General features: G+C 40.1%; 4 protein-coding genes across 6 annotated transcripts in view; 1 reads left to right on the top strand and 3 right to left on the bottom strand.

The window, feature by feature from the left end:
• Window positions 1–14,809, bottom strand: part of kansl1l (KAT8 regulatory NSL complex subunit 1-like) — a 25,949-nt gene extending 11,140 nt beyond the window's left edge. The window contains exons 1-6 of one of the 2 annotated variants that reach the window (XM_041264812.1): window positions 14,624–14,809; window positions 12,026–13,236; window positions 4,471–4,612; window positions 3,564–3,761; window positions 3,033–3,142; window positions 447–651 (exon numbers count right to left, since the gene is read on the bottom strand). In XM_041264812.1, the coding sequence (XP_041120746.1) occupies window positions 447–651; window positions 3,033–3,142; window positions 3,564–3,761; window positions 4,471–4,612; window positions 12,026–13,188 (1,818 nt within the window). In that variant the 5' untranslated portion in view covers window positions 13,189–13,236; window positions 14,624–14,809. The remainder of the gene's footprint in view (window positions 1–446; window positions 652–3,032; window positions 3,143–3,563; window positions 3,762–4,470; window positions 4,613–12,025; window positions 13,237–14,623) is intronic. The other variant, XM_041264813.1, reaches the window with a different exon arrangement.
• A 12,954-nt stretch (window positions 14,810–27,763) lies between these two features.
• On the bottom strand, window positions 27,764–38,606 carry myl1 (myosin, light chain 1, alkali; skeletal, fast). 2 transcript variants are annotated; one of them, XM_041264469.1, is made up of 7 exons: window positions 38,342–38,606; window positions 33,964–33,991; window positions 30,401–30,544; window positions 29,918–30,091; window positions 28,870–28,947; window positions 28,575–28,618; window positions 27,764–28,124 (listed from the first exon to the last, which is right to left on the bottom strand). In XM_041264469.1, the coding sequence occupies exons 1-6, from the start codon at window positions 38,474–38,476 to the stop codon at window positions 28,590–28,592; spliced, it is 588 nt and encodes a 195-aa protein (XP_041120403.1). In that variant the 5' UTR covers window positions 38,477–38,606; the 3' UTR covers window positions 27,764–28,124; window positions 28,575–28,589. The 2 variants fall into 2 exon arrangements, with proteins under 2 accessions (XP_041120403.1, XP_041120404.1); XM_041264470.1 differs by lacking the exons at window positions 33,964–33,991; window positions 38,342–38,606 and adding exons at window positions 34,258–34,282; window positions 34,930–35,029.
• An 8,546-nt stretch (window positions 38,607–47,152) lies between these two features.
• Window positions 47,153–66,504, bottom strand: LOC121322982 (glutathione S-transferase LANCL1-like). The gene is made up of 8 exons (XM_041263660.1): window positions 66,006–66,504; window positions 63,085–63,202; window positions 62,656–62,863; window positions 61,993–62,068; window positions 61,389–61,571; window positions 54,562–54,738; window positions 54,226–54,298; window positions 47,153–50,814 (listed from the first exon to the last, which is right to left on the bottom strand). Exons 1-8 carry the CDS (start codon window positions 66,090–66,092, stop codon window positions 50,738–50,740), a joined length of 999 nt encoding a protein of 332 aa, XP_041119594.1. The 5' UTR covers window positions 66,093–66,504; the 3' UTR covers window positions 47,153–50,737.
• Window positions 66,505–67,780: 1,276 nt separating this feature from the next.
• Window positions 67,781–112,852, top strand: cps1 (carbamoyl-phosphate synthase 1, mitochondrial). The gene is made up of 38 exons (XM_041263947.1): window positions 67,781–68,052; window positions 68,828–68,937; window positions 69,445–69,589; window positions 69,944–70,033; window positions 70,225–70,281; window positions 70,454–70,546; window positions 75,782–75,871; window positions 76,123–76,251; window positions 77,197–77,303; window positions 77,940–78,081; window positions 78,289–78,366; window positions 78,649–78,747; window positions 78,834–78,929; window positions 79,241–79,430; window positions 79,609–79,766; window positions 82,000–82,128; window positions 82,500–82,644; window positions 84,709–84,919; window positions 85,344–85,542; window positions 85,871–86,047; window positions 87,167–87,285; window positions 89,699–89,840; window positions 90,268–90,333; window positions 90,974–91,037; window positions 91,483–91,664; window positions 92,865–93,059; window positions 94,197–94,264; window positions 95,666–95,741; window positions 96,724–96,801; window positions 99,811–99,918; window positions 100,248–100,337; window positions 100,643–100,813; window positions 103,116–103,190; window positions 103,499–103,597; window positions 104,645–104,704; window positions 104,913–105,031; window positions 111,150–111,279; window positions 111,767–112,852. Exons 1-38 carry the CDS (start codon window positions 67,939–67,941, stop codon window positions 111,866–111,868), a joined length of 4,503 nt encoding a protein of 1,500 aa, XP_041119881.1. The 5' UTR covers window positions 67,781–67,938; the 3' UTR covers window positions 111,869–112,852.
• The last annotated feature ends 26,101 nt before the right edge of the window (window positions 112,853–138,953 follow it).

The raw sequence follows: 138,953 nt of genomic DNA, 5'->3' as shown, positions 1-138,953 counted from the left end.
CCCAAAGGAATTCAGCTTAAGTAAACTAACAATTACCAATGTCTAGGCTCTTCGGACATCCTAAGAGCAGTCCTGTGCAATGAAATTACTGACCACACTGTTAAACTTCTCAGTAGGGGAATTGGCATGTTCCCAACATTCTTTACATTCATTACCAACAGAGATAGCTGGAGCTCAGAAGCCATGTAAAGAAAAACTGTTCTCATTTAAAATATCCCACTCAAGTGATACAACTATATTTCTACCCAAGAGGCAAAATTGCAAGTTTTGGGCCATTAACCTACAGTATCTGTATCACACTGTCGCTTATCGATCAATAATAGCTTTGTGATCTGAAGGATGTGTGTGAAGTTAAAATAAAAACAAGAATGCATTGCCAAATAAAGAGTTTCTACAGATATATACATATATAGAAGTTTAAGGGTGAGAATAACTTTTATTCTTACCTTTTGACCAAACTGGTAAGGAGAGTCTAAAGTGAAGAGTCTGTGTTTCTGGTAAGTCCGAAGGGGCCTTGTTCTGGCTGACACACATGTGCTGTTTATATGGGGAAGTTTCTGTTTTCTTTTACTAACTCGGCGCTTTTTAATACTGTGCTGGCCAGAGACGCAGCTAATTCTTTTAGAAAACACATCTCTGCTTTCTGCTTTGCTGTGAAGAAACAAAAGTAAAATGCAAAAATAATACACATTGTTATATGTACTTCAGTAAAATACCAAGCAGCCCTATAATGTGTACATCAAAAAGACTATATTTAACTCACAAATCCTACTGAAACAAGAAATAAAATTATTATTATTTTATTTAGTAGTCACCAATTATGTTATTATTTTCTCCCAATTTAGTATGTCCAATTATTATTAGGCTCAGCTCACCGCTACCACCCCTGCACTGACTGTAGAGGGGCGAAGGAGAACACACGCTGTCCTCAGCCGTCAGCCGGCCGCTTCTTTACAGACTACAGGCTCACCATGCTACAGCGTCGGAGGACAACGCAGCTCTGGGCAGCTTACAGGCAAGCCCGTAAGCGCCCGGCCAGACCCCCCCCCCCCCCCCGGGCGGCGCACGGCTAATTGTGCGCCGCCCCCTGGGAGCTCCCATCCACGGTCGGCAATGGAATAGCCTGGAGCCGAACCAGCAATGTCCAGGCTATAGGGCGCATCCTGCACTCCACGCACAGCGCCTTTGCTGGATGCACCACTCGGGAGCCCCCAAGAAACTAAATTCTAAATATTTTGCATTTGTATCAGGATGTGATCGAGCAAGTGTACCAAAAGGAGGAACATGTAAGGCTAATATGTAACTCTTTCCAAGTATCTTTAATGTAAATCTCTATTATAGTAATACAATATAGTCATATTTTTAATACCAAGTAAGTCTTTCACCTGACAAAATCATAGCCAAATATACAGTGACAACTATATCTGAAATGCAATGTCAAAGAAAAATCTCTTTCAAGTTCAAGTGTTTTTTTAATCTTCTTAGTTACAGGATATACAGTGATTTATCCAAACCCCTAATAAGTTCAATGCAAGGACAGTGACTTCTCCTTAAATTAGATTTCCTAGGCTGTTACTCTTGGTATGCTATCACAACTCACTAGGCAGGTTCAATAAAAACACTCAGTGGGACAGGAAATGAAAGCTGATGCATAAAGAAAATTCCACCGAGGAGGGCACTTTGACTATTTTTCCCCTGCTTTGTTAGTAGGTCTGTAGATGGAATTAGTCACTTTGGTGACTTTTTATGTGCAGAGAATGCTTCTGCATAGTTGTCAGCCATTAATGCGTTTTCTGTCTCGTTAAATGGAATACACTTCAATGATTGAAGGCTACTGTTCCTAGGCAAAGGGATTTTAAATATTTATCTTTTTGGCAGAATAAAGGGCAGGGATGCAAGAAAAACAACTAAACATCTTAATTAGATTATTATTTTTATTAAAGTAAACAACATTAAAGTAAAAACTGAAAGTAAAAAAATCAGATCGCATCATAGCCCAATCATACACAATTCCACTTAAAACAGTTTGTTATTTCCTGATTACACTTTAGAACACATTGAGAAAAACAATTAAAATGACTTCATTTTTAAATGATGGACTAAAAGCAAGACTAAAGGAAGAGGGAAACGATCGGCATTACCATCAGTTCATCTTCAGTTATTGTTTCTGTAATTCTAGCAGCACGTGCTGAACAGCTCAATGTTTGAACAGATATTGGGGTCAGATATATGTACTGGGGGAAGGGGTGTCTACAGGCTCATGAGACTTCTACGAATGTTGCCATGTTTACATACAGCAATTTGCATTATTCATTTTGTGGAAAAACTAAGATGAACTATTTGCATATTTGATATTTAAGTAACAAACTAAGTGACCATGGAAAAATATAATTTAGTATAATCAGTATTAACTACCACTATTTACACAAACACTGCAACTACAGACCTACCACGTATGTTAGTAACTACATATCCCTGGTAAGGATATTAAGAACACATTACAGGCATCACAAAAATACAGGTAAACATTAGACTGTAGAATAAAAGATATATCAAGACAAAAGCCCATGTAAAGTTCAGTCAAATCCAGATGACTAGTTCTCAAAATATATGCCAGACACTGTGGATATATGGAAAACACTGTTATCCTGTTTTATCATATGATAAATTTAGTTGAAAATGACAGTCAAGTGGAAGGTCTACCCGCTCTACATTTTGCCTTCCCTTGTGACTGCCAGCTCAGGTATGTAGAATACTGCAGGTCCCTCAAGACTATCAGTCAGACATCCTTTACATTCCCTGATGATACTGGCTGAAACTGAAGAGGCAGCCCAAGGAGTACAGTGACATCACATTATTGCCACACAACTGTCATTTTAGACACTTTATAAGTTATATTTCTGGGACAAAGACTGAGTTTTGTTTGTAAAGAAGGGAGAGTTACATTTATACACTTAAAACTTTCTTCTGCAGTATTCAAAAATATGTACCTTGCTACATAAGAGAAGAAAACTTTCAAGAATGTGTTGTACCTTTTTGACTGTCCTTTCCAACTGCATGGTTTGGATGAGACAGAAGAGGAACAGGGGGAGAAACTGAGAGGTGGTATCAAACTGCTGACTATTTCTGTAAGCTGGGCACTCTGTTGATAACAATTACAATTAAAACACTTTCAAAGTTTATTTAAAGAAAAAAATAAGAAATTATACTTAAATACAAATAAGCCTTTTTCACAAGACTGCCTTCAACCATAACATACAATTCTAACTTCTATGAAAATATACTGTACATGCTTATACTACAACCATCTAAAGTGGTCTTTTAGACAGGTGGCCTATTGTAACTACACACACTATACAGAGCTCAATAAACCACAACATTTTCTAATTGACATAGCCTGGGAGCAGTGCAAAACAGGTCATACTCGGTAGCTGCTTGTAGCTGGTAATTGCAGTTATAAAAGATGTTGGTGACCTAATCTTGGATTGGGCTGTATGAACTACCAGTCCACATCAAGTAGACGGTTTGCAGTGTTCAAAGAGCCGTGGTCCATTATGGCTTACCTGTCTCTCTATATTTCTGAGGAGGCGAGTAGGGCTGCTTGGTTCCATTTCAAAATCATGTTCTAAGGAACAATCCTCTTTCTCTGCAGGGGTTGTATTGTCTCTGGCAGTGTTCAATAGACCTGGAGTTTCTGTCAATAGCATCTGCCGAATCAGCCTGTCACTTAAGGGCTGGAAATCTTCCAGGATTACTTTCCCCTAGAAAATAGCATTCACATAACTGGGTCAAGAAACACATTAATACACTTTTTCTTTAAACACTATTCTGCCATTCTTCAGGTAAATCTGTCAATCACCAATGTAGAAGCTAAGAAATAATCATCTATTAATCAACCCATGGGTGTCACAGCAGCTTATACCACATAACAGATGGACAGATCTTCCTGTGGCAGATAGTATCTGACATAGCTATATGTGTTGTGTTATGTCACATCCGTGCCAGTGTCTGGCCAGCAGCAGTTTATTTTATATTCTAGTGGCATGGGTCACGGCATCTGAATTATGAAGTAAGATGCACATATATTTGCTTATACTGTAAATAAAATGACAGAGTTTCAATATACAATAAATTGCCATTTCCAGTACAGAAACATAATTCATATTCAAAGAGCTAGCAGCTACTTTAAAGTTGACTCCAGGATACGAGGCTGGAATGAGTGGAGACAAGGGGTGTGCAGCAATCACTTGAGATTACATGAAGGGGTCCCTGCTACTGTATAATAGAGTAACTTAATATCCAAACTTAAAACTTGATTTGAGTGGATCTGTACTAGAATAGAGCAACCCACTTTTTAAAAACAATTTAAATAATGTAAGTCACTCAATTTTGAGAAATGCTCCTGTAAAATTCCCCTAGTGTTAGAATATGGTTATTAATAAAGGTTGATTAACATCAGAGTGGTCTTACCTTTGTGGAGTGTATCTGTGTGTGGAGGTCACTAAGCTGTTGGATTTTATATTCAAGATCAGATATTCTGGCTTGAAGCCATGTCCAACGACTGCCAATTTCAGCTCGTTCTGAGAGCCATCTCCATTCACAAGTGTGATTACTGTGGAAAAAAGAATAAAGATAGGAATAAGCTCAAAATAAAATTATGTTCATAAATCATTTTGGACAACTTACTGAACTACCATAATCAGCATAAAATCACTTAAAGAGGAATAAACACTGGACACAAAACTGTGCTCTGTAATTACTATGAGCAAAGTCACACTGACAAGCACACTGATTAATCATCATAAGGACATTGTTTGGAATATGTTATTGTAATTACAGTACTCTTTGTTAATGCATCACAGGGAACATGTTCATGCGAGTAGTCCCAAGAACCTGCTTGAGAGCAATCATGCACAGAGCAAAGCATGGCATTCTAATCTCCTTCATCTTTATCTCTCTAGGAGATTGTCTGGATTAGACATCCATTTACAACTCAGTTATCCTCTGCTGCTGGATGTCAAAATATTTGTTATAGTTTCAAATGACTGCAATGCCAGTAGCTTTGTTGAATTTTAAAACTGTGTGAATGTCAGGATTCTTTGTTCTTTATTGCTGATCTCAGCACGGTATTTAAGGTGTGCCCAGAAACAATCAATCAAATCTTTATTTTATATAGCGCCTTTCATAGTGGACCGCCATCACAAAGCCTTTACAAGATGCAGTAACAACAAGAAAATCCACAATACTTTAAAAAAAGAATTATTGTGGAATTTCTGATCAGATTTATAAGACACAATTTGTCATGCACTTTTTTCAAGAAATTTGAATTCAAAGGCTTTTTACGATTAAAAAACAAGTCATGAATAACACCAAATTAACTGTTTAAAAAATGTATGTGTATGAATCTGCTGAATTTCCAACATAAAAAACCAGTGCATTTAATTACAGAAAGGTACTAGGTACAAACAGTGTCTCATTTTTAATACTTGAAAGATGAACGCACTTATCTCAATAGTGCCATTCAGACAGACTCTGCTTTCATTATGTAAGATATTAAATTTATATTCTTATAAACTTGGCTGATGCAGAATCTTTATATTTACACCAACAGTGTGTGGCTACAGCCAGAGATAACTGAAACACAGATATGGGTTTTATCTTGGATATATGACACAAACAAGCCTCGCATGATAGTTCATGGATTTTATACACAGCTTATATATTTTGAGGGTTGTATAATGCCTGTGTATCCATAAACTCCAAAAGCTAAGCAAAGAAAAAACCATTCTTCTATACGGCACTTTAAATAGCTAGTGTCCCTTAACTCAGCCTTTTGATAACACTGATAACATTTTTGGTTAGATTTAAACTTACAATGGCTGGCTCCTGTTCAGCAAAGTGCACTAAACAAAATTAAACCCTCTACTTTTAAAAATAATATTTATTTTGTAAAGGCCAACAGTGCACACAAAATGTTTCTGGTTATATAATGCTATGTTTAAATTTACAGTATTAACTGAATTTTGCTTTAATGAGCAATCAACAACTGTGCTTACAATGTAATTTCCTTTTAGTACAACATCACAGATCACAACCCCCCCCCCCCCAAAAAAAAAAAAAACAACAAAAAAAGCTGTAACTATTAAACAGTCAATATTGCTAAATGCAGATATGCAGTACTAAAAGAAAGTGAATACATTCAATGACAAACATGCTCTTTATGTATATCTAAAGCATAAACACAAATAACAGTAATTGGAGAGGATAATCTTATTTTAGCTAGCTTTATATAACTTTAAGATTTCTTCTGTTATAATATTGTATGTTTTAATTACTCTCATTTCCTAGAACGTGTGCTGTATTCTCATAGTTCTCAAAACCCTATAAAACAGCACATTTATGACCCGCTCCTCACAGCTCGACTTAGGAACATTCGTGTACGTGCTCCTAGGTTTTGTTTCCACTCTCATTGTTTGGATTACTAGTCCCTAATTTGTTCCTGGTATAACAGAAAGGATCTACAGGAAATGTTTTTGTTTCACCCTATCAGTTAATGGGTTCAGTCTGTGCCACAATTAAATGATAGTAAATTGTTCTGTGTTTCCATGGCGCTCACAATTATGCTACCTATCCTTGTAACCTTCTGCTTGCAGTTTCATGCACCAGTTGCCATAGTGTTTCACTGCAACCTTGAGAATTTCATGAGCTGCTCACCACAAACTAAAATGTAATGGTTATCTGGGCTGGCCAATGAGAACTACTTAAAACCAAAGGTTGCTGAACCTAAGTTAAAGCTTTTTTAAACAGAGGGAGTTTTATGTTTCATAAAGGAGAACAGCAAACTTAATGGAGCAGCAATACTGCTTTACTTGTGGAGGGTTGAAAGGATTCATTTCACAGTAACGTTGTTGCCCACCTTCTAGCATAGAAACTTCAGATTCATAGTAGTTAAAAAGATGCACATATACAGTTGTACTGTACGATATTTTTGACACAAATAATCTTGGATGTGGGTAGATTTCTCTGTCTCTATCAACAATCAGAGGTCCCACATAGCCCACAGGACCATATACATAATAAAGATATGACTGTCTGTATCTGTCTCTATTAGGGATGTCACGGTATCAAATTTTTACGGTACGGTAACCATCAAAAAATATACCACGGTTATCATCGTACCGCGGTATAATGTCATTTTTTGTAATCTGTTTTTAAATGGCTATTTAAAGAAATACACTCAAGTCAAGTCATTTTTTAACAAGAAAAATAACTTTAAAGTTTTAAAATAAATACAACTCACTGGTACTAGTTCTATCAGATACTACCCAACTGAAAGTAGTGTTCACTCCACAATATTAACATTTTCTGGGCTCAGTCTGGGACGATAGGGGGTAAGGATGTGACCACTGCAACTGAATACCCTCTTCATCTTTGTCAGTTTGGACAGCATTCTATTAGTTAAGACAGGGGTTTTCAACCGGGGTACCCTGGGGGTCCTTCTAAGGGTCATAGGGAGTACGCAGGACAGGAAAGCACAAATAAAAATAAAGCAAGAGAAAATAATGATTTTGATTTTTTTTTAATGGCATTATATATTCTCTAACCCAGGATGTACACCTATTTACTATTATGTGTATATATACTTATACAGCTCAAAGTGAACGGCTACTGAAAAAAAAAAAACACACAGAATCTATCACGTACACAATTTCTGCCTGTACGCATGTGCGATTTCGATTGCGTGGATTTCCACTCTGACATATAGGTGAAGCAGTTTTCTGTATCTAGTGCAATACTTAAACCAATGTATTGGTCGGTCTGTTTCTATCAATGTGCCCTACTGTATTTAAATCCCATCAATGCTAACATGAACATTCACCAGTGTTAATTGTAGTTACAAATCATTTATTAAATTACATTCTTAATTTAATAAGATGTAATATATTCTGCCATACACACTACCTATATTTCCATGATGTCATAATAGTATTTTTGTAACCTTTTTTATAACTAGATTGTTACAAAAATGCTAAGAATATGTTCAATGCAGCACAGCCAATAAACACAGTACACCCACTCTCAAGATAGCTTTGATTGTAGGAGGTTGCGTTCACCCTCCACTGAAGATAAACAAAGTGCACATTTTCAACTAGAGCGGATGAATGGTTTTAAAACACAGGACAATTCTAAAATGACATTGTGTTCTTTCTATATTCACACAATAAACTGGTCTCTGAAAGCTCCGAGTACTGATCATAAGGAAGACTAGGGAGCCACACCATGTTCCTAAATTATATGAAGATTCCTGCTCAGTGTTGTGCTATATCTTTGACTCTTCCTTAGAGGTGTGAATGTAATGGGTGGTGAACACAATGACAACAGAGAAAATTTGAAGCAGAAAAACACAGGAAGAATGTGGGTCACTTCACAAGGACAAGGAATGTTAATGATGAACTTAAACAAGGCACAAGACCATACACTAAACGAAGCCAGTGAGGTACAGCATGTGGTTTACAATTAAAATTACTACATAAATTGCATCTCTACTACTCAGGTATAGAGTATAACAGTCTGTCTGTTAAATATATAAAAAGGATTCTAGTATGTCATATAATTATTATTTTATACAACATTCAATAAACGATGTACCTGTGGTTGAAACTGCTGTTGATCCTTCTTTAAAACCATTATTTTATAATTAAAACCTTATTTTTCATATAGATCAATAAATACTAATGTCCTATTACTATTTGGATATATGTTCTGGGGTGCTTGATACTTACAATGACAGACCGAAGATAGCACTTTATGAAAACCCTCACTACAGTATATTATCCCCAGTGGGGAATAAGGAGTGCCAGTCCATGAGTAATTTATGAGATCCCACTGCTTTTAAAAGAGCTTCAGCTTATTTCCATGCGAACGGTTTATTCAAGTTCACAAGCTACCATATGTGCACATTTGCAAGTCAATAACCATTCCTGTTTCTGCCAAAGGTTAATATGATGTTGTGTAGAAAGCCTGGTAGCAAAACAGGACTGTACGGAGATTTTCAATGAAAATGCTCCATGGTAGAAAGAAACTTTAGCTGGCAGCCCAGAAATATTCTGCAGGTCACTACATGTTCAACTGCAAACTGAACTACAGTACACACACTAATACATCTGAGGCCACACACACACTATGAATCAGTCCAACAAGTTTCCATCAAGCGGCAGTAGTTATTTTAAAGTAATTATAGATGCAATTAGTGATTAAAGCAAAATTAAAATTGCCTGTTTTAATTAACAAATACATGTTGTATACAATGTGGGGAAGCTATAAAAAAGGCTAACAAGATGCTCGGATACATTGTGAAAAGTGTTTAAATCAAGGGAAGTAATGTTAAAACGGTACAATGCACTAGCAAGACCTCATCTTGAATATTGTGTGCAGTTCTGGTCACCTCGCTATAAAAAAGATATTGCTGCTCTAGAAAGAGTGCAAAGAAGAGCGAACAGAATTATTCCGGGCTTAAAAGGCATGTCATATGCAGACAGGCTAAAAGAATTGAATCTGTTCAGTCTTGAACAAAGAAGACTACGTGGCGACCTAATTCAAGCATTCAAAATTCTAAAAGGTATTGACAGTGTCGACCCAAGGGACTTTTTCAGCCTGAAAAAAGAAACAAGGACCAGGGGTCACAAATGGAGATTAGACAAAGGGGCAATCAGAACAGAAAATAGGAGGCACTTTTTTACACAGAGAATTGTGAGGGTCTGGAATCAACTCCCCAGTAATGTTGTTGAAGCTGACACCCTGGGATCCTTCAAGAAGCTGCTTGATGAGATTCTGGGATCAATAAGCTACTAACAACCAAACGAGCAAGATGGGCCGAATGGCCTCCTGTCGTTTGTAAACTTTCTTATGTTCTTATGTTCTAAATAGCATACGAAAGCAACATAGAACATAAAACATAACACAAAACAGGGTTCTCCCAAGGGCTTTTCAGCCAGGCGCGCTGCCTGGCAAAGTGGCAGTCGCCGCCAGGCTGAAAAAACCTGATCCGCTCGTCTTGCAAATGCTACTGTGCCTTTAACAATATACTGTATTTGCGCCGGCTACTTTATTTAAAAAAATATTAAGATTATTTTGGGGTATTATCATTTATATATATATATATATATATATATATATATATATATATATATATATATATATATATATATATATATATATATATATACACAGTACATAATAGCTACACATATGCACCAAATAAAAAGTATTCCTTTTGTTGTGATATTGTAAAAAATATGTACAGAGATATTGGGGGTTCATGTATAGAGGCTGTAGAAGAAAGGCGTGATGGGATATCAGCTGAACACTTGTCAGCTGACATACAAATGCTTGAGTGCAGAGGTGCTGGATTATTACACTCCGGTTTCATGCAACAGTTATGATGCTGACCAAACGTGTGCGAGTACTGTTGTGTAAAAAAAAAAAAAATGGTTAAAATGAACAGCGAGTAACATTAGGAAAATGTAGAACAGTGAAAAACAAAAAATGGACCTGCATTAACAAAATGTCCTGAAAACTTAACAAAGAAAACAACTTAAATGAAGCAATACGCTCAATAATTAAGATAAAAAGGAAGTGAAAAGGTTACCTATTTTTTTTAAACTCCAATAAATCTACGTTTTCTTTCCCTAGTCAAATCGCAGAGTGCCTAAATAAGCACGGCAATTTACCATAATAAAAAACAGTCATGAAAAATAACGTAGAAGATAAGAAAGCACAACCAGATATAGTCAGAAAGACAACACATTATTCAAATTATTTGTCACATTATATACTTAAAGTAAGGCAAGTTTATTTTTCCATTGAAAGTGCTTCCGACTATAATGTTTTGCTGCCCATCTGTACAGAATTCCTGGGGAGAACCCTGCAAAACGTGCTGCTCTCTCAGGTCTCACAAATTCAATGTGTGGTTTGCCAGCATATATTTATTTTCAGTGCTAAACATATTAAGGGTATATCCATAATCACAGCCACATGACAATGTTTTGCAATCCCACAGCACTTCATCATTACAAAAATCATTACAAAACATTTTCCCCAGTGCTAATTCTTGGTCACATTTCCAAACTGCTGCCAGTGGCATCCAGAGTCTCCAGTGGATGAAAACTGTAAAAATCTAAATTATCTGTACAGTATTTTACAGAAATGTAAGATTCTCCTTTTATTTTGTATATAAATATACAGTTTTTTTTTTTTTTTTCCCCCCTGCCAACTGATTTAAACCACTTAAGCCAAATTTTCCCACTCAAAATCTATTTGTATTCTAGCAGAGCCTCTAAGAGCCGAGGTGATCTGTCAGTAAACATGAAACTCTAGAATGTTCATTCGGTTCTAGGGCAAGTTAGAAATGGAAGTTGTGACTGATGCTTGATCTGTGTTACTTCAATCGAATCCCAGATTTTCTTTGAAATTAATGTAATTTGGCAGTGAACATGACAGACTTTCTGCTCACACCAGCCTAGTGCAAGTCTTCTTTGTTCTTACACTTGAAAATGAATAAAACAGACTAAGCTGCTGATTATCAAGAATCACATACCGGGTTAGGTCACTGGCACATTTCACTTGTTTTGATTGCTTTTATTGGCTTGCATATGACACACACAGTAACTCAAGGCTAGATACAATGTCAAATTCCGTTCAACCATCCAGATGATGGTCTGGGTTAATGTTTGAACTTGACTTTTGTTGTTGTTATGAATCCCACTTGCCTGCTCAATGATAAATGTATCTGCTGGTTAGTATTTACCTGTTTAGAGTTAGTTTCTGTGTTAGACAGTGAGGAACTGTTTTATATAATAAATAAAAGTCAGCAAAAGAACAATTCAATTTCAGATTGTATATTTAACTCAAAAATCACGCTACTGTTAAACTGCATAAATTAGAAAACACAGATCACAATCCATTAAGTGTGTTTTTCATTCCAATGAATAATGACTTTACAGTTTCAATGGTAAACTTTACTTACACTGGCAAATTCCTTTTCCCCGGTGCTAATTCTTGGTCCCATTCCTCATCCGAACTGCTGCCAGTGGCATCAGAGTCCAGAGTCTCTTCAACCCGGGAGAGCACTGCTTGAACTGAGCAGGCAAACTCCTGGACTTCTAAAGTACAGCTTGTTGGCATGGAACCATTTTGATTGCTTTTGAAAGGACCCTGCTCCACTTCAGAATGATCAAAGGAATTGTTTACTAAAGGGCTACAAGTGGGCCCGGTCCCAGCTGAGCTGCGGAAGGCTTTTGATCGGAGATGATGATCTACCAGCCCCCCAATCTGGTTACTGCAGTGTTCTGCAGCATGCTCCCCTAGCAGAATCTGTAAGCGTTTTTGTATTTTGTTGGCCTGATTCACGAGATTTTGGTGCTTGGTGAGGCACTGAAACAGCTGGCTGTTAGTTATAGTTTCTTTCCCAGCTGTGGAATTGGTAAGTAACAGATCTCTTGCTCCATCTGAATCCCACTGCTTGGCACTGAAACCCACTTTGACAGCACTGTCATGTGATGCCGGTGCTCTCCCCAATGAATCGTTTATTTTGGTCTGCGTCAAGAATGTAATTGGGCCCTTGGCTGAAGCATCAGATTCACTTACGCTGTGCTTGCGGTTTGTCATTTGAGAAGAATTCATCACAGCGTCACCATCTGGCACACTTTCCTGCCTAAAATTAGGGCCTGTTTTCTCACAAACTTTTGGAACAACTTTATGTTTAATACCTGGAACTGAAACAAAAAAAACATTTGGATGATCAGAGAAGTCTTTGCAAGAACCTCTTGGACACATCATGATTGAATGTTTACCCCCGTTCAGGTTCTTGTTTAGGGAAAGCAGATTTAACAGAGAGTTGGTGCTAGCTAGTACAACAGTTTTATAACGTCCCGAGGCGTGAGTTATAGGGGATCCAAAAGGTGTGTGCTCTAAACCCATTACGTCATCACTGGAACCATTAGGAGAGTGTGGGTAAGTCAACTTGAGCCAGGTAGATTGTGTGTCACTGTTCCCCATCAGTTTCTGTTGGGATGTTCCTGATTCTTTCCCAAGGATAGCTGTGTCTGGTTCGATGGCACTTGAAGGTAGTGGAGATGACAGGTGGACCCCATGTCCATCAGTAGCTGTTTCAGTCAGGGCTGGAGCCATTTACAGAATGTCTAAGAAACTAGGATACCCTCTTCATATGCAACTCTTCTGAAACACAAAATAACAAAATAAACTCTTCAGTTATTAGAGCCATACAAAATTTCACGTGACAGGATTTTTTCATACTGACAGCAGAAAATGTGTGAACATGGCATATCATCTTATTAGTGATTAACTGGGGACTGCTCTGCAAATCATTCCACCTAAATCAGCATTAGATGAGCCCCCCCCCCCGCCCCTTTTATAACCAACCCACCCGCCTCTAGGCTGTACAAACAATAAAAGGCCTGTGAGACACCACCATACATCCTGCTGCTGACATTCCAAATAAAAACGTTTTCACTATGTGAGAGGTAAGCACATCACCACAGTTGATTAACTGCTGGCCTTAAACTTTAACTGATAACTTTGTGACATGAATTGTAATGAGTCAGTGTGTGGTGGTAACAGACTGCGTTTGAATGCTTTGCAACAGGTCAGACTTTGACATAAGAGGATTACAGTAATAGGGGTAAACTAAATGTTATGTATTTTAGACAGACAGTGATGTAGCTTCTCCAGGAACCAAAATATAACACTGAATTAATATTCATATCGCACCCCAATTTTGAAAGGCTGACAGTCCAATGGTTTCGTAGATTCTATTTAAGATATTATTCCCATTAAAATAAAATATGTGCTGTACAAAAGTCTGTCTCCAAAGCTCTGACAACAATGTCAATTTGCATTGTCTTTATTAATATGGTTTTAGTATTCACACATTTAATACAGCCTGTCTTGTACCATCACTGACTCTCAAGGCTACTGTCACAGCACAGAGAAACCTGCATCCAAAGACAGCTACGAGGCCGAAATGTCTTGGTTCACTTCCACCTTGTAAATCATAAAAATCTTATCTCAAATGTTTAATAATCAAATAATTAAATCATAAACCTGTCAAAATCAAAATAGATATTTTCAGAATCCTTGACAACCATAAAACAAAGCATCACTCCGCCGCACAGTCAATGCGAGGTCACGGCTTGCTTTATACATTTTTGGAGGCAAAAAAGCTCAGTCGTGGGTTTAGTTGGAGGGTCTGACTCGGAGACACACGACAGCGCACTCAGAACGCATCTGGCACCCCGTCCACCTGAACTCTACAACTGGCTCTCTCACAGACCGCTGACCTGACAGTTGTCATCTCTCCCAAATATTTATTAAAAAAAACGTAGTGAGCACTGTGTGCGCGTGGTGGCTAATAAATAAGAGCTGCAGTCCAATATAACCTTAAACACCGGTAAATGTTTTCACACATGAATCGTGAACGTCCTCCCGCCCCTCCTGCTTGGCAGACCTTAATCCAAAGCGAAAACCGAACCGTCTGTTGAAAGAAGAAATAATAAAAAAAAAAAAAACCAGCATTCACTTTAAAATAACGTAAATGTTAACTTACTCAGATTAAACAAATATGAACGTGTATTCCGGGAAATATCCAGTAATAAGCTGCTTGTTTGTGAAGAGTGACAACTTTTCAAAAAAGTTAAATTCTTCGTTGAACGGATTTAAAAAAAAAAAAAAAAAAAAAAAAAACCCCACCAGGGCTTCTTCGCTCCCTCTCTCACCAACTGCCGCAAGCCTCTCCGGTCACAGTTCCAGCCAGGGGCGTGGCGTGCGTAGTTTGGGCAAATATATAAAAAAAGCGAGACCCATACGTCACTTATATAGAGGCGGGGTATGCAACCGCATTTATATGTTCACCATATCGGTTCTATCGTCTCTATAGTTTGTCCAGATACTGACTCCCTATAAGAGCCGCAATGGCGTCAGTTTCAAAACATTTGCTGATCTATAGACCGTGGACCAATCGGATAGGAAGGGCGGGAAATGGTTTGGCTACGTTTGTAGTTAGTGGTACCAAGCCATGCGGTTTTATACTGTGGCAGCTGTCCAGTAAAGACGAGTCACACACAGGTTATAAAACAGCCATTTAACCCATATATTTTAAATACATATTATATATTTATTATTACTTGAGGCAGTTTTATTTGACTTATACCTGGCACAAAGGAATGTGAAAAACTAACAAATATATGGAATATTCTTCTAAACGCTGAAAACACATACACAGTAACGGAATAAAAGTATTTTCTCTTTTTATATTTAATTAGTGGTTGACCATATTACTTAGTGATTGATAATATAAGAAGACAGGTATTAGACAGGTCTTAGGAAATGGATATTGAAACATCTGCCTAGTGGTTTGTTCTCTGGGAACCCACACATGTTTCTATGTTGTCAAATTAAACGGCTTTAGTTTTCCGGCACCAGTTCTGTGTAGTTTCATTGTGCATCGGGGAATCATGACACATTGTGTCGTAATAGAGCTGTGTGTGTGTGTGTGTGTGTGTGTGTGTGTGTGTGTGTGTGTGTGTGTGTCCTCTGTATCACGATACAGAGCCACAAGCAGGACACATCAAGGTGTAACGGGTTGTTGAATGATTGTTATGAACATACGCTCCCCTTATCTTGTTTATGGGCAGACAGCCTGAAATAGCCCGCCCAGACATTAACATCTGTTGTGGTGCATATCGTATCTTGTCCTGCATGGCATTTCATTGTAAGAACTATCCTATTGTGATGGCTTTGCTGCACCCTTTATAACAATGTCCTTGATCAACAAGGCAGGGCTTTGTCTTTGAAATGAGAGCGAATATAAGGATTGGCATAGCTATTCAGATGGATGCTGTAAGAAAGAGATAAGAACAGAGTCTGCAGGGCACAGCTCTGATAAGAGGTGCTTTACAGAAGTCACTGGCATGCTGGTTATCTGAGTAAGCATCCTTCATTATTAGGTAGACACTGAGATAAGGAGTAGGGCGACATTTTGCAGGGCAGGAAATCTACCCAGCACTGCAATGCAGAGACTTTCAAGGTGTTTTAAACAACGATTCAAAATATGGTTTTACTGGGTTATCAAGTGATGATACCACTCAACTATACACAACTCCATTATCTGAGATAATGGATTCCTTCAAATAAGTATCATGTTGTCTAGTGCAGTACAGCATAGGTATATTGAATACAACCTGACAGCAATTATGCAAAACAGCCGAGTAAAAGAGCAAAAAGAAGAGTGATGGCAGAGTCCTGTATTTTATATTGCACTCTGTGTGAATTAACAAGCCAAGTCTTAATGTTCACACAATAACAACATATTAAATCAATAGTCTTTATTGTTTCATAATAAAATCAGAAAGATTCTACTTGGAGACTGAACAGTAAACTTGGCATTCTGTCAGATAGCAGTCTAAAGATATTAACCCTAATGCTGCGCCAAATAATCACTGATTACAGATGAATGATTCAAGGATTGGAAAGTAATGTTTATTGGGGGTTTTGTTTAGCTGAGTTGTTCTAAAAACGTAGATATGTTAAATATGTGATACACAGCAACTACAATCTTTCTTGAGGAAAACAATACACAGGTGATGTAAGTGTGGTGTTTAAATCTATAGAAATTATAAATATAGGTGCAGCATACACAGACAAGTGAATGCAATGTAAACATTCAATAAACGAGAACACCAATCTGTGACACTTTGAAAGCTTAAACTGGTTTAGAATAATAAAACGCCTTTGTGAAAAAGAACCCAAAAAAAGTGCTAGATTTGCAATATGCCAATCAGGTGGTGGTTGGTAAAACCTGTTTGACATAGCATGTCACAAATTATAAATACAATTATGTATAGCATTTGAAAAATAGAAATACAATGAGCTAGACTGTGAGAACCTTTGATAGTTTTAAACCTGCTGTTCTATAATCAATCCATTTGTCAACTCCTGTGACAATGATCTGTTTGGAGTTTTGCACTCTATGAGGTTAATCAGTTTCTCCTCAAAATGCCATCAATGTGCCCCAACACTGGCCTATGAAGACTGCAGGAGGTACAGTAACAGACAGGCTTAAAAAACTTGGATCTGCCCAGTCAGTGACTCACCCACGTTAGGAAAAAGGATCGCCTTTAACCCTGTTTCCACTGTGGTACAAATAAGTCAGTGCCTGATTCGCAAACAAAACAGAAACAATTAATTTAGTCACTGAATCCAGATGTGTGACACTGACATAGACATATTGTGACTACAGACCTTCAGATATTCGTACTGTGCTGTAGCTGTGTTGGAGAAAGCAAAGGAGACTGGCAACATCATTTGTCGTGCTTTTAATATTGCAGTTTGTAGAGACCCAAGAACAGTTCAATGGGCAAAAGTTGAGGGGCGCAACATTCAATCTAGACAATGCTAAATAAAATTACAATGTGACTGCAATGCTATAATACTGTAAATAAACAATTCACAAATTTAAACAGTCACAAACCTTTATTTTAAAAGACATAATTTCATTTTATACAACATTAAAAAATGTAATGCATTAAGTACAAAACTACGAAATTTACCAATCAGAGAACAGCTTCAATGCACGTGGTTCAGCAGGATGGTATTCAAAATGACGGAATAATACTGCAAAGATGTGTAAAGATACACATTTCAAAGAAAATCTATGGGAGTCCATTTCGAAGGCACTGGATAAACCTGGTATGTATGATTTACACATTTATATGAAAGTGTCTTGTTGCCCAATGAAAAATCTCATCGCATCTGGTGTATGGCGGACTCCCTTGAGGGCTAGATTTGTCTGGGATAAAGTGAGGAGTCCTGGAGGTGAAATGCTTCCATTCTCTTTGTGCTGGTGTAGAACTTAAAGTCTAGACAGTAAAATAAGGCACAGAATGGACGCCCTCTGAAATCCCTCGGCTCACCTCACTCTCACTTGCTGCTGACGACAGTTCTTGCAATCAGCTCCTTCATGATCTCATTGGTGCCTCTGTAGATGGGCTGGATGCGGGAATCCACAAAGGCTCTGTAAGGGAAGAGGGCCAATCAAAAGAGGCATGGGAAACCCAAGCACTTTCATTGTGATGGCTTCAAGTGCTGTGCTGCATAACGCTTTCACAAGCAAAAGGTAATTCAGCACAAGAAAACATTCATCTTCTTGATTGCATCACCTTGTACCACAGACAACTTCAATGTCTTAAACTAAAGAAATTAAGAGCATGCTTGAAAACCATCCTCAGAAGTAGAAAAATCAAGCACGTTAGAAACAGTCATACATTTGCATTTCTGTTAGTCCAGCTGTCAGTTTTTTAAACATATTTCTGAACTACCCAGTCTAATGAAATTGTTTCAAAGCTAGGGTGTGGTCTTTTTCATCTGGAGCCTCCTAGATTAGTCACCTCATTCCATCTGGTCTAGCTCTTAATTTTCCATTACTTAATCCCCATTTATCAGTTCTCCCTAATGTAACAGTGTGCCTTGTGTGTGTGTGTGTGTGTATGTATAAATATATTGTGTGTGTGTGTGTGTGTGTGGTGTGTGTGTGTGTGTGTATATATATATATATATATATATATATATATATATATATATATATATATATATATATATATATATACATACACACACACACACACACAGTACTGTGCAAAAGTTTTAGGCAGGTGTGAAAAAATGCTGTAAAGTAAGAATGCTTTCAAAAATAGACATGTTAATAGACTATATTTATCAATTAACTAAATGCAAAGTGAGTGAACAGAAGAAAAATCTAAATCAAATCCATATTTGGTGTGACCACACTTTGCCTTCAATACAGCACCAATTCTTCTAGGTACCTTTGCATAAAATCAGGGATTTTGTAGGCATATAGTCAGGTGTATGTTTAAACAATTATACCAAACAGATGCTAATGATCATCAATTCAATATGTAGGTTGAAACATAATCATTAACTGAAACAGAAACAGCTGTGTAGGAGGAATAAAACTGGGTGAGGAACAGACAAACTCAGCTAACAAGGTGAGGTTGCTGAAGACAGTTTACTGTCAAAAGTCATACACCTTGGTAAGACTCTGCACAGCAACAAGACACAAGGTAGTTATACTGCATCAGCAAGGTCTCTCCCAGGCAGAAATTTCAAGGCAGACAGGGGTTTCCAGATGTGCTGTCCAAGCTCTTTTGAAGAAGCACAAAGAAACAGGCAATGTTGAGGACCGTAGACGCAGTGGTCGTCCAAGAAATCTTACTGCAGAAGATGAAAGACACATCATGCTATCGGAAAATGTCCAGCAGTGCCATCAGCTCAGAATTGGCAGAAAACAGTGGGACCCTGGTACACCCATCTACTGTCCGGAGAAGTCTGGTCAGAAGTGGCCTTCATGGAAGACTTGCGGTCAAAAAGCCATACCTCTGACCTGGAAACAAGGCCAAGCGACTCAACTATGCACAAAAACACAGGAACTGGGGAGCAGAAAAATGGCAGCAGGTGCTCTGGACTGCAAAATATGCAATATTTGGCTGTAGCAGAAGGCAGTTTGTTCGCCGAAGGGCTGGAGAGCGGTACACGAATGATTGTCTGCAGGCAACAGTGAAGCTTGGTGGAGGTTCCTTACAAGTTTGGGGCTGCATTTCTGCAAATGGAGTTGGGGATTTGGTCAGAATTAATGGCCTCCTCAATGCTGAGAAGTACAGGCAGATACTTATCCATCATGCAACACCATCAGGGAGGCATCTGATTGGCCCCAAATTTATTCTGCAGCATGACAACGACCCCAAACATACAGCAAAAGTCATTAAGAACTATCTTCACCGTAAAGAAGAATAAGGAGTCCTAGAAGTGATGGTATGGCCCCCACAGAGCCCTGATTCAACATCATCGAGTCTGTCTGGGATTACATGAAGAGAGAGAAGCAACTGAGGCTGCCTAAATCCACAGAAGAACTGTGGTTAATTCTCCAAGATGTTTGGGCCAACCTACCTGCCGAGTTCCTTCAAAAACTGTGTGCAAGTGTACCTAGAAGAATTGATGCTGTTTTGAAGGCAAAGGGTAGTCACACCAAATATTGATTTGATGTAGATTTTTCTTCTGTTTACTCACTTTGCATGTTGTTAATTAATAAATATAATCTATTAACATGTCTATTTTTGAAAGCATTCTTACTTTACAGCATTTTTTCACACCTGCCTAAAACTTTTGCACAGTACTGTATATTCTATTTTGGTATATTAATTAGCGTTAGGACTGCTTTAATAAATCAACTGTTGCACACTGCACTTTAAGAATAGATGCTGCTAATACACTGGTTAATTAGTTATATAATAGCCGAAGGCTGGTGTCATTTAGAATAGATTGACGCGGTCATTTTAACTATCGGGAGCTTACGTTTCATTTGATGTGGTTGTCGTTGTTTCCGATTGACGCACCTGATACCTGTTATATGCTGTATATGTTAATATCCTCTACTTGCATGATCTACGCTATTGATTAATCATGTAATTGGCAGTTAATTTCCTTGTTTGTATTTTCTGCTACATGTATGCTGTGTTGGAGAGAATCAGGAGGTCAGAGCGCAATGTAATCAAGCAGGTTCAGAAGCATTTAAACTAGAAAGGAAGGGGGGAGAAATCAACAAAAAAACAGAAGGGAGACCGCATCAAAACAAGAACAACAACTCAGGTAAGACAACCATTAAATGTATTTATCTAAATGCTAGAAGTATCAGAAACAAAATTCTAGAACTTGAAGCAACTGCACTAACAAGTAATTATGATGTGATAGGTGTTACAGAAACGTGGTTATCTGAGAGTGATGGGGACGAATATAATATTTGTGGGTATACACTGTATAGGAAAGACAGGCAGGACAGAAGAGGAGGAGGGGTAGCGCTATACATAAGAAATAGTCTTGAAGCCCAGGGGTTAAACCTGGACAAAGAAAATAAAGCCGAATCAATATGGGTCAGAATAACAGACAAAAATTCAAAGGGCATAATAATAGGAGCATGCTATAGACCGCCAGATTCAGACGGTGAGCAAAATAATCTGTTATACAATGACATTAGAAATGTGTGTAGCAAAGGAGAAGCCATACTAATGGGGGATTTCAACTTCCCCCATATAAAATGGGAAAACCCGATGGGTAGCACGAAGGATGAAATTGAAATGGTGGAAATGACAAATAACTGCTTCCTAACACAATTTGTCAAGGCACCGACTAGAGGGGAGGCATGCCTTGATTTAGTCTTTTCAAATAACGAAGATAGAATAACTAAAACAGAGGTCAGAGAACCACTGGCAAACTCAGACCACAACATGGTCTCATTTGAAGTGTTTTTTAAAACCCCAGAAGTAATGACTAAAGCTAAGGTTTACAATTTTAGAAAAGCAAACTATGAAGGTATGAAACAGAGACTAACAGAAGTAGATTGGAGTAAAATAGAGAAAACACCCACAGAAGAAGGATGGTTGTTCTTCAAAAATGTAGTACTAGAGGCGCAAAACAATTACATCCCTAAAGTAGACAAATTTAAATGTAAAACTATATTGCCAAAATGGTTTAATAGATCAATTACAAAAAATATTCAGCAGAAAAAGGCACTTTACAGAGCATTAAAAAAAGACCAAAAAGAAAGTACGCAGAAAGAGTACACGGAACTGCAAACGCAAGTCAAAAAGGAAGTTAGAAAGGCCAAGAGAGAAATAGAAATGAACGTTGCTAAGGGAGCTAAAACCAATTCCAAAATGTTTTTCCAATATTACAACAGCAAGTGAACATTCAAAGAGGAGATTAAATGTTTAAGAGATACAAATGGCAAAATCATAGATGAAGAAAAAAAAAAAGCAAATATATTAAATGATTACTTTTCACAAGTTTTTACAAAGGAAGATACTGACAACATGTCCCACATGTCATCCAGTTCCTATCCAGTATTAAATAACTTTAGCATAACTGAGGCAGAAGTGTTAAAGGGACTAGGAGCTCTTAAAATAAACAAATCCCCTGGGCCGGATGAGATCCTCCCAGTAGTACTCAAAGAAATGAAAGAAGTAATTTACAAACCGCTAACCAAGATCATGCAGCAGTCTCTTGACACAGGGGTGGTACCGACAGACTGGAAAATTGCAAACGTAATACCGATCCACAAAAAGGGAAACAAAACTGAACCAGGTAACTACAGACCAGTAAGCCTGACTTCTATTATATGCAAACTTATGGAAACTATAATAAGATCCAAAATGGAAAATTACCTATATGGTAACAGGGTCCTGGGAGACACTCATGGTTTTAGGAAAGGGAGATCGTGTCTAACTAACTTGCTTGATTTTTCTGAGGATGCAACATCGATAATGGATAATTGCAAAGCATATGACATGGTTTATTTAGATTTCCAGAAAGCTTTTGACAAGTCCCGCACAAAAGATTAATTCTCAAACTGAATGCAGTTAGGATTCAAGGAAACACATGTACATGGATTAGGGAGTGGTTAACATGTAGAAAACAGAAAGTACTGATTAGAGGAAAAACCTCAGAATGGAGTGTGGTAACCAGTGGTGTACCACAGGGATCAGTATTAGGTCCTCTGCTATTCCTAATCTACATTAATGATTTAGATTCTGGTATAGTAAGCAAACTTGTTAAATTTGCAGACGACACAAAAGTAGGAGGAGTGGCAAACACTGTTGCAGCAGCAAAGGTCATTCAAAATGATCTAAACAAGATTCAGAACTGGGCAGACACATGGCAAATGACATTTTATAGAGAAAAGTGTAAGGTACTGCTCGCAGGAAATAAAAATGTACATTATAAATATCATATGGGAGATACTGAAATTGGAGAAGGAAGCTATGAAAAAGACCTAGGAGTTTTTGTTGACTCAGAAATGTCTTCATCTAGACAATGTGGGGAAGCTATAAAAAAGGCTAACAAGATGCTCGGATACATTGTGAAAAGTGTTGAATTTAAATTAAGGGAAGTAATGTTAAAACTGTACAATGCACTAGTAAGACCTCATCTTGAATATTGTGTGCAGTTCTGGTCACCTCGCTATAAAAGAGATATTGCTGCTCTAGAAAGAATGCAAAGAAGAGTGACTAGAATTATTCCGGGCTTAAAAGCCATGTCATATGCAGACAGGCTAAAAGAATTGAATCTGTTCAGTCTTGAACAAAGAAGACTACGTGGCGACCTGATTCAAGCATTCAAAATTCTAAAAGGTATTGACAGTGTCGACCCAAGGGACTTTTTCAGCCTGAAAAAAGAAACAAGGACCAGGGGTCACAAATGGAGATTAGACAAAGGGGCATTCAGAACAGAAAATAGGAGGCAGAGAATTGTGAGGGTCTGGAATCAACTCCCCAGTAATGTAGTTGAAGCTGACGCCCTGGGATCCTTCAAGAAGCTGCTTGATGTGATTCTGGGATCAATAAGCTACTAACAACCAAACGAGCAAGATGGGCCGAATTGCTTCCTCTCGTTTGTAAACTTTCTTATGTTCTTATGTTCTTGCAGATTTTGTTTCGATTTATATTTCGGGAGCACTGATTGCAAATTTCTGTAGCCTGTTTTTTCATATCTTCATCTGATTTCTCGGTGTCAAATTCATTCTTCATTTGTATCTTTCCGCGTCATTAAATTTCCGTTCAAGTTAATATGTGTTCTCCTCTTTCTTGCCTTTTAACTCCTTTAACATCAGTTTTCACGTCCTGCACCTCTTTGAAAACAAAGTCTGTTTATTTTTAAGTGCCTCGATACTGTGTTGCTCCTGATCGTTCCCTTGTCTGCAAGAATCCCGATAATATTATCCTGCATTTCTGATAATGCTGGTTCGATTTTCCCTCTTTTGGGATATTTGCTCTTAGCTGTTGTGTTATGGATTTTCTTGTTGTTACTGCACATTGTAAAGTGCTTTGTGATGGTGCTCCACTATGAAAGGTGCTATATGAAATAGATTAATGCGTGCATATGCATGCATATCAGCAAAATCGTTTGTGCATGTCAAAATCTCTTATTCTCCTTTTATATTCATCTGTGGGCAGGCCGGTGCTAAGAGCGTGAAGAAGTAGCCCCCCACCCACCCAAAATCAAAAGCAAAACAAAACAAAAAAAAACAACAAAAAACAAAACCTCAACCTTAAATAAATACACAGAGAATAGTGAGGATCTGGAATCAACTCCCCAGTAATGTTGTTGAAGCTGACACCCTGGGATCCTTCAAGAAGCTGCTTGATGAGATTCTGGGATCAATAAGCTACTAACAACCAAACGAACAAGATGGGCCGAATGGACTCCTCTCGTTTGTAAACGTTTTTATGTTCTAAAATCTAATTGAAGTTTTGTTTAAAAAATGAGTACCAATCATGTGTGATTTGGGGGGAATTCAACGTCAGTTTATTTGGCTGCAGATGTTTATGTTTCGTGATTTCAATTCTTAGCTCTTTGTTACAAAAAAGTCAGGCCAAGTAGCTGGTAAAGGTGACTGACTGTGTACCGGGTTTACAATACATTGTTCAGTACCTTGTATTTGCTGTTGTTGTATATTTCCAATCCTATGTCTCCTATTCACATCTTTCTTCTGGCTCAACGGTTGTTTGTTTTTCGTGCGAGGAAGTTGGCGGTTCCGCTGCCGCGCTGTACTTCCATCTTCTGTTGTCTATCCACTTGTAAGCCATTTACTGTACTTTTTTTAGTATGTTCTGCATCTTTTTGGGTAACTTGTAGCTGTCTTTTCTGCTCTTTTCGGTTTGAACTACCCGACTTGTGTTTTGATGGCATATTCAATATACCATACGTCATGTACTTTATTACTACAACTGTAGAAAGTTTTTTTTTTTTTTTTGTAAACCAGGCAAGTCTATTATGGATGAGGTGTAATGTAGGAGTTCGCACAGAGAATTAAAGTTGGCTGATAGGTCTATGTGTTAATTTTTTTTCAGAAGTATTTGTTATTATATACCTTGTTAGTAAACTGTTATAATCTTTATAAACAGCAGCCTTGAAAGAAATGCAACCCCCCAGTAAATGGAACAGTGTGTTGTATTTTAATCGACACTAACCTATTATAAAGTTTCATGCTGAGTCCCGCCTACGTAGCTCTGATTTGTTTGACTGACAGTACAACTTTACCTACCAGTACTACTAGTCTGTCATTGACACTCTGCTATAGTGTCTATAGATGTTGTGTAATGCACACGTTTACTAGTCTGTCGTTCATGGGGTTTCCATGCAAGTTTTTTTTTTTTTTTAATTTGAGACATTTACTTGAGAGAAATGTATCATGTAAAATGCTTTTTGGAGTTTCCATTCGCTCAATTATTTTACTCAAGTAAACCAGGCTTTTCACCTAACGTCATGCAGATGAATGGGAAAGGGGGTTGATATGTAAATGAGCTGTGCTTAAAGTACTCGTGCTGCTTTTGAAGATTACCAGTGAAATTGTGTGAAAATGTGGTTTCCATGTGCAGGGAACTGGTACACGAGTAAATCTAGCTGCTGTAATAAAGCAAAATACCTTGTGCCTGGTTGGTTAATAATGTGTTTTACTGCTCTTGCCAGATTGTTTTTCATATGTCATTAGTTGGGTGTCATGTTGTTAGTAGTGAATACTGTTTCAACTAATTTATCTCATTAATTAAAAATAAACTTGCAGGTATGAAATGAAACTGACCAACAGATCAGACCACCATAGATGAAAACCGGTGCATATATATATATATATATACACACACACACCTTTCATTCAGGCAGTACAGCAGGGGATCAGGTGATGCTGCGTACACTATCCTGGCTTTGATTAAGACACCCTACCCGTCCGGACAGCTGACCGCTGCTGAGGAAGCATTCAACACCACGCTTGGCCAAATCTGGCTAGTGGGCACTTGAAAGGGAGGTGGCGGACACTGATGAAACGGACTGAAGTGCAGCATTAGTTCATTCCCAAAATTGTCACTGCCTGCTGTTAGCCAGACTGGGAAGGTTACCATTGTGGCCAAGTCTCATGAGAAAAAAAAAAAGCAGCACTGCCTTTCAAAACAAGCCCAGAACAAGCGAACCCATGTTAGAGTATGGGTGTTTATGCAAGTTCCAGCCAGCGACTCTCAAAAACAATCCCAATTCTGCATATTATAAGTGGACTTGGCAACTATGAAGGTTATCTCAGCCGCCAGTTTCAATTGGACAGGAGCGATCTGAGGAGGCTCGTGCCGTCAGAGATACTCTCCTTTCTTTTAAGTTGTGTTGGATTTACTGTTGTGTCAAATATTACGTTAATACGTTAATTTGCAATTTTATTCAGTCAGTTCTGAGAGAGCATCAACAACTTGTTGGATGTTATTGTGCTGTTTTGGATGATCGAGCTGGCTCATGCCATCAGTTAGACATTTAAGCAGCAAGGGTATTCGCAAACAGCTGCATTAATACTATAACACGGGCATAATGCAGTTCATGGTAAGTGGTTTGTGTAATCCCACAAGAGGTATACAACAGACCAGGCACAACAAAAAACAAAAAACAAAACAAAACAAAAAAAGCCACCCGCATTATCATTAAGGTGAACTACACCACTGCTAACCATAAAATCTCCCACCAGCCACTTATTTTCTGCCGCTTGGAATACACAGTAACAACTGACCTGCTCCCATGTAATATTTATAGTTAAGAATAAACATGCTCATTAACATTTACACGTGAAATGCGGGTTTCCATGCGAAACTGGACGTGTTTTTCAAGTGTCTTTCGTCATTTACACGAGTAAATGAGATTTACCCTATCCCTCTCTATGGCCGTTTTTTTTCGGCCACAAACCTGATTTACCCGAGTAATTCTCCCAAATGTGAATGCCATCGCTGTTTCACGTGTAAATTGACCCGCATGGAAACCCCGTGATTGACACTCTGCTAGTGTGTATAGGGATGTTATGTTTTTACTATGGAGTAAGTTTTTACAAAGGGGTCTCACTTTTTTACCAGCATTATGGATAACCATATACAATCCTAATGATACACTAATTGTTTTGTATTGCAGTGCATATTGAATTAATAGCTTGTATTCCATGTATGTCATTTTCCCATTCTGATAAATAATAAATAAATAAATAACAACAACAACAACAAAAAAAACTGAACACAATGCATTTTGCACACTGGTAGGGTACTATACTGGAATGATATAATGGCACAGCGCCAATGAACTACCTCACAGTGTGCTTTTGGATCACAATATTGATGTCAAAATATTATACTGCTGGTACACTAGCATTGGCTATTACCGCTGTAGTAAAAGCATTGCTGTCTCTCCCATTTCAAATGCACTATTGCAGTGTCTAGGAATGCCATACATCTGGTGTTGAGGACCTACTGATCTACGTCATACAATTTCTTAGTGAATATAAGCAGCTCAAATAAATATTCACTAGCTGCTGATGAGAGGTTTTATCAGTTAAACACTTGTTTGTTTCCAGATTCATACTGTACTTATTATTCTATACTTTCAATCCAACCTTGAAATCTGCTTCGCTTAGTGTATTTGTAAAATATATAGTTTAAACGAGAATGATTAAACAGTCGAACTTACTGTGAACCCATTTACAGCTCATACAAACTATAGTGATACAAAGAAAACTGGATCACTTCTAGCAGGTTTTCTAACTTCCCAAGAAATCATTCAAATAAAACTAATTGAAAAAGAAACTACAATCAACCAAAGTAAATCCTTTTTTTTTCAAAGTTTATTTTGTGAAATTACATTACAGAGAAAATAAATTAAGAATCAGAGGACAGTGGAAGCAGTGCATTCACAGGCTGACCTCAATGCCAGAGCATTGCTTGCAGGCAAAGAGCATGGGAATGAAAATCCCCCGTGACTTTTTTGCCTCAGTGAATGTGGCACTGTTTGGAAAGGAGAAGGCCTTTGTTGGGTAAGGGGTACAAAACAAAAAAATGAAATAAAATAAAACAACAAATTAGAAGCATGTCGCACAGTCCTTTCTGTTTTTTTGTTGGTCGAAAAAGGAACAGGTGTGGTGAAGCGGATGTCCTGCCACCAGCGGGTCTTCAGCATTCGCACCAAATCTGAAAAACACAACAACAAACCAGCAATCACTTCCAAAATACTTTTTTTCTTGATATTTGTTTGTCTCCTCTTCTGAGAACCTGCAGTACTTTCATGAATTCAAAGCATTGAGAACGGAAGTCAGGAAGAACCACATTCACTAATACCGGACGGTAAAACAGTGAAGTCTGCACCAGGACAGGTGAAATAATGTAGAATATGAAATAGATAATAATGGAGTTAGCATCACGTGGTGGTTAGCTCTCAGCACTGGGAGGTGGGGGTCCAGTTATTTAATATGAGTGACCTACACTATTGGAGCTAGCAATACCTGTTCCAATCAGACACTCCCTCAAGCCACCAAGGAGAGTATTGTTCTAACCCATATAGGAATCACTTTGAACAAGGGAAGTAAGAATTAAGATTAAGAGTAAATTAAAGCTTCTGGAGAAGAAGAAAGAAAGACCTACCACTTCATATCCTTCTTACACAGACATGATGTGCTTGACGAAAGCTGTGAAGGAGATAGAGAAAGAAGGGAAGGGGATATATTAGCAAAAGAAAGGGTGAAGTGCAGAGTCTAAAAGCACAGCATAACAAAAAAAGGGTGAAGTGTCAGGAACATTCATCTTTATAGCATCGCTTCTGAGACAGACACGAAATGGAACTCTTCAAACAGGTTCACAATTAGCAGGTGGATTGCAGCTGTGAAGCTGAGAGGCATTATGACAGCTGTCAGTTTCAGAGGCTGCGTGGGCTGCTTACCCTCGTAGTTGATGCAGCCGTTCTCATCTTCCTGTCCCTGCATAAGAGTGTCAACTTCACTCTCTGTCATCTTCTCACCTGGTGGGATTGAAGAGAGCCCCGTGTTACACAGTGCTGCATGGTGCACCTTTATATTAATACAAATCAGCCACTCTGCTGTTAGCATTCTCCTTTATTCTTTTAGACAAAAACCCATTTAGTGATCCTAATGAAGAAATTGCCATTGTCTAAAACCAACATTATTACAATGAACAATTAACTTAATTTGTTATTACAGTTGTTGTTATGTCCACTTTTAACTGATTTGCCCAAAATCATAATGAACTGTATGAGTCCAGCTATGAGAAACACAAATCATAATGAACTGCAAGAGTCCAGCTATGAGAAACGCAAATCATAATGAACTGCACAAGTCCAGCTATGAGAAACACAAATCATAATGAACTGAGTCCAGCTATGAGAAACACAAATCATAATGAACTGCACGAGTCCAGCTATGAGAAACACAAATCATAATGAACTGCACGAGTCCAGCTATGAGAAACACAAATCATAATGAACTGCAAGAGTCCAGCTATGAGAAACACAAATAATAATGAACTGCACAAGTCCAGCTATGAGAAACACAAATCATAATGAACTGCACGAGTCCAGCTATGAGAAACACAAATCATAATGAACTGCACGAGTCCAGCTATGAGCAACACAAATAATAATGAACTGCACGAGTCCAGCTATGAGAAACACAAATCATAATGAACTGCATGAGTCCAGCCATGAGAAACACAAATCATAATGAACTGCAAGAGTCCAGCTATGAGAAACACAAATCATAATGAACTGCATGAGTCCAGCTATCAGAAACACAAATCATAATAAACTGCACGAGTCCAGCTATGAGAAACACAAATCTACACGTGTGTATGTTTCAAATGTGGATTAGTTTGAAAATGGTGTGCTCATAGCTGACCCAAGTCACTTCCATGTTTGAGATTTCCTGCTCTAAGTGTCTGTCTTGCCCCTTTAGCCCCAAGCCGCTCCCTCTTACCCAGTGTGCAGAGGACAATGCGCAGCTCAGCGCCCATCACAGTGCCGTTGCCCTCCTTGTCAAAGACACGCAGTCCCTCAACGAAGTCCTCATAGCCACCCTTGTCAGTGCTGTTGGCCACAGTCTGCAGCATGGGCAGGAACTGGTCAAACTCAATTTTCTTGTTGCTCATGTCTACAGAGAAGGAGAGAAAGTAGATGAGTATAACACAGCAATAGACATGGCCAAGTAACCAGTCAGATACTCAGTACTCACTTTTTCATTATCATTATTTTCAAAGCTCAGTTGAAACTTTAAATGTATGTTATGCTTTACACAGTTAAATACAAAGGTTTAAGTACAAATTCTACAACACATTATACAGTCGATGGCTTATTGTGTATTTGACTTGTGTCCTTAGGTAGAACTATTTTGTTACCAAGCTTGTTAAGTCAGTCCCACTGCTAATGCTATGGTAACAGTGAACAGGAGTCACGTGCATACCGTCCGCGCTGGGGTTCCCCAGGATCTTATTCACTTCCTTGTTGGTGGGGTTCTGCCCTAGAGCACGCATCACATCCGCCACCTGCCCGTAAGTGATTTTGCTTTCACCGGTCCTGTCGAACAGGAGGAAAGCCTCCTTGAAGTCTGGATGGTGGAAAAAGGAAGGGTTACACAACTGAAACACGTGGGAGGTGGCTTGAGTCCTCAGGAGCCTTTGTAAGACATTGTAAACCGCTTAACTTTCCTGTACGTTGTATGGGCATAATAAATCACTGCTGCTGATACTTTGTATAGTCTCCAGTATTAAAAACTCACACACATTATATATGTGTCCGAAACTCGCTGTCTCCGTCTTTTCTAACCCAACTCTTATTCCGAACGTTGTTTCCACAACAAACTGAACACCTTTCTGCTGTTTTCTGACAGGTGGAATGGGTGCAGAGGTGGCAGAATAATCATTCAGTATTTAAACGAGAAACCTATCTATTAATGTTATTTCAGGATTTGATCAGTGGATAGTTGGGATTGAAAGGTAGTAAAGGTGGAGAAAAACAAAGCAGGCGAGTGTTTCAGGTGATAGTACGGAGAAAGAAGTAGCCGACACCAGGACAAAGAGAAAAAATAATAAAGTTAGAGAGCTCCTATTTTAATGTAGCTTAATTTATTAAACATATACTGTATTAAATTATAGTTTAAACAGGATATTTTATGCCAAAATAAATAAATAAATAAATAATGCATAAATACATATATAAATAAATAAATGTAGAAATAAATAAATCTAGACAATTCTTTCTTTCTTTCTATATTTATTTATTTACGTGTTCGTTTATCCCCTTCTCTAAAGTCGCAGCAATCTCTAGCAGCAGGCTGGTCTCCATCGCCTAGCAGTCAGTCACTGCAGCCACATCAGAGCCTGTGTCACTGCAGCCACATCAGAGCCTGTGTCACTGCAGCCACATCAGAGCCTGTGTCACTGCAGCCACATCACAGCCTGTGTCACTGCAGCCACATCAGAGCCTGTGTCACTGCAGCCACATCACAGCCTGTGTCACTGCAGCCACATCACAGCCTGTGTCACTGCAGCCACATCACAGCCTGTGTCACTGCAGCCACATCACAGCCTGTGTCACTGCAGCCACATCAGAGCCTGTGTCACTGCAGCCACATCAGAGCCTGTGTCACTGCAGCCACATCAGAGCCTGTGTCACTGCAGCCACATCAGAGCCTGTTTTAGACAAGCAGAACCTCTTTATAACGGTTATGTTAAGTAGGTACCCACTTCATTTGCATAACATTCCTCATGCTGTCGGAATTGAGGTTTTGCGACTGTTCCCATCGTTTCTGGCCATTTTAGATTTTTGTTCGGAACACACAGTAACAGGAACAAAAACAGTCGGAAAGTTAAAATCCCGCCACAAAAGAGCTCCCCGACGGTCGGAAAAGCGTTGATGTTCAGGGCCACTCAGCTACTCAATACTTTATGGATACCCGTTTGGACTTGTCCTTGAGCTCTACCTGGTGGTCATTTCAAGAAGGCTCTGGAGATTGCCCTCTTGATATAGGGAGCTATAGGATCTGAAACAGTGGGTGGCTGGGTGCAGAACCAGGGTGGTCCAATGCAAGTAAACTGTCACCCAACTAATTCCATTGCACAGGGCAACTGTGCACACTTTCCATTTCCTGCAGTGCCTACTTATTTAGTGCAGCTGTCACTTTAAAACAAATTGGGCAGGAGACACTTATCTCTTTGTTGGAAATTGAAAGTGAGCTGCTGAAAGATTAATGGGCCTAATTCGTAGACATGTCACCTGTTTCTAAATATTCTCTTCCAAGGGCCATACAAAGCAGTGACTACAAGCTGTCAACAGGCTCCCTTTAGCCCAGCCCATTCCATATAAAGCTACAGACATGTTCCACCTGACTCCCTGCAAGAGGAATGCTGACTTTATGGTAACTGAAACCCTTGCACCTAAACTGGCTGTCATCCTATATTGAGCTGCCTCTGTGCAACATGCATGCACAAGTGACCCAATGCATGCAACAGACTTGGTAATGCAACCTTTAAACTTGTATACCTGCATGAATATAGCCCAACTCCAACAGTCAGGGTACAGTAGACATTATAAACTTTAATAATAATAATAATAATAATAATAATAATAATAATAATAATAATAATAATAATAATAAATGAACAATATAATTCTATACAATGTGCTGTGACATAATAATACCGTCAGCACACTGCTGAATAATCGAAATGTAAAATATAACAGAATTACTGCAAACTTTTAGAAACAGATGCCTTAAGGAAAACTGGAAAGAAAAAGCTCCCGATGCGTGCAGATGAAATACATTCCTGAAGTTTTTTTTGTATCCTGTTAAGTTTGAGTTAGAAACACCTTGCTTCACTGCACCACACTATCCCTAGGCTCACTTGTGAGATAGCCTGTCCAGAGATGAAAGTTTGTGATTGTGTCTGATAGCTGGGGGCAGGCAGGTCTAGCTGTTTGCCCATACAAGGCCATTTTTACTACAAACAAGATTCTAGCCAATGCTTTAAATTGCTTATGCAAACCAGCTGTGGCATTCAAGTGCCTGTCAAATCCCACTGATCCCCATTGCCCTAATGGACTGAACTTTCTCCAATCACGGTATTCTAAATAAAAAAGATAGAAGCAGTCTCTTCATAAAAAATGAGCATGTTGCACGAATACTCTGCAGAATATCACAGCAGATAGCTCCAGAGTTTACTTAATCCCCACTGATACAAACAATGAGCATGTTGCTCAAATACTCTGCAGAATATCACAGCAGATAGCTCCTGAGTTTACTTAATCCCCACTGATACAAACAATGAGCATGTTGCTCAAATACTCTGCAGAATATCACAGCAGATAGCTCCTGAGTTTACTTAATCCCCACTGATACAAACAATGAGCATGTTGCACAAATACTCTGCAGAATATCACAGCAGATAGCTCCTGAGTTTACTTAATCCCCACTGATACAAACAATGAGCATGTTGCTCAAATACTCTGCAGAATATCACAGCAGATAGCTCCTGAGTTTACTTAATCCCCACTGATACAAACAATGAGCATGTTGCTCAAATACTCTGCAGAATATCACAGCAGATAGCTCCTGCTTTTATTTAATCTCCACTGATTAAAAACAATGAGCACGTTGCATGAATACTCCAAGTATTACTAGCAAGTTTCCTTAATCACCAGCATTTAAACTGCTTACAGTCATTTAACGTTTGGTAGTAATTAGCATTCACGTACATTTCCTGTGTAAATGACTTTGTTTCCTTAAACACACATTTAGCTTACAGGAGTGCTGTTTTGTTTGCTCGAGTCTGTAGTTTTCATGCACTGTATATATTGCATTTTAATCCGTGCAAATACAGCAAAACATGGAGATTTTATTGTTGCATCCCTGCCATACATTTCATGTTTTTCTTGTACATCGTTCTACATTACGTTTTGTAACATGGATGAATATGGGTTTGGAGCAGCTACAGCTTGCTACATTGGTAAAGATTAAGATAAACTCACCTTCCTGCTGATCTGCTGAGAAGTCGATCTGTAAAGGGTAAAATCAACCAAACAGAGAACTTAAATGTCTATGTCACAATCAAAGACACCTGGCAACCCTGAACCAGATCCTGGCAAGTAAGACTGGTTTTGTGTGAAACTTGCCAGGCTCCACAGAAAGAAGCAGCCAGGTGAAAGGGCAGAGTGAAGTGATGTCTCAGTTTCTCTTGCATCGATTCAGTATCAATCCTGAGGAGCATGCAAAGCTGAGACATGCCTTCACTCTGAACCCTGTGGAAGCCCTGGTTCACTTACCAGTGATTTCATCAGCAGAGAAGGACTGCAACGGAAAAGAGAAAACAAGAACAATGATAGGATTGCACCAACAGGGTCTTCAGATAGTTAGCATTGCTTTCAATATTTGTTTAGTCCTACAATCGTTATTTTAAAAATAGTTGCTTTCTTTGTATTTATTTTTTAAAGTGAATTAAAGCTATTCAAGAGCACGTATTTACTTTCAACACAGTTTATAATTTGCAATTCTTAGTGTAAAAAAAAAACCTACCAAAGCTATTTAGAAAAGTGTAGGATATAGAAGTTGAAGGTTTTCAGCATGAAGCTGCAGTTGTAATACTCATTCATAGATACCCATTCACAGATATCCATTCATAGATACCTATTCATAGATACAATATTTTAGCCAGAATAGGCCAGAGTATGGAAAAGTGCAAGAAAGTCCAAGACAGACTTAAAAGACTTCAGAGGCAGGATTACATCTCCTGAAGAATGAATTCCCTTTCTAGCATGATGTTTAGAAATAAGAAGACAGCAATAGAAAGATAGATAGAGAGATTGAGAGAGGTAAAGATATAATAGATAGATAGATAGATAGATAGATAGATAGATAGATAGATAGATAGATAGATAGATAGATAGATAGATAGGTATTATCTAGCAGTTAGTAAGTAGCTTGAAGTCCCCACACACCATGGCTGTAAAGTCTGGCGAGCTTGTGGCTGCAGAAGAGGCCTGTGAAGTGAATTCAGGAGTGGAGTGGTCCTTCTCCAGGAAAGCTCTCCTTCTTATTTATCCATGCCGTGGTGTCACAGGGGGGCTCAGGTGTCACAGGGGGCTGGGTTAGCTTTCTTAGGGCACAGAGAAAGGGAGCTGCCATTCCTAGCCAGGCCCTTTAAGACCAGGCGAGGAGGGGGCTATTTTGGGAAAGGCAGAAAGGCCACAAGGAGAGGCCTAAAGGACTTGGTCAGCAGATTTTCTGAGAACTTTATTTCTTAGCAGCTTATGGTTGCGGTTTTACTTTGGGATGGGTGGTTTGGGTGGCGGGGGCTGTGAGTGACGGGATTCTCTTGGTATTTTTTAATTTTGCGTTTTTTATTTTGTATTTATTTATTAATTCCAAATTCACAACAAATGCGCAAAGGCGGTTATGGGATATAGGCTCTGTGAATGCTGTTTTAGTTGACTGTATTTATTATTTGAAGGAACCAAATCATATGTATGGATATAGTGGAGTTTAACCTAAAACCTGAAACACGTTCTTTCTCATTTTAAAAACTTTTTATTCTGGGATCAAAACGTTAAACACGATGCTTCGGAGCTCATATTATGATTGTCCTTTTAAGGTAAATGAACGTCTAGAGCACAGCGACCCCTACTGGAATGTCCACTATAGAACAGTCTCTCGCTGTCGGTATCAAAAGAAAGACCGACAGTTCTGATACTTTCACTCGTACTCTGCGGCACCATCGATCAACCACTGACTGCGCAGTCTCGAAATCTCTGTGTTAAAATATGCTGTGTTTAAAAATTATAAACTACTGTACTCACAAATTAAACTAGCAAGGCGATTTCAATCCTACTGAACGTCCATTAGTCCAGCTGCTCCCTTTGCAGAGTGTCTGCAGGAACCTGCACTAAACTGAAGCGCTTTTCCTATTAGGAGACATTCCTGTTTCCCCCCGCAGAGGTCGCAGTGTAGAAATACTTTTTTAGAACCTCACTGTAACCATGTCAGTAAACCCTTTTCTAATCGTGATTTCTTTGATTTAAAATCTGTTGGTGCATTCCTATCAATTTACAATCCACAGGAAACAACGCGTGCAGTCCCGAGTCTCTGGTGGTAAACTGGAAAAGGTGAATGAAACAGGGCATCGTAAACAGTCCACACAGAACAGGACACCACTGCAACACAAGCATCGTAGAAGCATTGTAAAACTGCAATGCAAATGTTTCACTAATATCACAAACAAATCGAATAGAAAGCTGAAAAACACTTATTATTATTATTATTATTATTATTATTATTATTATTATTATTATTATTATTATTATTACAACAACAACAACAACAACAACAACAACAACAACAACAACAACAATAATAATAATAATAATTATTATGTAGCACATCGTGTGTACATCTACATATATACATACAGTCTCTCGTTTACAAAAACTAGACACGGACTGTGCCTACTGACAATGTTAGACCGGCTAATCTAAACAAAGATTAGACTTTCTTTAAACCGTCTCATATTTTTGCACGGTATCAATGAAACAAACTGATTTCTAAAGACTGACTCTTTTTTCGGGGGGGGGGGGGGGGGGGGGGGGGGGGGGGTCAGTACAGTGTCCGTCCATGTCAGTCACCCTTCAGTCAGTGGGCGGTCATTAATATATTGTGTATATTTGTAGAGACACAAAGTAAAGATATCGCTTTCGTCGAAGCGGAGCCGAATCATATGAAGTCGTTCATGCGTGTGGGTCAACCCCACCCAGTTGTTACGGCTCAAAGAAGACCTCTTAAATTAGGGCTTAATACGTGGTCACCAGCAGATTTTTTAATTTGGCTGTAATTTTCTTTCGACCCTTACATAGTGTGTATATATATATATATATATATATATATATATATATATATATATATATATATATATATATATATATATATATATATATATATATATATATTCTTAAAAGTAATAAACAACAGCAAGAAAAAGCCATCGAATTGCAGGGTTGTCAGATGGCTCCAGAGTTTACCGACTCTTTAAACCAGGTCAGGTTTTTTAACTCGCCTCTCTAACCGCGTCGAATAGTCCTGCATTGTAATATTCAGCCTCCATAAGCAGCTGACTACATCTCGCCTTACCCATATTCGGTGCTCTTCACTACCCAGGTCCTCTCCAGAAATCACCCTCCGTCCAATCACGGAGTGCGGTGGGCGGAGCGAGACCCACCGCTTCATTCAATTTGAGGGTTAACTCTTGAAGCAGCCTTCCTTCAGAACTGACCTTGGTACTGAACTGACAACAAGCGCCGTTTACTGCAGGTTCAAACACGCTGCTTACTGTTATTGCATCTCAGTCTACACAAATCGATTTTGCAAACGTCTTTGAGTCGTGTTATTGGTATGTATCCTGTCTGTGTTAAATATCTATAAGTACAGACCGAGATCGATATATAGGGTTTGCACAGTAAGATATAGCCAGTCCTATCCCTTCAAAAACAAATACAGCGGATTTTAAGCACACCCTAATGTTGTGTAGCTTACGCTTAAGATGCATCACCTGTTTATTTTGGTAAAACAAACAAAACAAAAAGTAAGTATATTCCCAAACAAATCAAATAAAAAATGAGCTAAGAATGATTTTGTCTTATGGGCAAAATGCAACAAAGTACATGCATACGTATTTCAAGATTAAAGGAAAAACTTGACCTGCCACAGATAAATAGATGCATAAGAAGCTAATTGACAAACGGCTTTACATACATGATCTGTGGTTTCCTATCTGGCAGTAGAAACTCGTTTGCACGGTTTAAATGTATTTACTTTAAGATCCACTGAAACGTGTTCTTACGAGTTTTACATTAAAACAACTGAGATATACATCGCCAAGAACGCGCCTCAAACAGCAACTTTCAAAAACGATATCCTGTCAGTCAACACGGAAACAGAAGAAAAGAACGGGGTCCAGACCCTCAGGGCTATCGTGACAAATGCAGTACATGCTTCCAAGGTTTTGTAAATCTGAATAAAATGTCCGTTGTTTCAACATTAAAAACAATATTTAATACACTTTTGTTGTGGTAAACATCTGAATGCACGTTTTCTTAATGTAAGTATAACACTCATTATAAACGATATTTCATTCTTTATCCTATTCAACAAAAAAACGGTAGATTAGAGATTAAAAGCAACTAAATGTTTTTTTTTTTTTTTTTTTTTTTTTTTTTTTTTTTTAACAAAAAAAAGTGTATGTGTTTCTAGCTAGATAGATGATTAAGATAGAATTGAAGTGTTGCTCGTCAGTCCATGCAGGCATACAGGTTCATAGGTGCCTCTGTCTGGGGACCACACTGGGTCTCCAGCGGCCGTTACCTTAACGCTGGACAGATCGATAGCCGCGGGCTTTGCGGGTGCCGGGGCCGCTGCCGGGGCCGCTGCCGGTGCCGCTGCCGGTGCCGGTGCTGGCTTGGCGGGCTCGGCCTTCTTGACGTCCTTCTTGGGTGCCATTTTAGATATTAGTTAGGACTGAGAGTACGAAAAGCAAGATTCCTGGTGGTGGAAGTCAAGAAGACCGGAATTCAAGGGTGCTCTACAGCCCAAGTGTCTTAGAGAGAAGTCAATGTGTTACCGGTCATGGGTGTATATATATTTCACTTAGTGCTCGCTGCCAGCCTGCCACGGGCAGTTGGATTGGGTAGTTTACAGAAAAGGGTGGACGTCATTTTTTGCGTTCGGTCTATAAATGGAATATAGGGAAGACAATCTAAGACAGCTGGGGAAATACGGTTTCGGATGTTTAAGTGAAATTCAAAGGGTCATTCTGCGGGTGACTGCTCTTAATGACACAAGGGTTCTGTGTTAAACCTTTCCTAGAAGTTTATTTTTGTTGAAGATGGGAATCTATGTTTTTCCAAAGTCACAGAGAATAAATTTCACTCGGCAGTTTGACACTACCCGTTGACAGGGGGGAGTGGCAAGGTAATAAAAAAGGGGCGTGACCAATGAAAGCCTTTCCACACACGCTTCTTGTCTTGATCACTCGTACACACTAGTTCTTTGTCTCAAGAAAGTGTCGATGAAGCAGGAATGAGTTTAAAAATAAATTCGTCATATAAGGTTAAATGCCCTTGTCATGTAGCCATCCTTCAGAAAGATACGCAACTGCTACAGCCATTCCGGGTTTATAATAGATTAAGATAGCTAGTCTAACAGCTAAACTACTACCCTTCTATACCTAATCAAATACTACTAATATATATATAAAACTTTGTGCCGGTATGATCATAATCAAGCTATTACCCAACTCAGTTATTTAAAGACCCTCACGTCGCCGCTCATATTCATCACTGCTGGCTATATTGCTGTAACAGTCGGAGCAGATGCAAGCTTTGTTTTTCTTGATTTAAATAAATAAAACTTTACATAAAAATTTACATAAAACTTATAAAATCTGCACACAAATAAAAACTAAAAATAAAAACTCTTGAAGAAAAGGCTACGTGATTAGGGAAATATGTTAAGACTCGTTTTTCTTTTTTTCTTCCTTTATCATTTTATTTTTCCCCTCTCCGGAAACAAAACAATGTATATGCCTCTATGTGAAGTTGTTTATAAAGAGTGTTCAGTAGCACCCTGTTCATATAGCCCGCAGAGTCGTGGGTTTTTGTACCTATAAATGCACGATGATTTCGAGAGACTCGTATGCGTTGTGTTCTGTAAAGTCTGATGCGAGGTTTTATAAGACTGCGCAGGGATCACATGCACTCTTCTTTACTTCAGGAAGTAAAACATGGACACGAACCCGAAGGCTGACAATTCAGAATGCAGGAACCGATACGTATTATAGTTTTATCGGTGTATTTTGGTAAAGCATTCGTGGATTGGATAGGGATTCATAACGAACTTTTTTGTTAGTGACATTGGTAAATGACGATCTTAGACGAATCGTAATTAGATAATGATGGAGAACACACATACTCTGATGTGAAACGGGAGAATGGCGATGTTCTGATGCACACCAGCGCCTGCTTTGAGACGCAACATATTTCGATATTACTTCTGGTTCTGATCCCCTGAGAATCTCCTATCCGTCTTTCCAAGCTATATAGTATCCAAGAGGCTCCTAGTTAAATGTTAAACTCTGAAGTCCCTAAAGACCGCGCACAGACAAACTGCATGATATTTGATTCCAGTCCCTTCTGGAGAATCACTTGAAAAGCCTTGCATGTTCACAGCACATTAACAAGCAATTACTGTTAGCAGTGTCTCTCCTGCAGCCTGTAAATTAGACCCTATAGCACCTCAATGACCTGATCATTAGGAAAGCGCACTGTGATCCCTGGGGGTGCTTGGACTTTAATATATTCTAATATAAATAGGGACATTACTGTTCTAATCTACATCATCTACTACAATGCAAAACAAATCTGCCAAAAAAATAAAAAATGAGAAAGATGTATTCTTTTTTTCTTTCTTGCGAAAATGTGGATGTCAAGTTAACAAGTGAACAAAGTGTTTGTAAATATTTTGAAACAAACCCCGCAAACTAAGTAAAAACAGTGCAGAACGACGCAATGAATATTTATTTTTATGACCCACATAAAATATAAACGTGGATTATACTACTATTCCTGTTACACGACACAACACGTTGTTCTTTTATCATCCAAGAACTATTCCTAACCGTGATTTTAGACATTAAAAATAAATCAATTACAGCTTTCCTAACTGGTGTTAAATACAAGATAACAACCATGCGGAAACGGTCATGAGTTTCAAACTTCTAATTCTTCAACAAGCCTTTGACAGAGAACAGGGTACAATGGACGAGGTTTATCTTAATGTGCACTACAGTTTTGTAATGGGAATAATCGCATTGAAAAATAATTAATCACGATCAACTAATATAGGAAATATCTGCGGTAACTTAATTTTGCTCATGTATACATAGTATATACATATATACTGGATAATAAAACTGAATCGAGTAATTATGCTAATTTTGGGGCATGTAGGCTATCTTTTGCGGAATTTTAATCAAAGCAAAATTACCGGTACCGTATTGAATATTTCTTGCCAGCAAGCATTTCATGTTTTACAGCAATAAAACACTCTTGAGACCCTAATTTAAATTTCAGTTGTGTGATGTTGCTAGTTTCTGGCGTACGCATACAAAATAAATCGATATCAATGTATCCTAATGTGTTTTTAAAAGCTAGAGATGGGCACTGTATAGACTGCTTGCTTTGAAGAAGCAGTCGAAGAATTTAACAGCGTCTTCTATTCCCAACGGTAAGAAAGCTTCAAGGAAGAAGTGACAGCTGCCGATGCCACTTACAGCCCTTGGGCTGGCTGACTTTGCATTTTCTGGCTCCCATCCCTCCGTCTTCATTCTTCTAAATCTGTCAGAGCTCCCAGCTAGGGCCAGCGACATGGGACACGGAAGACATTCCTCAGAAAGGCTCCTATAATTAACCTCTTGATGGGGCGCTTGGTTCACTGGGGAAGTCAATGCAAGTGAAAGCCCCCAGCTCTCTTCAGCTGGCGTACAGTATTGCTTTCGCTTCCTTCACCATATTGGTACATAGAGGGTTGGTAAAAAATAAGACATGGAGTTGAGGGTTTTCCCTGCAGAGTGTACAGTATGTTCATGCCCTTTGTTGATGACTGGCGTAAGCAATTAATCAAGTTTTTTTGCACGTAATTATAGTATATATATATATATATATATATATATATATATATATATATATATATATATATATATATATATATATATCTTTACAATGTTTACTTAAGCTTTCAGTATGTTTTATTACAATATGCTATGGTAATGTTTTATACTATAGGATACAACCAAAATGAACAGAGCTAAGGGAATTACATACTGTATAAAAACCAAAAGGACTATAAACTGCTGAGTAAAATTGCATGTTTTTTGTGGAACGGCTTAATTAGGCTGCAGTTTTAACTGGCAGACAAACCATTCTACATTTGTCTGTTTTTGGTAACCCCTTCAAAGTTATGAGCAGGATACAGGGCACTCAATACTGTAAGGGGGAGTCATGAATGGGAATTGCCTGTTATGTGCTGCAGTGTTCATAGAAACACGTGGACAACTTGTAAATTGGTTCAACACTCTTGTATACCAGTGCACATCAAGTCTGGTATGGTAGTGTGACAAACCTGATCATCACTCATCTCGGCCAGGGCTTCTCAAACTGGGGGACGGGACCACTGGGGTTGTGAAAAAACACATCACAAGCAGAGACTTCTTTCTTTCCTTCTTTTACACCGGAAAGTTGTTTATGAAAGTCGGTCAGATTAGTACAAAATTGTTTAATCTTAAAAGTCTCTCTCTCGCGAATTTAATATATATATATATATATATAGATATATATATATATATATATATATATACACATAGCAACGATACCAACCCTCTATGTACCAATATGGCGTAGCAAGAGAAAGCAATACTGTAAGTTTACAAGACCGTTGTCCGCCCTATCGCCCTGTATGGATCGGAATGCTGACCCTCCATGTCATGGAAATGAGGATGATCAGGTGGTGTCTCGGCCTAACAACATTTGACCACGTCCTCAATGACGATGTCCGTCGACGCATGGGAGTGGCACCAATAACGGAGAAGATGCGAGAAGAAAGACTGCGATGGTATGGACATGTGATGAGAAGTAGCGAGCACACTGTGGCATGGACAGCGATGTGACTGAGCCCGCAGGGTCGACGGCCGCGAGGGCGGCCCAAGAAGCGGTAGATGGATCGGATCACTGAAGACATGCGGAAAGTGAACGTCGCCCCGGAAGACACCTATGACCGCGCCAAATGGAGACGGGCGTGCCGATAAGCGGACCCTGCTGATGCGGGACTAACCATAGATGAATATATATATATATATATATATATATATATATATATATATATATATATATGTACACACATACAGTACCAGTCAAAAGTTTGAGTGCACTTGCTGGAAACGAGGTTTTTTTCATAATTGACAATGTTTTACGTCGTATACGTTTCTGTAAATACTTGAAAATGAAAACACACGTTACAATATACAAAACAAAACACAAGGAGTATCAAAGCAATGTTCAAGATTGTCTCTAAATCTTGGATTCCTCAAAATAGCCACCCTTTGCCTTAACAGCCTCACAAACACAAGGCATTCGGTTTCAGCAGTCTCATAATGTTTCAGCAGGAAATCACCCGACATATCTTCCCAGTTCTTCTGCAGCAATTCCCAGAGATGTAGGGCACTTGTGGGTAGCTTTGCTTTGACTCTTCTGTCCAGTTTGTCCCATACACGTTCTATGGGATTGAGGTCTGGAGACTGGGCAGGCCAGGTCATTAGATTGAGTTGTCCTTCACTTTCCTTCTTCTCCAGATAGTTCTTGCACAACTTTGAGGTGTGTTTCGGGTCATTATCTTGCTGAAGAATGAAGGACTGCCCAACTAGCCGTAATCCTGATGGAATGGCATGCCTCTGAAGTATGCTATGATAGCCATGCTGGTTGAGCTTGCCATGGACTTGGTAAAGATCACCAACTCTGTCACCAGCAAAGCAGTCCCAGACCATGACACTGCCTCCTCCATGCTTGACAGTGTGAACCACACGTGCAGAACTCATGCGCTCACCCTCTCTGCGTCTAACAAATACTCGGCGGTTAGACCCAAATATTTCAAACTTTGACTCATCGGTCCCTAAGACCGTCTTCCACTCTTCAAACGTCCAGTTTCTGTGTTTTTTGGCCCCGGCAGGTCGCTTCCTCTTATTCTGCACTTTTAACAATGGTTTCTTTACAGCAATTCTTCCAGTTAGGCCAGCTTCACGCAATCTCCTCTGAACAGTTGATGTTGAAACATCTGTACTTCTAGTAGCATTTAGCTGAGCTTGTATTTCAGGGGCAGTTAAATCGCTGGTTTCACAGACTTGTGACTCGAATGAACTTGTTCTCTGATTCTGAGGTCACCCTTGGCCTGTCTGACCTTGTTCGGTCCTCATGAGTTCCAGTTTCTTCAAATCGTTTGATGGTCTTGGCCACAGCAGTTACAGACACTTGCGATTTGTTTTAAAGATTGACCTTCATTTCTTAAAGTAATTACACTGTCTTTTTTCTTTGCTTAACTGAGCGTATTTTGCCATTTTCTGCTCACTTACATTCAGGAATGACAAACTTGTGCCTATGCTACCTATATTTATAGTAATCATGGACCCTCACCTGTTAACAATAATTGGTGACAAAAGGTTAATTAGGTAACATGCTAGTTAACTCAGAGAACATCTAACAAAGACACTTTTATACTTAGGCCAGTGTTCTAACACCGTGTTATACACATTTCAGACTTTTAACTGACTTGGGCTTCAGACTGAAATCCCCTTGCTTTGGGTGACCATTTCATTGAAATTGACAAGACTATCAGCTTATAGAAGTACACATAGCATATAATGAAATATTAAGTGTTTATAGACAAGTTTATACAGTTAAAAGCATAGATAATCATGAAAAACCTGGTTTCAAGCAGGTGTACTCAAACTTTTGACTGGTACTGTATGTGTGTGTGTGATATATATATATAATTATATATAATATATGTAATAGATAATATATATATATAATAGATATATATATATATATATCATAGAGACGTTATTTCGTTTCTGCAGAGTTAAAAAACAGTTCACATGAATGATATATAAACCATGTATACTTTGCTCCATGATGCTCGTAGAGACCAGGTTGGTTTCACACTTAAACATCTCCTCTTCTTTCAGACTTGACCGCTAATATTATGCATTACATTTTGCTTTAAAAACTTACATTTGCTTTAAAAACGTTTTTCTTTATCAAAAAAAAACAAAAACAAGAAACAAACACAATGCATTTCGACACGTGTGTCCATCTAAATTTTGTTTTAGATGTGGTAGTCGCTTCTATGTGTAAACCAGTACAATCTCAAGACCACTGGCTTACTAAAACAACACAGTAACTTTCTGTATTTAAGCTGTGTTCATTGTTCTAACACACACAATATCAAATATTTTAATCATCCACACTGGTCGTAAATATATGATATAAGGTTTTATTAATTGTAACACAACCCATGTGGCATATATGCTTAAATGTCCCTGTGGCTTAGTTTATGTAGGACAAACAAAAATACATTTAAAGATATGGATAGAACATATGGTTGCAATGCTAAATAACAACATGGACTATGAAACAGAGATGATGTTGTGGCAAGTGAAAAATGTCCACCGAGCAAGGATATGATTGCTAGACAGCCACACAGCATTACTCACATGAGCACTCAATCTCACTTGATCATAGATCAGTCAGCCTCACTAATTGGCTCAAGAAACCCAGAATGGAACCTGCCAAGGAAGTGATGCCCATTCTGCAACAATCTGAACTATATCTTTATTGGGGAGCCCTATCACTATCCGGGGTTTGGGCAAGTAAAGGGTCTTGCGAGGCTAACCATGAGGATAATACAATAGGAATGACAGTGTGCATCGAGACAGTCTCTGTAGGCTGGTAATGCTCTGCTGTAAATCCTCTTAGAGAGTGGCAGATCTTGACTGGTATGACGCAGAGTCAAATGACACCATTAATTCTGGCATGCCAGACTTGCGCTTATGTTACCTATTGGGGTCAAAGGCCACAGGAGAGGACCCCCCCCCCCCCCACCACGTGTGGTGGCTTTAATAGGCCATCCCATTACAATCCAAAGAGACCAGACATCTACACAGAAACAGAAAGTGGCATAAAGCAAGGCCAGTGTTAGAGGTCACAGGGCTTTCCTTACTGATGCATTGGCAGGGGCACTCAGTGCATCAGCTGTGATCGGCAGTGCTAGCGAGAGTGCTCAGTGGAAAGTACTAGAATGTAACTGAGACTGTCTTCAGGAACAGATGCATTCTATATATAAGATCCCTCTGGAGGTGTGAGATTTCTTAGGATTTCTTAAAAAGGGTAGGGCTCCTTTTATTTTAAGGACCTTGGCAGAGAACTACAAGTGTACATCTCAGCTCTCTAAAGAAGAGAAGGTGACTTCTACAAAAGATAAATTAATACATTTAACGTCCTGTGGCAAAGTGCCCGCCCGTGTGTATTTTGTCTTGTATGTTGTGTGTTAATGTTGGTGTATAGTCATTGGTACACAGGATATAAACGGGTCTGTGTAACACAAGTGTTTAAAATGTATATTTGTATTTAGGCACGAGGATTGCACAGCACTTTACGTGCAAGTAAAAAGTAATAATATGTGAGCACGGGGAATTGCACTTTATTAATTCACGTGCAGTTGTACCGCGACTCCAATTGAATGAATGATTAGCAATCGAGTCTCGGTACAGCTGCATAAAAGTTGCATGTTTTCACTCACTCGGGGTTGTGTGTTCGGTGAGTGGAGAACGGGATTGGAGACGGAGGCAATAATAATAATTGTAATAATAATAATAGTAATAGTTAAAATATCTGCTCACCTTTTATTTTCTGTCTGTCTGTGCACTATTAAATGCTGAGCGAGACCATTCGCTCAGCTCCACCAAACTCCACCTATCTGTCATTTATTTCGTGGTTCCTGTTTCTGGTCTGACTTCCCCCACTCTGGCCATCTTTGTGACACGTCCATAAACACAAAACAGAACAAAACAAAAAAACCCAGAACAACTTTCCTTAATAAGCTGCTCAGGCTGCTCTGCTAGGTTCCCCGTGCTGCTGCTGCAGAAGCCAAAGCAAGAGGACGTGACCTGATATGGATTGAGAAGTACAGCAACACAGGGCACTTTCAGAAACATTGTATCTTAAAACTTAAAGAATTATTTTCATATAGCACAAATTAAAATAAATAAAAAAATACATAGGTTAAATAAACGTATTATTTTGAACTACATTTCAACATTATACACTACAATCGCTTTATATATTTAACATACTTTTATGTCACATTTGTGGACCCACAGGAGTTACAGTAAAAGCCAACAGTAGAGAATGATACAGAGCACAGATCAATAGATTTTTAACAGGTAAGAAATGAAATACCACACAGAAGTACAAGACATAACGTGCAACACGTGCTGTTGAGCCGTCTTGATTCGCTGAAACTGTGGTGCAGGTGGGGCCCAGATGTCAATACTCCCTGTGAAATCGATACACTGTCCAGTAAAAAGAAAACGTGAACAATGTCCTTTTGTCATAATATCACATGTGAACGTTTCCTTGCGATCTCTGAATGCTGTATCTATTCAGATCTCTGAGTGCTGTATTTATGCAGCTCTCGGAGTGCAGTATCTATTCAGATCTTGGAGTGCAGTATCTATTCAGATCTCGGAGTGCTGTATCTATTCAGATCGCAGTGTACTGTATCTATTCAGATCTCGGAGTGCAGTATCTATTCAGATCTCGGAGTGCAGTATCTATTCAGATCTCGGAGTGCAGTATCTATTCAGATCTTGGAGTGCAGTATCTATTCAGATCTCGGAGTGCTGTATCTATTCAGATCGCAGTGTACTGTATCTATTCAGATCTCGGAGTGCTGTATCTATTCAGATCGCAGTGTACTGTATCTATTCAGATCTCGGAGTGCAGTATCTATGCAGCTCTCAGAGTGCTGTATCTATTCAGATCTCAGCGTGCTGTATTTATGCAGCTCTCGGAGTGCAGTATCTATTCAGATCTTGGAGTGCAGTATCTATTCAGATCTCGGAGTGCTGTATCTATTCAGATCGCAGTGTACTGTATCTATTCAGATCTCGGAGTGCAGTATCTATTCAGATCTCGGAGTGCAGTATCTATTCAGATCTCGGAGTGCAGTATCTATTCAGATCTCGGAGTGCAGTATCTATTCAGATCTCGGAGTGCTGTATCTATTCAGATCTCGGAGTGCAGTATCTATTCAGATCTCGGAGTGCTGTATCTATGCAGCTCTCAGAGTGCAGTATCTATTCAGATCTCGGAGTGCTGTATCTATTCAGATCTCGGAGTGCAGTATCTATTCAGATCTCGGAGTGCTGTATCTATTCAGATCTTGGAGTGCAGTATCTATTCAGATCTTGGAGTGCAGTATCTATTCAGATCTCAGAGTGCTGTATCTATTCAGATCTCAGCGTGCTGTATCTATTCAGATCGCAGCGTGCTGTATCTATTCAGATCTCGGAGTGCAGTATCTATTCAGATCTCGGAGTGCAGTATCTATTCAGATCTTTGAGTGCTGTATCTATGCAGCTCTCAGAGTGCTGTATCTATTCAGATCTCAGAGTGCTGTATCTATTCAGATCTCGGAGTGCAGTATCTATTCAGATCTCAGAGTGCTGTATCTATTCAGATCTCAGCGTGCTGTATCTATTCAGATCTCTGAGTGCAGTATCTATTCAGAGGCTGGTCACAACACAGGATTGCTTTTGTCTCTTCAGTAATGCCCACTTGCTGCCCCCAGTGTGGAGTCCTGAGAGCAGGACCAGCGCACTGGCTGGGGCAGTGCTGTACAGTAGCCTCCTGCCATTCTGGTGTGACCTGTCAGGTGGGTTAGAGGGTAGACATGGCCTCTGTTAGCTTGCTCCTTTCACTTTTCACTTGGTCTGTATGTTTGGTTTTTGAGTCTTTGGACCCTAATATAAATCTGTTTCTAGCCTATGTAACACTCCTGCATAACATTTAAGCTGCAAATTTTAAAGTGCAATTTTCATATGCTGCATACACTTTTCATTATCTGTATTTAACACATTTCTACCTTTGCTTGCTTTGCTGGGCATTTGCAGTTCTGACTCTTATGAGCCTTGGTGTCTGATATAAGAGAAAGTGTGAGGTAGGTACATGGTCTGTTTATGCCATTTGTTATATTTAACTGCAAAATAAATGCAGCCTCCCACGAAACTAAAATGGAATCCAAAACTGCTTGACACCAGGGCTCTCCCACCACAAACAGTACAGTACACGGTCACAAAACTCTCAAGAACACTACTGCCTCCTTGTGGGATAAATATGAATGACAGGGGCTGAGTGTAATAATCAAAAGAGCACAGACAGACACAACACAGGGAGAGAACATCATCCTCAATGGGTTAATGTACATTTATCTCAGGTAAAAAAAAAAAAAAAAGGCGGCTAAACATTCAAGACTCAATATTATAGCGCAACTGTCTGGAAATACATGAAGGGTTAGCGTGCCACCGGGCACTGCAGTCTCGTACAGTATAAACAGCACTGGCACTGCAGGCTTGCTGCTTGCCCCAGGAGATACCCCCTTGAGCAATGCACACACCAACAAGAAGAGCACAAGCACATTATCTGGACAGGCACAGTTCATTTTTCAACTACAAGCAAACAATTGTCCCGCCCCCCACTCTTAGAAATCAATGCTGCAGACCTTGCCTTGAAAAAGCACATTAATAACGCCGCAATCTAGCTTGTTACTAGAGTACAATGCAAGTTGCGTAGACTTGTTTATCAGTGTGAAATTACTTTTAGTTTGACACACAGCCTTAATGATGAAAGTTACGCTTACATACTGGTTGATGGCAGGATTTTCTAACGGTAAGCCTTGATCTGCTAATAGCCAAAAGCTGGTACTGCACCTAGAAATCCCATTTCTACCAGAAACCAGGGCTAAAAAACATTTTCCGAGAATGCTCTAAAGTACTATTGAATAGACACCTGTCATCATGAATTTAACATACCCCCAGAAAAGCAGGAATATGAATTCTACTAATATTAAATATAAACTTGCATTAGGCGATTAAAAAAGTAAATAAACCAAGCGTAAGTTCACTCTACTGCAATGAAAAACGACACATTCACAAAGCAACTGCTTCTGCAATGAACGCCTGTTCTCATTAATAAGGAATTCAGTTTTTAAAATACACAAAAGGCTATGCAACAAGCCTGGAATCTTTGTATTTCTCATTCAAAGAAATCCCATTCAATACTAAACCTCAGCACTGCCCAGGCTGGTTTAGTTCTGATGTTTTTCAACTGAAGTACTAACTAATACATTTAAACTAACATAAAAGCAAAAACAATGACAATGAGACCTTAATGAAGTTAAATACCAAACGCTGGGCACAGTTCAGGTTAAATTCTTTCATTTACTATTATTAGTGGATTCATACATTTAACCTCAAATACCGACCCGCATGTATTTCTAGCCCTGAACAGTGCTACCCAGGAGTGATTTTCAACTCCAGTCCCTGGTTAACCATAAATGCTCCAGATTGTTGTTTAAATCAAGGTGTAACAGTATATTTTAAATCAGCATTTTGCTTCCACCCCCTTTCAAACTGTACAGATTCTGCATTAATCAGGTTAAAACAAATGATGTTCTTAGAAAGAAAGGTATTGGGGCATCCCTCTCCCCATCCTCACCTGGAGTTGAGGACCACTGATAGGAGGTGGGCAGGACTTTGAAAGAGAATCACTAAGATAATGATTAGAGGGTGTTTACCAGGACTTACCACTAGAGGGCATACACACTGAGGCACAGGGGGTGCAATGCATTCTGCCCACGCTGTAGAAATGTCAGGCTTTTATAATGTTGTGCAAACCAGCAGCTGGGAATCCCACATAACCCAATGATGCTGTTTAACAGGCTGCATCCTCTTTAATACTCAGTGGCAGCAGGGGTCATACTTTACCCGGATACTGGGCTAGAATTTCTTTTTAAGAAAAAAAAACAAAAATGAAGGAAAAAGAGCAGAGCATACATGTGGAATACATGGCAGCATCCTTCTGCTTTTGTTTTTCTTCACAGTTCAAACGCGGGGAACTTGGATTTCATTGGCTGCAACAGATCAGCAAGAAAGTAGATTGTCCCCGCCATGCCTAAACATAAAACAAGGACATTTGAGAAATTATCAGAATGCAGCTGAACTGCTTTTATATCCTAGCATCACACTAGACTAGCTTTTAATGATGCCACGGAACGTGGAGAGAAAAAAAAAAAAGTCACAAATAAATACTAGAAAAAGTAACAAAGTTTAATTTGGTCCTTTGACGGCCATTCCCTTCTAGGTCTCACAGTAAAATTAATCCATGAACTACTTTAGAGGATAAACTGGGCTTATCAAGTGCTCCCCAAAAGCAGCGTACATGCAAAAAGGGAAATGCCATGTTTAATCAATTGTTTTGTACTCTCAAATGCACAGAATGCCCAACAATACCCGAATCACAATATTCTTGCACATATTGTAAAAAAATATACTGTGCGTATATATATATATACACACACACACACACACACACACACACACACAGTGCCTATAGAAAGTCTACACCCCCTTGAACTTTGTTGTGTCAGTGTCTCAGAGTTTCATGCATTTAAATGAGGATTTTTTTCCATTTGTCTCCACACCATACTCCACACTGTTAGGGGGATGTCACAAAGAAGGCGGAGTGTCTCCCTTGATCATGGCCCTCGAACAAGCACGGCTTGTTTGCGGGCTGTGGGTGCACTGACTCCCCCTTTGCGGGCTGTGGACACTCTGACTCCCCCTTTGCGGGCTGTGGGCGCACTGACTCCTCCCTCTTGGGCTGTGGACGCTCCGACTCCCCCGTTGAGGGCTGTGGGCGCACTGACTCCTCCCTCTTGGGCTGTGGACGCTCCGACTCCCCCGTTGCGGGCTGTGGGCGCACTGACTCCTCCCTCTTGGGCTGTGGACGCTCCGACTCCCCCTTTGCGGGCTGTGGGCGCACTGACTCCTCCCTCTTGGGCTGTCGACGTTCGGCCTCCTTCCACGCAGGCTGTGGAGGTGAAACCAGCAGGCATTCTTCCTCTGCTGGTGGAGACTTGGGTGGTGGACGCTCTGCCTTCCTCTTCCCCTTTCTCCTTCTCCTCCTCCATCTCCTCACTTTCCTCTCCTGGGCCAGTTCCTCCTCTCCCTCTTGGTCGGGGCAGACAGCCACCACGTGCCCGTACACCCCGCAGGCAAGGCACCAGCCTTGGTCCTCCAGACCACTGAGAAGCTCCTCCAGGTCCGTGCAGCCATCTCGTCAGCCTTCCATTTTTTTTATTTTATTTATTTATTTATTTTTATATTTTTTAAACAAGAAACTGCGGTTCCTGCTCTGGTCTGCGTCTAGGAGGCACTGGTAATCCCACTGCTAACACAGCGTGTAACAAAGATGGCTGGAGTGGAGGACGTCAAACCAGAAACAGGAACCAGGAAATAAACAAAGAGAGAGGTGGAGTTGGGTGGAGCTGAGCACTTGCTTGCGCTCAGCATTTAATGAATTAACAGAACAGTAAATAAAAAGGTTGTAACAAACAAAAACACAGGACACGGCACATTCACCAAAACAAACAGACAAACAAAACAGACTACACAGACAAACACGGTGAGCTTCTATTTTACTGTACGTTACTATTTTATTATCACCTCAGTCTCCAATCCCGTTCTCCACTCACCGAACACACAACCCCAAGTGAGTGAAAACATACAGCTTTTATGCAGCTGTACCGAGACTCAATTGCTAATCAATCATTCAATTGGAGTCTCGGTACAACAGCACGTGAATTAATAAAGTGCAATTCCCCATGCTCACATATTATTACTTTTTACTTGCATGTGAAGTGCTGTGCAATCCTTGTGCCTAAATACAAATATACATTTTAAACACTGTGTTACACAGACCCTTTTATATCCCGTGTACCAATGACTATACACCAACATTAACATACAACATAAATTATCATAATTGGATAAGTCTCCACCCCTCTGAGTTAAGACTTGGTGGAAGCACGTTTGGCAGCAATTACAGCTGTGAGTATGTCGGGATACGTCTCTACCAACTTTGCACACCTAGACTTGGTAATATTTGACCATTCTTCATTACAAAACTGTTCAACCTCTGTCAAGTTCCTTTGGGAGCATTGATGGACAGCAATCTTCAAGTCATGCCACAAATTGTCGATTGGATTTAGGTCGGGGCTCTGACTGGGCCACTCAAGGACATTTACCTTTTTGTTCCTTAGCCACTCCAGTGTAGCTTTGGCTGTGTGCTTTGGGTCAATGTCATGCTGAAAGGTGAACTTCTGTCCCAGTTTCAGCTTTCTTGCAGAGGGCAGCAGGTTTTCCTCAAGGACTTTTTCTGTACTTTGCTCCATTCATTTTCCCTTCTATCCTGACAAGTGCCCCAGTCCCTGCCGATGAGAAACATCCCCAGATGCTGCCACCACCATGCTTCACAGTAGGGATGGTGTTCTTTGGGTGATGCGCTGTGTTGGGTTTGCGCCAAACATAACGCTTTGCATTTAGGCCAAAAAGTTCCATTTTAGTTTCATCAGACCACAAAACTTTTTGCCACATGGCTACAGAATCTCCTGAATGTTTTTTTGCATACTTCAAATGGGATTCAAGGTGGGCTTTCTTAAGTAATGGCTTCTTTCTTGCCACCCAACCATACAGGCCAGATTTGTGGAGTGCTTGGGATATTGTTCTTACATGCACACTTTGACCAGTCTTGGCCATAAAAGCCTGTAGCTCTTGCAAAGTTGCCATTGGCCTCTTGGTAGCCTCTCTGATCAGTCTCCTTCTTGCTCGGTCATCCAGTTTGGAGGGACAGCCAGATCTAAGCAGGGTCTTGGTGGTCCCATACACCTTCCACTTCTTAATAATTGTCTTGACCGTGCTCCAAGGGATATTCAAGGCCTTTGATATTTTTTTATACCCATCCCCTGATTTGTGCCTTTCAACAACTTTGTCCCAGAGTTCTTCTGAAAGCGCCTTGGTGCTCATGGTTGAGGCTTTGCTTTGAAATGCACTACCCAGCAGAGAGAACCTACAGGAGCTGCTAAATTTATCCTGAAATCATGTGAATCACTACAATTTAACACAGGTGGAGGCCACTTAACTCGGTGTGTGATTTTTGAGGGCGATTGGTTACACCTGAGCTCATTTAGGATTGCTATTACAAGGGGTGTAGACACTTATCCAGCCAAGCTATTTCAGTTTTTATTTTTAATTAATTTTCTACAGATTTCTAGAATATATTTTATTCACTCGGACGTTGTGGGGTAGGATGTGTAGATAAATGAATAATATATATATATATATATATATATATATATATATATATATATATATATATATATATATATATATATATTTAATTCCAGGCTAAAGGGCAACAAAAGGTGAAAAATTTGAAATCGGATGTAGACTTTCTATAGGCACTGAATCCAAGATTACATCTCCATAGAGTCACCACAGTTCGTCCAACTCTTATCTTTCATACCTTCAAACAGGGAGAAGGGAGTGTCGGGGGTCCTGCAGCCATGCTTTCCATAATCCAGACACCATTCAGCAAACTTGGGACAAGAGGAGAAGGAAAATACAAATACTGAGCAACAAGGGGACAAAAAAGAAGCATAGGTCAAGTGCAAGGCTAGCCATGTGTGTTTGCTATGCTAACACAGTACAACATTAGCCCTTTTCATGTCAAACTCATGTGTAACATTGAGTTACAATACTGTGCTACAATGAATTGGTACATAACAATGGCCTGCCCTGTACAGTAGTAGACAAACATTTTTGTAATCGCTGGGATCTGACTCGGTGCTCTCGTACATACCTTACAAGCCCTGTACAGGTACTTGGCATCCTGGGTGAGCTTGTACAATGCCAGGAAGCCATAGGCATTGCCGCCTGCCCCGTGGCACAGCCCATACCCCTTCTTCAACAGTCCTCGCTGCCAAATCACCTCACCGCACTGCACTGCATCAGACAAGTACTGGTCAACTCCAAACATCTGAAAAGGAAAAGGAGAAATTACTATTGTTCATTTGAAAAGATAGTATGCATGTGTATTAGGGATGGGATGAATACAGCAGTTCTGAATAATTTTCTTAAGGTCTCTCTGAACCGACACATTTCAATTGAAAGCCAGTTAAACTTTAAAAAGACCATCACCATGTTCAAATTAAATGTGGGTTCTGTTTTTTAATTATTTTTTTTAAACCCTACCTGAAGATTATGCACACAGCACAATCTATTTTTGTGACTTAAAAGTTTAACTGGCTTTCACTGAAACTGTCGGTTCAGTGAGACCTTAAAGGAAAATCGTGATATCTGTGCATTAATTCAAAGTGCAAGGCAAAACAGTCAAGCAACTTCAGATCAACTGACTGCAAATTTCAACCTGGGGCACGAGCAGCCAGTTTCACCAAAAACGGTCCACCGAGAACTCCACAGAGCGGGATACCATAGTCGGGTTGCAGTGCACACACCGCTCATCACACCTGGCAATGCACGTTTGTGAGTCCAGTGGTGCAAAGAGCACAGGCAATGGACTATCGAGCAGTGGAGAAATGTGATTGTGCTTGGTTCCAACAGTGAAGGGTTCTGGTGGTTCCGTAATGTTGTGGGGTGCATTTTCCTGGAATGGTTTGGGTGCACTCATTCCCTTAGAAGGAAAGGTCAATGCTAATCGCTACTTAATGGTACTGAGTGATCATCTTCACTCCGTGTTGCAGCATTTCTTTCCTGCCGGGGGGTGTCTTCCAAGATGACAATGCCCCCATTCACAGAGCACGTGTGGTCCCCAATGGTTTAATGAGCATGACACTGATGTTATCCATATGTCATGGCCTTCTCAGTCACCAGATCTGAACCCAATCGAGCATTTATGGGATATTCTGGAACAACACCTGAGACAGCGTTTTTCACCTCCATTAACCAGGTGTGAGTTGATTGACTTTCTCGTGGAAGAATGGTGCCGCATCCCTCCTGCAGAATTCCAGAGGCTGGTAGACTCTATGTCACAACGTATACAGGCCATACTGGCCGCACATGGTGGCCCAACACCCTATTAAGTGACTTTACATTGGTGTTTCCATTTAGTTCCATTACCTGTATATGTATTGTAACAGAGTAGCACTCACTCTGGTTCATTTGCCCTTTTAAAAACCATAGACCCGACACAAAACTTGTTTTTTGTAGCTTGCAGGACAGCTAAGCCGTTTACCTGACAAATAACCAAAAACAGAGTTTTAAACATGAACAGGAAACAATACACATAGTTTCTGTTTGCTTACTCTTAAGATGCACAGTCGGGCACTTCACGCTGCAGTTGCCCAGAAGAGAACAACTGCTTTCTTTAAATACTCTGCACCTGGCTCGAATTTACAGTAACAGCCATGTGCAGGCGATAATCAAATAAATCAACAAACAATAATTAAACACATTTATGTCTTTGGCAGTGAGGATTTTAACCCCCTCTCTGTTCTGCAACAGTATATATATAACATTGTCAGAGCAGAAGGTAGCAAGTTTTCTTCCAGGACAACCTTGTACTTGGCTTGATTCATGCGCCCTTCACAAAGACAAATCTGCCCGATTCCAGTCTTGCTGAAGCATCCCCAGATGAGTCCAATTTTCAGCTTTGCCCAACATCTGGTAGTCTAATGGTTAGACGGAGACCTGGAGAAGCCTACAAGCCACAGTGTCTCGCACCCACTGTGGAATGTGGTGGAGGATCGGTGATGATCTGGGGGTGCTTCAGCAAGGCTGGAATTGGGCAGCTTTGGCATGAATCAAGCCAAGTACAAGGTTGTCCTGGAAGAAAACTTGCTTCCTTCTGCTCTGACAATGTTCCCCAACTCTGAGGATTGGATTTTCCAGCAGGACAATGCTCCATGCCACACAGCCAGGTCAATCAAGGTGTGGATGGAGGACCACCAGATCAAGACCCTGTCATGGCCAGCCCAATTTCCAGACCTGAACCCCATTGAAAACCTCTGGAATGTGATTAAGAGGAAGATGGATGGTCACAAGCCATCAAACAAAGCCGAGTTGCTTGAATTTTTGCGCCAGGAGTGGCATAAAGTCACCCAACATCAATGTGAAAGACTGGTGGAGAGCATGCCAAGACGCATGAAAGCTGTGCTTGAAAATCAGGATTATTCCACCAAATACTGATTTCTGAACTCTTCCTAAGTTAAAACATTAGTATTGTGTTGTTTAAAAATGAATATGAACTTATTTTCTTTGCATTATTCGAGGTCTGACAACACTGCATCTTTTTTGTTATTTTGACCAGTTGTCATTTTCTGCAAATAAATGCTCTAAATGACAATATTTTTTGGAATTTGAGAGAAATGTTGCAGTAGTTTATAGAATAAAACAAAAATGTTCATTTTACCCAAACACATACCTATAAATAGTAAAACCAGAGAAACTGATAATTTTTCAGTGGTCTCTTAATTTTTTCCAGAGCTGTATATAAACATTGTTTGCATAGACGCTCACATAGTCCTAAAGGAATTAAAGATTTAGTTGTTAAACTTGCACAGTAGGTTTTTCTGTGCATCATGAATAGATTTCGGGGCTGCAGGAGTCAGGTCTATAGAAGGAAGAACTGTAGGGCGTGGAGCACATGTGGTCTAAAATATCTGCACTCAAACTGTATCTTGCACACCTGAAGCATGAACCAGTTACAACTTGCAAGGAATCTCTTAATCTCTACATTGCTGGAAGAAACTGCTTCAATAATTGTACTTGGGAGTCACAAGACAATAGCATAAACCGCCACTGCCAAATAAGTGAAACATATGCAAGTCTGACACACAGACTGACAAATGGGCAGACTCGATATACCCCCTAAATTCTGACACCATAAACGAAGAATGTCAATTTTCATCACAATTGGACAAGCAGTTCTCTAGACGTGAAGTGTACGGCTGTATTCCCAGATAGCTGTCTCCACTATATACCCATCGCTGGCAATATGCATCCCCAGGATGAGGTAATAAAACCAGAACACTTCAGTGTACTCCAAGACACATTCACTTGAGATTGTGAGAGTCAGCATCTAGTACAAAAAATGTATTGCAGCCCTAAAACTAGCACTGCTGCCAAAAAATGGTTTGTCACATACACCAACTTCTATGTGTCGGTCAGCGTGATTGAATTAGATATTGAAAAACCCCGATCTGTGCACTTGCATTATTTTTGAACTGGACAGGGTGGATTTAGTTATCACTGTATAAATGGACATATAAAACCATGTGCTTTGATGAGTCTTCAAAGGCTAAGCCTGTTGACTCAGCAATAGCTTCAGGCAGAAGAGAAAACAAGTCTAGGGGAGTAGAAGCATGTCAGGAATGTTGGGCCCTTTGAAGGATTTTTTTTTTTACCATCTGGAAGCTGACTAGTGAACACTTTATTGCATAACAGAGAACATAGAAAGAAAGAACACAGCCTACTTTTTCATACTTAAGTGTGCTTCCATCAATACCAGGAAAAACAAAATCAAGTAGAAAAGGGTACGGGTAGTCGTTGTACTGTGCACCCATGTTTCTTTTCTTACGGAACGAGCCAAAACGTCTCCCAACTTGACTGTGACTCACCGTCAATTTGCTCTTACTTAAGAGCGCTGACTTGGTGGCATCTGTGTATTGTTGGAAATTTCCAGCTCTCCCTCTTCCCTCCTCCCTCCCCTCTCTGAAAACAAGACAGATCAGTCAAACAGCTCTGCTCAGTGCGCACCACCCTGTGTCACAACGCGTGGAACAGATCAGTCAAACAGCTCTGCTCAGCGCGCACCACCCTGTGTCACAATGCGTGGAACAGATCAGTCAAACAGCTCTGCTCAGCGCGCACCACCCTGTGTCACAATGCGTGGAACAGATCAGTCAAACAGCTCTGCTCAGCGCGCACCACCCTGTGTCACAACGCGTGGAACAGATCAGTCAAACAGCTCTGCTCAGCGCGCACCACCCTGTGTCACAACGCGTGGAACAGATCAGTCAAACAGCTCTGCTCAGCGCGCACCACCCTGTGTCACAACGCGTGGAACAGATCAGTCAAACAGCTCTGCTCAGCGCGCACCACCCTGTGTCACAATGCGTGGAACAGATCAGTCAAACAGCTCTGCTCAGCGCGCACCACCCTGTGTCACAATGCGTGGAACAGATCAGTCAAACAGCTCTGCTCAGCGCGCACCACCCTGTGTCACAATGCGTGGAACAGATCAGTCAAACAGCTCTGCTCAGCGCGCACCACCCTGTGTCACAATGCGTGGAACAGATCAGTCAAACAGCTCTGCTCAGCGCTCACCACCCTGTGTCACAATGCGTGGAACAGATCAGTCAAACAGCTCTGCTCAGCGCGCACCACGCTGTGTCACAATGCGTGGAACAGATCAGTCAAACAGCTCTGCTCAGCGCGCACCACCCTGTGTCACAATGCGTGGAACAGATCAGTCAAACAGCTCTGCTCAGCGCGCACCACCCTGTGTCACAATGCGTGGAACGGATCAGTTAAACAGCTCTGCTCAGCGCGCACCACCCTGTGTCACAATGCGTGGAACAGATCAGTCAAACAGCTCTGCTCAGCGCGCACCACCCTGTGTCACAATGCGTGGAACAGATCAGTCAAACAGCTCTGCTCAGCGCGCACCACCCTGTGTCACAATGCGTGGAACAGATCAGTCAAACAGCTCTGCTCAGCGCGCACCACCCTGTGTCACAATGCGTGGAACGGATCAGTCAAACAGCTCTGCTCAGCGCGCACCACCCTGTGTCACAATGCGTGGAACGGATCAGTCAAACAGCTCTGCTCAGCGCGCACCACCCTGTGTCACAATGCGTGGAACAGATCAGTCAAACAGCTCTGCTCAGCGCGCACCACCCTGTGTCACAATGCGTGGAACGGATCAGTTAAACAGCTCTGCTCAGCGCGCACCACCCTGTGTCACAATGCGTGGAACGGATCAGTCAAACAGCTCTGCTCAGCGCGCACCACCCTGTGTCACAATGCGTGGAACAGATCAGTCAAACAGCTCTGCTCAGCGCGCACCACCCTGTGTCACAATGCGTGGAACAGATCAGTCAAACAGCTCTGCTCAGCGCGCACCACCCTGTGTCACAATGCGTGGAACGGATCAGTCAAACAGCTCTGCTCAGCGCGCACCACCCTGTGTCACAATGCGTGGAACAGATCAGTCAAACAGCTCTGCTCAGCGCGCACCACCCTGTGTCACAATGCGTGGAACAGATCAGTCAAACAGCTCTGCTCAGCGCGCACCACCCTGTGTCACAATGCGTGGAACGGATCAGTCAAACAGCTCTGCTCAGCGCGCACCACCCTGTGTCACAATGCGTGGAATGGATCAGTCAAACAGCTCTGCTCAGCGCGCACCACCCTGTGTCACAATGCGTGGAATGGATCAGTCAAACAGCTCTGCTCAGCGCGCACCACCCTGTGTCACAATGCGTGGAATGGATCAGTCAAACAGCTCTGCTCAGCGCGCACCACCCTGTGTCACAATGCGTGGAACAGATCAGTCAAACAGCTCTGCTCAGCGCGCACCACCCTGTGTCACAATGCGTGGAACAGATCAGTCAAACAGCTCTGCTCAGCGCGCACCACCCTGTGTCACAATGCGTGGAACAGATCAGTCAAACAGCTCTGCTCAGCGCGCACCACCCTGTGTCACAATGCGTGGAACAGATCAGTCAAACAGCTCTGCTCAGCGCGCACCACCCTGTGTCACAATGCGTGGAACAGATCAGTCAAACAGCTCTGCTCAGCGCGCACCACCCTGTGTCACAATGCGTGGAACAGATCAGTCAAACAGCTCTGCTCAGCGCGCACCACCCTGTGTCACAGCTCTGCTCAGCGCGTGGAACAGATCAGTCAAACAGCTCTGCTCAGCGCGCACCACCCTGTGTCACAATGCGTGGAATGGATCAGTCAAACAGCTCTGCTCAGCGCGCACCACCCTGTGTCACAATGCGTGGAACAGATCAGTCAAACAGCTCTGCTCAGCGCGCACCACCCTGTGTCACAATGCGTGGAACAGATCAGTCAAACAGCTCTGCTCAGCGCGCACCACCCTGTGTCACAATGCGTGGAACAGATCAGTCAAACAGCTCTGCTCAGCGCGCACCACCCTGTGTCACAATGCGTGGAACAGATCAGTCAAACAGCTCTGCTCAGCGCGCACCACCCTGTGTCACAATGCGTGGAACAGATCAGTCAAACAGCTCTGCTCAGCGCGCACCACCCTGTGTCACAACGCGTGGAACAGATCAGTCAAACAGCTCTGCTCAGCGCGCACCACCCTGTGTCACAACGCGTGGAACAGATCAGTCAAACAGCTCTGCTCAGCGCGCACCACCCTGTGTCACAATGCGTGGAACAGATCAGTCAAACAGCTCTGCTCAGCGCGCACCACCCTGTGTCACAACGCGTGGAACAGATCAGTCAAACAGCTCTGCTCAGTGCGCACCACCCTGTGTCACAACGCGTGGAACAGATCAGTCAAACAGCTCTGCTCAGCGCGCACCACCCTGTGTCACAACGCGTGGAATGTCGTGTTGGTTAAGCAATTAAGAAATGTTTAGAGCCGCCCCCCCACCTGATCTCTTGTTATTAATGTTTAGGTGTTCCACTTACCTTGTAGGCCTGAATGAGCATGTAGACCACTCCTGGCGCCCCGTGGCACCAGTGCACTAGTAAATCCTGTGTGTCACCGATGCAAGGTGGGTAGTTTCCAGACGGAAACTTGAGCTGGCACAGGAAGTCCACACTGGGCTTCACCAGTCCTACAAGCTTATCCTGGCTCACCACGAATCCAGGCTGAAAAGAGACAAAATAAACCAGTTACCATATTACTATACAGATTTGCCTCTGAATGTCTGATTCATGGTTAAACCAGCTGTAACATTATTTATTCATCTTTGCACCTCTGTCCCTGACTACATAACTTTCAGTGTTGATATTTATAGATACCTTGTGTCTTGGCAAATATTTAGCATTTTCTTTAAATTAAAACATGTTTTCTTTATTGACCATATTTTAAATGAAGCGATTGTGAATTGTTAATGAACAAGACTAACAACATTCACTCTAGTGTTTGAAATGTGTCATTTCCCCACAGACATGTGTACAGAATGTACTATACATTCAAGTGCTTTTATACAGACAGCTGCTATTCTACAACAGCCATCAGACTAACAGCCATCTCCTGGGTCCCTGAGCTTTCACGATTCTTACATACAGGTTTGATGTATTTGAAGGTCTCATCCAGTACATGGGAATCCTGCTTCACTACGGACCGGTGCAGACGCAGGAGACTGGGAAGATCAGATACAACAGCATGGACACAGCATGAGCAGCGCAGGGGCTTTGAAACGCTATTCAGGACTGCAGAAGGGTTAATCCTGGGGTCATGGAGAAATCCTAACACTCTGGCCTGGCTAAATTCCCTCCCCACCTACCATGATTAGTCTCTAAAAACCAAACAAACAAAAAGTTTTCCAGGTCACCTCTGTAAATGAATGCATGTTCTCTGCTGGACGACATATCTTTGGGTGGGTCTGTTTTTTAATTTTAGGATTTTGTTGATTATTATAGGACACTGACCTGAATCTAAGCTGGTGGAAAGTGGAAACAACTTAATAGAATCACTAGTGAACAGAATCAACCGCATGTTGTAATACAAAATTGCAATCCCTTTGCTATTCAACCAGTAAAAAATCAGACCGCTTGTGTTCAGAACCGATCTGTGTGATCAAAATGAAGGTGTACAAACCTGATCCCATTATTATTTATTATTATTATTATTATTATTATTATTATTATTATTATTATTATATTTTCATAGTATTCCGATATCTCACAGGGGTAGGAGGACTAGGTGAAATGTGATCGTGTTTCTCACCGTCCGAGACAGTCGTCTGCTTCCTTGACCCTTTGCAGTTTGTGGAACACCACAGCAGCCACAGCCAGCGGACCTGCATCCCCACACAGGAAGGTCACCCAACGCCGTGTCAGACAGCTCAGGTTCCTGTTGACAAACTCCAGCGCCCTCTGCAGGTAGGAGGAGTCTCTGTACACATTGTAAAGATGCAGGTAAAGCAGCGCAATCCCTGAAGACGACACAGAAATCGAATTGAAAACACACGTCGTTGAGTGCACTGTTAAGATGCAAAGTCTGCACGTACAACAGCTCACCTTATACCTACTGCCATAATCACATCACAGGATTTCTCCCCACTGTGAATGAGGATGGACTATTATGAAGGTCCAGTTGAAATGCTGGAACTAGTCAAGCTCTACCATACAGCTGCAATCCCTGTCCAGAGCTTACCTGCCCAGCCTGTGTAGCCACTGCAGTCCCTGGAGTCGGCTGATTTCAGCCCATGCTCCATCTGCTCCAGCAGCTCAGCAACCTTACCGCTCAACCGGCCAGCAAAGTTAGGGGTCAGCTGCAGGCAATGAAACATGTGTGAATGCAATGCCTATCTCTATGTAATTACTACTTCACCAGTGAACAGAACCATCATTACTAGGGCCTGTGTTTGCCAGAAATTGCAGTGGTCTTCCCTGAAATGACCCTCCATTTCCGAAATCACTAATGTCCAACTTTAATACTAATTGTATAATATGAAGTATTATACTTTAAACTTCAATTAAAAAAATAATAAAGCAAAACAACAACATCCAAAACCACCAATCGCCGTGAAGCTGAGATTGAAGCTGCTGTGTGTGTTTCAGACTATGGTGAGGCTTTTCTGTGCCCCACGTGTGTGCTGTAGGACAGAGACTGCCCTTCAGTTCACTCAACTCTCCTGTGCGGAAAACATGGTTAAGGATATAGATCTGTGCTTTGGAAGTACATGAGTGATTGAACAGAGCGGAACAAGCTGGACTGACCAAGCTTCTGCGCCACTGTAAAGTGTGTGTAATGTATCACTTTTTTCAAAAAATATATATACACACACTAGCTTTAATCATCAGTTGTTGGTAAAATAACAGCAGTATTCTAAGCTAAACTAAAGAAACTTCTTAAATACAAGGTTCTTAAAGTGTCACTTAATCAGAAGTGACTAGGTTTCTAGGTTCAATTTAAGTGCTATATATTTGGGGATTTTCAAAAAAATGTTATCGCTTTGTTAAAACCTGCCACAAAGCACATTTTGACATGTCTCTGTTTGTATCATACCCCAGTTCCAGTTTATTTTTAATTTTTATTAAAAGCCAGACTTCAAAATCAATTGCCGGATTTAAAAACATCAAAATTAAAACTCAAGATTCAGTTATCTGGAAATGCTTTTTAGATGGCAAGGGGTTTGGGCAGAATCTCATGAAAGGTGATTTATCTGTCAGCAATGAAGCCTTTTCATACAATTCTGAAAACACGTATTCCCGAATGAACACACTGTGCAGATAATTTCTGTTTTAATTTAAAGGGACTGGCAGTATCTGCACCTCACTCACTGCTTTGTTTGTTAGTTTTAGGGATTTGATATTACTCAGTATTTAATACTGTCTGTAGCATAAATACAGATATTTGTGGTCTGTGGAAAAATCCCTAAACACCAAGGCAGTATCTACCTTAGACAAGGTTGTGAACCTCTGTCTGTTCACTTCTAATTTCTAAAACATTAAAGTTCATTTGTCGTTTTCACAAAAAAAAAAAAAAAAAAAAAAAAAAAAAAACACGTGCAAAATGTGCACTGGAGCAAAAATAGTTTCTAAAAAAGAAATCAATCTGTGTTACATAAATTAATTTTCCTTGCCTCTTTTACATTGAATACATATACAATACATACTATATTTTGCTGATGTATCAAGCTGCCTAATTACTTCTGCACAGCCAGCTGGCATCTGCAAAGTGCTGATTCAACACCGCTCTGTTCTATAGTCAGTAGGGGACCCGCCATTATTACCCAGCTCAGTAAGGTTACAGTCTAATCCTCCTCATTGTGCTGCAGAGATACTGTCAGACTGGCTGCAGATTGAAATCTGCAGCTCAAATAAAAGGGCAACATTAAAACATGGATAACCGGCTTTTAATAAGGTGGGGGTTAAAAAGCAGAAACTGTGAACCCTTACGTTGGAATCCTACCCCAAATTAACTAGGATTTTAACTGAAGGGAAACTGTGAAAGCGAATGTGTAGTACTTTTTTTTGATGTGTATGTGTTACAGTCATTTCATCAAACTAGGCATTTAATCAGTCGAAAACGCTCAAGGTTTTTGGACACTATCCAAATTGCACTTAATGTCCAGTTCGTGAAAGATATGGTCAGCTGCTGTCCTGAAAGGAGGGGTTTACAAGCTGTCTCAGTGTTCACAGCTGGTGTACCTAGAGTTTTGCAGCCTGTGAATTAAACTGTACTATTGCCTGATCATCACCCAACCCACCCACACTACTGGCAAGAGGCTCTGTGTTAAATTCCTGCCCACCTGGAGGTTGCCATGCAGACATACCAGCACAGGTGTAAATCACATCTCTGCAGTAAACACAGTGGGGCATGGTCACCTCTTGGATGGAAGAACTCAAAGCAACATTTTGTTGGGTGTTCCCTTTTTACACTTATACAAGTTTACCCCTGGTAAAGCTGCTTGTTAATGTAGCATTTTCCCATGCTTATACATCTACTATGTGAACCTCCTGCCCTATGTTAAATATTAGCTACCAATACTCCTACTTGCACTAGGGTGATGCAAGTCTGATATTGCATGCAACTGTACATATTTTACAGAGCTAAAGTCTGGTATTGCATGCAACTGTACATATTTTACAGAGCGGAAGTCTGGTATTGCATGCGACTGTACATATTTTACAGAGCTAAAGTCTGGTATTGCATGCAACTGTACATATTTTACAGAGCGGAAGTCTGGTATTGCATGCGACTGTACATATTTTACAGAGCTAAAGTCTGGTATTGCATGCAACTGTACATATTTTACAGAGCGGAAGTCTGGTATTGCATGCGACTGTACATATTTTACAGAGCTAAAGTCTGGTATTGCATGCAACTGTACATATTTTACAGAGCGGAAGTCTGGTATTGCATGCGACTGTACATATTTTACAGAGCTAAAGTCTGGTATTGCATTCAACTGTACATATTTCACAGAGCTAAAGTCTGGTATTGCATGCAACTGTACATATTTCACAGAGCTAAAGTCTGGTATTGCATGCAACTGTACATATTTTACAGAGCTAAAGTCTGGTATTGCATGCAACTGTCACAACGTGGCTGTAGTGTATTGTACTCACCCTACCCTGTGGGTCAAAATAGGCCTGGGTGCAAGATGGGGTCCCGTCATAATCTTTGTACGCATTCTTTACTGCTCGCTGTTCCATATCTGCAGCGAAGCAACTTCTAGGCCTATACAGTGACAGCGTGTTCTTAACTTGCTTCGCGGCTAGCACAGTTCATTTCCCCAGCTGTAGTACTTGGCTTCGTCTTCTGTAAGACACTGAACTGACGTTCAAGGACCGTTGTAAACAAAGACCGAGACAGACAGGCCTATGTAACTGTTCAATGACACTACATACACGCTGCATGCACATCTAGATATTTTGTGTTAGTTTTTTTGGCTGAATTTAGGATGTCTATGCAAGGATCTTTATGATAGAAAATCATGCAGAAAAACCTTACAGGAATGTGTCTGTTGCTGCTGGTGCACTGTGTAAACGTACATGGGCTTGCACTGCTGTAGGGATTACGTCAAAAATGAATATTTAAGCAGTATGTATCTATCGCGTTTTTCAGAGTTCGATATTTTTGCTTTCTAAAAAAAATAGTGTTGTACATGGTATTGTTATTCACTATATCGTACGTTTCTTATAGATGAGGTACGGCCTCAGATAGCGCATTTCATGTTTTAACACGGGTCACAAATATTTGATCGTCCCTTAGATGAAAGAAAATCGACGCCTTTTAAAGGGGAAGTGTGCGTTTTTAGGAGTTCTGTTACGTCAGCGCGCTCTCAGTTGAAAAGCTACAATACTGGTATTTTCTGAAGTTGATCATTTTTTTCTACGGATAAAGTTTTGCGTGCGTGCGTGCGTGCGTGCGTGCGTGTGTGTGTGCAGGGGCGCTGGAACTAGGGGTGCTGGGGTGTTACATACCTTTCGACTTTAATTACCATTGCTTGGTTCAAGCCATACAACACGCAGCACACGTCGAAGCACATCACTGTGAGGAACCCCTAAATATGTCCCATAAACGCAAGCCTTGACCTTCTACATACATACATACACGGTAAATCTGAGCCAGCGAGTAAACCAGGGGCTACATTCGCTGAAGTACAACATGTTTGGGGATATTGCTGGCCGTTTTTTTCTTACAAACAATACTACAAATTAAACAAACCAACCTTTATTTCACTGTAGCTTGAGAGGAACAAAGGGGCAAACCGTGGGACAGTAGGGCTGGTTCATACTTCATAATTACCCTATTTGATTTCAGGTCGCAGACATGAGAAACTGCTGTACGACTTTCCAAGAAAGACGCGCATGATGCAAGATGATGCAAGGTTGGTGCAACACCGGTGCACGCTGTCCAGCTGTTCATTTTCATGATAACTACTTAGCTTATCGCAGCTGCTACCAATCATCAGACACCAACCTCTCATTTTACCACCACTGAAACCATTCTGTCAACTAAAAACGTCTTAAAACCTTTATACACATAGTCTTTGAAAAGCATCGCAATATACCGTAATACCTTAATCATTTTTAAATATCACCATTGGCGGTTGAATTCGACCACATTTAACATTGATGGCTGCCCTAATTTTCTAAAGCTTCTAGAATGGTTCGCTACCCCTACGACTAACAATACCTCATAATGAATAAGATAAGAAAGATAACATTTCGTTGAAAGGCGCCGTAAAGCCAGTGACAGACCGAGTGCCTTTAAGAGGGTGCTTCTATTAGAGACTTTACAGTACAGTTTCTTTTTTTCCATAGGAATATCAGGTGGAGCACGTGATTGCGAAATGCAATCACAGGCTTGGCTTTGGCAGAGGATATGATTTAAAAACTGTTGCACTGCAGTCTGGTGAGCCGAGCTTCTGCGGGCGAGAGGCATTTCTAGTTTGGGAAAACAAGTCATATAATACATGTAGTTTGGAGTAATGTGAAAAAGCAGGCTTGTAAACTAGTTACAGAAGTCTTAGTTTGTAAAACTTAATGTACAAAGATGACAAAGATTTTGACAGCATACAAGTTGGTGAGATCTCTAAAACATCTCTCTTCATCGTGCCACAACAGTGCAGTCTTAAAAGCAGCCGGGTTACGATTATTCAGTGTGAAGGTAATTCGAATCACCATTTTTTTTTAAATAGTTGTTTAATTTGAAAACGCACTTTTATGTTCTTGCTTTGTACCTGACTGTATAACAAATATGCTGCCAGGAACTGAACGTTTTTTTTTTTTTTTTTAAATTCAATTTAGCCAAAAATAAATAAATAACAAAATGCGAGTGTTGTGGCTCAGTTACGTTAAGACTTATTTGTTCATTTAAAGAACAACAAAAAAAAAAAAAAGTTATAAAGAAATTATAAAGATATTTTTACCTCACAACGTCGGATCTCGTGCGCTGCTAGTCACCACTGTGGTTGCGCGCGGGTAAATAATAACAGTAAATTACGGTTAAGTTAGGCTATTGATGTCTTCTTACCTCTTAAACTACATTAGCAAGTGGTGGGGTGCCGTAGCTTCAATTTAGTCACAGGGGAACAAAACAATAAACGGATATCAGGGTACCCCGGCTGGTTTAATCCTTGTCAGAGCGTCTCTCTGTAGCCGTTTTTGTTGTCGGCACCCTGGGGGATTTGCTGCATCAGCTGTCAAGGCAGCCCCTATCCGCTACCGTGCGGAACTGCAAACTGTAGGGGAGGCAAAAGACAACGTGGGCACCTGGTCGTTTGCCCTGACTCCAGCACGGGCACTCCTGTTCTTTAGGAATTGATATTTTAGAAACATGCTAATTGTGTGTGTGTGTGTGTGTCAGTGTGTCCCTGTGTTTGTGTGCGTGCGTGTGGGTGGGTGGGTGTGTGTAAAATGTTTCTATCTGCTTGTCTCCCCAGGCACAGACTGCCCACTTGGTGCTGGATGATGGTACAAAGATGAAGGGCTTCTCGTTTGGGCATCAAGGCTCTTCCTCAGGAGAGATGGTGTTCAACACAGGCCTGGTTGGGTAAGGACTTGCTCTGTGTTTTATTCTGTTTGGCAATGTTGGAATTACCATTAATTATATAAAAGCACAGGGTGAAAACCTGATTGTATGTGATATTGTAAATATTGTCATATCGGAAGCGTAAGGTATAGCTCTGTGTTTTTATTTATTTGTAAATGAACTTGGAATCTGTACAGTTATAGACTTCATGTCTTTTTAACCTACGGGATCTGCATCTGGGATCTTTTTGTTCCTGGTATATTTTCACAGCTGTTTGCTTTGAACAGCTGGGATGGAAATAAGATTCCTGATGCATAGCAGTTTGATTCATTCCTGCTTTTACTGAGTTTAATAAGACACACCTGATCGTGTTACCTATACAGAGACTGGGGCTAATCAAGCATATATTAAAACCTGGAGTGGCTGAACATGCTATGCAATATTAATTTCATTTCCATTTCTGGACATACATTTGTTGGCGCTTTTGTTGCGATTGCTCTGAAACTCTTCCTCGGGTTGATATTCCAGGTACCCGGAGTCTCTGACGGACCCAAGCTATAGGGGCCAGATTCTTACCCTGACCTACCCCATAGTGGGCAATTACGGAGTCCCAAACACAACAGAGCTGGATGAGCTGGGGCTAGTCAAGCACCTGGAGTCCGAACGCATTCAGGTAAATATAGTCCACAGGAGGGTTACAGTGCGAGTCATCAAACATCAAGAAGAGTTTATGGGTTTCTGGTTCCAACAGGAATTCCGAGCATGCCAGTGATACAAAAAAAAAAGAAAAAAAGGTTTGAGTGGTCAGGTGAATGCAATATGATACTAAATGACTTGGCAACAAGTTTAGTAAAAACAAAAGCATTATTCTTTAAATCAAAACTTACCAGTATTTTGCTAATTGAATGCTTCTTGCAGCTAAAATAATTAATTGCATGCAGAATATAGAAACTGGATTCATATTGTGTGTAGCTCAGTGACTGAGCCATGGATTGAATTACTGAGTGTTCATATTCTTTTTTTCCAGGTGTCTGGCTTGCTGGTGCAGGACTACAGCCATGAATACAGTCACTGGAACTCTAACAAGTCTCTGTCTCAGTGGCTGCAAGAGGAGAAGGTATGACGAGACTGTCTGCTGATATATCCAATCTGATTTGAAATAATCTGAGTAGAATATACTGGATTGGATTTCAAACTGGTTTCAAATGCCTGAAAACCTATTGAAACAGGTATAATAAACATGTATAGTAAATGTCGAAGTTATATCTAATTATTTCTTATCTTTTACTTTTTTAACTGTTTTAAAAGGTCCCAGCCTTATATGGAGTGGACACCAGGATGTTGACCAAAATTATTCGAGATAAGGTAACTAGGCTACTTACCATTGCTGGATCTGGTAACTGGCTCTGCTTGTTGTTGAAAGTTTTCTTAAATGTGGTAACATTTGTTGTTAATACCAACATAATTTGTTCATCCTTTCTGGTATAGTAACTGTCTGGTATAAGGCCGATCATTTGTTACTTTTTTTTATTTTCAGGGAACAGTTTTGGGCAAAATAGAGTTTGAGGGGGAACCGTTGGAGTTTTCTGATGCCAACTTGCGTAACTTGATTGCAGAGGTGTCCACAAAGGTAAGTGTCAGACTCTTAAAAGAAGTTGATATAGGTAACTTAAACCGCAGTACAGAAACCAGTAAATTAAGTGGAAATAGACTTAGGACAGAGGAGAGGAGACACTTCTTTATACAGAGAGCGGTATGGAATGTTGAGGGAGAAACATGGATCCTTTAAGACCCGAATTGACAAAGTTCTGAGATCAATCAGCTGCTGGGAATCAGACAAGCTCTGATGAGCCAAATGGTCTCTTCTCGTTCGTAAACTTTTTTATGTTCTTATTATTTCACAATGACATTCAAACTGATAATAATCTGACAGTTCCCCTAACTAAGAGGATCAGACCGTTGTCTCTGTTGGTTGAAGTGGGCAGGGTTGTGGAACATGCTACTAATGGAATTAAGGGAAGAGGAGTCCAAGGCATTTGGCTGATATGATTAACCCTGCTCTCTGGTCCCCAAGGAGTAAGACTGCAACTTTAAAACTAGAAGGACCAGAGATATACTCATACCTCGAAGCCCCGCAGCTGACAGCTGTATTCAAAACACTAAATAGTATAACGAAAGGAGATACAGTCGGATGTAACTCGTTTTTTAAATTTTTTTTCTAGGAATTTGTAGTAAATTAATTGAAAATAAAAACTGAATTAGCTTGGTTGGATAAGTGTCCACTAGGGCTCTGTATCGGCAGTGTCTTCACAATACAATACGTATCACGATACAAGGGTCACAATACGATACGTATCACGATACAAGGGTCACAATACGATACGTATCACGATACAGTAAATTAAGCATGAAACATAAATAAAAAAATAAATAAATCACACAACTATTGACCCATTTGTTTGTGCAAGTGTTAACAGTAATAACAATGGTCAAAAAAGCTTCACAGACTGCTGTTCAATGTTTATGCCTTAAAATATATTTATTTAAAAATAATACAAATACTGTAAATCATAATAAATTTAACATTTTGCACAGTTCTTGAAAACAAATGTTTATTCTTAAAGTTCAGAACCTGACATTAAAAAAAATAGAAAAATAAAAAGTAATTTCTATATGCAGATTCTTATTAAAGCAAATATAATTCTACGTGAAATTCAAAGTATGATCAAAACACAATGTGTGTCATATTAGCTTCACGAGCAGCAATAACCATATTGGAAGCGTTATCAGTCACTATTGCGGGGTTCTTGTCTGCAATGTTCCATTCTTCGATAGCTGATTCTAGCAGATCTGCAATATTCTCACCGGTATGGTTTCCAGTAAAGTCCTTGTCTGGAGGACGCTCGAGACCAGTGTCCAGTCTGTGGATGACAGGTAATTGTTACACATGATTCTGTTGCTCGTAAGGTCCAGCTTTCACACGTGAGCGCTACCCTCTCTGCCCTAGAAAGCTCTTTTATGATCTGTCGTTTAACACACTGGTTTAAATCAGGAACAGCAGTTTCAGTAATATAACGACAGGTAGGAACAGTGTACCTTGGCTCCAAAATATTTATCATTTTTCGAAACCATCGTTTCGAAATCGTTTTCCACAGTAAAGTAGGGACGCAAATCCTTGCGAATAAAATGCACTATGGACTGGGTTATATTTTTATCTTGCACTGATATTGCAGATAATTTTGAACAACTAAAGTTTTCTATTATAGGTTGTGCATAACAAGTGGTCACACTTCCTTTGCTATGGCTGTGTGTGTAACTGTGATGGCGATGGCGTGCCGTCAATCTGATGGTGTTTTAAGTGAAAACTCAGATTGGTTGTGTTCCCTGAATACTTGATTCGAGCCTTGCATATTTTACACACAGCTCAAGTCTTATCAAGAACTTCATGCGAGTCCTTGACGCTGCTAAAACCAAAATGAATCCACACTTTTAAACAGTCTGGAGCAGGTTGAATTTCGCTGTCACTCTCCATAGCTTGATAAGATGATTAGGGAACACTAATAACCCGCCTGCGCTCAGCTTCCCGTGTGCTTGACGTAACATCCTTCGCTAAACATTTGGTATGTGAGGCTGCTAGGATACATATGAATAAATAATATTGTCAGAGTTGACACGAATTAATGCACAAACATTGTTGTTATATCAAGTTTATATGCATATAAAAAATAAAATAAAAAAACGATATGGGTCACTATATCAATAATCGTGTCGTCAAGAAGCTCAGGTGTAACCGCTCGCCTTCAAAATCACACGCCAAGTTAAGTGGCCTCCATCTGTTTTAAATTGTACTGATTCACGTGACTTCAGGATACATTCAGCAGTTCCTGTAGGTTCCCTCTGCAGGATAGTGCATTTCAAAGCAAAGATTCAACCATGAGCACCAAGGCGCTTTGGAATGGGTATAAAAAATATCAAAAGCCTTGAATATCCCTTGGAGCATGGTCCCTCCAAACTGGATGACCGAGCAAGAAGGAGACTGATCAGAGAGGCTACAAAGAGGCCAATGGCAACTTTGCAAAAGCTACAGGCTTTTATGGCCAAGACTGGTCAAAGTGGGCATGTAAGAACAATATCCCAAGCACTCCACAAATCTGGCCTGTATAGTAGGCTGGCAAGAAGGAAGCCATTTCTCAAGAAAGCCCACCTTGAATCCCGTTTGAAGTGTGCAAAAAAACACTCAGGAGATTTTGTAGCCATGTGGCAAAAATTTTGTGGTCTGACAAAACTAAAATTGAACTTTTTGGCCTAAATGCAAAGCATTATGTTTGGCGCAAACCCAACACAGCGCATCACCCAAAGTTCATCATCCCTACTGTGAAGCATGGTGGTGGCAGCATCATGTTAATGGGGATGTTTCTAATCGGCAGGGACTGGGGCACTTGTCAGTATTGAAGGGAAAATGAATGGAAGAAAGTACAGAGAAGTCCTTGAGGAAAACCTGCTGCCCTCTGCAAGAAAGCTGAAACTGGGATGGAAGTTCACCTTTTAGCATGACAACGACCCAAAGCACACAGCCAAAGCTACACTGGAGTGGGTAAGGAACAAAAAGGTAAATGTCCTTGAGTGGCCCAGTCAGAGCCCCGACCTAAATCCAATCGACAGTTTGTGGCATGACTTGAAGATTGCTGTCCATCAACGCACCCCAAGGAACTTGACAGCTTGGACAGTTTTGTAAAGAAGAATGATCAGATATTGCCAAATCTTGGTGTGCAAAGTTGGTAGAGACCTATCCCAACAGACTCACAGCTGTAATTGCTGCCAAAGGTGCTTCCACCAAGTATTAACTTGGGGGTGGAGACTTATCCAATTATAATCTTTCAGTTTTGTATTTTTAATATATACATTTTGTCAATAAAAACTTTTTTCCCCTTAACATTGTGGAGTATGGTGTGTAGATAAGTGGAACAAAATCTTCATTTAAATGTATGAAACTCTGAGGAACTGACACAACAAAATGTGCAAAAAGTTCAAGGGGATGTAGACTTTCTGTAGGCACTGTGTATTTTACAAATCAGAACAAGAAAATGTAAATAAATAAACATCTGAACAGACATGTTTATAACATACAGTACATATTTATAAAACTAAAACGATAGCAATACATTTTTTACTTTTCAACAGCAGTCGGTTTATTATCATCTGAACAAAAACAACTTAACAACGTAGATACATAAACTTAGAGAAAAAAACATTTTACAGAAGCGCACAGCACAAGAAGTTATAAAAAAAGCCTAATTTATTTTTCTTTTTTTGACAAAAGGGTATTCCTTTACCTGAATCTAAGGCTGTTCACAATCAACACACACCGCCTTTCTGTACAGGGCACAGCTTTCCGAAGTTTTATTTTAATTGCACTTGCCAGCCTGGCATTGGCGCCTCTTCCGTGCCATCTGTTCCAAAACATCAACTCCATGTTTTGTTGCGTAGTAAACCTCCACGGTCTCTGGTATTTATTTTCACTAGTCCCGATGCTAATCGACTGACTTGCAGCGCAGCTGGCAAGCAGACCCCACCCTTCAAAAGGCAGATTGAAAACAATAGACTGTTAGTCATTCACTCAGGCAGAGAGTAGAGACTAATCTGATTACAGCTAAATACATTGTGGACTGGTAAATACAAATAATAAAGTATAATCAAAATACAATTGTTTTCTGTGTGGCTGACAATGTGACTGCCCCCGGGGCTTTTAGGTATAATGTAATATGTCTCCTTTATTTCTGCACTCCCCCGTTTCATGCGTTGTGAGAATATTTAATACATACGGAAAGAAAGGTACATGAACGCACAGACCCATATGTTTTACATGACGGGAGAAAATGAATTACATTTTAAAACCAAAACTGCTAAAATGATCGCCGTGAGGCTTCTAGTGTTATACTTGAATTACTGAGCCTACAAAACTCCTGATCGCATAATATTGTAACACTTGGTTTCTTTAACACCTTTTATTGGTGTCTTGCGCCCTCTGCCAGATATAAACTGAATTACGTATAATAAACACAGTCACAAAAATGTCAGCACTGTTTGTAAACCGACGAAAATCACTCAATGAGAAAGAAGTATTAATAATGATACTGAATTCAGATTTGAAATACATACAGTTCTTCCACTGAATCTGATGTTAGCGAGTGTGTCAGTGAAGACATAAGCAAAGAATATTTACCATCAACATCAAGTGACAGCAAAGAGGCAACGCCAAGCTCTGTGCGTTGCTCCATGCTTCAAGGAGTATCATATGTTCAAGCATTAGACACACCCTCCAACCACACAACCTGTTTACCCGGATATGATTTATTTATATGTCTCTGTCATGCTTTTTTTGTTAGGATGTGTTGTTGTGGTTGTTCCACCCCATTGTTTATAGTTTATTGCCTACATGTTATTTTTTAGTCAAAACCTTACCCTATGACTAAATAAAAATGTATATTTATTTGGTTTATTTATGGTAAAAATTATTTGTCAGTATTTCGTCAATATTCATTACATACATACAAACATATAGCTTTCAGCTTGTTTGTACACTGTACTCGTAATAATCAAGCGCGTGCAAAAAAAAACTCACTCCCGTAGGACCGGCAGTGCATTTTAGAACACTACTCAAAGGGATAAACTTAATGCAACTGCTGTAATATAAGTATTGTATTGTACTGGTGTGGCACTTACTGCACACGTCTCCCAGTACATTGCTGTAAATAGGAATAAGTACAGTAGGTGGGTGAATGGAATACAAGAGGTAATGTCTGTTCGTTTTATGACTCTGTTTGAGAGAGCTCCTGTAACTGAGTTACTCCCTTTCATTCTGCAGGAAGTGAAGGTGTTTGGCAAAGGGAATCCTGTAAAAGTTGTTGCAGTTGATTGTGGGATCAAACACAACATCATAAGGCTTTTGGTTAAGGTATGGAATAGTAAAACATTTGTAATGTTTTGTCAAGGTTTCGATTACAAGACCTTGTCAAAGGCTTGTCAACATTCACGCTGTTTTTCAGAGTTGTATTTATAGTACCACTGTAACATTTGTTTTTTAAGTTATGGATACAACACATTTCCTCTGTTGTGAAGATAACATTGTTCTCATTGTATCGGTGAAGTTTATGCTCTTCTTTTTGTAAGCTGTATTATTTACCTGTCCTTTCATCTGTCTCTCAGCGCGGTGCTGAAGTCCACTTGGTGCCCTGGGACCATGACCTGCTGGGGATGGAGTACGATGGGCTGTTCATCTCGAACGGGCCCGGTGACCCTGCCCTGGCTCACACCCTCATTGAGAACGTCAGAAAGGTACCATAGGCTCGTCAAGCAAAACTCTGCTTGAATTCGTCTTTCTTCTGAAGCTGCTTGTGTTAAAATACATTTTTCTGGGTGGGGGGGAAATAAAATAATCTAACGGGCCGCAATTGTGATGTTAGGCAAAGAAAGGAAAATGATTACATTTAGCACGTAATGTTCATTCAAGACCCAATTAATTGAAATATGATGTGTGGTTGGATGGGTGCCCATTGGCTACATCATCCAGCATGATCAGGACAGAGTATTAAAGATGAACACCCTTTATAAATGACTAATACTAAAACCAAATATAGTGGAGAATTGCTCCTGTTTACCTCTCCTCTGCTCTTGCAACTTTGGTACTGTTTTAATTTATGTATTTCTCTGTATGAAAGAGCACTCACAACAAGGTCTGAAGCAGAATTCAACAAGTTTCCTTTATTCATTCATATAATCAAGTCATACTTTTACAGCTTAATCATTGCCATTATATACAGTAATGAAGCCACTAGTTATTAACAGAAATTAAGCAGTGATACCAGTTACCAGTTTTTTGTTGCTTCTCCAGTGCGCCTCCTACTGCCTGCTGTTTTACGCAGTCTCCACACCGCTTTGCTTGCAAAGTATAGTTGCTGGCTTATCCCTGTGCATCAGCAATGTTTTGACCAGACAACTCTTAACTGCACCAGGTCAGGGGAGGTCAGTTCTGCTCATTTTATTGCCCCTTTTTTCTGGCAATAAAACATTTTAACAGCATACGCTGCCCACATACAGCTGCACAGTCGATCATAGTTTTTACGCTGTCAATATATTTCTAAAATATGAAATACAGTGTGAATGTTTCTACATGATGGGTGGAGAATGTATTGTATTGTATGTATGTATGTATTTGTTTATTTGAAAGTATTTAAATTGGGATACCAACTCATTCTCTCTCATTCTCTCTACATTGTGTAGGTGCTAGAGAGCGACCGCACTGAGCCTGTTTTCGGTATCTGCATGGGAAACCAAATCACGGCACTGGCGGCTGGAGCCAAGTCCTACAAGCTGCCTATGGGGAACAGGTGAGTAGAATTATTCTTTGCGCTTATATGATTGGCTTGTAGGAGGGTGCACATGATGGATGCTGCGATGCCAGTCTTGGCCAATCGGCAGGCAGAACAGAATTCTCAAATTCTAATGAACAGGGTGCCTGATGTTTAATTACAGGGATGGAAATAAGCATAGTAGTTTGATGCGTTCCTGGGTTTACTGTTAGTTCAATAAGAATCATCTGAGATTGTTACCGATATACTGGGGCTAATCAAGGCTGTATTAAAACCAATACAATAGGAGGCTTATTTCCACCCCTGAATTATATTGATCCATAGATTGCACACAGCCACACGCTTTATCTTGAGGGCTTGAGTCCTTATATGAACACTTGTACAAACATTTCTTCTCAAGGGTATCGGAGTCTAGGACTACAAAGAAAACGGTTTCAATGCTTGGCATCTCTGTATGTGTTGAGATAAGGTGTTTTGATATAAGGTTTTCTGTGCAGCATGTGTTGTTGAAGGCCACTGAACCACACCTATAAACCAGTGGCATTTTCTTTGAAATGTCTCTTGTTTAAATGATCAAGTTTTTGATATTTTCTTATTGCACGTCCCATCACATGTACAATGGTACATTTTTTTAAATTTTTTAATTTTTTACAGAGGACAGAACCAGCCTGTGGTTAACCTGTTGAATGACCAGGCCTTCATCACAGCTCAGAACCATGGCTTCGGGATAGACAGCAAGTCCCTGCCTCTGGGGTGGAGTCCTCTGTTCATCAATGCCAACGACAACACCAACGAGGTGCAGCGGCCAGTCTGTTTGTTTAGGCTTCTGATAAAAAGCTATAGGGCTAAAGATTGGTTACAAAGTACAATTTTTGTGAGGGTGTCCAAATGAATTTGCAGTTTGGGCGTAGTCAGCCTGTCCTAGTCCCATCCAGTAGCTTTGTGCTAGTGAGCAGCTGTGCTTCTCTTCAGTTTGGATGTTTGTTTTTCTCCTCTCTTGCAGGGAATAATGCACAACTCCAAACCTATCTTTACTGCTCAGTTCCACCCTGAAGCCAAGGGAGGTCCCACAGACACAGAGGTAAGATCAGCAGGCGTTTTGGATGCAATCGGTTCAGAGCTGTGAGCTATGAGAGGTTCATGCAAAATGCTTACTTGCAGCACACAATCCCTCCCTCACCTCCTACTGTTACCTGCCTGCTGTCATGACTGGAGTTCAAGCACTACCAATGCACTCTGCAGTTTTGAACAGGGTTATCTTTGATTGCTGAAAGATTTGTAATTTAATGTAGTGTGTATGCGTTTGGGAGTAGGGGGCATTGGCTTGTATTTCCCATTCTAAGATCCCTTGTCTTTATTCCAGTTCCTGTTTGATGCGTTCCTTTCCCTGATAAAGAACGGTAAAGAGACAAGCATTGCGGCCGTAATGCCCAAGAAATTCCCCTTGCCAAAGCGGGTCCAGGTATGCGAGCCAGTATGGGTGGTGGTGGTGGTGTTGTAGAGACAAAACAAACGTCTACTCACAGATATTCTTGTGGCTCCTCATAGGTGTCAAAGGTTCTGGTACTCGGCTCAGGGGGGCTGTCAATCGGTCAGGCTGGCGAGTTTGATTACTCTGGTTCCCAAGCTGTTAAAGCACTGAAGGTAGGTGCAATAGCACACTTGATTGAATAATAAAATCATCAGCACTTGATTATAAATATGTAAAGGAATCCTTTTTTGTGCTCTGGGTTCTGATTTCAAATTCTGATGTAGCAGAACAAAGCCAGTTGTCTGCTAATCAGTGGAATGCATTTCAAGAAAGGCTTGCTTACTTCAACTGTTGAGGAGACCTTCTACAAGCCATGACCTGTAACCCCCCATCACTGGAACAGAACACATCTTCAATGTACACAAGCTCAAGGACGGTTTATTATAGTGCCATTCTACATGTGCATTATTTTATTATACTGTAGGAAGAGAATCTGAACACGATTCTGATGAATCCCAACATAGCGTCCGTTCAGACCAACGAGGTGGGGCTCAAGCAGGCGGACTCTGTCTACTTCCTTCCTGTCACGCCAGAGTTCGTCACAGAGGTCATCAAGACTGAAAAGCCTGATGGGATACTGCTGTCCATGGGCGGCCAGACTGCTCTCAACTGTGGTGAGCTGCCTCTCCATGCTTCTCCAGAAGCATTATCTAAATAATAATAAACTATGACCAAAAACTGTGAGTTTGGGGGAGATAAAACGAAGTTGAGAGGTCCCACTCTTTAACTGTCTGACTATGGGTGGTATTTGGGGTTGTGTAGCTGACTGCCTGTGCTTCCCACTCCTTCCAGGGGTGGCGCTGTTCCAGAGTGGGGTGCTGAAGAAGTACGGCGTGAAGGTCCTGGGGACCCCTGTGGAATCCATCATGGCCACAGAGGACAGGCAGCTGTTCTCAGACAAACTCATGGAGATTGATGAGAAAATTGCCCCCAGTTTCGCTGTGAAGTCGGTAAGAAGTAGCAGTTGATGGTCAGGACCTAACTGTTATTAAAGACTGGGGATTAACCGATTCCAAGTTTGAGATTCGGCCGAATACTGAATCCAAACTCAAAAGATTTGGCCAAATACCAAACCGAATACCGAATCTACAAAAACTGTCAAGAAAAACTGAAGGAAACTGTTGAATGAAAAACAGACTGGCAGCTACTAACAAGGGATACGCATAATCTATTGTTTTGAGCCTTTTAATTCATAGTATATTACTGAATGGAAATATATCCCTGAATAAGATTTCAGTTTGAAACTTACACAATTTACCGCTAGCCCACTCCCCCCACAATAGAAACGTCAAAATATAGAACTGTTTACTTTACCCTTACAAGAAAGAGCTGCATCTTTGCCATAACCCACTAGTTTCTTTAATGACGTTTCAACATGTGTCACCTGATCTGAGAGTAGGGTTGCCAACAGGCTCTATAATCTCGGGACACTAAGGAAAGCCAGTTTTTGTAACTCACCTCTCTAAACTGCAATGTATTCAGTAAAGTAAGTGTGAATTGTGCAAACTATCGCTAAATTAATTTAATTGTTTTACTTTGTTGTCACCAAAAGCACACACATCACAGGATCGTTTCCATCAATCAGACCTAAACAGCAGCTGATTGGCTTTTTGAGTCTTTGACTGGGTGGGACTATGTTAAACAATACTATATTAAACAAATAGCTTTACTTGCTGTCACAAGGTTAAATGAAAGAGTGCAGGTGTGTGCAAAGTTATCTATTGTTTACTGTATAAAAAAAATTCAAGCAATACGATTAACGTTGTTACGAGGCTCTCAGACTAGAATCGCCACCACAATTAAACAATTAAATACATTTACTAAACTGATCAAACAGTGCACACTCACTTTACACGTCAAACACATTGCAATTTAGAGAGGTGAGCAAAAAAAAACCTGACCTGCCTTAGTGTCCTGAGATTCTGGAGCCTGTTGGCAACCCTGTCTGAGAGCTATGAGGAAAACATGAGCCTGATGAGAGTCCTGAATCTCCCTGCGAAATAAAACCCACATTGATTTAAACGCACCGTGTGTGTAACACATATCAAATAAGCTGCGAAATAGTTTTTAAGTGGTCCAGCTAATGTTGGCACATTACAGGAATGTAACATTTTATTTACTAAAGCCTATTGTTCAACAACGTCTTGCACATCTGACAGTTATATTTCTGTGCATTAATAATATACATTTATTAACAGAGTGACGATGATCAGAATACAGTGAACGAGTGCACGCTTAAGTCTGTTATGTGTCTTTCCTTAGTGCAATCCCTTAAATACATCTGTTTCACTTACAGTAATTTATAAGTCTCACAGAACACGTATTCTTGCTTTAATTCCATAGTCTTGATTTTTTTTTTAAAACCGTCACAAAAACTTGGAACAGTATTTCAAGATAAAACTTTATAATTGATTGTTTTAAACGTTACTTCTGACACCGTGGAATTGAAGGATTGATTTGATTCAGAGAGGAGATAATTCTGCGTTAAAAGTCTAGATTTAGGGATGTGAAGCATATTAACTACGAATTTCTGTCGGTGATAATGCGATGCTTCACCCCTTAACTCAGAAGTGCTATTTTTAGCCAATTAAGTTTTCACTGCTGAACTAATGAAGGATATTTCAAGGTAATGCGTGTTTTTTCATTCAGCTTTCATTTTCTTGGAATGAATGAGGTGGCTCTCGATCAGCAATATTAATGGTGGTATCTCGTATCAGCGAGTGTTTCTGAGGCACTGCTCAACACTTGTTCAAATGTATGCTTCTTCACAGAGACGCTGTTTATGAACAATACCTCACACTCAGTTTTCAGTACCTCTTTTTATCTGGGCTCTTCATTCAGATAAATCCCTGACTAGTATTTGTCTAAAATGCATTTTCTTTGTATGTTCCCTATGCATATCCTATATTTTGCATTGCCTAGTCAAATAATCGCAAGCTGTATTTCAGGATGACTTATTTAAAGCATGATCTAGCAAAAGTACAAGATTGTTTTATATTTTTTATCCGAGCTTCTCATAGACCAATGTTTTGACTCCTGCAAATGTCTGTCTGCCGGTCTGCCTGCCTGTCCGTCTGTCTGTTGTCTGTCTGTTTGTCTCCTGGGTTCTTTCAGGTGTAAGGAGGTTATGGAGGAGTTCTTCCTGTCTCCTCCCTGTTATTCGTGTGTTTGTGTATTGTGTAGGTGGCAGATGCCCTGCAAGCCGCTGATCAGATTGGGTACCCTGTGATGCTGAGATCCGCCTACGCTCTGGGTGGTCTGGGGTCGGGTCTGTGTGCTACCAAAGACAAGCTTCTGGAAACTGCCAAGAAGGTATGAGTTTGCATGGAAGGCACTGACTGCCCTGACTGACAGATCCTGTACAACACTGACTGCCCTGACTGACAGATCCTGTACAACACGTGGGTGGGATCCTTTTGACAGACCTCCACAGTCAGAAGGGAATTGATATCTGGCAAAATTTCTACCAAGATGAGCTACAACCCCTCTAACCCATCTTCAGGCATGATACGGTGACTTCTTACCCGAGGGCCCACCTGTTCTAAATTGGCCAAAGATATGAAGTACATTCAACTTGGGAACAATTCATTTTTATATTTATGGTTTAATTACGCTGTTCCATTTTATTTGTGGACCCTTGAGTTGGAGTTTAGCTTGGTTAGCCATGCCTGCTCCCTCCACAGGCCCTGGCGATGTCCACTCAGATTCTGGTAGAGAAGTCCCTGCTGGGCTGGAAGGAGGTGGAGTACGAGGTGGTGAGGGACATCGCTGATAACTGTGTCACCGTCTGCAACATGGAAAACTTCGACCCGCTGGGCATTCACACAGGTAAACCCCTACCATGCGGACATGCGAACTGGAAGAGACGCAGAACAGTACAATACCATAAACGCAATATAGACACTGTTAGTGTAATATTTGTGAATTATGATAGCGTGGAATTAACTACTTTGTTACGCTGTAAGGATGAGACCACACCAGATTTTAAATTAACAATGTGTAAAGATATTTGCCTATGTATATTCTTGTAGCTCTTTAGCTTGGCATGTGGCCCGAAATACACCCATGTTGGAGTGACTGGCTTTTCAAAGCTCCGAGTGCAGCTGTGACCTTGGGACAGATGATAAAATCTTTGTTTCTGTTTAATAAGCTGTTTGGAGCCTATGTACAAACCATAATCAAACCAATTAAAACGGGTTCTAAAACCATTTACTTTTGTTAAAAGTAACACGCTATAACTTTAGATAAATGTCACGGAATGCATAATAACACACTATTGGAACACGTAGGCTTTTTCTGATAACCACGCACCTTGTGTGGGGCAGTGTACACATTGTTCCAGTTAAAATTGCACAAGCTCCTATTGTTTCATCAGCCTTTGTTCCTTTTCATTATACAACCTGTTACTTATGCTTCCCATTTAAATGGTGAAGGAAGTGAGAAATCATTGAAACTGTCTGTAAACATTGTGTGATTTTCCTGTGTTTAATGTAAGCTGTTAATCAATGCAGGGTTAATAAGCTCTTACGATTAAGCTGTAGATAGCTGGTGCACATCAGCAATTTGCAATCACCAGCCTTGTCGTTCGACCTTGTGATGCGTGGGTATAGTGCTTTGCTGCCTGTGAGAACTGAGCAAAGCTCATAGCAATGTTCTTAAATGTAACTTCTTGTTATCTGGCTCAGAAAAAAACAACAACATCTCTGATGCCATAAAAGCTCAACTTGGCTCAGAAGTAAATAACATCTACACTGATGCCAGCTCAGAACACCATCAACTGAGACTTGCATGTGAGATCACTGATGTGTCACTGTGGCAAAGTGGTTTGCAGTGCGCAAGTGTATAGATGAGTGTTTTGACAAAACAAACAAAACACTCAAAATTATATTTCGCTCGTCCTTTAGCGTTCTTTTAACCATAAAGGAACAGATCACCTAGCCACATCCCCTGTTTGTATCTTCAGTCACGCCACCTTGGTTAACGAGTGCAGCAGTTTCTCCTCCAGTCCGTGGTTGCCACATCACTTTCTCTCTGGAACAATGACTGTACCGCAGTGTACCCCCTTTCTAGATGGCTGACTTCCACCTAACCCTGGGAATGAATTGTCAGACCATCCAGTCCCGGGCACTCTTTACACTGCAACCTCACAGGTCGGGAGGGAGATTTATCACCAAGAATCATTCTGTCTGTGTCACAATCACCTTTAATTTGCATTGTTCCTGCTTGCATTTTGCTTCCTGAATAAACTATTTTTGATTAACTTTACCTGAAGTTATAATTATTTTTAAGAAGAAATCGAACCTCTTACAAATGTTTACCATTCATTAGTTCCAAATACCCACATTCAATTATACATTGAATGTTATTGTTTAGATACAGTACGTGCCACTAGTATTAACAGAGATCTGCAATTGATCAGATTACCTGAACCCCTGGGAGAGAGCCCTCAAACTGATACATCAATTGTCCACAATGATCTTGGAGGTATTAGAGGCTTCTTTGTCTGTGTATGCCTCTATGTCTGGTATTTATACTGTAGTAGGCTCAGAACATACAACAGTCTGTTTTTGTTATCTTACTAATTATCAATAGAAATGAGTTATTTAACTGTTATTCCTTTCAGGTGCAACCACCCACTAACAAACCATATTTTCCTTTCCAATACATTTCTGCACCTGCTTTATCTCTCCAATCAGTTACCTTAGCAACTATCCTTATGTCAAAGTCACTTCCTGCAAACTGGTTAACATTATCAACACATTTTCTATCCTATGACATTTGCATTCTACATGAGGTACAAGAGCCTGTCCTTCCTCGTGGTTTAATGTTTAAACAGTGCTAGCCTGTTGCAGCGCTCCTCTGTTTTTGCTAAATCCTAGGTTCTTTCCTCAGGGGATTCCATTGTGGTGGCCCCCAGCCAGACCCTGTCTAACGAGGAGTACCACATGCTGAGGGAAACTGCCATCAAGGTGGTGCGCCACCTCGGGATTGTCGGGGAGTGTAACATCCAGTATGCCCTCTGCCCCACCTCACTGGAGTACTGCATCATTGAGGTGAATGCCCGCCTCTCCCGGAGCTCCGCCCTCGCCTCCAAGGCCACTGGGTAAGGCAGTTGTGGCTGTGTCATGTTTGTGCAAATACATTGTTGCCAGAGTCAACGGTATGAGGAAACCAATTACCCCCAACACAGCACTCAAATATAAGTTTGTTTTTAAACCATTTCGGACTTTGAAATTAAAGGCATCTTATTGTACAAGAATGTACGGCTTGGAGTAACTAAAAAGGATTATTAAAAAGGTAGATAATTTATGTCTATCTTACACACACAGATTGTAAACGTACATTAAATCTGCAGTGTTATTTATTATGTATCTTTTAATGACTAACATATCTGCAATGTTTGTTCGGCCAAATTCTGCTCCGAATCCAACGCCTAAACATTTTAAACCCTATTTCAATGAAAGCCTGATCTCTGTCCCTGTCCCTTTGTATCTCTCTCTGCTCCTGTCTGTGTTCTCTCCTCGCAGGTATCCGCTGGCCTTTGTGGCTGCCAAGCTGGCTCTGGGCATCCCCCTGCCCGACATCAAGAATGTCGTGTCCGGGAAGACAACGGCTTGCTTCGAGCCCAGCCTGGACTACATTGTCACCAAGATCCCTCGCTGGGACCTCGACCGCTTCCAGGGCACCTCGCAGGAAATCGGCAGCGCCATGAAGAGCGTGGGCGAGGTGGGCGGTCCACACTGCCACAGTTGTGTACTTCTTTTTGGTCTCTTTGTGTCTACTGGTTTTTCGTATTATTCTGAAGATATGACTTTACACTATTGCCTAGTAAACCGTTTCTAATGGTGACTGGACCATACGCTCGGGAATCATTAATAAAAGCACTTGGATACATAGACAAGTAAATGCTATCAGTGTATTGATTACCGCAAGACTTAAAGTTAATATATAATGAGTTGCATTAATATTCAAGTTCTTTCAATTAATTTTAAGGTTGCTGGTGCTTTTTTAAAGTCCTGTTTGTTGGTTTGAAAGTGTCTCTTCCTGTCTTTAGGTGATGGCAGTCGGCCGTTCGTTTGAGGAGAGCATTCAGAAGGCTCTACGTATGTGCCATCCCTCGGTGGACGGCTTCATGCCCCGACTGCCCATGAGGAAGCCCTGGGCAAAGAAGCAGGACCTGGAGCAAGAGCTGGCAGTGCCATCCAGCACCCGCATCTTCTCCATCGCCAAGGTACTGCGACCACCTTGCCTTTGATGACCATTTGGGATGCCATGTTGATTCCAGTGGCACTTGTGCCCTCGCCCAAGTCCAATAACAATGCTACAATACATTAGATTTATAATTAGCCTATTTAATTAATTAATTAATTTATTGCTGTTCTTGAAAATGCCTTTTGATGTTTTTTTATTGTTAATGTTTTGGTGACTATTGCCTGACACTGTACATTTTTGACACTGGCAGATTTATTTAGCAGCATTGAGCCAGATCTCATAAAGCACAGATTAGCTTTCAAGTTTAGCCTTGTAGCATTGCTACTGGAGTATTGCTTTGTTGTAATGTTCTCAGGATCCATGTTGTCATTCCAAGCTGGTTGGGTGTGTCATTGGAACACAGGCTACGTTGATTCCTCATAGGCTAGGAGTGGCCAAATTTCTTATTGATACAGAACTTTGATTCAAAAATAATTCTAATCCCGCCCATCAGATGCTTTTATAGTCAAGTTTCATTTAACATGTGGATAATCAATTCCTACAGTAACTTCTCATTTACTGTATATCTGAGTACCCTTTTATTTGCTACATTCTATTACTTTCAATGCTCATTAATAAATTGTAACTTTCAGGGTATAACTTAACATTTACATTGCATTGCAGTTTGAGCCATTTCACCTTTTAGTATGAGCTTAATTAGAGCCAGCACACACCTTTCTTAAAGGTAACTGAAAAATAAGGATTTCTGGGAAAACCTGGAATGGCTCAGACAGCAACGCCATGGGAATCTAATGCACAGATGTTTCAAGTCTTTTTCAAAGCCTGTCTTCACTTGCCACTGTTTTTCCTTTGAATCTTGTTTGTGTGCCACTAACTGCAGCTTTGAACCTAATACTGCAGTAGACAAAATATTATTTAGTCCTCAGGACATGTTGAGGTCGCTACCACCATTCTTCACCTTTTGAAGTTTAACTGATTCCCTTGAAACGCATTGCTGTTTCAATTTACTGTAATCGAACTGTAATTGAATTGTTCCTGTCTCTATCTGCTTTTATATCAGTGGCTGTGGAGCCCAGGAGACTAGACTCTGTGTTCAGTCCCTATCTTTGCCTGCCAAGCTCTGTGTTCTCCCCTCCAGGCCCTACACAACGGGATGTCTGTAGATCAGATTCACAGCCTGACAGCCATCGACAAGTGGTTCCTGCACAAACTCCGCAGGATCGTGGCTCTCGAGAAGCACATGAGCCACTTCAGAGGGTAACAACACCTTTTTATTTTTTTACTACTATTGGGGAATGTTTTAGCCTAACTTATGTTACAATTACTGGTGGATTTTTTCCCGTGCATGCTCTAGCTCCAGAGCTCCCTCTGACTCAACCTCTGTGATTCATTTATATAATATCAACATAACGATTTTAATTTGGGTTGTAGCATGTAGCATTTATCCATCTTTTCATCATTGCTTACATTATTATTATTATTATTATTATTATTATTTAGTCATTTAGCAGACGCTTTTATCCAGAGTGACTTACAGAGACTTGGGGGTTATCTATGCATCACAACTGTTGCTGCAGAGTCAATTACAATAGGACCTCGGTTTAACGTCTCAACCAAAGGACGGAGCACAAGGAGATTAAGTGTTGGAAAACATGGATTGAGAATTGATTAGCAGTTTGCTACGCATGTAGACTGGCAGAGCTATACTGGTGTTTTTTTTCTGAAAAGAGACTAATATTGCAGATAGCAGACTGTTTGGTTCAAATTGCATGTACTGCTTACAATTGATAGAGACATTGCGTCTACAAGTTTCTTGCCCAGCATTGACTGCAAGCTAAAAAGATAACAATGCTGTGGACCAGAAGGGGCCAGGCTGTAAGACTTTGGAATGCAAAGCATAAAGGGGCTAAAAGGCTCCCAGGGACTGGCGTTGGACCCAGAGGTTCTCAGAGAGATCGAAAGAGATAATGCCACTGGGATCAAAGGGGCAGATTTATGGACCTTTTTTCTCCAGGAGTGTGAAGAATGCACTGAGTTCAGAGGTTGTCACACTAGACTACACACACACACACACACATACATACAGACACACACACACACACTAAATTAACAGAATAATGTGTTGTACCTTGACCATTGGTTAAGTGTCAGAGAAAGGGGAGGTGGACCATCTATACAGAAGGGTATTTAGTGTCATGCAAACATTGTAATGATGAGTATTCTGTTTGTCCTGTACCTGGGACCAGACTCCCTGCATATCTCAACAAACCTGGCAACTGATTGAAGAAAAGGACTCGGTGCATTTTCTTGAATCTACTTACTCACCATCTAGTTTTTGTAAATTACTTCATTAAGTGACTTGCTCAGGGTCACACACAGTGAGTCAGTGGCTGAGCTGGGATTGAACCTCGAACCTTCCGGTAGAAGCCCCTTTTTTAACCACCAAGCCTCCTACTTCTTGATTATACTGCCGTCTTCAGCATATTCAAGCAGTTACCACAACCGCACAGTACAGTATTAAAAATTACTTAAACTCAGTGTGAGCTTCAGTGTGTGACACCTGCTGGTGAAACACTGTATTTCAGTAGTAATTTGTGACAAACAGGTTTCTAGTTAGATAACAGCCTCTAACATGCATGAGATGCAGGGTAGGTTAACTGAACTGTGTATCACAGCGAGCACGGTACCATGTTTTGCCATTTTTGTAGCTGGCTTTGGCAGCCACTGTAAATAAGCGTAAAATAAGGTCGAGTTCAAATGACTTTTCAGCAAGCAATTCATCTAATGAACGAATGCAGCTAAGCAGTACTTTTCTGTTTTTATTGAATCTAATTTCCTTGCATTGTGGAGATGACCTGTAGTAACCCTACAAGGCCAGAAGATGGCAGATGTGCACTATGAAATACATGAGACAGCAGGATCTTAACTGAAATGAAACAGCCTTTAAACTATTCATGGGTAGGGGGGGGGGATAAAATCAAGGAACATTTGAAATAAAAAAATCAGCAAGACTAAACAAACAAAGGCAGTTATTTAACTTTACATGAAACTTAAGTATAAACTAAAGAGTACACTGGTTCAAAAGATGTAGTTAATAAAGAACAGGAGGGAAGTCACTTGACTTGAAACATCTGAAGAACTGAGAAAAGCAGGCAGTGTAGAAGAACTATCTTTCCAGGCAGGAATCCAAAGCAGTGAGGCTTTTCAGAGGGGACGTAGTACAATGCAATAGTACTTGTGTACTTACCCCTGAACCTCAAACCACACAGATTTTAGCAGTTAGTTGGATGAATCTCTTTTCTTTGAATTAATGTGTTTGTCTTGGGTATGCCCAGGCCCTATTTGTTTGGGTGAGGATATGTTTGAGAATTAACAAGGCTGGGGGTAATGATGACCACGGCTTGTGTATAAAGCTTTTTAAATTAAAAAAAGGATGGGATAAGGGAGCGGTTCTCTGGTATGCTGTCTGCTTCTGTAGAATCTGTGCTTGTTACCACTATTTTTAATACATTGCACACAAACCAAGTGTAACTATGTGCTTTTCCTTGCAGGCTTGCTTTTGAGAGCAGTAGATGCTGAGTGGAGCATCCCCTAGGTGAATGGGGTCAATAATTTAACTTAGACTTGTTTTCTTTCAGTGTTTGTAGTTTTCCTGTTTTGTTCTCTGTAGCTCTGCATTACCAGATGACTTGTTGATCAAAGCCAAACAAGATGGCTTCTCTGACTGGCAAATGGGTCAAGCCTTGGGAGTCAGCGAGGCAAAGAGCAGACAGCTGCGGCTGGAGAGGAACATCAAGCCCTGGGTCAAACAGGTAACGCAGCCTGGACTTCGCTTGGATCTTCTCTCCACAGTACACAGGAGAATCTTAGGAGACCTGCCTTCACTGTCGGGTCAGAATAATTAGGAAATGCGAGCATAGAGAAAGTGCTGGGCAGCAGTGTAGAAAAGTGCCAGGCTACAGTGGATCTGAGGATCTCAGTGGTTAGAGAAAGTGCTGGGTTGGAGTGCATCTGAGGAGCACAGTGGTTAGAGAAAGCACTGGACTGCAGTGGACTTGGGTAATTCAGATATTGCTGTGTGCTGGTAAATCACTTGAGAGGTGTGTGTTTGTATATAAATCTAGGTCGGGTCGCACTGCATTACAAGACCCCTGAATGTTAGCGTAGTCTGGAACTGAAGGGTGTGTGCATGTGAAAGGGGGTGCTACAGTACTGTCATTATTTTCTCTTGCTGGACAGATTGACACCCTTGCGGCAGAGTACCCTGCAGTGACCAACTACCTTTACTGCACCTACCACGGGCAGGTGAGTGCTAAAGATTGCAGTGTCTCCAGCGTGAGTCATACCAATGAAACCCTGCTAGCGTTCTGATGTATTCCAGGTTCGCATAGTGATGATCAGTATGGAGCTTATACTTTACTGTACATGTCAAAAGTTAGTAGGATTTCACACTAATTATTAAAGTTTTTTGCAATTACCAGTACTTGACATGTATCACTCATAGTAAATGGTTCATGTATAGAATACTCTTTTTTTTACATAGGCCAGACTGCTAGCATTACTATTAAATGGTAGCCCTGAAATGCAGCAATCCAATGCAATTGAACTTATGCTGCAGTTGAGTACCATATGGTTGTCTCTGCTTTATTTTCTCTGCAGAGTAATGAAGCGGATTGGTGCTGAACAGAACATACATATTGTAAACAGCACCCCCTCCCAAAACAAATGGCTGAGAAAAATCTGCAAAATGAAATTTAAACTAAAAAGCTGTTTTTAACAATGCTGAAAATCCAAACAAAATGCACATAATTCAGTCACATATAGCCCATAAGATTACATGAGCCTAATTCCCTCCAGTCCTCCATTATAAGCTTCATTAATTTGGAAAGGAACCGTATGTGTGGTAGCTTATCAAAGCTGATCAATACTGTGCTCTTTCTTTTAGGAGCATGACTTGGATTTCAATGACCATGGGGTGATGGTGCTCGGGTGTGGACCCTATCACATTGGTAAGCCAGCTGTCCCTCACTGCCAAGCCAATGGATTCATGTAAGCAGTGTCCCACTTTGCACTGGCACGATTCCTCACCCAATCTAGGCAAATTCACTGGAGTCTGTTGAGTTTCGAACACAAGTCTACTGCCTTTAGCTACACAAACCCCAAAGGTCAGATATAGTGTATTGTAGAAAACAGTTTACTACAATCCACAGTTAAGTGTTTTATACTTAAAGCATCACGAGATTCACATATAATACCTCTCGCACACTTTCTTTTGTTATCTGCAATAATGAATACAATATTAATCCCAAAGACTTGCAGAACAAAACCTCAGGTGCAGCGTGTCATTTAAACAGTAAAGATCTGGCTTGCACTGGGATATCTCGGTGGATGATGATGTCACCCCTGTCCTCAGCCCTGTCCTCACCCTGTCCCTGTCTATATCCCGCCCCCCAGGCAGCAGTGTGGAGTTCGACTGGTGTGCTGTCTCCAGCATCCGTGCGCTGAGGAGGCTCAACCGCAGGACGGTGGTGGTGAATCACAACCCTGAGACTGTGAGCACAGACTTTGACGAGTGCGACCGGCTCTACTTTGAGGAGCTGTCCCTAGAGAGGATCCTGGACATCTCCCAGCAAGAGGTGAGGGGAGCATGCCTTCTACTGTTTCAGAGAGGGTGGAGGTGAGGGGAGCATGCCCTCCGCTGCTTCAGAGAGGGAGGGGGAGGGGAGCATGCCTTGTGCTTCAGAGAGGGAGAGGGAAGAGGGAGGAGGTGAGGGGAGCATGCCTTCTGCTGCTTCAGAGAGGAGACAGGAGAGGGAGGAGGTGAGGTGAGCATGCCTTCTGCTGCCTAAGCGGGAGGAGGGAGAGGGGAAGGGGAGCATGCCTTCTGCTTCAGAGAGGGAGAGGGGAAGGGGAGCATGCCTTCTGCTGCTTCAGAGAGGGAGCAGTGAGAGGGAGGAGGTGAGGGGAGCATGCCTTCTGCTGCTTCAGAGATGGAGTAGGGAAAGAGGAAGGGGAACATGCCTTCTGCTGCTTCAGAGAGGGAGCAGGGAGAGAGGGAAGTCCTTGCTTTAAACACTGCTCCTAAAGCCTGATCTACAAAACGTCTAACACTGCAGCACTTTTGCAATTGCCGTTTATCAGTCATTGAATTCCTCCCAGGCTACAAGACAGCACCTGGAGTGGTTATTTAAAATGTTTGGTACAGCAGTTTATTTGTCCGTTTTTGCATTTTTGTTTTCATAACTGTTTGCAAAAACACATTCCTCCTCTTTTAAGGATGCATTATCAGAAGGCAATATTGTGCAACTGATTTAAAATAAATACAACTAAAATGCACAAAACCAAGATGTTGTACAGATCCCACTCCATCTGCTGTCCCCATCAAAGATGAATTTGTCGATTTACTGACCACTCCTCCTCAAATATTCTGAAATCAACACACCTGCCCCCCCAGCACTCCTTTATAAAAATGCAGACAGACAACTTTTTAAAAAATATGCAAAGATCAGCCTTGCATGAATAAACATAAACAAAATGTTTTCATTTTTTAAATTTTTTTTTATTAACCCAGAAACACAGTGATTGGTATTAGAGACTTCAGACTGCTGTAAAGCTATACAAGTCAAGCCAGTTGAACTGGTTGTAGCCGATGCTGCTGTTCCCCACTGGCCTGCCCCTGTGTAAGATTTGATCATATCGGGCAGCTTATATTTTGGTATAAAAATCTGCCTGCCCTGGGTAAGAAAACAAACCCCCATGTCCTCTAATGCTAGCTGACAGCCTGCCTGCTGGTGCCCTGTGGGGTGCTGATCGCTGTTGACAATGTTCCTTCTCAGGTCTGCAGTGGAAGCATCATCTCTGTCGGAGGGCAGATCCCCAATAATCTGGCCGTGCCACTCTTCCAGAACGGGGTCAACATCCTGGGCACCAGCCCCCTGCAGATTGACCGTGCTGAAGAGCGCTCCGTCTTCTCATCTATCCTGGACAAGCTTGGCGTGGCACAAGCTCCCTGGAAGGCTCTGAGCACCCTGGTATGAGAGACCGCCAAGGAACTGCTGCTGTTTATTCAGCAGCTTCTGATTTTCAGCTGTGTTTTGTACTGTGTGTTTAAGGCCAGGTTCGGTTTTGTATCTATGTTTGCAGTGCTTAATCTATATCTTCCCATTCTGTTTACCTTAATCTTTTTTTCTTGCTTACCTCAATAACCCGTATCAACTGGTTGATACCTCCTACAGAAAAGTGTAGAAGGGAGTTCACACGTCCTGAGATCTGAGTTTATATTTATATAGCACCTTTCATGATTCTGACGCTATTGGTGTGACAGAACCTAACATCGCTGCCAAGTGACTGATTTAAAAATCTGTTCCCTGTGGGTGAAAGATCTTGATGACTAAATCAAACTGAGTTCTCTGAGCCAAGCTCTAGTGCTGGGTAACATCCAGCCGGCATTGGGACAGTGAGCATGGGTCTGCAGGAAAGGAAGGATTGGTTGAGGAAGGGATAAAGATGAGATGTAGGCGAAAACAGTTTGTTGCTGAAACTCTTTGTCTTACCCAAAGTCCTAGCTCTGTGATGATCAGATCTGAATGCAAGTTGGGCTCTGATGTTGCCCCTGAAGATCATGGTGCAGTTCAGTGGAAACTGTCTGTTAAATATGCAGGAGCCCCTTGCTGATGTCACTACTCACTTTGAACCTGATTTGAAAAGCATGCTGTACTTGAGGTCATGACCAGCACACTTTGCCATAAATGCTTACAATCCTTGCTGCTTCTAAGAGGTTTCTGGTGATTATTTAGGGCATCAGAAGTCATTAAGTCATTTTGAATGTGGATGTTAGTTTTAATTAAATCGGATCAGCTTGCAGGAGTTGCCATTAGTCTTATTAGTAACCTGGCAGGTGATGCTATGACTTGTATATCGTCCATAAGCACACCTATTGGAGTTCCATACTGGTGATTTCTAATTGAAATGTTTGGCTGCATTTTATTAAGACGATCAGATTGTGGTATCTAGGCCCATGTAAAGTCTTTTCCAAAAGGTAATTAATTAATGACTCACAAAGTTAGGTGAGGTTGGCTTGACGGTCACATTTCAATAACCTGTATTAAAGATGGATAGAAAATCAGGACTGGTTTTAAGACCTCAGATATATAAAATTTCTTTTTTAGGAGGAGGCATTCAGTTTTGCTGAAAGAGTTGGGTACCCTTGCCTTCTACGACCCTCATACGTATTAAGGTAAGTTCTCTTTAATTAGATTATTTTTACCCTTTTGATATTTACAGTGTCATCGCACAAACCAGCTGATTTCATTGATTGTTTAAAAACAAACACAGGGACAGTGACTCGACCTGTTGCGCGGAGTATTTGCTGCATCTCCTTCCAAATCAATACAGACCACTTTTACATAAGTGGAAGTTCATCTCATAATCATCTTTTCATGGTATGAAAAGCTACCGAGAAAAGCAGATCCAGGAAGGTTATTCTTCTGTAGGGTTGCAATATATTTTTTAAATGTTCGTTTTTTTTAATTGAAGCTTGATTGTGTTTGTGCACTGTTGGTGTTTTTTGAACATTAAGCATCTTTCAAACCCTTGAGGGGAACATGCTTACTTAAATTACTTCTTACCATGCAAAACATGAAAAGTAAAAAACAAAATGACGAACGCCCTTGAAGTTTGATGATCAGTATGCCTGCCTACAGTGTGCTTTAATAGAGCACAAAAATAAAGCCTGAGGTATCGCTGTACGAAACAACTTTAATTAGCGGAGTGGAAACAGAAGCGCAGTATATTTACACTTTTAATTGTTGGTTAACGGAGGAGGAAATATCTGGGGGAACAGGGGGACTCTAGATTTTAACCAGTCCCTGAGATGTTTTTTATGAAGGATGTGTCCACAGCTTGGATCGAAGACGGACAGGGCTGGCTCTTCTGCTGCTTTAGTTTGCTGGCAGTTTGGGTACAGCGCAGACAACCACAGTTCTGAACTAATCCAAAACGCACACCCCAGCAGGACTGTAATTCCACCCACTGTTATTTAAACAGTAGAACCCTGCTACAGAGGGTGATACCAGCTGGAGAGCCCAAGCTACAGACTCCATATTCTATACAACGGCAGCCTCGTGTACAACACACTAAATTTGAAGTGGAGGCTAAATGTATTTATTTTTGACAGATGAGACATGTCCTGTTATATTTGTGAGAAATAATGCAAGGTAGTTTATTTTGACTGTATATCACTGTGTTTATGATGTATTGTAGGATCTGTGCGTTTATGATGTAGTGTAATCGATTTTTGATTGCAGAAACAGTATTTTGTTTTTAAGGCCAGCGCACAGTAGCTGTAGCCCACTTGCAGACAAAACAAATTAAAAATACGAGGCAGCTGCTTCAGTCTGCCCTTCACTGGGACTAAAATAGTGATAGTAAACAGTTCTGAAAGTCGTTTATTCAGTAATGCTGACAGTGCTTTACAGAGATGGTGCAAATTGTTTTTGAGAAATAAGAGCCACTTGGAGTGAATTTGGAAAGTTGTGTATTTGAGATGCAGATATAAACTGTATTCAGTGTGCTTGGTAAGTAAAGTGGTTTTAAACAGACTGACCTGTCTGTCTGTTTTCTGTCTTTTCTGTGGCAGTGGTTCAGCCATGAACGTGGTGTATGGAGAGGAGGAGATGAAGAATTTCCTGGAGGAGGCGGCCCTTGTGTCGCAGGTAGGCCAGAATGGATGTGAAGCTGAGTGGAACACATAAAATTTATTTACACCCCTTTCATTTTTCATTACATTTTATTTTTATTACACAGGTGTTAAAAATAGGACTCTTGTGTGCACGCATTTATATTACTTTACTACAGCGAAAGCACAGTAAAGCTTTGCAAATCTATGAAAATGTAAACTTTATTATGAGTTGTTATGCTTTGTAGGCACAAGTTTTGAGCTACACAGCCCAAAGCTGGCAGGGTCCTAACCCACTGGGACCATGTGTCTGACCTCCTACAACAGTTGTACAACACTCTGATATTCCATCGAAGCCCTGAAGTGATTTATTTGTTTTTCTTTTGTACATTTCAAGTGTTGTACGTGGGTCTGTGATGACATTCTTGCTGTACAGTAATTCAACTTGCTGTACTTCGTCTCTCTTTATCCAGTATATTGGTAAGGACTACCATCATTGAAATGAAGACCCCCCCCCCCCCCCCCCCCCCAACAACTCCTGAATGTATATCTGACCTCCTGTCCAGTTCAGCCACCTGTCTCTGCCCTGGAGAGGGGACTGATGGCCATGTTTCCTCAGTAAAGATTTTCCTGAGGTGTGACTTGATGTGAGCTCAGGGGTTTTTGCATAACAAATTTTGCTTTGCGCCAGCCTGTAGTCTCAATCCAGACTAACGCAAAAGCTGTGTGTTTCTGTATTTCCTTGGGCGTACGGTACACTTCTGTCCCTTTTTAAAATGTATTTGCGTGTAGCATCAAACTCCCAGCGTCTTTCAAGTTACTCACCTGAGACTTGACATTAGGTTCGGGTGGGGACCCGGTCTACTACAAATATGCCTGTAGTGTTTTTTTTTTTAATTTTTATTTTACTACACATATATTTTTTAAATTATTTAATTAACTTCAATTGACTGTGGACTTTTAGAACCTGTATAATGTAAAGACAAGTGAGAACAAGGAGATTTCTTTCTTTCTTGCAGGAACATCCTGTTGTCATCACCAAATTCATTGAAGGTGCCAGGGAGGTGGAACTGGATGCTGTTGCAAAGGATGGCAAGGTACTGTAAGAATCAGATTCTGCTTTTGAAAAAGACACACAACAAAAAGCTTTGTGGCCTCAACAGGGTTTTGGCTGGTCAAGCAAATGTGTTTATTTGTATTTTTTATAATCCCCGACACCCTCTGAAGGATGTTTCAAGAAAGAGAGCCCAAACCCAAACTGGATAAACAAATGTTTCACAGCAGTTAAACTAGGACAACTTTACTGTCTGAAGCTGTTCCTTAAACCTTTTTTCAACCAACCCTGCCAGCAGCACGTAGCTTAAAATACAAAATGTACAATTCAATTTCATCTAAAAAGTAAGTGATTATCTGCTTTGAATCCAGTAGTAGATTGGGGTTACTCTGGCCAGAGCTTTGCTCTGCAGTGTCATTCCTGATTGCACACCAAGCTCCACCATTCAGCTCTGTCTTGCAATGCTGGGGACCGGCAGTCTTACGCAGGGCTGGTGCACAATTGGCAAAATTCTGTCAAAGGAAGTCAATAAACCTTTCCCAGACACCAGTGGGTGTCATTTGAGCTTCATGGTAGCCCCTGGGAACATTGAAGTGTGTCTTTCTGCTGCAGCAGGGCGGCAGTTTGCAGAGTAACAGCCTTGATCGTAAGGAAATCACATTGTAGCAATTTCCTGGCGTTCTGAAGACTGTCAAAATGAGCCAATATTACCAACAGGCGCCAAAAATTACATATATAATGCGGAATCGGTTATAACACGGTAGGGTTGTGGCTCCCATTTACTCCATAATGCCATTACAATAGCCTTTTGGTATTTGTTATAAGGCAGAACACAAATAGCACGGTCTTGTAAGTATGGCTCCCCACTATAGCGTTGTAAAGTGTGAGCACTGTATATATATTATTTAACTAGGAAATTCCTGTTGAAATTATAAACAGTAAGTTTCAGTTCTTCCTGGAGTTTATTCCAAGGCCTTGGAGCAAGAAAACGGAATGCCTTTATTCAAATTCTGTACGAGCTTTAGAAACTATTATAAGATTATAAGTACTAGTAGAGGCAATTAGAGGTAATTTATCTCTACTCTTGTAATGCTTGTCTTCTGCCCATTATTATTCAACAATGGTGATATGCTTATTTTTAATTGAGTACAGTTCACATTTAAAATCAGTTAATTTCATATTGACTAATAAGCTGTTTGAAGTGCTGCTGAGCTTAATTGCTAGATGAGTTGTAATGATATGGAAGAGGGTTAATAACTGCATGATAAATACAGGCTTTCCTTAGTCCAGAACAAATCTCCAAGGTTTATAACTCAGACAATCCTTCCCCAAATGTAGAAGTATGGATTTGTGGACCACACTGCCCACTGGTTAAATTAGATCTACAAGAAAACATTTCACTGTAGCCTCCAAGCTGCTGTCTGACTAACCCATCTTTTACATTCTTCCATTCCACTATAACTGTATTTGCCCCCTGAGCGTGAGTTAATATAGAGATACAAACGTATACCTGCGACTCTGCACTCTCACCTTGCAAGGCAAATTATTTTCAGACTCCTGAGAACATTGGTCCCTTAGGAATCTGCCCTCTGACATTGGTACCCTTTTACAGCTCCCATTGTTTCCCATTTTATTGGGGGAAGTTGAAATCCCCCATTAATACGGCTTCTCCTGTGCTGCACGCATTTCTAATGATTATTTTGCTTGATGTCTGAATTTGGCGGTCTGTAGCATGCCCCTATTAATATGCCCTTTGAATTTTTGTCCATTATTCTGACCCATACTGATTCTGCGTTGTTTTTTTCTGGGCTTCGAGATTTTGATGTATAGCGCTACCCTTCTGCTCTTCTGTCCTGCCTGTCTTTCCTATACAGTGTATACCCACTAATATATAACCAAGTAACCAAGTTTCTGTAACGCCTATCACATCGTTGTTACTTGTTAGTGCAGTAGCTTCAAGTTCTAATGTTTTGTTTCTGAGACTTCTAGCATTTAGATAATGAGTGCTAGAAACAAAATCTAGTGGTCTAGGTTACGGTTTTTCAGCCTGGGTCTTACTGGTATGAACACTTAGGGGTTGACATGTCTGAATAGGGGTTTGAGGAGTTTGAGTTTTGCATGCAGGCGTTACGGGATGGAGGCTGGGTGCAAACTGCTGATCCCGCACACCACAAGCGAGCGTCTTAACCACAATGCAAAAGCGCCGGGCTCGTCTGCATTCCTGGTTTTGCAGATTTTAGCTTCATCAGTTCACCAGCAGGGGACAGAATCTGTAACGGCAGGGTATCACACAACACTGCCTGTTACACACGGAACTGGGAGGCCGTGCTTTGGGTTGGGCTCACCCCAGGGAGCAGGCTGTTGAAGGCCGTGCCACACATACACACACACACACACACACACACACACACACACACACACACACACACACACACACACACGCACATTGAGTGAATGCAAACAAAATGCATTATTCAAGGCAGAGAGGGGAGGCAATCTGGGAACACTTCATGTGCCTGTTCCATATTAATTCTGGCGTTCATTTCAAGTGTGTTAATAAACATCACAGTTATTGTGCGTTTAGAGCCTCTGACATTGCAGTTCATGAAATTTGTAGCCTTCCCCTGAGAGAACAATGGTATTTAAAAGCTGAAGTGTTTGTGTGTGTGTGCTGTTTGAATAATGTGCTTCCAATACCTTGAAGTATGTATCTAGTTCCAAAACAAAACAGCTTGCATTATGTATTTCAAAAGCTCCTGTTTTTGGTTTTGTTAGTCTCGGTTTTGTGATCCGTTGCTGTAAGATACTGCCGCCGCCCCTTCCCCTTGCAGGTGAGATGTAGTAATGCAAAAGGTGGTCAATATATTTGTACCATTGTTAAAGAGTAAAGATAAATGATTACCATATCAGCATTATTAACATCACCTGCTTTAAAATGGTGTCATCACAATTGGCCTAGGTGCTGGTGCACTTGTTAGCTGACTGTTCATGTGCTTGCACCCCCAGGTCCTGGTGCATTTTGTAGCGGACTGTTCCTGTGCTTCTCCCCCAGGTCCTGGTCCATGCTATCACTGAGCATGTAGAAGATGCCGGGGTGCACTCTGGAGACGCCACTTTGATTCTGCCCACACAGACCATCAGTCAGGGAGCCCTGGAGAAGGTCTGCACTCATTCCTAAGCCCGTCCACTGGCCTGTGTAGAGCACGCGTTATCCTTGAGTAGATGCCTCTGTACTGACGGGGCTTCACAATCATGCTGCTTTCACTGTAGCAGCAGCTTGGTTTTAACCCCAGCATGTATTTAATATCCTGCCAACAGAACATCCAATTCTAATTTGTACACTGATGAAGTTTATTAAAGGGTTGGTTTCAAACCACAAGCTCAAAAACTAATTATTTGTAATTGTTCTTCTATTTTGTTTTAAGGGCACTTCAGATGCTTTCATTGTATTTTTAATACATTTTATTTGTGTATTCCATCTCACTCCAGGTGAAGAGTGCAACCAGAAAAATTGCCAAAGCTTTTCAAATTTCTGGACCGTTTAACACACAGTTTCTGGTAAAAGGAAATGATGTAATGGTATGTACTTTAAAGGACATTATGTAATTGTATGTACTTTTGAACTGTTTTGTATTTGAAGTGCTATTTTATTTGTCTGAACCCAGGGATGGCAATAAGACCCCTATTACAAAGCAGTTTCACCCATTCCAGGTTTTCATACCAGTTTGATTGCCCACAGTGTATAGGTAACAAACTTGGGTGTGTCTTATGATATGAAAACCAGGATGTGATCAAACTGCAATGCAATGGGAGGCTTATTTCCATCCCTGTTGTCTGAGATACCTACACCTGTCCTTGTCTTCACTTTCCTGCTTCCCCTCCAGGTGATTGAGTGCAACCTGCGGGCCTCCCGCTCCTTCCCCTTTGTCTCCAAGACCATCGGGGTGGACTTCATTGATGTGGCTACCAGGGTGATGGTGGGGGAGGACCTGGACGAGTCCCAGCTACCTTCTCTAGAAAACCCCATCATTCCAATGGACTATGTAGGCATTAAGGTGAGTGGGGGGCAGGTTGACGAGTGTACATTTTCAAAGAGCTCAAATGAGACGGAATGAGGGAGAGGTGATCCCTTATAGAGGTTTACCATCGTCAAAGCTATGCAGTCTAATAAAACATTGTAAAGTATAGGAAAGCATTGTAAAGAATAACACGGTATGGTAAAGCATATGATTAAGCATGACAATGGCAATCAAGGGTAAACTATTGAAAATGCGATAAATATATAACCATAAATGTATAACTGTATAATAAATGTACAACCATGGGGGAAAAGCATGGTAAAACTGCAAAAGTACAGTGGTAAACTTTTATAAAGGATGGTTCTGGTAACTCACAAAAGACTAGATGGAGGGACAAAGACCCAGATGATTTATTATATTTTATTATATACAGTGCCGTTTTTATGGAAATTGATCAAGCTTAGGAACACTCATGTACAGGATAAAAGGCTTTTGCGTCTCTGAATGCAATTAACAATGAAGGATGAGCCATGCATGTGTGTTTTTATAGAAATGCATATTCAAATAATTTGCATGAACTGATTAACTGAAATTAGTGTAGTTGTATGCAGATTGTTTTATATAAAAAAATGAAATCACTTCAAAACAAATACAGTACAGTAGCTTTATGTAGCAACTCTTTACTGTAAAAACCCTAGTGTCACTTTTACCAGCCACCAAAAATACAGAGGACATTTCTAATGGAACATTAGCATCTACTTCTGCGAAAAGAAAGATGAGCTGAATTAGGTTATGAAAATTTGATCACTTTGTTAATCTAAAAAGCTGTATAATCTCATGCCATTCTTTACACTCTTCATGGTAATGTGGCTTATTAATCAACAGACATTCTTCTCTAAAAAGGGAGAGTGAAGATGATTGCTGCCTCATTTTGAATACAGGTCTTTTCAAGTGCACTAATGTGTTCGTTTACTGCTGGCAAATCCATTTACAGCCCCCACCCTTATTATTTATTCCTAGTAACCCACTGGGGGATGGACTGTCCCTGGTGAACTTGAGCAAACCATCCTGCTGTATCCCTGTCATTAGTGTGTGGTGCAACACATTACATGCACAATAGTGGGGCAACAGAGAGGTTTAATTATAGTGGAATGAATAAAGCTGAAAGTGGTTTTATACAAAATGTAAAACCCTAACAAGTATGCATCTGTGCTTCCCAACAATGAAAGATATTGATTGAAAAGGCAGTTACTGTGAAACAAGGTTTTGTTGCGGTGAAGTGTTTTGTAATACGTACAATTGGCCCTGCCATTAAGGAAACTTTTTTGTGTTTCAATCCAGACTGTTGCAACATAAACTTTATTTGCATACATTGTTGTAAAGTGGCCAGGCAGTGAATGGGCGATATTATAGAGAAGGGATTGTTCAAGGTTCCTGTCCGTACAGCAAATGGCAGTCATCAGAAACTACATTTCACAAAATGGCTGACCTTAATAAACTATGACCCCCAGAGTCCCCCAGGTAGAAAGCGGGCACATCTGTCAGATATTAGACCTATATAAGTGCACCCTGGGATAAAGAGGAGATTGGCAGTAGGGGAGTGTTGTGAGAACTGAAACAAACTGCATATTGCTGAAACTTTTACAGTGTAAGACAGGGCAGACCCAAAATAGATGTTCACAGGACATTTTAAATGCTATTCTTATTTGTTTATTTAGTAGACACCTTTATCCAAGGCAACTTACAGAGACTAGGGGGTGTGAACCATGCATCAGCTGCAGCATCACTTACAACAACGATTCACCTGAAAGACGGAGCACAAGTGACTTGCGCAGGGTCACACATTGAGTCAGTAGCTGAGTCAGGTTTTGAACCAAGGACCTCCTGGTTACAAGCCCTTTTCTTTAACCACTGGACCACACCATAGTGTATCAGTAATATGATATACTATCTTTTGAAATCCAAAAACTGTACAGCAGACGTATTACTAAAGTATTGGGACTGCTTAGATTGTGGCCTAGGTCAGGGGTTGGTAACCTTGGCTTTTCCAATGCAATTGTGCCAACTAGACCTTTAATTATTTAATTGACCTCCAACAAAGTAGATGCAGTAGAATGGATTGGAAGAGCCATGGTTACATACCTCTGAGCTAGGCTGTACAGGCTGTTACCTCTGGATTGAAAGCGTTCATTTTGACTTGTGTGACCTGCTCTGTCCTCCAGGTGGTAATGTTGCCCCAGTCATGCCAGCAGTCTTCACTGTGGGGAAGCTGCATTGCAGTTGCTAGGGCACTCTGATGGAGAATGGCTGGCTAACGTTTTGGAATTTCTCTTGGCAGGCGCCCATGTTCTCCTGGCCCCGGCTGAGGAGTGCAGACCCCGTGCTGCGCTGTGAGATGGCTTCCACTGGAGAGGTGCCCACTTAACTTTTTTTTTTTCTGATATTTAATTAATCTCTAACAAAAGTCTGTTAAGCTCGACTAATCTGGGAGCAAATGCTAAGAACCGCACTGCAAGTCCCTTAGTGGACTTAATAAACTCGCTCCTCATTAAACAAGGCTTTGAGCAATTACACAAGCTCTGGTAAAGGCGGTTTCTGCTTGGCCACCCTGAGTCTTTCATTGTTGCACGCCACACATCTGAATCCCAGGGAAGGTGTTGAAGATCTTTTAATATAGTGAGCAAAACACAAGCACTTTTCATTTTGTTGATTCTTTTGCAGGTTGCTTGCTTTGGACCAGATATTTACTCTGCGTTCTTGAAGGCGATGCTCTCCACTGGGTTTAAACTACCCCAGAAGGGGATTCTGATTGGAATTCAGGTAGGGGAGGGGGTGCAAGATCCTCAAAGTGTGTTTCTTTAATGTGCCATCTAGCAGTATTCTTCTTTCCTGGGCTGTGCACATGAGCAGGCAGCCACAATGCAATTCACACAACAAAAAAACCATACTAAATGTGCAATACTAAATTGTATTTTAAGTAGTGCATTAATCAATGGTATAAAATTAATGTGGGAAAACTATTTATAAGGACAAAACACTTTCTTTATAATAAGTATATATATTTTTAAATATATATTTCCCATTCCCTTTGACATGGCCATGTTTGTTATTACCTGTTTCTTTTTAAATTTACTCATTATTAAACCAAGTCTCTTCATTTAGTTGTTTGGTTCCAGTAAGTACAAGTTTGCATCATATGCTGTCATGTATCCCGCTATCTGCTGCTCCTCACAAAGGCATTCATCCCCGGCACGTTCGCGATCTGCTTTTAAATCTTTTGAAGCACAGATGTTGGTTGACAGTAGTTATTCTTCATCATGGAGAGTCTGTTTTATGTGTCACAAGCGCTCAATACTGTCTTGATAGAAGTATATAACACCATTATGAAACACAACACCCCCAGAAGGCAGAGCAGTTAGCTATTTGGCACCCTGCCAATATTGTCATGTTTTATACTTGTCTTTTCTGCTTGGGGAAATAATGGTGGAAACAGCTCTGTAACTGCAGCACAGCCAGGATTGTAGGTTCTTTGTACATGTGGGATGAATAGCATGAGGCTGGTGATGGACCCACACGGCAGGACCCACATGGATTGTATGTAGCTGGGGTGTTTACTACAGGGCGGAGTGAGGTTAGGCTCTTCCAAGCTTTACTTGAATCCTAACTTGGCTGCTTTCAATTTTCTCTTGTACCTTGTGAGAAGCACTAAATAGAAGATACATGTACTAAAACACCAACTTAAGGCTTAATCATAAAACCTTGATTTTATATCTGAGAAGTGTGTGATTATGAGAAGGTAGCTTGATTTTTAAGTGGGCAGCCGTCTACATTTTTATTTATTTCTGGTTTGGTTTTATGTTTTTATAGCATTCATTTCGACCCAAGTTCTTGGCCACTGCGCATCAGTTACACAAAGAAGGGTTCAAGGTAAGTGCTTTCCTTTCAAATCTTTAATCCATTTATCATAAAATAACAGAAAGACCGGAGCAGTCATACACCACAATGGCTCGTATAATCGACACCTTGGAGATACCAGTTATACTGTGTGAGGAAATGTCAGTCCTCTTGTTTTAGCACTTGACATTAGGGATGTGCAGTGTTATATGAAAGCTCATCTGCACTCTCTGCTTTCCAGCTTTACGCCACAGAAGCCACGTCCGTGTGGCTCAACGCCAACGATGTCCCTTCCAGCCCAGTGGCATGGCCTTCTCAGGAAGATGAGGACGGCCCTCCGTCCCTGTCCAACATCTATAGGTAGGAATAATGGCAGCAGTTCAACCTCATGCTTGTCACATCACCTTCTCATCACATCTCAGATGGAGAAAAAAAATGGCAAATGTAATAAACTACACACCAGTCTACACAACTGTCATCTGTTTTAGATGATATTTGGCTCATTTTTCTATTCACAATCAATCAATCAATCAATCAGTCTATATTTCTTAAATAGTGCCTTTCATGATAAATCGCCTCAAAGCGCTTTACATATACAAATCATTTATAATATACAAAGCTATATAGAGAAATAGTAAAAGATAAGATGATAAAATACCCCTTTACATTACATAATTACATAAAAGCTGTTTTAATTCTTACTTTTAAAAAAGCAGTGACAAAAATAAGTAGTATAAAATAGGATGATACATTTTCCGTTTTAAAATATACAAAATTATAAACATGTTTTTTTAATCTTACTTTAAATGCAGCAAGAAATGGTGCCTCCCTTAAAAAGATGGCAGGTGTTGGGAACCAAAAGAAGGATTAATTCAGTAACTAAACAGTGTTCTTTCTTTCTTTTGTTCTTTATTTCTTTCTTAACTATTTTTTCACTGCAGTCTCACTGTATGGGTAAATTGAAGTGTTGAAGTGCCTACAATAACACTGATGTGAGAAGAGAAAGCCTCTTACAGTCTCGCTGTTCTGATCACCTAGTCTTCTAAGAGGTGCTGCCGCTCCCTCGTAATGAGCAGTTCTTAGCGAGGAGAGGGTTGCATGTGTTCGAATGAAGTGCTCATTATAATCAAAATTTAATGGGGCCCTGTGTCAATGACGGAGAGTCTCCTAACAAGAATGGAGTGCGTATGTATCCTTGAATCGGATTCAGGGCTCTGGAGATGCAGATGTTTGGGTGGAAAATATAACCTCCGCCATTCAACCCAGGGGTCACTATTTACAAAGCATCGCAGGCAGCCTTGGAAATATGTGGCTTCACTATATTTTTTAAATGCTGTATATATCAACTGAACATACCCACATGTACATACGCATTGGCTTAGTCTTTCCATTGCCAAGTTTTAACCAGGAGCCGTTGAATGATTAATACAGTTCAAGCACTTCAGTCCAGTGATTTTGTTTTTTTAAATATGGATTCCAGACAGGATATCGGAAACCTGTAACTGGTAAAGTTTGACTGGGTTAGTGCCTCAGGTTTCAGTACAGTCAAACCCCGGCCAGTCACATTGAAAAAGGTTTCTAAAATATTTTATACATGTAAATAAAAAGGGGTTATACCTTCTGTCATTACTTGTTTTCTAAAGCAGTGTAATGAAAACCATTCCTCTAATGGAGAGCCGCAGTTCCCTTTCTGCATCCACTCAATTTCACTTGCATTTACTTTTAACCGTTTGCCAAGATGGACCTCTTGTTGTCCTTGTTTCATTAAGACCTTATCGAAAACATTGAAAAGATTAAGAATTAAACTCTCTTGCTCATCCACAGATATCACGGTGACTTTTACTGTTGTGTTTAAATTTGCTTCCAACTGTTTCCTAGACTAATGTGTTGATGGGAGAAGGTCAATGTTATTACAATGAGATTTTATGCCTGTGATTGATGACTTTTTAAAATTGTTGCGTCAATTTCTCAGTGTGAAATGCAGTAGCGTTGGGGGAGACGGTGTGATCCACAATGGATGGTAATTGTCTATATCCTGAATGTGGAGGTGGAGTGATGAGCATACAGATCATTTGTGATGTTGATTCATTTCTGCCACTCAGAATTGCCGCTCCGTTCCATTTCTCTTGCAGTTTGATGTGCATGGTAATGCCTAAAGGTGACAGCTTGTTGTAAAAATAGCTACAGATTGGTTTTGTGTGATTGGTCTGAAATTCCTCTGGTCACAGCACATGTTCTCGGTGCATTCTCCATTAGACGTAGAACTGCCCTGGCAGGACTGGCACACCGTGGGCTAGTAGTGCACCTGAGGCTTGCAGGATCACATTTAGAATCCTCTTTGAATTTAAAAACCTTTAATGTATTTATGTGTGTGTGTGTGTGTGTGTGTGTGTGTGTGTGTGTGTGTATATATATATATATATATATATATATATATATATATATATATATATATATATATATATATATATATATGTGTGTGTGTGTGTGTGTGTGTGTGTGTGTGTATATATATATATATATATTGTAGTAGTCTATGACCAGTCCTGAGTACACTATATACATTATGATACATCGACTCAGACTGGTAGGACTCAGTCGGGCTCGAGTCACATTTTTCATGACACGAACTCAGACTCGAGTCACTGTCGCAAAAGACTCGGATTCGACCTTGTGTGACTCGGACTTGCACATTTGAGCTCTGTGGCTCTGAGATATTAACGACAATTCCTTTTTTATTTTCTATTACACAAGTAATACTACAGTTACTAGGAAATTGTAAAAATCTACCCAACGAAACATTATCCAATCACTGGTTAGCCCTGTTGTCTTTGCAGCCAAGCATAGTAAGAATAAGAAATTGAAAGCGAGTTAGGGTTGTGGTGTAAACACCCCACCACACAAACTCAACTGCAACCATCGCAGAGTAATTTTTATAAGGAATAAATAATGTCAGCATGGTAAACAAGTAAGTAACTATTTGGCTTTTAACAAGCCTTCTTGTTTACTACTTTAAACCAAGTTTTTTAAGCACTGTAGTAATACATTTCTAAAACTGCATTCTTGAAAAATACGTAATTAGGTTTTGCTGAGCTCCCTGAATTTGCTGAATTTGCTGAGCTCCTTGCACTGAAAACAATAGAACATTGGTCACTTTAATAATTTTTAGTTTACTGAAAATAAAAATGAATGATAAAATAATAATCAAATAAGTTATAATCCTACTTTTAGAGCTTCTTTATTCATGTCAGAAAGTCGCTGTGTGATTAAATATTCTGTGCTTTGCTTCTAATCTCCACTTTTTCCCAGCTCACTGTATGCAAGCAAAGTCAATGAATTCACCTGGCAAATTCAGTGTAAAACTATCCACTAAAGTCTCAAATAGAAAATTGCCTGCCGTCAAACAGGCAGATATATCAGACTGATATGGCAGAAGGACTGATTAATAGCAAAAAAAAAGTACGACAGAATAACCTAATACCACTTAAAGTACCAAAATGAGAATAATTTATTATGGATGCGGGAAAAACACATTCACAATACGCTGTGCAGCATCAACCTAGAAATCTGGCTGTGTGAACTTCATTTTTTAATTCCATTATGAACCTACACAAAGGTGAAATGCAGAAATATGTTTTTGTATAAAAGAGAAAAGATAAAAAGTACATTATCTGAAATCAGATGAACTGAAGCACAATCGTGTAAATGCATCATTGCATTACAGACTTAATGAAAGTGCAAATGCAGTGAAAGTGAAACATAACATTTCTGTTTTGCAAAACAAGTAATGCTACATTTACTATTTAGGAACACTGTGTGTGTGTGTGTGTGTGTATACACAGTTCAGGCATTATCTAAATCAGATTGGCAGATTTGACCTGAATTGAAGTAGATGCTATAGTTAGAGGTGAAAGTAACTTTAATTTCTTACCGTTGTAGTGTTATTTTCAGGTACGTGTTAAAAAGTGGTACTTCCGCTAAGAAAGCAGTGCCCAGTCAAATCTGGTTTCATTATGCTGTTTTTGTGTTTTACATTATTTTAAATTGAATTTATCAGATTTTCCAGTCTTTTTTGTTGTTTTTAATATAATTTATCAGATTTTTTAAAATAGTATGCAAATATTTATCTCATGCAATACATTGGGTGTTGTACATTTTTGTTAACAATGTCCACAAACTTGAACTTGAAGCTTATCTATAAACTTCAGGTACATTCAAAAAGTATTCAAATTCCAATTCCAAAAGAAAAGAACATAGTGACAGACAAGTTTAAAAAGGCATGCAAATAGACTAATCTAGCTAGAAAAAATAAATCAGTTAGGTAAACTGTTCCCCTGCTACTACCACTAGTTTAATGACAATTGATTTGAGTTTGTTTCAAGGAATTGGACTGAAGACTCAGACTTTGACTCGAATGATAGTGACTCGAACTTGGACCCTGATGACTCCTCGGACTCGAGACTCGGACTTTGACTCGAATGATAGTGACTCGGACTCGGACCCTGATGACTTCTCGGACTCGGGACTCAGCGTTCGACTCAAATGATAGTGACTCGGATTCGGACCCTCATGACTCCTCGTCCTCGGGACTCGGGACTCAGACTTGGGGTTTGAGGACTCAACTACAAGTTCATATATATATATATATATATATATATATATATATATACACACACACACACACACACACACACACACACAGTACTGTGCAAAAGTTTTAGGCAGGTGTGAAAAAATGCTGTAAAGTAAGAATGCTTTCAAAAATAGACATGTTAATAGTTTATATTTATCAATTAACTAAATGCAAAGTGAGTGAACAGAAGAAAAATCTAAATCAAATACATATTTGGTGTGACCACCCTTTGCCTTCAAAACAGCATCAATTCTTCTAGGTACACTTGCACACAGTTTTTGAAGGAACTTGGCAGGTAGGTTGGCCCAAACATCTTGGAGAACTAACCACAGCTCTTCTGTGGATTTAGGCAGCCTCAGTTGCTTCTCTCTCTTCATGTAATCCCAGACAGACTCGATGATGTTGAGATCAGGGCTCTGTGGGGGCCATACCATCACTTCCAGGACTCCTTGTTCTTCTTTACGCTGAAGATAATTCTTAATGACTTTCGCTGTATGTTTGGGGTTGTTGTCATGCTGCAGAATAAATTTGGGGCCAATCAGATGCCTCCCTGATGGTGTTGCATGATGGATAAGTATCTGCCTGTACTTCTCAGCATTGAGGAGGCCATTCATTCTGACCAAATCCCCAACACCATTTGCAGAAATGCAGCCCCAAACTTGTAAGGAACCTCCACCATGCTTCACTGTTGCCTGCAGACACTCATTCATGTACCGCTGTCCAGCCCTTCGGCGAACAAATTGCCTTCTGCTACAGCCACATATTTCAAATTTTGACTCATCAGTCCAGAGCACCTGCTGCCAAGTCTTTCATGAAGGCCACTTCTGACCAGATTTCTCCGGACAGTAGATGGGTGTACCAGGGTCCCACTGTTTTCTGCCAATTCTGAGCTGATGGCACTGCTGGACATCTTTCGATTGCAAAGGAAAGTAAGCGTGATGTGTCTTTCATCTTCTGCAGTAAGTTTCCTTGGGCAACCACCGTGTCTACGGTCCTGAACGTTGCCCATTTCTTTGTGCTACTTCAAAAGAGCTTGGACAGCACATCTGGAAATCCCTGTCTGCCTTGAAATTTCTGCCTCGGAGAGACCTTGCTGATGCAGTATAACTACCTTGTGTCTTGTAGCTGTGCTCAGTCTTGTTGTGGTGTATGACTTTTGACAGTAAACTGTCTTCAGCAACCTCACCTTGTTAGCTGAGTCTGTCTGTTCCTCACCCAGTTTTATTCCTCCTACACAGCTGTTTCTGTTTCAGTTAATGATTGTGTTTCAACCTACATATTCAATTGATGAACATTAGCACCTGTTTTGTAGAATTGTTTAATCATACACCTGACTATATGCCTACAAAATCCCTGACTTTGTGCAAGTGTACCTAGAAGAATTGATGCTGTTTTGAAGGCAAAGGGTGGTCACACCAAATATGTATTTGATTTAGATTTTTCTTCTGTTCACTCACTTTGCATTTAGTTAATTGATAAATATAATCTATTAACATGTCTATTTTTGAAAGCATTCTTACTTTACAGCATTTTTTCACACCTGCCTAAAACTTTTGCACAGTACTGTATATGTGTGTGTGTGTGTGTGTAGTATGTGCATGTACAGTACCTATAGAAAGTCAGTATTTATTCCATTGAGATTTCTACTGAGTGATTTGAACCCCTTCAGTGTTTAACAGTGCTACGGCAGGTGAGGCCATCAGTCATGTGCGTTTACTCATAGTAAAACTAGGAATGGATCAAACTGCTCTGCTCTGCTGTGCACTGGGAGTCTGAGGTACTTTCCTTCAGGAATGCGGTGTAAGGTCTCCATTCAGTTTAAATAAACTGTTTTTGCTCTTCCAGGTTAATAAACGAAGGTGAAATTGACCTGGTGGTGAACCTGCCCAATAGCAACACCAAATTCATCAGGGATAACTTCCTGATCCGTAGAATGGCAATTGATCACGGAGTGCCTCTCATCACCAATTTCCAGGTAAGAGGCTACAATGGAATTTGCATACCAAGAGTAATGGAGCTGACAGGCTTCTTGGTATTCAGCATTGTTCCTCAACTGCCTCCAGTGTACCACATGTCACTTATCAGTAGCTTCATTCACTATGCCAGTACCTGCTTGCTAGTTGAAGCTGTCTGCCAGATACATCTGGTCTCAGGTCAGAGGGTTCCAATTCAAAGGCCTGGAGGGGCCACATTTGGCTTTGGAGAGCCCTGGTAAACACAGTTTTATCAGACTGCTCTTGATAGTTTACAAGAATAGTTCAGTCAAGTTTTAGTGTGCTTTTTAACATTTTAGGATGGACAGTTGCCTGCCAGTGACTGCGAACACAACTATTCAGTTTTCTTGTTGGCTAGAATAATAACCCAAAGATGTATGATAGCCTCTACAGAAAGTACAGCGCTGTTGTGTATGTCTGTTGAGAAACACAGCTGTGTAAATGAACCTCTGCTCTGCTGTCCAATAGGTTGTGAAGCTGTTTGCAGAGGCCATCAATCACTGCAGCGTGCTGGACTCCACAAGCCTCTTCCACTACCGGCAAAACAAAGCCAGCAAAGTAACCTATTGAGCCTCCCTTCCTCCCTGTCCATCTCTGTACGAGCAGAGTTGAATTGACTCGACTCAACTCAAACTCAGGTCGCAATTTTTGGTGACTCAACTCAAGTCATTGTCATCAAGTGACTCGACTCATCTCGAGTCCCTGCAAGAAAAGACTTGACTCAAGTCCCGGCCCAAAAGTCTCCAATTGACTCGAGTCAAAGTCTTATGATAAAATAAATTACACAATCAGTTTAGTTTTCATTAGCCGTAGCCCTTCTTCTGATGCGTACAAGCTCTGCCTCTTCATGAGTGAGAGGAATATGTGACAACATAGAGACAGAGAGATGAGCGTCAGCAGCATGGATGGTGAATCTAGAGTACCTGCACTCATCGAGTTCACAAAAACTATGGAGTAGACAGGGAGAAAAATAAGCAGTCTGCATCCTGCCAGCACTGAGAAATGCAAAACTCTAATAAACTGTGTCTAAAACAATTTAAATAGTTTTTGGTCTTTTTTTTTTATTTACTTATTTGGTAGGTCAATCAATAGATTTTTACTTATGGAACCTTAAAACTTAAATGTGGTAGAAAAGGGGTTTAGTGTTTGTTGCCTGGTTTAATGTGTATTGATCTAATGTTATACTATGTTTAAAAAAAAAAAAAAAGTTTTAGAAAACAAAAAAGAACTGTCACAAAAGCCATATTTTGCTACAACTGTTTTTAAAATCCAAACTACCACTTCCCAATCCAAACTCATCAAGCTTATAAACTTAAAAAATAAAATGTTTTGGACACAAAATCTAAAGCAATAATGCTCCGTACAAGAAATTGACACACAAACAATTCTCTGGAGCTTTAATAATTGTATTTATTTTTTTGGCATTCACCTACAGCCACTGGCACTACAGCACACGGTGCAGATGAGGTTAAACTGTAAACTGTTTTTGAGAAAATATGCATTGCCGTTAGGATCTTCTGCACACTACCTGTGACTTTAAATCATCAAAAATGTTCTCAAACATACAGGTAGGAATACATTATTATTATTATTATTATTATTATACTTTTGTGGTATGTTAACAAAATACACAAAATATTTTTTTATTGACATCGAGGTTTGTGTATTCTGTTGTTAGAATAATGAGGTATTGGCTACTATAAAAACACATTTCTGCAACACTTTTCGGAACACCTTAATGGCTGTAGCCTAAGAAAAGAATTTAAGAATGGAAATAATTGAAATATATATATATATATTACTGTGTGTGATAGCAAGCAGCAAAGCTACTGTCTGTAACTGCTCCGATCTGCATGAGAAAACATGAGCTGTTTTTGCTTCTTTGACATGGGCTATTAATCGTAGGGGAATAAGTACATACAAAAACATGAATGTGTATGTTTAAATTGTTTAGAAATTAATAATACAAAGCCTTACTGTATTTGAATCAAGAATATGTCTGTCCATGGGTGACAAGTGAGGTTTTGTTAAAATACAAAGAAAATACATTATAAAATTAGAAGGTTGTTTACAAGGTAAATTCTGACAACGTGCACTAGCTGAACTGAGAGAGGGGCCCTTCCAATAGGACTTGTACTAGGCCCCAAAATTTCTGGCTGCGGCCCTGCTCGCAACTTCAAACCAGTGTGAGCTGCACGCCGTGATCTTCTCCTAATTCAGCTCTGATTAGGGGTCTAGATTGCCTGAGCACTGTCCAAGACTCCAGGGGGTTCCGTGCAGGCCTCCCTGTCTGTGAAGTTGATAAAATGACTCGCGTTGCCATGAAGCACTTTCCAGGGCTTTCTGTGCAGTCCAGGTTGAAGGCTTCCAGAACAGCTGGCTGCTGCTACTATTTCATGTATTATGTTACTATCATGTATTATGCACTTTCCACTGTATTTAATGTACTATTTCATGTATTATGCACTTTCCACTGTGTTTAATGTATTATGTGTTATGTTTTTTTATTTATTTTTTGTTACTGTACATCGTGTATTGTGCATTTCTTTGTATTTAAATTCTCTGGATTTTCTTGTTGTTACTGCATCTTGTAACGCGCTTTGTGATGGTGGTCCACTATGAAAGACCCTATAGAAAATAGATTGATAGATAGATTGATTGATTGAAAGCACGGGGGTCTTTAAGATGACTAGGAGCGGTTTTCTCCTTGAACACGTCTTGTATGTTATAATTCGCAAAGTTAAATCGAATCCCAGCATTTACCTACTTCTCATGAAATCCCTTTGCTGTCTTGGAGGAATAAGACACCTTTCACCATCAAGTGGGTATGACTGTACCTGGCAAGCAAGCCACAGCAAACTCGGAGAAGTCCGCTGAGCATGAGTGCTTCACAGGCTGCCATGACAAACACCCACGCACCCATCTCGGGGCACGTATTCAACCAGGCAGCTAATGGCACCTAATTTATAGTATCTTCTGGTCGCACAGCGATTGATTTTACTGATCAAATGCTTCACTGTTGTGTGCCTCTTTATAGTAAGGGTAGCAAGCCACCTATTAGACCATAATTGAGAACAAAATCATTGCTGTCACACCTGGTGCTCGCATGTCCCCCCTTCCCCACCACTTCTCTGATCGCTGCAGGTTCTGTGTGTAATTTCTATGATTGGGTATAATAAATCATTGCCAGATGTAAAAAAAGTAAACTGTGTGAAACTCTTGACTTGCTGATTATGAATTGTTAAAGTACTACAGTGTAGAGCAAAAGGCGTTTTCAGATTTAATAATTGCCTTGTTGAGGAGGGGCTTTTTCTGTGTACTTTTACGCTGGAAAGATTTACAGGAACAAATACATTTTTGGATTTGGCTAAAACGTCCAGACTTCCATACTTGTAATATGAATTGGGCCCTTACTGTATATTAAGACATGTTAATTTGTGCACAAAACATTTTACAGTGTAATCTGGCAGTTCAGTGGCGTACTCACTGCTGCCATCATCTGGCTAATCCTGGTATTAATGAACTTGTATGCCAAGGAGAAGCAGTGCTTCTATCTTTTGTTACTGCAGATGGAACTCGATTGGTAAGCTAAGGCACGTACAGTTGCAGCCTACATAAATAACCACCAACCAGTCTCTTCTGCTATGGAAGCATTGATATTTTAGAAATAGAATAAGCAAGGAGGGCTTTGAGGTCCTCATTTTTGCCACCTTCAGTGCTCTGTGGTTATCTGTTATTATTAAAAAAAATGTTTTAACACATTTTCATTATACACAGTAGGCTAAAAAAAACAAACAATTCCCTGTCTCAATATGCTTTTCAAACCTCTCAAGAAGCAAATTAGGAATCAGAATTAGGGAGGCGGTGCTACAGCAGAATTCTGAAGTGTCTCCGCTTGGAACCAGCGGGATCTGAAAACTGCAGCAATACCAGTGTGAAGACTTGCAGGGGGACCCTCAACATCAGCTTTGGGGCTGGAGTGCTGTTTTATTGTTATTTTTATTAAAACCTCAGCAACTGCATATGACCAGAAAGCATTGGAGAATTTGAACACATCTTTACTGGTGGTTTCTCTACTTGATAGCCAACGGGTTTGCAACACTTCAGTTCATTTAGTGTAGAAAAGTAAATACGAATTTGAGAGTGATGGTTTTAAAATGAATTTGTTTTGTAAACCAGCACATGATCAGCTCTCAGTGTGCACTGTGATGTGCTTCATCAGTGATCCTTCAATGAACCCACATTGGAAAGACACTATGCTTTAGTGTAACAAGCATTACAGAACAGCACCTTTACAATCTGGTGTCACCTGTATTTACAGTATAATCGTAAATCTCGAAAAACTACTCACTTCTAAATCTTTTGTAGTCATTTTTGTATTATTTTAGTATAAATACATGTTAATTTGGATTCATATGTTGTTTTTTTCTGACTTTATGTGAACGAAAAGACACACATTTGCTCGTTTTCCCATTGGAAATAGTGATATTTTGAAATATCACTGTCCTGGTCACAAAAGCAAAGTTTGTGGGGAATAATAGCCATTTTCTATACTTTTGAGGCATAAGCAATTAGGAAATAACACTTACTACCCAGGAACAAAAAATGTGTTACTTAGTGTTATAAGCATGTGTTCTCTAATACTTTGAATTCACTGAAGTGCTGAGTGGTGTTTATTTTGTATTTGAATTGCGTATTTATCAGTTTTATTTCTTTGCATGCCTACATAGTAAACTACGAGTCTCTCATAAGAGGATTAGAGCAACTATTTACTTTCCTCTGTTGTTACTTTCAGCTGACCTCCATCTGCTGCTTTCTCAATTCTATGCCTCAGCTAACACAATCCATGTCTTAATATGGTTTGAATCATCCAGTTGTTTATTTTGCATTAAATTGAAGGATTGTACAGTATTGGCTTGTTTTAGCTGTCACATTTTTGGTATCATTAACAGTTTATTTTACCGTCACAAAAAAGGTTGCAAATTGACCATTCCGGCTCACTGTGTCTGCTTTTAAAGCTGCAGGGCTCCACATTGCTGTCAAAGATCATTTAGTAAGGGAACCCCATTAAAGTCCCCCTCCTCAATGTGCAACACAACAGCAGCTGAGTTGCCCTTTAAGTGCAGTAAATTAGACTGCAGCATGGCCGCACATGATGGCACAGTGAGAGCCAATACGCTATAGTTAAGCTGCAGTCTGCTCTTTGTGCCAATTTACAGCATTGAACTGACATTGAACTTAACTTCGTTCTAGAACTTTCAAATGTAAAACACATACCATCTGAATGGAGCAGATCCCAAATGCTGCAGCTTACATTATTCATGAGCAAAGCTAAGAAAGCCACTTGTGTGAGTCAGTAGCCTTATCAACACAATGAGTACCATTCTTCCTTCACCGGGAGTTGTATTAACTTCCACACAGATGCTTAATTTAGAACTGGCTCAACTGAGATTGCAAGTGGGGGTACGTACAGAAGTTACCAGCACTTTTAAGTATTTAAAACAGTGAGATTTAAAGCAATGTACCAGTCAAAATATATCAGCCTGACTAACGTAGTATTTGCAGCACAGCTCCTGTAAATGAGGAGAATCCAAAGTTGGCCCTTCCACTCCTGGTCTTTGTACCAACCCTGTTCTAAATTGTTTAATTGAACTAATTACCTCTCCATCTAGACCAGAGCTTCCCAATTCTGGTCCTGGGGACCCACTACGTCTGCTGGTTTGCATTCCAACTGAGCTCTCAATTGCTTAACTAAACCCTTAATTGAACTATTCATTAGCTGAGTAAAACCTTTTTAATTGTTTTAAGCTTTCAAATGTATTCAGTATTTTAATAAAACATAAATACAATTCTGCTGTACATAACTTTGAACACAAAAAAATGTTAAATGTAGTATAAGCTTAATGATCAGCAAACACTTGCCAATTATTACATTTTCTACTAGATAATAATAATAATAATAATAATAATAATAATAATAATAATAATAATAATAATATTTTTATTTTTATATAGTGCCTTTCATAGTGGACCACCATCACAAAACGCTTTACAGAGGTAGGCTGTGAACTGTGCATTATATGCAGAGTCACTTACAATAGGATCTGCAATAATGTTGTTACGCAATACATATATATATATATATATATATATATATATATATATATATATATATATATATATATATATATATATTTTTTTTTTTTTAAAAAGCATATGATATTACACAACACAGTTGTCATAGCATCAGAAACTATAAGACCAATATTTAATTTTTCAAACACTCGCTCCTGTAATAAATATATATAAAACTTGGGAAGCTAGCAATCAGCTATCGAAAATACTTTACCATAATGACCTTCAGCTCTGTGTGTGTGGAGCCAGAAATTCCATCCCTTTTATGTAGTGCCCCTCCTTTCTGACTGTTAAGCCCTGACCGCTCTTGCCCTGTCATGCTTCTTTCTCTGATATGTGTCTCCAAGTTAGGCCATTGTTTCTTTACTTCCTCGACTACAATTGAAATAAAAAGTATATGCTTGTAATGACATATACTGCACAAGATCCATGTGTTTATGTGTGCTATCAGTTCATAATGTCATGTTTTATAATACATATCATTCACGACCAAATCCATGGCAATGTCTTTCCATATGTTTTCTTTTTTTTTCAAAATCTTTTTAATCTTTGTTGGGTTTATCATAAAGTCATTTTTGTTTGGTGACGCACAATTAGATTTTCCATTTTGTTCAGGGAACTGAAAGAATCCACAGTGGCACTGGAATTTTTTTTTTTAAAGTGGGGGTGCTGAAAGCCATTGAACAAAGCCATAACCCCTGTACATGATGGAAGCCATGCAATGCCAAGGGGGTGCTCCCGCACCCCCAGCACCCCGAGTTCCAGCGCCCTTGAGAATCCACGTGTCTTCCCAGTCATTTTTCATTGGTCAATGTATTTTTTTAAAGCACATCAAATCGGATAAAATCAGACTTGTTTCTATTCCAAAATTGACGTATCACCATCGTAGGACAATTACGGACTCAGTGTGCAAGGTGCAATAAGGAATTCACATGATGTTTTCTTCTGTTTAGACGCACGTTAAAATAGGATGTGTTATCGGATCCAGTGTGTGATGGCCTTAACTTATAAAATGTTATAGTTAACTTGAAACCTGTAGCTGAAAACAAGCAAAAAGGTCCAATTAAACAAATTATCCGTTCAATTAAGGGTCTAGTTAAGTAATTGAGAGCTCAGTTAGAATGAAAACCAGCAGACACAGGGGGTTCCCCAGGACAGAGCTTGAGAAACCCTGAAGTAAACACTAACATCAGACACAAGGGTTCCCCGGACAGAGATTGAGAAACTCTGGAGTAAACGATTGCATCATGCTGTAGCTAGGGGTCGCCAACAACGCACTCACCAGCACTCCTCTCATACAAGGGATTTCTCCTTGCTTTTATACATGTGATCACTCCCCAGTTAGCATCACCTACCTAATGGCCACACCTGTGATTGTGACAGGGACTGATTTAACCCCATCCATGCCAAGCCTACATCCCCACACACACACCTGTTTCAACAGCAAAGCTTCTGCCCTGCCACAGGTCTCTCCAGGACCAAGGGTGGAGACTCCTGTACTAAACCAGTACAGTTGGAGGTTATGTTATTTGTGCATGGGAACATGCCTGCTAATTTAGATGAATTGGTTGCTTGCGGATGATGTCAGTGTCACTTTTATTTCCCAATAAAGTGCTAATTGGCCTGTTATTTCTCGGGTGATCAGGGTTGCGTGTGTGTGCATGTGAGCGTGATGGTGGGAGAGGTGGGGGGATTCTGACATTGAGTAGAATGTGTGAAACAAGCCATTCAGTGCAATTAAAACACATTACCCTTCATCAGAAGTTATTCAGTGCAATTAAAACACATTACCCTTCATCAGAGTCATTCAGGCAAAACAGTGGCTAACAGACTGTGAAATTGTCATCAAGTAATCATCATCAAGGTCATTTAAAGTTCTGTAGTAGAACATCTGTCACAGATGCACTTCTAGCAGATTAACACTGCAAGTGCTGTAGTGAGAAGGAACTGCTAGAGACCCATTAGTAAAAAGTGCTAAAGTTTCCTTCTTGCTGTGTTCCCAGTGCATTGCATGCTGTGACACTGTGACGGAACTACTCTAGTCCTACACGGTTTCCAATTGCAACAATATACCAGGATAATCTCTGTTAAATGGTACACTTCGTTCACAAGGTGTTCAATAGTTCCTCAGTTATATGCAATATTAAGATGATTAAATAAAACTAATAATTAAGCTTAACTGAAGACCAGAAGATGTGCAATTTTATTATTATTATTATTATTTTTTAATTTAGAGTGCCCAGTTATTTTACCCTTGATTTTCTCCCCATTTAGAATGTCCAATTATTTGTTCCCCTCACCGCAGCAATTTCCCACACAGCTCAGGACAACCAAAGGTTCAGTGGAAGTCCTTCCATCACACAATTTTATCTTTTACACCCAGAAACAGGAGAGTGGATGTCTGCCAGCTACCAGCCCCTGGAGGACAAAGGACAGTCTTGCAGGTGTCCGCCTGAGCTCACAAGATGCCTTGCCGGTAGGGCCCTGCTCTAACGTGTTTCTCTGCACATTTGAGACCTGTATAATAACTAATGAAAGTGCACAATTTATGGAAGTCTTCTGTCAGCTCCAATTACTTTAAGATGCTTTGGTGTGAGTTCAAGAGCATCTCTTTGGTTGTGGTTGCCAAATTTAACATGTTATAGGTGTATTTTATGTTGGAGTGTTTAAGACTGAATACCTAATAAAGCATGTGCTAATTGCTAACTGCATTGTACGCATGGGAAACATTGACTAAGTAAATACTGTAAGTACTGCATACTGTGATAACCCTTTCTAATGGGTACTTACAGGCACCAGGGACCATCACAAGTACTTTAACTTGATTGCAGTCTGTCTGTGCTCATTCCCAAACTGTTTTCATCTGGCGACCTCTCTCCCTAATAAGAAGCAACACACATTGTCCCACTTGCTTCTGTGTGACAAGGTCATTTGTTGAATAACAGCAATGCCAGTTACAGCCATGATGTGGGCATTATGAAAGCTATTTTGTATCAGGATACAATGTACAGGGGCTGTGCTGTTGACGAGTCTCGCTCTGGCCAATGTCAATTCCTTGAACATAAGCTTGAGACTCAATAGCACAGCTTACAGATGAATTGTAATGACAATTCTTAATGAGGATTTGATGTATTTTCATCTCTCATGTTTCATAGAATGTCCCTCAGTTAAGCATTTCAGTGCATCAAGTGGACATGGTTTGAGATATTTTTTTAATTGGAAGTGAAATATTAAGAATGAGTTCCATGAGTGTGTTCCTTCTCTATTGCCTCCTTTCCATAATTTCTGCCTGTGTTTTTGAAATGTTGTATTCTGATTGGCCACCACCAAGTTGCGCAGACCTCTGATAGGCTGCATGGACTAATGAATTCCAATGTACAAAGTGTGGGTAAGAGATAATTGTTGTTTTTACCTCTACTTAAACAGTAAGGAAAATCATGGAAACTGCAAAATGACTACAATATTATGCATGTTTCTGTGCATACACAAATCAGTGTTGGTCTAATCCTGGGTTCAAAACCTTGTCTCTCCCTTGAAATACCTAATCACAGGAGAGTAATATGATATGTTAGTAAATAAACAGAAAACTAGCATCTTTCGGCTTAGCTTAGTTATCTTGACCGTGATGTTCCTGCTCTCCATAAACCTTAGTTAAAAAACAAACACATTGCTGAGATGACGTCACAACCATTACCCTGAAACTGCATTTATTTCCATCTCATAAACTCCTGGATGTCTCAATGGAGAGATCTGACACCATTTCACTGTGAAAGTTCATTTTTTTCAATCGACAGACAGGTACAAGAGTTAGTTATGGGTACTTTCTTCTACAGATGTCAACACATATGTCTGCTATAAACACAATATAACCCTACGCTGCAAATGGGACCTTTTAATTAAACAAAGCTTCTGGCACCAAAGCATTTTGTTTCTTCCTCTTCAAGTGTACAGGTCCATTTGCTTTAATTTCCCTAAATAAATGCGTGACGATTGGTATCAGTCTGCTTGCTACGGTTTTAAGAAGAACAGGCTGTGTGCACTGCATGGTCAACACCGGAGAACCAACAAGTGGTGGTGGTGTTAAAACATGAAACACCCAAATAATAAGATCAACATCAGGAGTCCCCATTAGTAAAGCTCTTTATTATTGTTTTAAATATTAATGTGCATTGTTTTTATTGGTTTATTAACTAAAAACATCTGCATTTGTAAACCGGTAATATACAACCCTTCCATTCAATAGACATATAGGGACCTTTTTAAAATCTGTTCAACAATGACATGGTTCATGTTCAAGTGATTTCTTTTAAGTATGGTTTAGAGGCCAAGTGACTTTTTAGAAGGTCTTATACTAAGGAGCCTGTGGCAGAGCAGGGCTCTGCCCTTGGAAATACTGGCAGGGATGGAGTTAAATTCTCCTCCCTGCCCAGGCTGATTGCCCCAGGTGGGAGCAATCAACTAATGTAATTAATCAATTATCATTTAACCACCTGGCATAAAAGGAGGCCTCAGCCTCCCAGTAGAGATGAGGGAGTTGAGGAAGCAGGTTGGTTTGGTTTTTGGTTTGGTTTGGTTTGGTTTGGTTTGGTTTGGTTTGGTTTGGTTTGGTTTGGTTTGGTTTTTTAAATCCAGTGAAGGCATTGCCCAGCCTGGAAACCTTTATTTTTGCTTTTTGTCTTTCTTTTTGTGTCTAAATCCCTTTATTTTGCCCTTGTGCACTTTTTATTTTTGTATCTATTTATAATAAAATTAGTATTTTTTTGAACTGCAGACTGTCTCTGGGCCTCTATCCACTCACCAGCCTGCCACAGAGCCATTACTGGAATTATATATATATATATATATATATATATATATATATGTGTGTGTGTGTGTGTGTGTTAGAAAGCTTATTGTTAACAGCAAACTACACACACTTTAAAATGATTATCTATAAGAAGTTGAAATATCAATTTACCTCCAGTGCAATGGTCTGCAAACGTTTGAATAAAAACATTATCACACTGTTTATATTTGCCAGTTTTATTTTGTTTGTCTGGAGGAATGCTACAGGGATTAATTTATTATGCATATTTAAATATTTGCCAGCGACTTCATTTATAGATTATATAGACATTAATAATACTCTTTAATGCTGTCTTTCATATCAGTTCACTGTCATTACCCTTTGCACTGCAGAGGATGTGATATAATTACACGTTTCACTCAAGGAGAGACATTTGTGTTTGTGTGTGTGAGCATGCAGGATGCTTTTTTGGAGAAAATTAGTGGAAACACTTAATAAAAGCTCTGAATGTTCTTTCAACTGAAATAGGACAGCTTTTACAAGGCTCATAAGACTCATACATGTGTAAGGAACTTGGGAAGTATGCCAACATCCTTAAAACTAGAAAGAGGAAGGAATCCTGAGGTGCAGGTTCAGACATTGATGTGCTGGCTTTGAAGTTGAATGTATCTCATTATATGACTCAACTCAGACAGCATTAAACAAGAGTTCTGTCTGATTAAACAAGCTTCTATCTGATTAAACAAGCATTATATCTGATTAAACAAGAGTTCTGTCTGATTAGCTTCTATGAAGCTTTCATCTAGCAGACACACAGGGACAGATTCTCTAAACTTGTTGCACCAAACTGTTACAAGCATGATGCTTTCCATTGCTTTTCTTCATCAGTATCTTGTTCATGGATCAGCCCTTATTTAAAGATTGTTTTTTTTTTTTTATCAATTAACGATGCATTTTTTTAAAATCGTCACCTGATTTACAATGCAAAAAAGTAAAAAATAAATAAATAAACAGCGAACTCTGTTTAAACATACAAAACAAACCGTTGAGAAACTGCCCTCAAAATAGTTGTTGGAAATACATACTTCACTTGCGCTTCATCCCCCCGACATGGAAGATCTTAGGGAGACTGTCTGTCAGGCAGCATTAGAAACCTACTTGATGGATGTGTTCATTTCCATCCCCACATTTTACTGATACAATTTCCCTTTTCGTGTTTCTCTTCAGTCCCATCAGACCTGCAGAATCATCCAAATCTGTCATCTTTTGCCCAGACTAGCCAGACTGTTTCTACAGGGGGCTGCATTAGCATATGCTTTACATTTTAAACAAGATGAAAACACCCCAAGCTGTACTTGTCTTGATCTCTTCCGTTTATATATTAAATGCATCAGAAGCTCTGGTTTCTGAAGTTACTCTGTATCCTTTCACAAGCTAGTACGAGGTCCTAAGAGACCCCTGGTAAAAAGATCAATCTTTGAGACCCCCTCCCTCCCTCCCTGAGATGTTATAAATATTAAGAGACCTTAACCTTTGGAGAAATCCCCAGCTTAGATCAATAGGACTTTATTTAGTACATTGTGGCTTTAAAAGTAAACAACATTAGAAGGGCTAACAACAATCCTTTTTTTTATTTATTTAACATTGTTAACAATATGTCTTGGGCTTATGTGATTTCAATTGGGTTAGGCAATTCAAATGCATGGATGCAGATATGCTATATGCCCATAACATACATGTGTTGCTGTGTGGGCTGGTGTGCGCACACATGCATGTGAGTGGTCACAGCTAAACTCCCAGGATATCATCCACAGGTCATATTGGCCCAGGGGAATCAAACAGAACACCTTATTATTATTATTATTATTATTATTATTATTATTAATAATAATAATAATAATAATAATAATAATAATAATAATAATAATATTAGAACTGCCAGGCAGTTTTACGGCTTCCAAGCTCAGTACCAGTTTAACCTTAAGGAGTGGTCAAAGGCCACGATCAAGATAATTTTTAAATAGAATATATATGGGTTCCTAAATGTATAGTAACCATAACTTTATGTGCACTGTAAGGAGTTATAAGCTAGTTTTACATTTTACCTTAGAGAGGTCAAAGGTCACAGGAAAGGTGAAACTGCGGAGGAAGAAATATATTAAAATAATGAGAAACTATATAGCTGTTCTGAAAAAGGACGAATCCACTGGCAGTCAAAGTGAGAGCGTCTGCAAGCACACAGATTTGAAAAGCTTTAATAGGCAGCCACATATCATCTGTGCACAAGTGCAAATGCTTATAATGAGTTACCTTTATAATAGGTTTAGATTAGTGTGCAATTAAATCCTAATTGCTTCCTTGCATGACTGCTTTTATTTTTTGGTGGTGTGAATGTCTCCTTCTGGGATTAGAGTTGAATATGATGCTCTTCATTTTACTAGATTTTATATAAATGATGTACTCTTTATGGAAAGCTGTCTTGCATGTCACAGTGGTACCGACTATGCCACTCTCCTTTGTTATGCAGAGGTGAGAGATCGCCTACGATTGTAAATTATGACGCTGAAATTCTAAAGTTAATATTATAGAAGCATAAAGTAATTTCAAACACACACACACACACACACACACACACACAGGTTATTTTGTTTTTGAAGAGCGACCGTATTGCTGATTTAGAACAATAATACACTGTTGGGTTTCTAAAGGTGTCGCCGGGCTCTTCACTCTTCAGTACAAAAGTATTACACCTGGCTTTGATCATTCCATGTTTGTGATTTGTAATCCAGGAAGACAATATTCTAGCCTGAGATTCTACAGTTTGCATGCCAGTGTGTTTTGCAGGCATTACAGCTCATTGGCATGTGTATTTCATGCGCTGTTATACAATGATTCTGTTTGATTAAAAGCCACAGATTGTAAGTGTTACTCTAGAGACTGGAGGAGCTGCATTTTATTTACATGCAGATCCGTGTCGACTAGCTCCTCGTGCATATTTATTAATTTCATTACCGCAGCACAGAACGTGTCTGGGAAACAACATGCACAGACTCTCAAATCAGAGAGGAGCTGCAAACCAGCAACCCTCTGATTAGCACACATGTCTTCATGCTGATTTTTAAATTTTGTTTGTTATTGAAGTGAAGCTCTTCTTGGTCTTCTGAGAATTTGAAGGCAGTAAATGGATAAGTGTCCTGGCAAAATCCCAACACAGGGCAATAACAATCTGGCTAAATATTCCCTCCTTCCTGGTTCATTCTCAAATCAAGTCTCATGTTGCAGTAAAACAAAATCAAGTGCAGTTGCATTTATCTGTGCAATTAATTTTGCCTGTGCAAAAACATAAGCACAAGAAGCTATGATTGAAGTTGTCCATGCAAGCCTGCACAAGCCAAGCCTGCTTCTTCTGATGGTGGGATGTCTCTCTGGGAAGGAACTCTGCTGGTTATTGTATTTTCTCCCCTAATGTTTTTTTATACTATTGACGCACACATAGGCACATCCAAAATGTAATGGTCATAATGTTTTCTAACCCTGATGTAAAGCATTACCTGGAATGCGTCCATTTTACAAAAGGTACCAGACATGTGAGTGTGCTTGTGTGCGTGCGTGCATGTGTTTTAAATTCTAGTAAGGGTGGCGGTGTATGAATGGCATGATATCAGTACATAGGTAAGATGTAGTGGAAATTTGGTAGAAAAATGGATTGCTATCAGATATCGTATAATAGGAAATTTTGGCTGGTATGAAATTTGACAGATTTTCTACCTTGGTAGATTTTGACTGTTTTTGAATTGGCATTTTTCACTTAGCACGTTCACAAGAACAAAATGCCAAAGTTTTGTATTTCTACTTTAATTATAAAAAAAAAAAAAAAAAAACCTTCAAATACATGTTTACTTGATGAAATCTGTCTTCTAAACCAGTATCTCATTTACAGTAACTCGTTATAGCATCTGCAGTGTCACTGCAGCAACTCGGAGCAGAACAAAGGCGGACTTTTAAAAACGGCATTGTTTATAGTCCTTAATTTGAAAATACCAGTAACTGGAAAGGATTAGTAGCAGCGGTACACTTTAACGATAGGTCTTTGCTAACTCTCAGTTTTATAATGTAACTCTGGTTCACTAACATAACACAGTGGAATGACAGCATTGACATGTGTGAAAAAATGTTCAATAAAGCTGAAACAAAAATGTTTTAAATTTAAAACTAGTTAATAGACTAGCAAGCACTTGCAAAATCAACTCATTTTTATACGGTGCAGAACTAATCTATTTTAACATATGGTTTAGGAATGTTGTGATACCTGCACCGTGGGGGTCTTATCTACAATGACAATAACAGTCCAAAGAAAATTTGGTTTTGTTACAGACTTTCTAACAAGTCTGGATAATTATTTGGGAATTGCTTAGAATGTTTCTCCTTCAGTCCACATTAGGAAATAGACATGTCTTAGTTATTCTATTCTTTGATCTCTGTGTGCTGCTGATTAAGTTTGAGCCGCACATGCTTTTATTGTGTTATTTGGACTTTATAATTGTATTTTATTCCTCGTCTCAATGAGTAAATCTCCTGGTTAAATAAATAAAGACTTCTTTATAAATTACAGATGGCTTTGAATCACTCTTGACTGCACTCACACAGAGAATAATGCAGACCTGTGTTTTCTTGTATTCTGTCTTCTGAGTTTAGATCACAGCCCCTGATTCAAGGGAGGGTCCAAGATCATCAGGTGGCTTGTAGAGAAATAATAAGCTAGCACCATTTAGTTAGACCCCCTCTGCACAGCAGATCCCACTCGCCAGTATGGATGAGAAATCCATTTAACAATGCATTTCAAATATGTTGCAATGCAGTGCTCAATTTCCAGATATATTTAGAAATATATTATACTTATGTTATATTATGTGGAGTAACTACAGTACTGCATGAACCCTCATGGGTGTGGAATAGCTACAGTACAGCATGAACCCTCATGGGTGTGGAATAACTACAGTACTGCATGAACCCTCATGGGTGTGGAATAGCTACAGTACTGCATGAACCCTCATGGGTGTGGAATAGCTACAGTACAGCATGAACCCTCATGGGTGTGGAATAACTACAGTACTGCATGAACCCTCATGGGTGTGGAATAGCTAAGTACAGCATGAACCCTCATGGGTGTGGAATAGCTACAGTACAGCATGAACCCTCATGGGTGTGGAATAACTACAGTACTGCATGAACCCTCATGGGTGTGGAATAGCTACAGTACAGCATGAACCCTCATGGGTGTGGAATAACTACAGTACTGCATGAACCCTCATGGGTGTGGAATAGCTACAGTACAGCATGAACCCTCATGGGTGTGGAATAACTACAGTACTGCATGAACCCTCATGGGTGTGGAATAGCTACAGTACAGCATGAACCCTCATGGGTGTGGAATAACTACAGTACTGCATGAACCCTCATGGGTGTGGAATAGCTACAGTACAGCATGAACCCTCATGGGTGTGGAATAACTACAGTACTGCATGAACCCTCATGGGTGTGGAATAACTACAGTACTGCATGAACCCTCATGGGTGTGGAATAACTACAGTACTGCATGAACCCTCATGGGTGTGGAATAACTACAGTACTGCATGAACCCTCATGGGTGTGGAATAACTACAGTACTGCATGAACCCTCATGGGTGTGGAATAACTACAGTACAGCATGAACCCTCATGGGTGTGGAATAACTACAGTACTGCATGAACCCTCATGGGTGTGGAATAACTACAGTACTGCATGGACCCTTACTTGTGGAATAATTACTATCTTGTCCAGTCAGTTTGAAAAGGCACAAAGTAATTGAGTGCATGTCAATTATCTGTTTGATATTTGCCAGACTGCACTATGTACAGAATGTTCTTGAGTGTGTTATGGGAGTGTTTGAGTGTCATTGAATTTACTAAGACCAGTCTGACAGATCCAGGTCAGGACTAAAAAGGAAGGCGAGTACTGGGTGGCATCAGAACTTTTTGAGTATCAAAACCCATTTTGAATAACCACAATTCTAATACTGTAAGGAAAAATGCAGTGTCAAAAAAATAAAGACAAAATACAGAAATGATATGAACTATATATGTCAAAAATTCTAACAGTATATAGTAATATATGGAAAGAAATAATAGTTGTGTGCGTGCATGCATGCATGTGTGTGCGTACATGCGTGAGTGCGTCCCTGTGTGTGTGAGCGTGCATGCGTGCGTGCGTGCGTGCTGTACATATGACATAGGAAACCAGTATCCCTGTTAAGTCCTTTATTTTTTGAATCCAGGTATACATTTAAGTAACCAAGTTCTCCTGTCTTGTGTGTTCTTGAAATTTCCCTTTAAAACAAGAACCGCCAGATCATTAAGAGAATGGTTGCTAATAGGAGTGATACATTCCTAACACATAATGTAAATAGGTACAACTAATACATAATTACGTAACATTGTGGATGTATAATTTTTTCCCCCCATGCGGCAGGAATGCACTTCCATAGTTGTCCTATAGTGACAGGCCATAACAAAATAGCTTGTATGTGAACAGAACTTCTCAGCACTAAACAGACAGTTGTACTTTAGAGACAAATTGAGCTTGAATTACTTTGTAAAGAACCAGGGAATAAGAAAACATTCTTTACTTGTGTGTGTGTGTGTGTGTGTGTGTGTGAGAGAGAGAGAGAGAGAGAGAGAGAGAGAGAGAGAGAGAGAGAGAGAGAGAGAGAGAGAGAGAGAGAGAGAGAGAGAGACTAGTACAGTAGTACACTAGTACGGTTTGTTGTAAAATGTATGCGCAGAGGTGATACATTAAAAATGACTTACCAGTAATAGCTCTCCCCAGCACTCCAGATGTTACACATGGCCTGACTTAAGGAGAGGCATAAAACAATTGTTATTTTTTATTTTTACGCATTGATTTTAATGCTTCCCTTAAGTCATTCGAACTAACATGCACAAGTTAATTGTTTTATTTGAATTCGGTTTTTGTGTCAGTTTCTTTTAGTTTTGCTTGAGTGTTGTTCTGTGTATAGAAGATCAACGGGCTTTTCTGCCCAAGCCTGCAATACTGTTGACAGAGCCCGGCACATGATCTGCTGGAAACAGCTATGCAATGGACTTACACATCATTTTCTCCTGCACACAACCAAGTCAATTTCCTTTACAGCTTTACACATACTTTTTCATGGTTTGTAAGGTCGAACAGTGTCATTGTTTGCTTACTGGCCTCTCAGACAAGTAGTTACACAGGCCACACTGTAGTAGACCTGGCAGTATCCATGGTGTGGAGTTCTCCAGAATTAGGATGATGGTACATAGTTTCAATATTGTACAAACAACGCAAACCTATAGTTCCTTTACTGTATGACTCAGGTTGCACACCAAGATGCTTGTGCCATAGCCAGATGAGCTCTCGGGAATCATATTCCATTTCTTAGGGTAATTACTTCATTTTAAACTTGTGGATTGGATATGGTCATATAATAAGCAGCTCTATTAAACCATAGTTTATTGTAATCTTCCCCCAACATTGAAAAGATTTTACTGAAACACATTGATTTTAATTATCTTTTTTTTAATTGCTTTTGAAACAGATGCCCTAGTCTACTTTTTTTTTTTTTTTTTTTTTAATAAACTTGCTTTCACTGTAATTACTGCTATTTAAAATAACATTTTTTTAATTAGCAGGTACATGAAAATAAGTCTCATTAAAGAAAACACTTAATATTTAAAAAAAAAGTAAAGCTTAAATGTGTTTAAAATTATATACTTTATATTAGCATAACAAAAGCCTTTACCAGTCTTATCAATTTTCTTGTTTAACAAAGCAACAGTTAGCTCTGACAAAAAATCTGGGTTGAAATTCAAGTGATGGATCTCGTTCCACCGTCCAGTCTCATAAATTGATAAATCGGTGTGGTCTTGAGTTTTATTAGAAATCTGCGATATTACTTTTTAAAGGGATATTAGTTGCATGTGTTCTACTGTATAATTGATTAACTGTTTGTAATCCTATTTTGTGTTCTGTATAGTTCACAAATGTGGTTCCTGCTGAGACCAATAACATTGGCTTGTTTGCTATTCCAGCAAAGGCAGGTTTTCTGAGGTGTGGCGGGGAAGCATATTTGTGTTGCACGGGCTTGCTTCACCTATAGGTTTCAATGCACTGTGCAACGTTAATATGCTTATCTTTTCAGGAGCAATTTTTTGCTGGACTGTTAAGCAAACATGGCAAACAATGACCAAAGCAGAAAAAGCTATAGTTAATTGTACAGAACCCACACAATAGGATATGAAAACAGGTAAGGAATTTATTCATTTTTAATCCTGACATACAGTGTATTATTGTCATACTGTCCTTTTTTCCCTTATAAAAGCATAGTTAAGTGAGTGTAACACAGCATAGTGAAAGCATAGTAAAGCAAGCATTGTAAAGAATAGTGAGCTTTGGTAAAGTGTATTAATAAACATGGCAAACCCTGGTAAACTATGAGAAATGCATAGTATAACCATGGGAACACTGCAAAAATAACACGGTAAACTTTTATAAGAGTTGCTACCGATTGGTCATTATTTACATTCATAAATCAGAAGCAAATAACTAGCAGTAAAAGCGTGTAGTGCAGGTTTTTTTTTTTTTTTTTGTGTGGTTCTCTGTGCTCAGTTTCCCAGTGATCTGTTTATTGATTGCCTGCTGGATGACACAGTTAGAGAGCGGCAGGACTCAAGTCATTTTGGAGTGATTGCTGTTCTCGTGGGGTGCTACGCATGGCCAAGCGGGTTGAGAGCTAGGACTATGCAGTGCTCAGGTAACTCGTGTTAGGGGTGTACTGAACTTCTGCTCCCAGAGGTTACCATTGACAACTCTGACTGCAGTGCTATTCATTTAAACTAAAAAGAAACTCTGTTATAAAAATGTGTGTTTGCTTTATCAACACTTCTCATTGAAATGTCTGTCTTATTGTAGGGTTCAGTTTAGATTTAGTGAATATCTCCAGAATCTATGACGGGGGGGACGGGGGGGGGGGGGGGGGGGGGGGTCTCCCACTCCAGGTTTATCTGGCGAAATGATTTAATTAACTATATCAGGCTCTGGATAAGGATTTAATTGGTTCAATTAAACATTTTAAAACAGGGCTGGTACAAATAAGGATTGGCAGGGCCAACTTTGGCCACCCCTAATCTAGGCTGACCATCTCAGATTTCCTTCCCTTCCAAAACATTATCAGCTATAGGGAAAGTATAAACTACTCTAGCGCCTGAGTGAAGATTAATGGGTCAAAATGAACATTATAGACACGTAAGCATAACAACAGTGTGTAACGTCTTCAGGTAGGGTTTTACAAAATGTCCCTCTTGTTATAATTCTTTGATCTATTGATGTTGAGGTTTATAAGTTTCAAATTGAGATGAGGCAAAACATACATGATTATAATGGCCAGTTACTGTAAAAGCCAACAACTCCCTTTGAATCGTAATACTCTACAGAACCTAATGACATCATTTAAGAGCATCTCCTTGTTCAAATTAAATGACGGTTATGTATCTTTTTTTAAACCCTACCTGATGACATTACACAGAAATACTATGCTTATCTGTTTATAATGTGGATCTGCATCTACCACACAAAACTCACCTGTCTACAGATTAAAAGGCGACTGTGCTTTTGATTGAAAGCACTTTGGAGATTATATACACAGCACAACCTAATTGTGTGATTTTAAAAGTTTAACCAGCTTTCAATTCAAATGTATCGGTTCAGTCACACCTTAATGGAACATTATTTGGAACCACTGTACTCGTCCCATCCCTAATTATATTGTAGCGTGCAAGGGGGAAGGCAGCAGCAGGGCTGGTAGGTAATGAATTAAAAGAAAGTTACAGCTGGTACACAGTAGTCACATACTTCATTTATCTTATTTAAGTTCTTTACATTATCACAGACCTACCTTTATATATTATCCTAAAAATACCTTACGGTCCATTGCCATGGATTCATAGCAGTCGCTCCTCTCCTTACCATCAGTATCACAGACTTCTACAGGCTTGCTTTCCCTGTCATCTGGAGACAACAAAACAAAACAAAAAAACACTCTCTCTCAGTAGTCTGCAATCAAACTAGTTCTAATTACATTACAACCAGCTCAAGGTGAATTAAAACTAAACAAACAAACCAGGTGTTTCCTTAATAGGATGCCATATGTTTGAGATTGAATATTTTGAAATGGCAATGCTGATAGAGGTGAGCATTTGAAATCACAGCAACATTAATAGCATTATCATACACACTGAAGCCAGTGGAGTCTGAGCCTGTTCGTTTGTATTTTCTTCTCCACGAGTGGCTTCCGGTCTTTGATCAGTACAGTATAACCCCAATGTCTTTGATCAGTACAGTATTACCCCAATGTCTTTGATCAATACAGTATAACCCCAATGTCTTTGATCAGTACAGTATAACCCCAGTGTCTTTGATCAGTACAGTATAACCCCAATGTCTTTGATCAGTACAGTATAATCCCAATGTCTTTGATCATTACAGTATAACCCCAATGTCTTTGATCAGTACAGTATAACCCCAATGTCTTTGATCAGTACAGTACAGTAATCCATCACATACCCGACTGCAGTGGGACCAGAGTAAGGGTGGATATGTAAAAAGTCAGATGAATGAATCCTGTTTTAAATACCATTGCAGACAGCTGTGACAATTACTATATTCACACAGTTATTGTTTTGAGATTGAGCTTTTATTAGGGAGCTCCCCTAGACCCCTTATTTAGAAAGATACAGGGTATTAATGCTTGTGACAGGGTGCGTGCATTCACTGCTGAGTGACGGGCAGGAGATCGAGAGGGAGGTTGAAGTTGATACACCCAGGCAGGCGAACAGGACTTATTTACAGATCAACACACTGAACAGCTCACGTGACACTACCAGCAATGGCAGCGCACGGAGCACATACAACATAGTGTATGAAAACTTTGGAAGGATCTACAATCTCTGAGCTAATCTTCTCTGTTCAGTAATAAACTAACATTGCTGAAGAGATCGATCATGGTGGATAAATGGTTAGGGCGGATATGTTACGGATTATGGTATAGCCAATGTCTTTGATTAATACAGTATAACCAATTACAGGGAGAACAGTAACAGCGCTTGTAATGAAACATGTGTTTCAGCAAACAGAAGTGTCTCCAGCAATGCTTATGTATACCTGAGACATTGAAGTCAGAGACAGCATGTAAAGGGTTAAAACCACATAGTCCAAGTGTCAGTGTCTGTGCTTGACAAGCTTGCATCTAAACACCTTTAAATAGAGGTCAGCACTACGGTCAGCGGCTGGGCACTGGTAGATGTGGGTTGACACTGTAAATTTAAGGTGACGGATGAAAGTAGCCTATTTTCTGCTGTCTTTAAAGAATACTGTAGCTTGTTTGATATGTACCCTCTGTTAAACAAAACAACAAAAAAAAGATGTTTATTACAGCCGGTGAAGAGGGGAAGAAAAGAGAATCGATAAATTGTTAGCTGCTGCCACCAAAGGGGAGATAAATAAGGTTCGCAAGTATGATATGGCTTGGGATTAACCCAGGTCAGGGCTGAGAATGAAATTGTAAATTTCCATCACGCCTGTCCAGCTTTGTATTGTGCTGCAGTGTTCATTGATTTCCCTTAGAGGTCACTCTTTATATACATTTAATGCCATCATGTCACTGAATTCTCTCTTATCTGCTTACTGTTGTATATTCACAAAAGAAGCCTTATATTTTTGCATGGTTTATAAGAGTGTTAGGGTACTATTAATGTAATTAGCATATTCAATTCAAGGAGAAGTACTTAGTATAATCCTATCCTCAATAGTCACTGAGTGCAATACATCATTAAAAATCATTGAAATTCAGTTGCTCCTTTGTAAAAATAACACAAAGGTTCTCAATTGCATTTTTTTTTTTTATTGATTGATTCCTGTTTAATGTGAAGTATACCATTCTATATTTAAGCGTTTATGAAATTATGGATGGGTAGTCTAATTTTCTAATTTTTAAAGTGTCTTTTTAGTGACACTGAACATGCTGTAGCTGTAGCTGTAGCTCCCATCAACACTTAGGAAGCAAATATTCTCTTATCACCCAATAACAGAATGGCAAATAAAGCATGGCTGAGAAAATGATACTAATTAATGACTCTGTTCTTAAAAACAATGCTTCACGCAAACAAAGATAATTAAGTATATAAATGAAAAACTTGAAAAGGTTGTAGTTTCTTAGTGGTAATGACATTGTTGTGGTGTGTTCCTCGGTAATAACAGAACTCCCATGTTCAAATCTTCCATTATTACCTCATACCTTGTATAGGCCTTAATCAACGTCCTGACGTCAACACTGGATGCATTCAAAACGGGCAACTAGAACGAAGAACGAATCTCCTGAGCTCTTTGTCAAATAATAACACAGACATAAACATTTATAATTTCAAGTAAGGAAGTATAATTTAAAGCTACCTACTGTTGAACAGCATGTTTGTAAAATATGGGCATGTACAAGTCATGGATTCATTTAGAAAAGGTCCCCCTATTTGAAGGTGGTAAAGTGACATGTTGTGATGGTAAGAAGCTTACACAGAGGACATGGTCAATGAATGTGAATGACATTCTGTTCCCAAGCAAAGCGTGTGTTGCTTGGGTTCTCTTAGATCTCCACCCCCTGTCCCCCCCGCCCCATCTCCCAGCCTTCCCTGTACTTGCTATTGGGTCACATCCCTAATGCTGTTGATCCCTCATCTTCTCCTCCAACAGCTGGCCCATCTCTAATTGCCTGGCACTTCGAGGTATGGATAGGGAGCACCAGGGGAACACAGTAGAGATAAAGCGCTGACCAGACCACTGGGAGCTGACTTATTAATATTTACAGTGATACAATTAGTTTTTAGCACAGCCAGTGAGCAGCCAAGAAAGAGCTGCTTGTGAAATATGTGTTCGATTGTGGTGCTCAGTCAAGCAGAAAGTGAAATAGGCCATAATAGTCCCTTTGATTTACGAGCACTTGCAAGGTTTCGGGCTGTTTACGGTTGTTCTATAATGCTGAAGGATAGCATTAGTGAAGCATTGAGATTTGAATTACCCCCTCCCCTCTTTCTCTCCAAACTCTCCCTCCCCACCAAACACTCCCTCCCCTTATCCAGCCCATTGCATTTTTATAGAGAGAATATGATGGAACCACAAAAGCACCATCCCTGACACACACACACACACACACACACACACACACACACACACACACACGCACACACACACAGTATAATGCATTAGGTGGGTATATGAGAAAGACAATTTTCTGAATTGTGATGAGTTTAGTGCCCATGAAAGAAGATGGATTGACAGCACTGGAGATTGGAGTACTGAACAGAAGCAGAGCCAGCTTCCCCACTCCTCAGTCCCTAGGATTGAGGAGTAGTTTGTTCCCTTGCCTATTCCTCCATTTCCAGCTGGCAATCCTGGGAAAATGTCATAAATATTGTTGTCTCTTGGGTTCAACTGGAAAAGCAGTGAGCATTTTACATGTTCTCATCCCATGCAATATAAATGGCAAACTGCAAAAAACTAAGATATTAAAAGCGTTCCCTTGTTATACCTTGGTCAATATAATTCTATTGTAGGGTCGTATTTAAATTTAGCATCTTTTCGATTGCTGTCATCATAGATGTAATATAAACTCCTGACTTTGGGGAGGTGCCAGAGAATAAAAATGTAATATCGAACCAGCAGCTAGCAGCATAGTCTCCAGTCTTGCTGAGTTATCATTTTGTAGACGGCTTTAGACATGAATTTTACTTTTAATTTTACACAGTGCAGCTATAATGAACATTAACATTTATAACACTGCAGCCAGAAAGCATAAAGTCTAGTATTCAGTTGATGAGAAATGATTGTTGTTTGGAGTAGGTGCAGTCTATCCCAGATGAAATACATACCTTTAATAATGGCTCAGAAGAACACATTGATTATGCAGTGAAACAATATGAATGAGCAGGCCTCTGTGCTTCCATTGGTATTTTATTTTATTTTATTTCGGATTTAGCTGCAGTGAATGAGCAAAAGATATCCGGGGAAAAAAACTCCCAATCAGGCACTGTAATCAAAGCATGTCGCCATTTCATAAATCCACATTGTCCACAAACAGTTTGCAAATAACAGGTTCTAATCAGAATCCAAGTAGTTTAGATTTTTCACAGATACAATGTTTGAGAGCAATGTAAAAACAGAAAAGTGAGTCTCTAATGCGTGCAAGGACACTTTTTAAAGGAAAATGCATACATTCAATTTCCCAGAGCTTCTGAAGAGCCAAGACAAATGGTATTTTGCGACTTTAAATATTGTTAACCACAGCTTCCTTTTCTGGAAGTAATGCTTGATGGCTTAACCCTATGTAAAAATAAATCTAGTTTTATCTCATAAGCAGCATGCGCAACTAACTGATCAGTTGCTGACTAACCCAGCCTCTGCACCCAATTTCACTCCTGCCTCACTTCAATCCATCTCTGTCCAGCACCCACACTGCCTGACAGTAATGAAGAGCCTGGGAGACTCTTTTTATTCTGCAAACCAATGTGTTTCATTAGGCAAAGAAGAACGGACTACTGAAATATAAGCTGGAGGGAATTCCTATGTGTTGCCAGGACAGCTCACTCTTCACCCCACTTTCTTATTTGTTTATTTGTTGGCAGCGCTGGTGAGCTGAGAATACAGAGGTGAGGACCCCGGAAACACTAGGCTTAAGTGCACAACCCCCTTGCACTGTGAGGAATCATTCCAGCACTAATGGCCGACGTCCTCTATTCATCCACAGACCAATCACACCCTGACAGCAGCAATAGGAGGTTCTCTACACTGTACCCCACTGATATACCGCAATCCTGCCCTAAAGGAAACATTCTCTCAAAGAAAAAGAGGTTCGGCCCGTGTATCTTCATTCTGGATTTACAGTATTCAACTAGTAATATGTCTCTCCCCAATCTTTAAATGTTACATTGAATTACAGTCAGGAAAATACTAACTATTCCAAAGCAGACACAGCATGATCTTTTTATTATCACATTTTCAAAAGTTTAATAAAGCAAAGTAGACTGGGTGCAGGAAAAGTGAATTCTGCCAGGATCCATAGTTAAAAACAGCTAGCAGATCTACAGGAGTTATGTTTGCTGCCTGACTGGGTTTGAAATGATGATCTAGAGATGCTTCACATGCCTCTGCAGTGGAACTTTGAGTTTAAACTTTCTGCTTGCTTTTTAGAAGTAAAGACGTGAGATGCAGCTACAACAGGCATCATTTGAGGTTCCAGACAGGTAATGTTCAAGACATAAAAGTACAAGTTGGTCTTCGTGTACATACGGTATGCTGTCAACAAGTAGACAAACATAAAAAAGAGGTATATATCTCTCTCATATATATGTTGTTTTTTTCTATTCATTTCTGCAAACACTCGTGTTCTTCCCTGCTGAAGCAAGGACTGTGTTAATTAATGAACTAGCTTTGCAAATATGAATAATCCCCTGTTGGGGATGCATATGTCACACTTGCATCTTTACATATGTGTCTTGTAAGAACCACTTATGCATTTTGAGATACAACTTGCTAATGTTGCATCAGAACCTCGGGGAACAAGAAGGCTAACTGTCTCTCTGTCTCTGTCAGAGTGTGAAGGTATAAGAACACATCTTTCCATGTGACACTTTTAGTGTGGGCGTACGGTCACACTAATCTAATCATTCACTTATTTACACACGCGACGGGGGAGGCATGTCACTGACTACTACAATACATATTTCTTTGAGCTGCAGTGTCAGTTTATACAACAGTGTATTTTGTTCTTTCTTTAGCTGATCATGTTCATGAACAGCACAATCCTTACACTGTTGACAGCTGACTAGCTGTTTGAAAGCTTAACGAAGGACGGAGAATTATCTTTAAAATCTTGTTCTTGATACATTATTTGGAGTGAATTACACAGGAGTGGATTAGCTGCTGAATTCTCTGATTAGCTGCTGCAGTTAATTGAACCCCAAACGAGTGATCAAAGTTAAGCAGCATCATTACCAGGGCCTGAGTCTCCCTGCTACCTGCAGTTGTCTTGTCAGCTTGCTTTCTGGCTGTTCAGATTGTGAACCTGCCTGATCAACAAGCCGCATGGACAACCTTGGAAGATACTTAATTAAGGAACAAACAGAACTTTTATGGATGTATATTTTTTTGGGAGGGGGCTAATTTTAGGGATTTTAGGGCTTTCCGTGCTCATAAAGGTTGTGCAGGGGGAGGCAATCTCCTAAATGTATTTTATGAACCTCATCAAGTTTCTAAAATACAAGGAAGTGTGTTACATTGGGGATTGAGGCTATCTAACTGTTTAGGTTACTCTGATGGCAAGCCAAACTAACCTAAATACACTGGGTAATGGCTCGATAGGCTGTTCATCCAGCCCGAGTACAGGGAGGTCTATTCATTTCATCTAAACAGGGGCAGATTTGAACATTGTGATTGCTTCAATCACTAAAAGGAGGAGGCTTCGGGAAACCCAAGATCTCCATCAGTGTGTCACTTAAGGACATGTTTGTCTTAAAAGTAAGTAAAATGCCAGGTTTGGTCTTATATTTAATATTTAAACTGTGGTGGTATTTAGGTCTGCCGCTGTTCAGATCAGCTCAGTAGACTCCAAAATGT

This window comes from Polyodon spathula, chromosome 11, assembly GCF_017654505.1.
Source record: "Polyodon spathula isolate WHYD16114869_AA chromosome 11, ASM1765450v1, whole genome shotgun sequence".
Lineage (NCBI taxonomy): Eukaryota > Metazoa > Chordata > Actinopteri > Acipenseriformes > Polyodontidae > Polyodon > Polyodon spathula.
This window is presented reverse-complemented; position numbering and strand designations above follow the sequence as displayed.

What these genes read in the sequence shown, in the direction of transcription:
- cps1 (XM_041263947.1), top strand. Translation starts at nt 67,939, where the DNA reads ATGACAAAGATTTTGACAGCATACAAGTTGGTGAGATCTCTAAAACAT. An exon ending in CTGTTGCAAAGGATGGCAAG is followed by an intron (nt 96,802 to 99,810) that starts GTACTGTAAGAA and finishes CTTCTCCCCCAG; the next exon opens with GTCCTGGTCCATGCTATCAC. An exon ending in TGGACTATGTAGGCATTAAG is followed by an intron (nt 100,814 to 103,115) that starts GTGAGTGGGGGG and finishes TTCTCTTGGCAG; the next exon opens with GCGCCCATGTTCTCCTGGCC.
- LOC121322982 (XM_041263660.1), bottom strand. Translation starts at nt 66,092, where the DNA reads ATGGAACAGCGAGCAGTAAAGAATGCGTACAAAGATTATGACGGGACC. An exon ending in ATTTTGACCCACAGGGTAGG is followed by an intron (nt 63,203 to 66,005) that starts GTGAGTACAATA and finishes CATTGCCTGCAG; the next exon opens with CTGACCCCTAACTTTGCTGG. An exon ending in ACCTGTACAGGGCTTGTAAG is followed by an intron (nt 54,299 to 54,561) that starts GTATGTACGAGA and finishes TCTTGTCCCAAG; the next exon opens with TTTGCTGAATGGTGTCTGGA.
- myl1 (XM_041264469.1), bottom strand. Translation starts at nt 38,476, where the DNA reads ATGGCACCCAAGAAGGACGTCAAGAAGGCCGAGCCCGCCAAGCCAGCA. An exon ending in GGGGAACCCCAGCGCGGACG is followed by an intron (nt 30,092 to 30,400) that starts GTATGCACGTGA and finishes CCTTCTCTGTAG; the next exon opens with ACATGAGCAACAAGAAAATT. An exon ending in CATTGTCCTCTGCACACTGG is followed by an intron (nt 28,948 to 29,917) that starts GTAAGAGGGAGC and finishes CAATCCCACCAG; the next exon opens with GTGAGAAGATGACAGAGAGT.